The 116,489-nt window shown below is 43.0% G+C and overlaps 2 protein-coding genes across 3 annotated transcripts; one reads left to right on the top strand and one right to left on the bottom strand.

Moving 5' to 3' along the window:
• The first annotated feature begins 23,572 nt into the window (after positions 1 to 23,572).
• LOC144934256 (carboxypeptidase inhibitor SmCI-like) lies at positions 23,573 to 29,578 on the top strand. The gene is made up of 5 exons (XM_078859933.1): positions 23,573 to 23,849; positions 25,178 to 25,357; positions 26,096 to 26,275; positions 26,921 to 27,094; positions 28,476 to 29,578. The coding sequence occupies exons 1-5, from the start codon at positions 23,768 to 23,770 to the stop codon at positions 28,529 to 28,531; spliced, it is 672 nt and encodes a 223-aa protein (XP_078716059.1). The 5' UTR covers positions 23,573 to 23,767; the 3' UTR covers positions 28,532 to 29,578.
• Positions 29,579 to 42,237: 12,659 nt separating this feature from the next.
• Positions 42,238 to 110,317, bottom strand: LOC144934253 (aryl hydrocarbon receptor-like). Of its 2 annotated transcripts, none has more exons than XM_078859908.1 (12): positions 110,200 to 110,317; positions 109,649 to 109,753; positions 101,902 to 102,089; positions 74,813 to 74,943; positions 63,721 to 63,810; positions 60,132 to 60,258; positions 57,976 to 58,109; positions 56,529 to 56,731; positions 55,458 to 55,567; positions 54,559 to 54,700; positions 51,857 to 53,759; positions 42,238 to 47,588 (listed from the first exon to the last, which is right to left on the bottom strand). In XM_078859908.1, the coding sequence occupies exons 2-12, from the start codon at positions 109,711 to 109,713 to the stop codon at positions 47,451 to 47,453; spliced, it is 3,231 nt and encodes a 1,076-aa protein (XP_078716034.1). In that variant the 5' UTR covers positions 109,714 to 109,753; positions 110,200 to 110,317; the 3' UTR covers positions 42,238 to 47,450. The 2 variants fall into 2 exon arrangements, with proteins under 2 accessions (XP_078716034.1, XP_078716045.1); XM_078859919.1 differs by having other exon boundaries at positions 109,649 to 109,757; positions 110,200 to 110,268.
• Positions 110,318 to 116,489: the final 6,172 nt, after the last annotated feature.

Below are 116,489 nucleotides of genomic sequence, written 5' to 3'. Positions count from 1 at the left end.
AGGAAATAGCTTTTGACGCATTCCTCCCCCTCCATAGGCTCTATAGCACACTTTTCCACCAGCGTTTTATTTGTAAGAACCTAAAGCAAAAAATGTTGAACCTTTGTTTAATGTTAACCATAACTGGGATATGTCAATAAAAATCTTAAATAAAGAGCAGTGTTTTGTGGTTTGGAATGTTGCTACGTTGTGTTTCTTCTTCCTTGCACAGTCAATGTATGAAAGGCGGTCAGGTGTTTTCGCATACAAGACACATTTTGAAGAAAGTTTCAAGGATGGTCACAGATGAATTTTGAGCAGGCTCCTCGGTATAAAAGTTCTGGAAAATGCCAGCCGCAGACCATCATTGTTTCAGCCACTGACATGTTAGAGCTGCAGTCTGCTCCACACAGCAGCATTGCCCCTTTTTTATCAGGGGGTGATTCTTCTCCATACAGTACATATATAAAAGGCAAAGTTGTGATTATGTGTGTCTGTTCAAAATGTTTAGCGTACTTCTCGACATGCAACAAACTTGAAATTTGCCATGTGGGAACTTTCCAAACTGTACACCATGCAAAAATTATAAAAATACACTTTTTTGTGGGGGGGGGGGGAGCTCAATAATGCATATATTTTTTGCACGGCAAGTGAGCTGTGACGTCAAATCTGTCACGTGACCCGCGCATGTGGAAGCGTAACGCATTGTAGTGTAGCGGTTAGCGCGCTGCGCTACGAACCTGGCGACCCGAGTTCAATTCCAGCTCACGGCCACCACCGGTGACGATTATTTTAACCGGTCCTGGGCCTCCTCTAGGTCGACTCAGCCTCAAACGAGTAATTGGTGTGGTGTGTGAACATGGCCACTGGGGAGACAAAGGCGGCCGGGCGTCGTGAATCTAAGCCGGGTAGTAAAGCTAGTGGGTTAATAAGGTGAAGGTGCAGCCCCCAAGTTGGATGCTCACACCACTGAGATGCTATGGCGGCGAAATGTTAACTACCTCGCCTGGTATACAGGATGTCGTGAGTTCCATCCAGAGCCCGACACCTTTATATTTGGAGTTCGCATGTTCTCCCAGTAGTTGCGTGGATTTCTGTCAAGGTCCTCCGGTTTTTTCAATCCACATTTAGAAACACGTTCCTTCGGAGTGGGCAGGTAGGAACTTGGTTGGACAGCGCATTCGTGCACGACAGAAGCTCGCGGTCACGTGACGCACTTCAACCAATCCGGGAGCGTACATGTTTGGGAGGGGCTATGCACGACAGACAAATAATCCCTGGTGGGCAGTGTGGAACTGTTGTTCCTACCTGTATAAACATGCATTTAGAGTATTTTGCTGCTATAAATTTTCACGATGACAAGCCACTTCGTTGAGCTATCATTTGTGGTCAAGTCGCTTCTGAAAAATAGCTTTACCTGGTAAAATAAAAAAAATAGTTCAAGAGTTCACTACTTTAAACAGGGCCTCCACTAGAGGGAGCTCTAAAGAGTGACTCGGGCAGTGGTTTTTAACCTGTACTGCAGCTTTGCACCCCTTTGGTTATCAATCGTTTAAAAAAATGTATAATGTTAATAAGTACATAGGTTTGATGAAACAATGTAGTTATACTTACGTGCTCGTGCTTAATTTATGTTTCCATGATTTACCTTCTAAAAAGATCTGGCATGTGTCGCAACCCCAGAAAGGGCATCTCGCACCCCGAGGGAGTGCTTGCACCCCAGGTTAAGAACCACTGCTCTAGAACGGACTCTTCCTTGCTGGCCAAACATCTTAGTAGATGTGCGAGTACCCCCACACTTTGAGCACCCCCTCAATGCCCATTTTAGTAAAACATTCCTTTGAATCTCTATTCTGACTTAGTGCCAAGTTAAAGAAAACATCTATGGAAAATGTGACTGTTTGCAGCTTTTTCCCGTGGTGGGGAATGCTTTAATGTATTTATTTTTTTCCTTCTTGGCCCAGTGATACGTCTGTATGCTTCATATCTGGCTCTTTTGGAGTTATGCCAAAGAGGATAACTATTTGGCCAAACTTCAGACAAGCACTTTCTGCAGTGTCGAAAGCAATGCAGCCTTGCGTGTTCAACTTCCAGCGTAGGCATACAAATCAAAACCGCCTCCGCATCCTCCAGCACAGCATATTTTAAGTCATGCGTGCGCACGTCACGTTGGTCATGATAAACCATTGGAAAACTTCCCTTGGGGTTGCCCTGCCAATGTATTTTCTCTTATGTCCCTCTCTTCATTTGAATTACTCATTAATGTAAACATAACGATCGAAGGACAAACTACACATTTCTGGGAAACTGAACCTCGTTCTTCTGATTATGCTATATCCACATGAAAAGATGCCATTATATTTTGGACACGTTATTTGACCGATTTGCTGTTAAGAGAGTATACCGTTTGAGACGTTAAAGCACAAGCAGTTGCGCAGCATTCTCATGCCCTGGATGTATGGTAGGCCCCCTCTATGTAACCAGGCAAGGGCCTCCTTGGGATGTTGTTACCTTTGTGCAGTGAAGAACTGGAAGACGCTAAATATGAACCGATTCATTGCGACAATATAGTGTGTAATGTACGTTTTTTTTTATCTAACTTCTTGAGGACACAATAGTCTATTGTTGCATATGAGGTCACAACGGGCCCTTATAGGATCCAATTATACTGGTACGAACCTCCTGGTTACACCAGCCCACAGGGGATTATTGTGTCCGTCCATCCATCGTGCATCCAAAAATGGGAGGGGTGGGGCTGGGTGGAGAGGGGAGGGTGGGGAGGGGCTGGGTGGGGAGGGTGGGGAGGGGCTGGGTGGGGAGGGTGGGGCTGGGTGGGGGGTGGGAGGGGTAAGGCTGAGTGGGGAGGGGCTGGTCAACCCGTGGTGCCCCTATAAAACTCAACGTTTAACCTACTCACGCCGGCTTGTGCCCGCCCTCACAGTCAGCCATATTTGCGGAATACACCACGCCACCGTTGACCCTGTCCATTTGTAATGGGTTCAATTTAGGCGCACACACTTCTTGGGAGGCAACACCATTTTATTAATGAACACAACGGTTACTCAACAGTTACTCTTACTCTACACATAGGGTGGTGACCACCGACCTACCCTAGCTAACACACACTTGTCTCTTAGCTACTCCAGCGTGACCCAGCCAGGTGGCTGCTGGCAGTCCGCTCACTGTAGGCCTTCTCTTCTTGGCATCAAAGTTCAATTATTAGGTATAGCCCTGTGAACCATTCGGCTCTTGAATCGGGTGCAACCGCAACAAACAAAAAACATGAACAAGAAAACATCCTAAAGTGACTATGTGCAAACAGAAAATCCAAGAAAAGATAGCAAAATATTGCAGAAAAATCACCGTACACCAACCCTGTGCAAATATCCCAGTGGGATGCAAGTCAAACAACAACAACCACAAGACAACTTAGATTAAGGCCATCAGTCTAACTCTGTACTACAACAAACAAACATGGCCAAACCAAAAAACTTTTCGAAAATCACCAAAATAAAGCCATAAAAGCAATGAAACAGTGGTCATCTTCACGAGGCGTCTTCATTTTTCGCAGGAACAGCCCCGAACCTCCTGAGGAGGCCGCTTATATGGGGCTCGGCGTGCCCGGGCCCCACCCCGGCCACGCCTCCCTTCGAGTACCCTCTCGAAGCCCCCCTGCTGTCCACGTGCCCCCCCCCCCCCCGAGGGCCCCCTGGACCCCCGGCCCCCACTGGGATCCGGTCACGTGTCCAGCAGCGGCCCTGACGTCATTCCTGCCTTCAGCTGGGATGACGTCATGTGTGTGAGTTGACCCACGTGGTAGTAACGCTCCTGGCACAGTGACGTCATACGTATGCGTATGTACCCAGCAATGATACCACAATCACTACACATTGACCGAGCAACCCAACGTTCCTACCAGCTCCCTCCGCAGGAATGTGTTCAAAACACAGAGATCCTTAGTAATGCACTTCACATCTTACTAAATGGACGTGGAAACTGAACTGCTGTAAACTGGGACAGCAGTGAGAACAAATGCATAAGATGTGCAAAGTTTAAAATGATCTCTTAATAATTTTGACGCAAAGCCAAAAGCCCAAACTTAAAACTGTTATTAAAGTGTGGACGAAAAAAATATGCTTGCGTTTTTAAGGATTGGCTGAAGGTATAATTGTTAACACACTGGACTTCCAGAGGTTGGCGGTTCGATCTCCCGGCAAAGCAGTTGAATCAATGGACAAGTTTTTTTCATTGCCTCCGCTTTTGTCCACCCAGCAGTATAAATAGGCGCACCACAGTTAGTCGATCGGCAGGTGAAGTATGCTGAGTTAACGTATGGGTACTCCACCCTCTTTTAATATGTTGTGCCACCGTGGAAGAGTAGGTTAACATAACCTTTAGAAGCCATCTCTAGTTCTCCTTATAATATGGAGGCCCTTTCAACAGTAGTGAAATCAGCAAGCAACAGGGCTACACATTTACCTTTTCACCTTGTACAAAAGCACTGATTTGTAATCCCTCATTAACATTCCTTTTTCAATGACCGTAACAAATCCTATTCCGCTGGATTAAATCATGCGTCTGTTGCCGTGATAATGAAATGTAGCATAGACATGCACACATGGAATGCGAGGAGCTTAGGGGGCCGGCCATATTAGGCGACAAGGTTCAAGGATGTGAAGCTCATTTTATTCACCTTCGACCATGCCCATATATCCTGCTGATGGAAAGAGGTCTGTGTGGGAGGGGAGATAAATAAATAATAACCACTGGATTAAAAAGCTGGATAAGGCTTTGTCCAAAATTACACAGTCTTGCAAAATAAGGTGTTGCTTCACGGAATAAGTTACGAATGCCTCTGAGTCATTTTCACATGCGTTGGACAACAGTGAAATTGCCAGCTCACCACACACAACTTTCTACGTGACAAAGTTGAACATGACAGGTGCATGAAGACTCACACTTTATTGCGTGCGCATGATGTGTGGCGTGCCAGGCTGCCCCCTCATTCAGTCTGGGAAACTCCTCCTGCAGCATCGCAATCTGGGGGAGACGGAGGCGATGTATCCGCAATGTGATCATGCAATAATCACGTAGAGCTCTTTGCCACTGCCAGATGAAGGCCTTGCCACGTCTTGGGGGATGTTTGACCATAATTAATCATGCTACTCACTGCGAGTTGGTGAAGGGAGAGGGGGGGAAACAGAACCAGTTCAGATATCATGTTGCCACTGATATTAACCATGGCCATGAATCGAACTCAGGTTGGCAGGTTTGTAACGCAACATTCTAACCGTTGCAATTACTTGTCCTTCTGCTTTATCGCAGTGTAGCTGTATAAGCAATGGGTAGAAATGGAATATAATTTGCAACATTTTGACTCACATCAGTGGGGTGGAAACCAGAATCTGTATGGGATTTTTTTTGTTATCCTACGATTCTCATTTGGAGCATGCACTTGCTTTCTCACGTCATTGCTGGCAGAGGGTTTCCACTGAAGACAACTCTAGAGGGCCCCTATAAGAGGGTATTTGGCCTGCTCTTCCACACTGCCACGTAACTTGAAAGAGGTGGGAGTATCCACATTTTACCTCACCACACACGACTGTGGTGGGCCCCGATGTAGATTACTCAATGGACAGAAAACGCCCATTGTTTCGGGGGGCAAGAACCAACAGCTTCAGAATACCTCCAGATTGCAAATCAAGTGAGAAAACCATTACACTACATGAATAGTATTTGTAAGCTTTATTTATCGACAGTCCTCCAGTTATTTATCATGGGCCACACTGATGCTGACACTCACAGGCACACATAGAAGTGTATGCACACGTGCACTCGTACACGAGTACAAACACAATAGTATATTCATTCGCAGAGCTTATAAGGAAAATGCTTTATTAGGAAAGGTTACTCTTTGGTTCTTTCGGTAAAGTCACGTAGAAAGAAAATAAATTAAATAATAGAATACAACGTTTCGATTGCGACACAAGCAATCATCATCACGTATAAAACAAACCTAGTGAACTTAGAAATACAATGCAATACAAAACAGAGAGTCGGCTAACACAGCAGTCAGCACCTTATCTGGTTGATTACGTTCTTCCAAAGAGTGCTAAAAATTTGAGAGAGGGACAAAACACAGACACGGAGACACACAGACAGACACACAAGCAGAGAGAGAACCAAAGAGTAATTCCTGCAATCACGCAAGCTTCAAATCAAGTTAGAAAATGTTAATTCAGGCAACTTGGTGGGCTTTATATAATTCTAAAGGGTTGGCCATTCCCAGAAATTTTACCAAAGAGAATAATTACACACTCTTTGCTGTATTTGTGGAACCATTACATGATACCGTAACATTGTTTGTCAATATCACCATTAATTGTCACCATTTACTTTCGACTATTCATTAATATTCTAGAAAATAATTTAAACATCAATGTCATGTCAGCTATCAGCATTAGAAATCTGGGTAATAATAATGTGGGGGAGCCTGTCACCACGCTGGCAAATGATTTGTACGCCGCAGTGGAGAGATGTTAACTTCCTCGCCTGGTATATAGGAAGTCATGGGTTCAATTCCGACCCTGACGCCTGCTGTTTATTTGGAGTTTGCATGTTTCTCTCCCTGTGGTTGCGTGGATTTTCCCCCTGCGTCCTCCGGTTTTTCCATACACATTGAGAAACGTGCGTTTAGAGTATTTGGCTGTAATGAATTTCCACACGATAAGCCACGTTTGTTGAGCTATTATTTGTGGCCAGGTCGCTTCTCAAAAAGAGCTATATAGCTCAGTGGACCTTTCCTGGTAAAATAATAATAAAAATTATAGTTTAGTTTAACACGTAGGCTTTCACAACCAAAATCATCTATAATACAGGTTTTTTGGTTAGGATCACCTAAATATATAAATATGTCGTTAAACCAGCCACAACCCGACACAGCCAATTGTCATCACATCTACGCCTCTATTTAAGGAACGAAACAAGTGGACTTCTCCACAAATCTGGCTGTCGCCTGATGAAGCCAGTTGTAATTACTGGCGAAACGTCGTACCCAGATTGTAAATGCTGTGGCTTGGCTCTCCAACACACCGGTGTGCTGTACGAGTAACGAATTGGCATGTTCTGTTTACGTGACAACCCTTACTAGTTGGCTCTGTCGGGTAGTGGCAGAATTAACGACACATTTATATATTTACGCGATATAACTCAAAATCTGTATCATGGAAGTTTGTAGTTTAGTTTAGTCATAAACAATTCCAGAGCGAAAGTTCAATCCATCCTCCTGCAGTTTTGTTTCAAACGCTGTAGGCTTTGCTGGGATATTTTTGCATCAGCATAAATTTAAAATGTTATCTGCTCAAACAAATATGTGGTGATGCTTATTTCCATCGGTACAATGTCTATTTGCCGATGTCAGGGGCAATTATAGTAACAGAACAATCACATGTATTGTGGCATTCCTAACTCAAGTGATCATCATATCGTCATGCTTTCAATCTGATAGAGGTTACATTTCAACACTATTTCATTTACTGATTGAATGACCATGGCTCGATCAAATGTTGGTTGAAGAAAGGTTTTTTTTAGTGAAGTACAGGACAGAAAATGATAACGGGAGTTGATGATGTCATAATAAAGGGGCATTCTGGCTCGCCAATCGTTTGTTTTATCTAATGAAACACAAATAATTGTATAAAAATTCCACTGGTTTAAAGTGCCATTGTACAATTAAAAGTATAACTTTACCATGAAAACTGTTTATATGTCTCGAAAAAAGCGCATTTGCTATCTGAGATTATGGCTGTGTTAATAACCTTTTGACAAGAAAATGAATGGGGAATTAGCTGGGACATAGATTTGCATTTGTAACGTGATGTACTGTATGTGTATTGAACATTATATGTCCTCTATTGAGCACTGTACTGGTTGAGACTGTTATCATTCATTTGGTGATGTTGATGAGTATTTTGAGATGATATACCACTTTTGTTCAGTGTCAGGAATATGGACCCTTTTTAAGTAATTATATAGAACTATATTAAATGTGGAAAACTATTTACGACTTTCATGAGCTGAATCTGAAATGTATATATGATTTTGCAAGAAACGCCCACACGGGAAAATATCACGATTACACTAAAGTTTTTAAAAGGGGGCCAATTTCAACAAAGCAGGCATAGTATTCTTTAGGAGAACACGTCTTTTTTTACTGGCTCCAAGTTAAATATTACTCACAGTTCCTTAACCTTTTGAACTTGCAGTCGCTTTTTCACAGGCCGCCTACTCAGAGGCTGCGAGGTTTCCTCAATACGAGACAGACTGCATGTGTGAGTTCAGGGACGTGATGTGCCAGTTGAACGTCAGCATCTGGTATCTCTCAGAATAAAACACTGATGACACATTATTATTGGCGAATTGTGTCCAGTGTCTCTACCCATGCTCAGACAAGTGTTGGATGTTACTGACATTGTCACTGAGCCAGAGTTGCAAAGTCCACATTATTACTATGCTGGATCTAGACCAGGGGTCGGCAGCCTGCGGATTGATTCGTGACGTTATTTGTTAAGGACCGTCTCGTATTCACATTCATTGTGGAACCTTGAAATATTGAGGGTTTTGTTTATACCGAATTCTATCAAAATGGCTCTTCTTATTATGTTGGTTGCCGACCCCTGGTCGAAAATGTCTGACAACGACTGTTTACTGCTCAGAGTGGTACTGATTTTAGTGACACCAAATAAATAATAGACTGGGTCACAATAGCCTCTCGATTTATTCATTTATTTGCAGGAGGTCGTGGGTTCGATCCCGACCCTCGAGCTATCATTTGTGGCCAGGACGCTTCTGAAAAAGGGTTATATGGCTCAGTGGGCCTTACCTGCTAGAATAAAAAAGAAATATTATTAGTTTAAAATAATAACAAGAGATTATGTTTCTAGTCGCCTTCAGTTTTTGATTTGTACAGATTTGCTTGGTCACCTTTAAGATCTCAACTCCACCCCACTATCATTGTTCAGTTCATGCACAGTGTTTGCAAACTAGGTGGAGCAATTGTATAGGAAGAACAATCATATTTTGTCAATATACTATTGTGTTTTGCTGTTACAATCACAGTAGACCACAAATTTCGGTAATTTTATGAAATTAAAAAGCAAGCTAGTTCGATTGAAAGTATGCTGAACACGAGGGGTATTCATCACTTTAAAATAACAATACAAAATACATATCACAGACACTTCAAGAGGATGTGTTGGTCTGTGTGCCACGAAAATGCTAAATTCCACAGCCCAAATGCAATCACGTATAAACACTCATGTGTTGATGTGGCACATCACGGGTACTCCATCTAAAAGAGAGATTGAGTGTTCTTGTTAATAAGATTTGGCAACCCTTCAGTGTATTATTTACATGCCTGATGATGCTGATGGGACCATGAAAGTGAAAACCAGTCCAGAGTATGCTTCTAAACGTCGTGATTTAATTTCATTTATTTTTATCTTTTCTTTTTATTTTATGTTATTTTATTTATTTATTATTTTATTTACCTACGTGACTTTACCAAAAGAACCAAGAGTATGGATCCTTGCAGTCACGAAAACTTCAAATCTAGAATCAAATCTAGAATAAACAAACATGGCTGAATAGTATACAGAATATATTTTTTGTTTGCATTCCGACCACAAGTATTGTGGTTAATGCAGACATGATTCCTTGTGTAGTGACATCGGGGATGTCACTGTATGTTGCCGGCCCAGAAAGGGCCGACATCGTGGACAGCACCGTGTGGGTGGCGGTGTGTAATACCAGCCCTAGCGGGGCTTGGTAAGCACTGGGATAGAGCGGGCACCACGCACAGCGTGTGGTGGGGGCTCCCACGAGGGGGAGTGGGTGAGTGTCAGCCCAGGGGCAGGGTTGCCCCGGGCCATGACACTCTGGTTGACCCCGTAGACACGTGATCTGGAGTGTCCACAACAGGGGGCCCCAGGTGGGGGGCTAGTGGGTGATCACGTGTCCAGGGAGAGCTCTTGAGAAGGATCGAGAGGGAACGAGAACGCTCGAGAAGGCGGGCGGGGCCGAGGGCGGAGCGGCCCCGACCGTAGGGGGATATAAGGCGGGTCCCTGAAAGGGACCGGGGTCGCTGCATTCTACAAGCTGGCAGCTCAACACCTACAAGCAGGAAGCTCTTACGAGGCAACCACGTGGTCAGAGACCCGAGTGAGGGTCCGACCCTTCGTAGCAGTAACTCCTCTGTATAGTGTAGTTAGCTGGGTGGTCACCAACCTAGGTTGTATCTGGTAAAAGGGCAGTTACCCCTTTGTGTTACGGTGTTACAAATAAAAGTGTTGCCTCTAAAAGGAACAACGTCTGCGACTCAGTTGGACTCACTACACTTGTAAAAGGTTTCAGTTTGGTGTTTTAACAACTTAACACCCTTTTTGTTGCCAGAAAAAAGGGGAAAATCCTATTCTCATATTTTGGTACTGGCAAAGGAGGTCCCATGATGTAGATGCTCACCCTGAGCTCTCATAACTCGAATAGTGCATTGTCTTTGGGCTGTACACCTTTTGGCGTTCTCTGGTCTAACACCGTTTGAGACGAGGCTCAAAAGAAAGCTGTCTCTGGTGTGGACCAATCAGCTTCAAAGACAATGCATTTATTATCATGGTATGTTTTTTGTTTGCATTCTGACGACAAGTATTGTGGTTAATGCAGACATGATTCCTTGTAAAAGGTTTCGGTTTGGTGTTTTAACAACTTAACACCTTTTTTGTTGCCATAAAAAAAGGGGGGAAACCTATTCTCATTCCTGAAAAGTATTGGTCAAAAAGGCCATTGAAAATATATATATTTGCTTTTATGTGGAAAAACGAACGGAGGTATTTAGATTTATTTCAAATCATTGAGATTTATAAGAGTGTTAAGCAACTCTCATGCTTCCAGTGGGAAGTTTTGGATTTCATATTACCATAATAAGGTGTTCAAATAAATCATTATTAGCTTCCCAAGTGACATCAACTCATCTGGGCACACCTGTAGTGATGAACTTGATACATTGCAATTGTGTTAACTTGTAGAAACCTCACCTACGGATAGAATCACTTTGTTTTGTTAATTATGGTTGCTTATGGTTACGAACAATGTTAACATGTGTTGTTTTATATGTACACCCATGTACCACAGTGGGCTCTTCTCGGGAGACTATACCTGGCATAACTACCTGATATAACTTTCTGACCCGCCTTTACTGGAAATCTGTGAAAAAGAGCTTCATAGTTTATCGGATTTCTCCAGGATATATAAAGCTTCTGATTGTGATGTTCCCATGTGAGGGAGTAAAATTCTTACACACACGTTTTATTCTGTGGACCGCCTTGTTATTTTATAGAAGACCTCGATTTAAAGCTTTCGTGACTGCAGGGATTCATCTTCTTGGTTCTTTCGGTAAAGTCACGTAGAAGGGAAGTAATAAAATAATAAAAAAAAAACATAATAAAACAATTCTCACGACGTTTCGGCCACAACGCAAGCAGCCGTCCTCAGGCGAAGAATGGGAACATTATCAAGCTAGGAGCTTATATAGGTGTAGCGAGGAGGAGCGCCTTAACAAAAGAATGTGCATATGAAGAGGAATTTAGCATACCAATGGACAATGCGTAGGGGGTGGGCGGAGGGGTTTCAAAGTCCCATTATGCCCATGCATTATGCAGGATCAACAGCACCACGGGGGGGCGCAAGGAACAGCGTTAATAAAGGAAAGGAATGTTAGTGATATGTAGCTGCATTTACCAAACAACCACGTAGAAAACCGAAGTGAAAACTACATAAAAAACTAAAATATAAACTGATAATTACTATACTCTACAATAAGCTGAGTTACTAACAACAAATAATAAAATTACAATTCTACGTCGTAAGAAGTATATAATATACTTCCATCTAAACTTTATTCTCTTAGCATATACAGTACTATATACTGCCATAGATAAACCCAACATTAAATTATATACTGTATTGCTGTAAACCACCCTATACTTTATACATTTTAATATAACACTATGTATTATTCAACTCACCCTAATGTGTATCGAAATGGTTTATTACGTCCTTCCAATGATTGCTAAGCCTGAATCATTGGAAGGACGTAATAAACCATTTCGATACACATTAGGGTGAGTTGAATAATACATAGTGTTATATTAAAATGTATAAAGTATAGGGTGGTTTACAGCAATACAGTATATAATTTAATGTTGGGTTTATCTATGGCAGTATATAGTACTGTATATGCTAAGAGAATAAAGTTTAGATGGAAGTATATTATATACTTCTTACGACGTAGAATTGTAATTTTATTATTTGTTGTTAGTAACTCAGCTTATTGTAGAGTATAGTAATTATCAGTTTATATTTTAGTTTTTTATGTAGTTTTCACTTCGGTTTTCTACGTGGTTGTTTGGTAAATGCAGCTACATATCACTAACATTCCTTTCCTTTATTAACGCTGTTCCTTGCGCCCCCCCGTGGTGCTGTTGATCCTGCATAATGCATGGGCATAATGGGACTTTGAAACCCCTCCGCCCACCCCCTACGCATTGTCCATTGGTATGCTAAATTCCTCTTCATATGCACATTCTTTTGTTAAGGCGCTCCTCCTCGCTACACCTATATAAGCTCCTAGCTTGATAATGTTCCCATTCTTCGCCTGAGGACGGCTGCTTGCGTTGTGGCCGAAACGTCGTGAGAATTGTTTTATTATGTTTTTTATTATTTTATTACTTCCCTTCTACGTGACTTTACCGAAAGAACCAAGAAGATATAGAAGACCTGTCAATTCAAAGCTTGATGAGAATTTAACAGAGGGTTAAACTACGTCGTGAGCAATGCTTTTTATTACATTTATGTGAAATTTGAGAACAAAATATTATTGCGAAGCTTTCATTGAGACGAGAATGTATCTTGCTTGTGCAAGATTTACCCCTGAGTTGTACCAAGTTACGCTTTCCATAAAGTATAAGGGTCTATCTATTTTATTATACAACACACAGTGAAAACTCAAGGCTATACTTAATGCACGCCAATCCAAACGTCAAGTTGCTCAGGGCCATACATAACACACTGAAGGCATCTCGTGAGTTGATTGCGTTAAAGTGAGCCTAACACGTGATGAATTTCATGTGTCCGTGTGGTCAAACGTGGTTATTTTTACCCAAGGGGGCACGCTGAAGGGAACTCTGCCCTAAGCTCAGACATGTAGCTTGTGCCTCCCTTTACACACGACTTTAAAGGGAAGCAACCATTTACCACCACCATCACCACCAGAGATGTAATGCATGTTCACAATTCTGGGTTGTGATTCAATTCAATACTGCAATTGATAATTTCTCGTCCCATGTTCTCCATCTTGTTAGAGTTATTCCTCAGGTTTAGCCTCAATTACACCAACCACCATCAGTCTAAATCAGTGTTATTCACTCATTTTTAGAGGGGGGGCCACTATTGCTGATAAGACATCATCAGCGTGAGGGCCGCCACGCATATGAAACCATTGGGTTTCACAGCAGGATGATGCTTGGGGTGTGTTTACGTGTTGTGTATTGTTAGGGGCCGCACGTCAGGGGCCACATTAAAGGTGACCAGGGGCCGCTAGAGCTATGAAGAACACTGCTCTAAATGTAACATGATAGACGAATATGAAAGGTCATACATTATTAGATTCGAAGCTTTCGTGACTGCAGGAATTGCTCTTTGGTTCTTTCGGTAAAGTCATGTAGAAAATAAAATAATAATAGAATACGACGTTTCGGTTGCAACACAAGCAACCATCATCAGGTAAGAATGAATGATAAAACACAGACACGGGAACAGCATAGGCAGACACACATGCAGAGAGAGACACACAAAGACACGCCAAGCGAGTGTGTCTCGCTCGGTGATCCCGTGTCTGTGTTTTTATCATTCATTCTTACCGGATGATGCTTGCTTGTGTTGCAACCGAGACGTCGTATTCCATTATTATATTATTTTCTACGTGATTTTACCGAAAGAACCAAAGAGTAATACATTAATCTTACATGCATGATTCGACACATTTATTGTGAGCTTAATATATTTTCATTAATTATTTGATGCATATGTAGTGGTGGTATTGACGTGCGCCGACTGTGACAGTGATGGATCACGGGGCGGCGCGGGGTGCGGGGTTGGGCACGCGTTGTGGGCGTGGTGTGGACGCGCGCGCCGGGAGTGACAGATGACGAGGCGGCGCGGAGTGAGTGGTGAGGCACGATGAGATGTGGGAAAAGAGGATCGTAGCCAGCACCCGGCGATTGGTCGAATAAGTGGGTGCTCGCAGCGACGTCCGCAGGTGGGGTATAAAGGGGGACGCGCGAGAGCACTCGGGGAGAGTTACCCAGTTGAAGACCCGAAGACGGAGCTGAAGACCTAGTGAAGCCGAGTAGCTCAGTGGCGTTAGTCGCCGAGTAGCTAAGTGGATGTTGGTCATCCGAGTAGCTCAGTGGCGTTAGTCGCCGAGTAGCTAAGTGGATGTTGGTCATCCGAGTAGCTCAGTGGGCGTTAGTCGCCAAGTAGCTAAGTGGGTGTTTGTCACCCGAGTACTAAGTGGATGTTGGTCATCCGAGTAGCTCAGTGGCGTTAGTCGCCAAGTAGCTAAGAGGATGTTGGTCATCCGAGTAGCTCAGTGGGCGTTAGTCGCCAAGTAGCTAAGTGGGTGTTTGTCACCCGAGTACTAAGTGGATGTTGGTCATCCGAGTAGCTCAGTGGGCGTTAGTCGCCAAGTAGCTAAGTGGGTGTTTGTCACCCGAGTACTAAGTGGATGTGGGTCATCCGAGTAGCTCAGTGGGCGTTAGTCGCCAAGTAGCTAAGTGGGTGTTTGTCACCCGAGATACAAAGTAGGTGTTAGTCACCTGTAACCAAGTTTGATAAAATAAAGAGTGTGTTACCCGTGAAGTCGTCTCCCGCCGAGTTACTACATTACAACTGGCGTCAGAAGTAAACCTGTCTTCAAGAAGTATGGACACAAGGAAGACTACCCGTACCCACGAGCGAGGTCGGGATGACGACGGCGTACCGGGGACACCGACCGCGGGAGTAGAGGACGAGGAGTTGCCGCCGATGCAGCACTTCGCGGTGATGGCCGACGCTCCGCTTGCCTCCGACACCAGCCTCCAAGACGCACACTCCCGGTTGGCGGAGTTGCTGCTCGCCGCCGCTGCAATCTTGGCCGAGATCTCCGTTCCAGCGGGCGAGAAAACGGCTGCGGGGTTGGAGGAAGGAGCGAGGCTGGCGGGATCCCGCCAAAAGGCGCTTCGCGCCAAAAGTCTGGAAGTTCCCGCCGTTTTTGAGGGGCCGCCATTGATTGGCGGGAAACACGGACGCCACGTGGCCGGACACCTCCGCGCAGCGCAGCCCACGTCATCAGAGCGCGCCGGAGCCCTCCATTTTGCGCCTGACAACCGAGCCGACATTTTACACAACTCCAGCGGAGCGCGGGAAAATCTCTCCGACGTCGACGACGATCGGGTCCTCCAGCAAAGATTGCCCGCGCTGTCGGCGTTCAAGGCGGATGGGGGCGACTGGGGAGCCTTCCAACGAAGGTTCCTCGCTCATCAGGAGATGTCGGGGTGGTCCGACACCACTGCCCTGCGTGCGTTGCCAGCGATGCTTGACGACGACGCGCTTGCAGCCTTCACATCTGCTGCAAGGTCGTCCCGCTCTACGCTCCAGGCCGCACTACACCTGATGGCGAAGGTGTTCGGGCCGCCCTCCACGTGTCGCCACCAGTTCTACGATCGGCGGAAGGTGGCTGGGGAAACGACGCTAGCCTACCGCACGGCGCTACTCGCCTTGGCGGACGCAGCTTTTCCCCGCATGGATAAGGAGGGGAAGGACGCCATGGTGACGGAGCAGCTGCTGGTGTTGGCCCACGAGTTGGGGGTCCCCATCAACGTGGCAGACGAGATGGAGATCTGCTCCCTGGCGATCGCCACGAGCATTCACGCGTACGAGGTCCTCAAACGCAAGCCGGGGGTCGTCTGCAAATGGCCGGGGAATGCGGCACTGGCCGCCACGATCGCCGAACCTCAGCCAGCTGCGGTGCAGGAGCGGGCCTTCGCTGCACCGTGTCCGGGGGAGTGGAGAACGGGAGGTCGTTCGCCCACACGTTCGCCCCGCAAGCTGGAGCAACCGAAACCTACGACGTCCGTCGTCTGCTACAACTGCGGCCTTCGGGGTCACGTCGCAGCCGGGTGCCGGGCCCCGCGTCCGCGCACCGCAGGACCACGTCGGGACGACGACCAGGGCCACAAGTCATCCCAACAAAACCCGGTGCCTCGGGCTTGACGGCTGCTGACCATCGAGAGCCTGAACCCCGGGACACGCACGAGTCCTCGATGCCTGGCCGATGTCTTCCTGAACCGCCGGCACCACCGGACGTTCAACCGCGTCTGGTGCCGTACGACGGACCGGCAAGGCGGACTCGGGCTAGGTCTCAACAATTTTCATGAGGACGGGTTTTTTTTTGTGCTCTACACCGAGCTCGCCCGGTGTTCCCCTCTGCCGGGATAATGTCCCGTTGTAGGGACGCTCGGAAGAAAAGGGGACACTGCACGAGTCGAAAGAAAAAAAAATTTTCCATTTATTTTTTTTTGTATACACATTGCTATTGTCACTCGCCGGTTTGTATATATTGTTCTGTTGTCGCGGTGGCATTGGTTGTGGGTTGCGGATGGTGGTGTTCGTGTCGTGTTGTGTTGTTAGCTTAGTTGTTGTTCTTGTTGTTGTGTTGTGTTACGGGGCACACAGGGAGGGTTTGTAATTTTTGTAGCAGCCGGGGCGGCTGCGAGCTATGTGGTAGGGGGTGATGTAGTGGTGGTATTGACGTGCGCCGACTGTGACAGTGATGGATCACGGGGCGGCGCGGGGTGCGGGGTTGGGCACGCGTTGTGGGCGTGGTGTGGACGCGCGCGCCGGGAGTGACAGATGACGAGGCGGCGCGGAGTGAGTGGTGAGGCACGATGAGATGTGGGAAAAGAGGATCGTAGCCAGCACCCGGCGATTGGTCGAATAAGTGGGTGCTCGCAGCGACGTCCGCAGGTGGGGTATAAAGGGGGACGCGCGAGAGCACTCGGGGAGAGTTACCCAGTTGAAGACCCGAAGACGGAGCTGAAGACCTAGTGAAGCCGAGTAGCTCAGTGGCGTTAGTCGCCGAGTAGCTAAGTGGATGTTGGTCATCCGAGTAGCTCAGTGGCGTTAGTCGCCGAGTAGCTAAGTGGATGTTGGTCATCCGAGTAGCTCAGTGGGCGTTAGTCGCCAAGTAGCTAAGTGGGTGTTTGTCACCCGAGTACTAAGTGGATGTTGGTCATCCGAGTAGCTCAGTGGCGTTAGTCGCCAAGTAGCTAAGAGGATGTTGGTCATCCGAGTAGCTCAGTGGGCGTTAGTCGCCAAGTAGCTAAGTGGGTGTTTGTCACCCGAGTACTAAGTGGATGTTGGTCATCCGAGTAGCTCAGTGGGCGTTAGTCGCCAAGTAGCTAAGTGGGTGTTTGTCACCCGAGTACTAAGTGGATGTGGGTCATCCGAGTAGCTCAGTGGGCGTTAGTCGCCAAGTAGCTAAGTGGGTGTTTGTCACCCGAGATACAAAGTAGGTGTTAGTCACCTGTAACCAAGTTTGATAAAATAAAGAGTGTGTTACCCGTGAAGTCGTCTCCCGCCGAGTTACTACATTACACATACATGCACTGTTACATGCTTATCACAACGTTTAATATATCATTGCACAGCAATGATATATTACAAACCTTGGTAATTGAAAATAAGTTTTAAAAATCATAATCCATAATAGTGATTAAAAAAGGTAACAGTTTAATTTTGAATTTAGTCATGTTACTTTAGAGTATTCTGCATTATAATCTCGAAACAATTTTATTTGTGAGTTTCAAATAGGAGGTGTAAGCGGTGAAATCTAGCTTGAGATGGCAGAGATGATAAATAACAATATCAGTCCATGTAATTGAAGCACCATACAGCACCTTAAGTGGTTTTCCAGTGCATAATATAGGGTGACGAGAAATATCAAACCTCATGACAAGTCGGAGCACACCAGACATTTATCTAACTAGTGAGACATTGAGACTACATGGAACATAGTGTGAGTGTTGACCATGTATCGGTGTCGAAGAAATTTGACAAAATAGTTGGAAGACTTGAGCAAGACTATGTCGTGCAATTTGGACAGATTTTGTAATGTATGCGATATAATTCATTACAAGTTGGAGCACACCACCATTTTGGTGAACTCTTCAGATGTTTAAACCTCTGCAAGCAATTCGCAGTCATAATACGTTTTAAATTACCTTAGCTGTACATAGTCATCAGCCATGATCTATCCACTGTGGGTCTAAGGTCTCCCTCAAGTTGTCAACATGCTTCATTATCTAGTGATGACAATAAATTAAACCTCTTTAAAAAAAATAATAAAATCCAGAAGAGGCATAAACTTAACGCTGAACACGGGCTTCATACTTTGTCCCAAAATCACGTGATGCTGCCATGACCATCCAAAAGTGTATGTTTGCAGTGTTGCTACAGTGTTGTTGAATTTCAAATGGTATTTTATTATTGCTTAATTTTACATGTTCTGTTTGCGCATAGTCACTTTAAGATGTTTTCTTGTTTATGTTTTTGTTTTTTATTTGTTGCGGTTGCACCCGATTCAAGAGCCGAATGGCTCACAGGGCTATACCAAATAAAAGAAACTTAAAACTGAAACTTGATGTTTGTTTGCTGAAAAACTACACATGTACATGCAAATATGCGTTGTCAAGGGGCCAGCAAGAAAAACATTAATTAAAGAGCACTGGTCTTGAATTTAATAAGTGAACCATTGTTTGAAATTCCTTAGGAGATTAGTAACGTAGGTCCTTCACAAGAATGTGGTGAATGGCTGCGGATAAAGTCGAGACAGAGTGCGTGCCAAATGTCTGCACATGACAGGTTTTGGTCTGGGGTTTTTGGTAATACCCATATTTATTTTGGCCTTCGTTTGTGTGCTATAGTAAAATAATATATATATATTTTTTAATTTAAACACGCTTTTATGAAATGTACTAAAAAGTTACAAATATTTTTTTTTCTGTTCAAGTACTTTGCCTTATATATGTTTCATATACTGTTGTTTTAACTGACTAAAAATAAAAGCGTGAGGCGCTCGTGCTATTTTTTGATGTTGTTTATATGTTGTTATTTAACGTAAAGTAACTGCTCATATGTTGTTCATATGTTGTAATTTAAACGTAAAGTTTGTAATCCGTTTATTTTTCTGAATATGTGTGGATTGACAATCGAAAGTAACTGGTCATATATTGTTCATATGTTGTAATTGTAACCTAAAGTTTTAAAGGCGTTAATATGAGTGCCCCAAGCTTTTATTTGTAGTCAGTTACAACAACAGTATATTAAACATATATAATGCAAAGTACTTGAACATAATTTTTTTACTTTTTAGTACATTTCATAAAAGCGTGTTTTAAAAAAAGTTTAAAATATATATTATTTTGTACTTTTTCGTGTCATCAAATATTGTAACCAAAATTTATTTTAACTTCTTTTTGCAGAACCTACCTGGGCCACAAACAATAGCTCAACGAAGTAGCACTTCGTGTAGAGATTCATAGCAGCCATCCAGCAGTAGATCGATCGTCACATGGTAAACATGAATGTACTATAGTAATGGAAGAACTCCACGACTCCAGGAAGTGGCCCCGAAGCTTGCCATAACGTAAGGGACCGTGGGCAATTACAGCCCACGTTAGTTAACCATGGACAATTAGACCCAAGCCGTAACATAACATATAAAGAAGAATGTTTAAAAATATACAGTATATTTTTTATGATAGAATATATTATTGTTATCAGTATGACATAAGTATACCAAGTTTGCAGTCGATACCACATTGGGAAGTGGGTTAAAGTTTAGTTACAAGATTTGAGGATACAACAACAGACAGAGTGAGTTAATTAAAGCGTGTAATAAAAAAAAAAGACTGCGTTTTGAAGGCGAGAAGTTGTGGGGTTCAGTTTTGTATATTTGTAGCTGGCTTATTGTTTCCCATAAACACTAGTTATGAACAATTAGTCAGCATCATAGAAATTTCACAGCAGTATTTGAGCAGACCAATGGAAATCTTCATTCCTATAGGCAGGGGGTTAATTTACCCATAAGACAACGACTGGACTGTTGACTTCCGGAAAAGGGGTAACTATTTTAGTGAACCCAGAGGGATGATGGACTGAGACTAGAAACAGTATCAAATAAATAATATTACGAATACAGTATCAATACATGTATACATGTGTTCAAACAAATACAATCCCGAAGCTTAATTCGGAAGTTACTGACACAATGTCCTCTCTCATCACACAATAATTTTCAAACAAGACGAGGGCCACCGATGGAGATGAGTGGCGTGAAATATCTCGTTCGAACGTGGAGGCAACTTTGACTTGACCTCTGAGTGTTGTCATAGATCAGTCTACGAAGTGTTCCGCATGAGCGGTGGTGTTCTCAGTTCAGAAGAGTGTCGTATACCGCGTGCGACTTCTTTCCCACAAACCGCAGAGTCCACACCCAAACCTCATTAAAAAAACATCCGCTTCATAAAACAGAAAAAAAGCAATTCAAGTGAGTCTCCGTCACTCGCCATGGTAACGGTATTTTAAAAAAAAACATGGGAACACATTTCACAATTTGATTCTGTAGGTGACCGAGAGGAGCCATGGCAATACAGGGTAACAATGACGTGAAGTCTTTCCTGCATATTAAGCATAGATTCATATAACGTAATACTGGTTTGACAAAAGCTTATATAATATTCATTTCGAATAAACATAGCGCATACAATGTGTCATAGCAAGCAATGGGGAGTGTTGAAAGCAGAAAAAATGAGGTAGATGATTGGCAACACGCAAATGGAATCCTTTGACGAAAAAGTTGAAGCCATGATGGTCGTTACGAATGATCTCACCTAACACCCAGCCTGCCATTCGCAGCTTATTGCTACAGGTGTTAACATGTACTTCCAGACCCAATGCCAGAAAACATCCTTTTTTATTTATTTATTACATAATATGCATAACATTTCTAGAAGCATTCACAGGAGTTTATATCTATATATATAAAATCGCAAATCTGTCTGTATGTGTGTGTGTCTGTCTGTCTGTATGTCGCCGGACCATACGCAGTTTCATTGGACGAAATGTGAGGGATTTACGAGACACGATTGGTCCGTTTGGTTTTCCACGGCGGTTGCCCCTGGCAATGGGTAGCGACGCATTCGTTGCGGGGTGGACGCCATTTTTAATTCCCGTTAAAAATATGCGCACGCATTAACACGCGACTCTGAGGTAAATTCATCAAAGTTTCACGTCCTCTTCACCCCCCCCCCCACCCCAATGTGTGCAATTACTATTATAGGGTTGGTAGATAATAAAATTATCGCGATTAGACAGTATTATTGTAGCGCGGGGGGGGGGGTAACGGCCCCAGTACCCAGCCTCAGCCGGTTGGGCAATCTAGGCGAGGCCGGAGGCTCTGCACGGTACTCGGCCTCGACACCCCACCCGTGTCAAGCGACGACTTTGTGGTATAAACTCGATATACCCAGCGTTGCCCGGGGGGAAAATACATTTAAAATCTTCTGAAAACTTTCAAACATTACATAACAATGAAATCTGTGTATATATGTAAGGTTATTAAGAAATATATTTTTCACCCGGGCAACGCCGGGTACTTCTGCTAGTTACAGTATAAAGTAGTGATATATGTTTTTCTATCTACGTGGCTTTTACCGAAAGACCCAAATAATATTAATTGAACAGCTTCCAAAATAAACATAAAATCTTGTGTTATATATGTTGTATACATGCTGCATATCCAAACAAGTTTAAATAAGGTCAACTTTATTAACGTGATTAATGTTTACAAAGATGCTTCGTTTAACTATGTACATTTGAGAACACATTCCTGCGGAGGGAGCTGGTAGGAACGTTGGGTTGCTCGGTCAATGGCCAGGGTCAACGGCGGCGTGGTGTATTCCGCAAATATGGCCGACTGTGAGGGCGGTACAAGCCGGCGTGAGTAGGTTAAACGTTGAGTTTTATAAGGGCACCACGGGGTGACCAGCCCCTCCCCACCTAGCCCCACCCCTCCCACCCCCCACCCAGCCCCACCCTCCCCACCCAGCCCCTCCCCACCTTCTCCACCCAGCCCCTCCCCACCCTCCCCTCCCCATCCAGCCCCACCCTCCCCACCCAGCCCCTCCCCACCCTCCCCTCCCCACCCAGCCCCTCCCTGCACGACGGACGGACACTATAATCCCCTGTGGGCTGGTGTAACCAGGAGGTTCCTACCAGTATAAAGGTTATCATTATTATGACATCGCAAGAACATGAGATCGTTGCAGCTTGAGGAGAGCTGCATCCAGCAGTGGATTGAATATCGCTGATGACGATATCGGTTAGATATTAGGCTAAAAATAGCATCAGCGCCGTGTCATAGGTTAAAAAAAAATGTAAAACTATGTACAGTAAAACCTTGGATTGCGAGCATAATTCGTTCCGGAAACGTGTTTATAATCCAAAGCACTCGTATATCAAAGCACTCGTATGTCACGTGACACTCGGTAGACAAAGCGTATACATATTACTCGTATTGCAAGACCTTGCTCGTTTATCAAATTAATATTCATTTAAACATTTTGCTCGTCTTGCAAAACATTCGCAGACCAAGTTACTCGCAATCCAACGTTTTACTGTACTTTATAGGGATTTATTATTTTACGTGTTCCGTATAATTATTATCTTCACTGATCGGAGATCATTCAAATGCTTAAATATCAGTCTGGAAACAATTCCAGTACAATAATGATGATCATGATGATGGCAATTGCCGACTGCACATTTCACCAAGCCGTATACACATATTAACACAATAATTACATTTTAATTCTAGATTTTAAGTTTTAGTGACTGCAAGGATCCATACTCTTTGGTTCTTTCGGTAAAGTCACGTAGATTTAGTTATTTTTATTTTATTTTCACCTACATGACTTTACCGAAAGAACCAAAGAGTAAATTTTGATGTAAAGCTTTCGTGACTGCAGGGATTCATATTCTTGGCTCTTTCAGTAAAGTCATGTCGAAGGGAAATAATACAATAATAAAAATATTAAAAACATTTTATTTCATCACGTAGAAGGGAAATAATAAAATAATAAAAAATATGTCAAAAAATATTTTTTTATTTCCCTTCTACGTGACTTTACCGATAGAACCAAGAAAACCAAAGAGCAATTATATTTTACGCAACTTCATATTTGACGGTGGGGCGAACGGCGTCACTTTCTCCAACGTGCAGCAAAAGTTAATGAAATGCGGTGAGCAATTTATCAACCCCCGCCAGACGTCTTTCCCATGAAGTGGCGCGCGTGCGTCAGCGTGACTCACAGAGTCCCCGCGGATGACCGCATCATCACCGCCCCCTCTCACCTCGCACGCCCGACCCGCGCTGCGCACGGGGATGGAACAACGGTGGGGGAGGAGGCAAAGAGGGCTGCTGGGCTGATTGACGCTGCGGGGCGGCATCCTCGCGCGGGTATAAACGTGGTTCGGGATTCACCTCCCACTCGGTAGTGCTGAGTGAGCTTCGACTGGCGGTGAGATCAACTCGAAGGCTCTCCAACAAGTTCAGAGCGACCACGAGTGGAGAGACGAGATGGAACGCCTCGCCTCTGCTATTGCTTTGCTGCTGGTGTCGTCGGTGGTGGTGCTCGTGAATGGCTCACCCAGCTTGGACGGTAATGCAACGTTCGTCACGCGTTCCGCCGCGTTCTCGTACGGTTTGGATGAAGGCCTTTTTCCCGATCGTAAGGGCTGTTTGACCAAATTTTCACCATTGCTGATCATTTGGCTAAGTGCGAGATGCAAAAACTGGGTCACGTACGTATGCTTTGGTTCTTTCGGTAAAGTCACGTAGATAAAGTCTGACTTTAGGTACCTACGTCACTTAGTAGGTACCTACGTGACTTTACCGAAAGAACCAAAGAGTATGGGTCATTGCACTCAAGAAAACTTCAAATGTAGAAATCACGTACGTATGTATGTGGAGCATTTATTTTTATTTAGAATTTATTTCGCACCGTGCGTAGGCAACCGTGCTAACAAACTTAACGCACACACACACACAAAAAGTTATTCGTAAATTAGTCTTAAAAACCTATTAAATTGGTTTTAAAAACCAAATTTCATATTAATCACCAGTGATATTAGCTATGGCTGGGAATCAATTTAAGGTGCTCATTGGGTTCAGAACGCAGTGCGCTGTATGTATTTATCAGAATCATAATGTGCATTTTTATACTGGAGGAAGCCGTTTGGAATGCTCTTCCGATATTAGGAAGCCACTGGAGCTATATGCACTTTTAAGTCCGGATTGAAAACTCATTTCTTTGGAACTGCTTTTTTGTGTTTAGTTTGTTGTTCTTCCCCCGCACCTCCGATTAGTGCGGTTGACTACGTACGGTGCGAAAAAAGTCCAACGTACATACATTTGTGATTGTGCGTTATGGTATAAAGTGCGGTGCGGTTTATTCCACAGTGTGTGCACATACTACGGGGTAGAACGGAGGCATGCCTGTAATATTGAGGGTAAATGATATCAGGTGGGGAGCGATGGTATAGCGGTTAGTGACCCGAGCTAGATTCCAGCTCACGGCTACCAACACCAGTGAAGATTATCTGAACCGGTCCTGTGCCTCTCCTATGTCGACTCGGCCTCAAATGAGTACCTGGTGCGCTGTTTAAACAACTAGAAAGCGGCCGGGCGTGCTGCTGGCCACCCCCTCCCCCCCCTCGTGTGCCGTGCCAGCCGTCATAGGTGCTTATTCGCTAACAGCACTTGCCCGAAAAGTCTATAAAGACTATACGGGTGGTCTTTGTCATGGGCACCCTGCACTGACCAACATTTGTACAATTTGGATTTTAAACTCGCAATCAGTAGTTGAGTGTTCTGCCACAGCATCACCCAGCAGCTGTATGATCAACGGGACCATGGTAGAGCCACATAACTGGGCATATTTAATGTGAGCACAGTGAACATCTCGTATTGTGCTTGTGGCGTGTGCAGACCAGCGGGTGACATGCACTCTGCCTGCAAAGCCTGGAGACTGCCGTGCCGCCTTCCCACGCTACTTCTTTAACCGCAGCACCCTCCGCTGTGAGTCCTTCATCTACGGAGGATGCCATAGCAATGAGAACAACTTCGAGACGATGCAGGAGTGCCGTGCGGCATGCAGCTTCATCAAAAGTGAGTGCCACGAGTCTCTTTTTACCAGCAATTGCTCTGTGACTCGCTAGCAAGTGACGGAAAATACGGGTGTAGTTCTGATGTGATGTCGTGTGTTTGGTGTGATGTCCAACATTTCACTTAACATGCGAAGGGCTTCTGCAGGGAATCATCGAAGAGCTAAGCGGCATCACTGAAAAAGCTGAGCAGTAGACTATGGGTAGATTGTGGGGATGTATTGCTTTGCCTTTACCAGGGAACTGAGACAGCATTGTGGAGGGCATAATTGCCAATAGTTTTCGTCACAATTTGTTTAATTTCAACTCTTAAGTTCATATTATGGCATGCATTTCCAGAACAATATTAAAATATTTCTGTGATGCCACTCAGTGTTTTAGTATACACAATAAAAACGAATGAAGGCCATGCTATGCCAGTCATGGGTTTTTTTTTACTATACTTCACCACACTGGTCAGTGCAGTATGGTTAAGGGGATAGAGAGCTAGCTCAGAATTTACAAAGGACTGCAAAGTATGATTATAGACTAATCGAGTGAGTGGGCAATGACATTTGCTAAAAGCAACTGCCTAAAACAATAGCTTTATACAATTGTACGTTATAAAAGCAGCGTTAATGAAGACTGTGAATGTGCCGTACCATAATCAGCCAGAGCATTATTGCTGTTGATGCATCAGTTGCTGCTGCTGCAAATGGCGATTCTAATTATACATTTTAAATCTGTTGTTTTTATTTTGCAGAAATTCCCAAGCTTTGCCGACCAGACGCAGAGACGGGACGCTGCCGAGCACACATTACCCGCTACTTCTATAACATGACATTGGGCATGTGCATGCCCTTTGTATATGGAGGCTGCGGTGGCAACAGTAACCGCTTTGAAGACAAAGAGTCCTGCGTCTTTTCTTGCATTGAGAAGCCCAGTAAGTCTCCAGACATCTGATGACACATTATAGACAGCAGGGACAGGCATTGCAAGCAAGCGCTTAGGAACAAAGGGGGAATGGGACATGCTACTGACCATACCACCCCCGGCTGTTTCCTAAGCCCAAAGTCAGATACAGTTACTCGTTGAAATTGGTGTTGTGCATGGTCATGAATCAAACCCTGTGTTGTGGAATTGCATTGAGGTGCGCTAACGATGTGCACACAAAGGTAGAGTTGTTTGAATTTGGTTGTGTGCACAATATCATTGAAAACTTAGCAATTTATATTCTTTACACATAGCAGAGACCCTGCAAAGGTTCTCTCTTGAAAATCAAGTGAATGCTGGCAGCTGCACTTGGCAAATCAATGTAGCAAACCAGCTTTTCAAAGGCTCATTGTAGCAAAGCCAATTTATTACTGTGAGCTGTCGTATTCAAGCATCTGGAAAAATAACGTTGCATTTACTTGGAGGTTAAATTACATTCATGTTATGGGAGAAAACACACACACGTCAATCAATATTACTTTATAAAGAAGCCCTTATCCCTTCTTTCAAGAGTATTCCGACCGTGCAACGTGAGTTGTTCTGAATAGAGTAAAAGTACATCACATTCCCAACTCCCTCTTATCCTTCTTTGCAGACACCCCGCGGGAATGTCTGAGCCGACATGATACTGGAGACTGCCAAGGAAATTTCCGCCGCTTCTACTACAACATCCAGAAGCGCTCTTGTCTTCCATTTAATTACTCGGGCTGTGGCGGCAACAACAACAACTTCATCAGTGCCAAGACCTGCTTGTCAACTTGTCTCAGTGGTGAGAACCCAGCAAATGCCATGCCATTCTTACCCCCCATTAACGCACTCAATAAACCACAAGTGAATGGAGACCAATACAGGGAAACGTATGCTAATGAGTGAACAACGAAAGTCTAAGATAGAGCAGTGAAGTTCAGGCTACTAGCAGGTGTGTATTATGGGAAGCCTTCAGCTTATAGTGATTTGAATATTACTGCCACTGATATTGATAAAAGGTGCAGTTTCACAATTCTCTAGAATAAGTTATGCATTGTGAAAGTTGTAGTTTAATTTTCAAGGATGAAGAAAAATATATAAAAGAAAACTCAGGATATGTAGATGGTCACAATGAGCCCATTTCTACAATGCATGTGGATTGTTTTAAAGTGAAAATCTGAGCTGCATACATTAAACACACTACAACAAAGTTTTCCATACTCCAGTCCTCGTGACCCACCAAATACAAATGAACCCTCACGCTGCTTTCACCTGATAATTGTTAAACACGTCCCAAGTGATGCGCTCGGCAATTCAGGCTGTCTGCGAGGAAAGACGTAGCGTGGTGGGTTCTGAAGACCGGAGTTTGGGAAACCCTGCACGATATAACATCGGCTATTGAAGGAAACATCAAGACCACGTGATAAAAAGGGTGCATCTGCTGCCATCTACTGAAAAAGATGACGTCACCAGTGATTATAGAAGGGAAAAAAACACTGTAAACAAAAGCACATTTTACATCAGCAAAATGTGCATAATTCCCACAAGATACAACGGGATTCAAAAATAAATTTATATTTGCTGCAATAGCTATTTGACCTTATAAGGTTGCTCGCAGACACTGGGTGTTTAGATATGGAATTCCATGACACTTTGTGGGCAATTTTTTTTTAATGTTTGGTATATAATTATTAGTCATCTACTGCGATACTAATAAAAGTACCAAATATACGTGAACCATGCAAATTTAAAACATTGACAATTTTCACAAAGCTTAAATAAGAGCGCAGAGCTTCTATGTCCACATGTTACCATTTACAAAATGTCAAATTGCACATGTGTATGGGATGCAGGAGCAGGTGAATTAATGCAACTTTGACCTATCCTGCACTATGAGACAGTCACAACACTCAAGGCAGTGTGCATCTAAATTTAGATGTTGCAACTAAGTTATCAAATTGGGTTTTCTATAAAGCACATTGAAAGTATTACTAAGTTTGTAATATAATTTAAGTGCACATTTTATTCTTATGCAAAACAAACTCTTTAACTGTGTTATGTTTTAACCCGGATATTACATATTAACACTATGCTTAATACATATAGTAATGCTTAACAAATTGGCAATGATTAATAAAAAGCATATCCATGTTTTCATTCCAATGTTATTCTTTTATTTGCAGATAAGATCCAAGTCAACAACGAAAACAGCAACACAATTAAAGATATCTTCACATAAACACATGTTTAACAGAACATACGATGGATAGTAACTCTTGCTTTTTTGGATCATCATTACTACATTGAGAAATGCACAATTTCCATTTAATGTAAATTACCTTTCTGAACAATATCTTTCGACAAAAGTATATTACTGCAAGCACGTATTCTGTAAACCCAACAACTTTATGAAAATCAGTATGAAACGTTGAAGTGGCTATCAATGGTTTATGTACAGTTTGTATGTGCATGTAAATAATACATAATTGATGAATAAGACTACACAAATAGGCAATCCCAAATCACTTGACAAGAGTGGGAGTAACGAGTGCAATGGGAATGTTGTGCACATTTTAAAGTACAATTTACCATTAATATTGCATCGAAGAGTGTTTTTATCAGCAGATGCCTTTAATGGCACTTATTTCTACCATAAAGAGGCTTCAATTGTAACTAACCTTGTGAAAGTAGCAACCTTCCATTCAATGTTATGGTTCTTACATTACTGCCAATAGCAACTGCAGTAGATACAATTGTAGGTAATACATTCATATATACCTTTTTGTCGTAACTGATAAGCCTAGTTGCCCTGTTATACCGTGACTGTTGTGTGAGTTTTAGGATTTTGTATAACAGATGGGTTCAATTTTACTGTACCACAATATTCACAACTATCGATGAGGAAGTAAGACAGATGAAGTGTAAGTTTGTAGCTGTGTTGGTGAGGAGTGTTGGAAAATATTGTAATGTCCACTTTACTTATTTTTTACAACTTAACTTAATTACTGAAGTTATTTAGATTATTTATTACACTACCATAATAGAATACACTTATTTATAGATATGAGTCCTTTCATAGCTATTAAACACACAAACGTTTTTGAGAAATGTAATGCTGTAATTTTAAAGTTGGATATGCTGTACATGATCAGGGGGTTAAAATCATGAAATGAAAGTTATCACATTGTATGTGTATGTTTATATATACACACATCCAGTGTAACTTTATTGCAAGTAAAAGGTGACAACGCTCCCAGTTTGTGCTTCGTTCTTTATCTTGGCTTATGTGAGGTCAAAATTATGAAAACGTTGACCTTTTGACTCGATAATTGGGCTGATCAGTCTTGCACGTGCTTCTCTGCAATTTACACTGGGTAGGTGTGTCGTGGTAGGGGGCTGCAAAAACTTGTGGTGGGCCCTTGGGTTGAAGAAATATCTGCACCCCCCACCACCGAAACCGCCCGACTGCACATACCTCTAGAGGGCAGTCTTTAGCTGTGGCGCAATATATAGCACTATTACAGTTACATGCCTATACATGTATTTAAAGACATTTAAAAGCACAGACCACAGCAGGGCCAGGTTTGAAATGCAATGGAGATTTACATACAACACAGTACAATAAAAATTGCCTGATTCATGCAGAGTTTCCACACATTTGCAAACTTCCAACGTTCGTCAATTCTGAAAAAAAGCATTTCCCCAATAATTCACGTGTCAATTTTTGGCCCGATTAGTCCGTGCAGAACGGGTGGAGCACCATTCTGCAAATAACAGAATCCCAAGGCCAATCAGTAGTCGGGCAGGACGTGCTGACATTTTAAAAAGAGCTCATGGGATGCCTCCAGTATATTCTGATTCGGATCAGCACATGTCCCGCAATGTTCATCGAGTGCTCGCCGAGTTGCATTCGCTTCCGGTTGCTGAACGAAGATCAGCTGGAAGGATCTGTGGGCCATGGAAGCGAGGCGGTTGAGCTTTTCCATCAGAGCAACATATGACGTCTTTCCAACACCAGTTAATCTTCACCAATGGTATGGTGAAGATCCGGTCTGTGCCCTCTGTTCCATGCCAGCCAACCTTAGGCACATTCTAACAGGGTGTAAAACAAGCCTCACCCAAGGACGCTACACTTGGCGTCACAACCATGTCCTTAAAAACCTTGCGTCCGCCCTGGAGGACAAGCGAGCTGCCACCAACTCCCTACCACCCCCAGCAGCATCACACCCCTTACGGGCGACCTTTGTCTGCGAAGGGGCTAAACCACCGAAGAGCGGCTCTATACCAATAGAGCGAGACCAGCTGCGCTTAGCCCGCGACTGGAAAATGCTAGCTGACATTGGCCGGCAACTTGTGTTTCCTCCGGAGATCGCAACCACCACCCTAAGACCTGACATGGTGCTCTGGTCCCGTTCGCTCAAGAAGGTCTTCATCATTGAGCTCACAGTACCCTGGGAGGACTCAGTAGATGAGGCTTATGAGAGAAAACATCTGCGCTATGCCGATCTAGCTGCCGAAGCACAGCATCATGGCTGGAACACAGAAGTCTGACCAGTGGCGGTGGGCTGCAGAGGTTTTGTGGCAACATCTACAACCAGACTGCTTAGAGACCTGGGAATTAAGGGCAAGAGCCAGCGTTCGGCAATCAGAGCTGTATCGGAGGCGGCAGAAGGCAGCAGTCAGTGGCTCTGGATGAAGAGGAAAGACCCCAGCTGGGCCCCAAAGTGAGAGGGCCGGGAGGTATGCAGTCAACAATGCTTGACTCAGGGAGGAGGACACCCCTGCCATGCATAGTCCCATGGGATGTTGGCTATCAACAACAAGGCAACTCCTATGACTAATTGGGAATGGGACGCAAGCGTAGGATTGATCACCCTGTCGCTGGCCGCCTTTGGGGAGGGTGTATGGTATGAAAGGCCGAAACACCCTAGGAACCAAAGGTTCACTACTGACGATGCGCTCCCCAAATTTCACCAGGCTCACTGTTCATGAACTCTTGGAAGTGCTTGCACAAAGGATAGTAACATCTCATCCTGTGTTCTTTGGAATCTGAATATCTGGACTTGTCCAGTGACTGCTGAGAAAGATCAGCTGACAACAGGGCAAAGTCCTTGTGGCGGCACGGAGAGACGGCTGACAGGAGGGAATAGACCCCACTGGGACAGTCATGGGTTAGCTTCCCATTTCTGTAGTTGCCCATGCTTCGCAGTATGTTGGAAACACCCGCTTTAGCTACAGAAAGTCAATATACGAGAATACCCCTAGAGTCTGCGAGATCGGGGGCGGAAGATGACTCATCGACTGACAACATGGTAACGACTGGACCGGAAACGACTATGAGTAATGAGAGCACAGCACAAGAGAACACCACAGCAACTGTCACAAGTTCCACTGCAACAGCAGGCCACAAACAGATGCAGGTATGTGTCTGTGGTTGGAGGAAAGTTACATCACACCATGGGTTGAGGATCCACCAGGGGAAGAATGGGTGTTTGGGTAAAGAGAGACAGAGGCCTCGCATTGATTACTTTCTGCGAAAGCGATCAAATCAGTCGAATGAAGCACAGCAACTGGACGCAAACCATAGTTGTAGTGCATCAGTACCACTGTCATGGAGGACGTAAACTCAAGCACCGAAGTAACAACTGAGGTGGAACCAACAACAGGAGTGGAACTCACCCAGCCTCCCAGACCTGCAGTCGAGAGGAGACTACCAGGGCACAGACCGTATGTGAAGTGGCCTGGCGCCAGTGACAAGAAGTTGTGGGAAACAGTGAATACTGACCTTACCTTGACCCTCGAGAAACTTCGAGGCACAGTGGAGAAGAAGTTGGAGAGGATGGGGGACATCATCTATGAGTACGGGGCAGAAAGCTTTGGAGTGCAAGAGGCAAAAGGCGGGAGAAAGGTTCCAACCCCACCAGTTTCCAGGAGGCAACAAGAAATCAAGCGCCTCGTTCAAGAAAGGAGACAGCTTAAGAAACAGTGGAAGAAAGCCTCGGAAGTGGAAAAGGAGGGCATAGAGGCACTTCAGGCTGACATCAAAACCCGGTTGGCATCCCTCCGTAGAGCAGAGAACCTACGGAAGCGCAGAAGGAAGAAAGAACAAACTAGAACTCGATTCTATAAAGATCCCTTCAAGTTCCTTAAAAGTCTCTTCACGAAGGAAAAAAGTGGAGTTCTAAAAACAACAAAGAAAGACCTAGAAGAGCACCTGAGAACAACAAACTTTGACTCAAAGCGACATGAACATCTGGCCATCCCATCAGATATCCCACCCATTGAACCCCCGGAACATCATATTGAGACCAGCCCTCCGACATGGAAAGAGGTGGAAAACACAGTTCGAAGGGCAAGAACAGCATCAGCCCCGGGGCCAAATGGAGTCCCGTACAAAGTGTATAAGAACGCACCAGACGTCCTGAGGTTCCTCTGGAGGCTTATGAGAACAGCTTGGCAAAAGAAGATAATACCCAAAGTGTGGCGTAGGGCAGGCGGGGTCCTGATCCCTAAGGAGAAGGATGCAGTGAACATCAGCCAATTCCGCCCAATCTCCTTACTGAATGTCGAGGGTAAAATCTTCTTTAGGGTCATTGCCCAGATGATGGCTGAGTACCTGCAAAGGAATGCGTACGTCGATACATCTGTACAGAAGGCAGGAATATCAGGGTTCTCTGGCTGCTTGGAACATTCCAGCATGATCTTGCACCAGATCCAAATGGCCAAGGTGGAGAAAAGGGACCTCCATGTAGTCTTCCTCGACCTCGCCAATGCATTTGGCTCTGTGCCCCATGAACTCCTGTGGTCTGCCTTCAGATTTTTCCACATACCGGACACCATCACAACCCTGGTGAAGTCGTACTTTCAGGATCTGCAGTTCTGCTTCACCACCTCAGAGTTCACCACCTCATGGCAATGCCTGAATGTAGGTATAATGGCGGGATGTACCATTTCTCCATTGGCATTCATAATGGCAATGGAGGTTATCATCAGATCCTCAAAATGGGTTGCTGGTGGAGAGCGAGTCGACTCTGGTTTTCGCCTCCCTCCACTCAGAGCCTACATGGACGACATTACAACATTGACCACCACTGTCCCATGCACCAGGAGACTGCTCAGAAAACTCGAGGAGAACATCAGCTGGGCCCGTATGAAGATTAAACAATCCAAGTCACGCAGCATCTCGATTGTGAAGGGAGTACTCTGTGACCTGAAATTCTTCATCGGAGATGACCAAATCCCAACAGTGTCTGAACAGCCGGTAAAAAGCCTTGGAAGGTGGTATGATGCAAGCCTGAAGGACAAAGACCAGGTGCAACAGCTGCGCAAAGACATCAGTAGTAGCCTACAGTCCATCGACAACACCCAGCTACCTGGAAAGTTAAAGGCCTGGTGTCTGCAGTTTGGTCTCCTACCCCGGGTGTTGTGGCCCCTAGCAGTGTATGAGGTTCCAATCTCAACAGTGGAGAAGATGGAAAAGTCACGAGCTACTTAAAGAAGTGGCTCGGAGTTCCACGATGCCTTACCACCATAGGCCTCTATGGAGATGGTGTCCTCAAGCTGCCCCTCACCAGTCTAACCGAGGAATTCAAGTGTGCAAAAACCAGGCTCCAGATGACACTGAATGAATCTCGAGACCCAGTGGTGAGCAACAACGCGCCGACATTGGCAACTGGGCGCAAATGGAGGCCAGGAAAAGCAGTCCAGGAGGCAACAGCAGCCCTCAGACATGCTGACATTGTGGGTCATGTTCAGCAAGGGAGAGGAGGCCTTTGGCTAACTAGCCGTGCTGCTTGGAGTAAGGCCACTGCACCAGAGCGGCGGAAGATGGTAGTGCAGGAAGTACGCCATCAGGAGGAGGCTGCAAGGTGGGCCAAGGCAGTCTCTCTTGCCAAACAGGGACAGTGGACTCGATGGGACAGTGTGGAGAAGAGGAAGATCAGCTGGAAGGATCTGTGGGCCATGGAAGCGAGGCGGTTGATCTTTTCCATCAGAGCAACATATGACGTCCTTCCAACACCAGTTAATCTTCACCAATGGTATGGTGAAGATCCGGACTGTGCCCTCTGTTCTATGCCAGCCAACCTCATGCACATTCTCACAGGGTGTAAAACAAGCCTCACCAAGGACGCTACACTTGGCGTCACAACCAAGTCCTTAAAAACCTTGCGTCCGCCCTGGAGGACAAGCGAGCTGCCACCAACTCCCTACCACCCCCAGCAGCATCACACCCCTTACGGACGACCTTTGTCCGCGAAGGGGCTAAACCACCGAAGAGCGGCTCTACACCAATAGAGCGAGACCAGCTGTGCTTGGCCCGCGACTGGAAAATGCTAGCTGACATTGGCCGGCAACTTGTGTTTCCTCCGGAGATTGCAACCACCACCCTAAGACCTGACATGGTGCTCTGGTCCCGTTCGCTCAAGAAGGTCTTCATCATTGAGCTCACAGTACCCTGGGAGGACTCAGTAGATGAGGCTTATGAGAGAAAACATCTGCGCTATGCCGATCTAGCTGCCGAAGCACGGCATCATGGCTGGAACACAGAAGTCTGACCAGTGGCGGTGGGCTGCAAAGGTTTTGTGGCAACATCTACAACCAGACTGCTTAGAGACCTGGGAATTAAGGGCCAGAGCCAGCGTTCGGCAATCAGAGCTGTATCGGAGGCGGCAGAAGGCAGCAGTCAGTGGCTCTGGATGAAGAGGAAAGACCCCAGCTGGGCCCCAAAGTGAGAGGGCCGGGAGGTATGCAGTCAACAATGCTTGACTCAGGGAGGAGGACACCCCTGCCATGCATAGTCCCATGGGATGTTGGCTATCAACAACAAGGCAACTCCTATGACTAATTGGGAATGGGACGCAAGCGTAGGATTGATCACCCTGTCGCTGGCCGCCTTTGGGGAGGGTGTATAGTATGAAAGGCCGAAACACCCTAGGAACCAAAGGTTCACTACTGACGATGCGCTCCCCAAATTTCACCAGGCTCACTGTTCATGAACTCTTGGAAGTGCTTGCACAAAGGATAGTAACATCTCATCCTGTGTTCTTTGGAATCTAAGGGTGCACTCATTACACACAGTGCTTGCGACACATCAACTACAATACTTTGCTGATCTCGTCAAGAAAAAATAACAATGATGTGAACTCCGGTCATCCTCGCAGAAGCGGTTTTTGGCTAACCATTGCACAAAGACGGTCACTGCACCACGCACTTTCAGCTGCACTTCTGCAGCCATCTGGATCGCTCTTAGGCAGCCACTGGAGCTAGATTGAAAAACTACTTTCTATAAACTGCTTTCAAACTGCTTTTTTGTGTTTAGTTTGTTGTCCTTTCCCCCGGACCTACGATAAGTATGTTTGGCTATAAACGGTGCGAAAGAAGTTGAACATGTTGCACACTCGTAATGAAGGACGTGGGCAGGTGCTCCAAATGGAGGGCAAACACATTTATTGTGATAATCTGTAAAATGCAAAAGCACGTGCGTCACACACAGCAATTATCAACCAGTCGCCATTAACCACGTGACTGGTGTACAGATCAGGTTACTCTATACCAGGGGTCGGCAACCAAAACAACAAGAAGAGCCATTTCTTTCCAATTCGGTACAAAATTCAGTATTTCAAGAGCCGCAATGCATCTATGTACATACGTACATATCGTCAAGAAGCAGCCCGTAAAGAGCCGCATGCGGCTCCGGAGCCGTAGGTTGCCGACCCCTACTCTATACCATCCACTTATATTGATATCTTGCAATGCAATAGCAATGCAATAGCATTGCAAGTAGTCATACTCTGGGTGCATGGGCATGGTTATAGAATAAACAGTATCAGGGTTAGAGAATTACCAGTATTAACTACAGCACGTCATCCTTAACAGTGTACAGTGATAAACCCCCTTCTATTGATATACACACACTACCAATTCAAAGGCAAGCTTAAAGACTAAAACATTTATATAACTATCAAAACATTTGGGTCCTTTACCTGTAAAATGCAACGGCACGTGTGTCACAGCAATTCTCAACCGAGTCGCCATTAACCACGTGACTTGTGTACAGGTCAGGTTACTCAATAGCCCTGACAGCCACCTACAGGCCCAACTCAGTATCGCATGCTGGTGTACACACGTGCATTGATGTACTGCACAGCACATAAAGACCTTCACAAACCCACACTTAGCTCCATTGCTGCACAAAGAAATAATTAAAAGAGTGGTCCATTTCTAATGCGCCAGAAACATAAATACATACAGCACGCTCGCTCCGCCGACAACCTGAGGCGACCAATCAGTCTCGGGCCCATGACGTCACACGCGAACACGTGCGAGACGAATTTTTGATAATGTTCTCATTCTTCGCCTGAGGACGGCTGCTTGCGTTGTGGCCGAAACGTCGTGAGAATTGTTTCATTATGTTTTATTTTTATTATTTTATTACTTCCCTTCTACGTGACTTTACCGAAAGAACCAAGAAGACGTGCGAGACGGTTGTTCAGTCCTTGACGGAGGTGCGAAATGACGAAGCTTTTAGTCAAAAATGGCTTGGCCGCTACTTAAAAATACATATGCCGATGATGACGAAGAACACGATGGTGATGCTGTTACCGGTTATAAATGCTGAATATTATCATGCTGAAGACGCTGACAGTGATTATGATGAAGATAACGTTACACGAAGTTGACAGGAATGATAAATGATGTTGACAACGGTAATAGTGGTTCCAATGATACATGAATTAAGACGATGGTGATGGCGATAGATGATATCTGAAGATGCGATTATAATATTGATGCAGCTGTAACTACTACCAACCACAAATACTGTACAACAACCCACACCAACACCTATGCTGCAACGATCCACAGAATAGATGCCACCGAGTGATGTCAAAGTCTGTTGATAATAAGTAGAATGAGCTTATCTGTTATAAAATTGCTTTACCTTTTGAGATCGTTTTTGGTCCTTGTCGCTTATTTGGGGTGTGTTGTAAGAGGTGACTTCAACACAGATTATAGTTTAGCAATCGTTGTCGGGGTGGTTTTGGTGATTGATGTCAATGTCAAAACGCATGTATTAACACTCATTCGATTCCAACATTCATGATTTTAAAATCATCCAATCCCCCACCCTCCTCTCCCATTCAGTTAAGAAAACAACACCCACGTGGGCAGGGTACGGCGAATCAGGCGACCACCCCGGGCCCCGGGGTGGTCGCGCTTCGACGTCACGGTGTCAGATGTAATACTTCCGATTTAGTTAGAAGGTGTCGGGGGGCCCAGTGTGATTCGCCCTGGGCCCCCTATGGATGGCCCCGCACATGGGTAAACTCCTCTAACCCACCACGCCACATGGGATATACTTCAATGTTTTTTTCAACACGGGAATGTGCCACATTGAGGCAACAGAGAACACGGAGATGGAGGGAGTGAGGATGACCTTTTATTTTTAAAATAATGTAAGTATCCATCAATATATTTGATATCAGGTGTAACCTAATGTGGTATGTATCAAAATGAGAACTCCTAAAAATATAATTTACTCCCCTTCCTCTGAAATCGGTTGTTGGGCTTGTTTTTAAAAGCAGTGCGCTGTTCTATCTCGTGAGACTTGGCAACACTGAACGTCACTGACGTGAGCTGTGACCAGCAATCCCACGCACGTTGTTAGCTTCACTTCCTTCAGCATTTCCAGGAACCAGTTAAAATACCTCATGCCACTATTTGTCATGGCCAGGAATCACACTTGGGTCACCTCTCTTAGGTCGACTCATCGTTAAATGCGCGTCTCATGTGGCGTGCGAATGATGCCTGTAACCCATCACTTTCGATGCATGGGTTGCTGGATCACGTGGAGAAGTCCAAAACTCACTAAAGTACTCGATGTCCAGAAGTCAAGAGGCATTGGATCTTAAATCTGTGGACTTTTTTTAACGTTATCCCTTCCAAGCATGATTTTTCTCTGGGTATTCTAGTTTGCATTCACATGTCAAATCATCTTACAAATGAGGCGTAAAGGGAACACTTTTCTGCATCACCGTCGCCACCATCATCAGTAGAATAGCCGCAGAAACATCGTCATCAGCTAGAGTAATTTAGCCATGTTCATTTTCATCATTATAAGAACCACTGTCGTCGTCGTTAGGGGCCATCCATAAATGACGTCACGCACCTAGGGGGGGGGGGGGGGTCAGACATTTGTGACGATGTGACGAGGGGGGGGGGGGTTGAGAAATGTGACGTCACATCAAAATGCGCAACTTTAAATAAATATAGACAACACGTTCTACTTAATTAAATATACTTTTTAATAAATGTTTTCTCCTACAACATCAGAGTGCAGCGCCACATTAAATACGCACTTCAATGATAATAATTGAAAGCGATTTGACGCATGTTTTATATTTGGGGGGGGCAGAGCTTTGTGACGTCATATTTGAGGGGGGGGGGGTCTGACTTTTTGTGACGCCGTGACGAGGGAGGAGGGTCAAAAATCGTTCAAAATCGCGTGACCTCATTTATGGACGGCCCCTTACCATCATCATCGCCATCTTCATATGAGCCTGCATTCAGGAATCTGGTGGAGTGTTGAGCCCTTGTTGGTGTCACGGTGTGACACTTGGTAAGCCGCCGCGCTCTGTGCTTGCCGCACGTGGGGAATGACCGCTCCATGCCGAGCCAACCATGTGGCTCACACATCCATCAATGCCCGACATCGGCAGAGTCTAAGCCATAGGGCACTATATTCTTGGTTCTTTCGGTAAAGTCACGTAGAAGGGAAAAAATAAAATAATTAAAATAAAACATAATGCAAATTCTCACGACGTTTCGGCCACAACGCAAGCAGCCGTCCTCAGGTGAAGAACATAGCTGTCGGAAAGACAGCGTCCGACAGCTCTGTTTTTCTTGTGGCCAAAACGTCGTGATAATTTTTATTGTTTTATTTACATTATTTTATTATTTCCCTTCTATGTGACTTTACCGAAAGAACCAAGAATATGAATCCCTGCCTTCACGAAAGCTTTAAATCGAAATTTAACCATAGGGCACTCTTGATATTGCTGATAATTCTGCCAAAAGCTATAAGGAAAACACACATACACACACTCCATTTACATACAGTATTGTTTTAATTTAATTATTGGTTAGGATATAGTAATAGGTTTTTACCATTTTATCTGACACCAAAACTGACACCTTTATACAAGGGATCATGTTTGCAATAACCACAACCAGTCAAAATTCAAACAAAAAGAGAAAACTCTGATAATGATATGCACTGTCCTTGAAATTGATTGGTCCACATCGGAGACGGCTTTTCTTAGAGCCTAGTCTTCACTGGTGTTGGACCAGATGACGCCAAAAGGCATACAACTCAAAAACAGCGCACTATCAGAGTATTGAGAGCTCTGGGTAAGCATTTACATTATGAGACCTCCTTTGCCAGTAGCAAGATATCGTAACACGTTCCTTCGGAGTGGGCAGGTAGGAACTTGGTTGGACAGCGCATTCGTACACGACAGACAGACAAATAATCCCTGGTGGGCAGTGTGTAACCTGGTGTTGCTACCTGTATACAAGATCACTTGAGGTAGCCAGGCAGCCAGCCAGGTAGCCAGCCCCCTTAACTATCGGCCCCTCCCCCTTGCTTAGGCCCCTCCCATTACCCCCCTCCCTTAGGCCCCTCCCCTGACAAACCCCCCATATCCTTAGGCCCCTCCCCTCACCCCTCCTCCCTTAGGCCCCTCCTCTGAACCCCCCCCCCCCACTCAGGCCCCTCTCCTGACTCCCCCCTTCCTTAGGCCCCTCCCCTGACCCTCCTCCCTTAGGCACCTCCCCTCTCCGTACCCGGCAGTAGGTCTCCACCAAACAAAGAGCTGCTTGTAAGGTCTCCACCAATCAAAGAGCTGCGTGTATTATATATTTATTTATGCACGACAGACAGTCAGACATACAATAAATCCCTGGTGGGCAGTGTGGAACATTGTTCCTACCTGTAATAGGTTTTTACCCTTTTATCTGGAACCAAAACTGACACCTTTATACAAGGGATCATGTTTGCAATAACCACAACACAAGCAGTCAAAATGCAAACAAAAAGAAACAACTCTGATAATGATATGCACTGTCCTTGAAATTCTGGAGACTCGGCTCTAAGAAAAGCCGTCTCGGGTGTGGACCAATCACTTTCAAGGACAGTGCATGTCATTATCAGAGTTGTCTCTTTTTGTTTGTATTTTGACTGCTTGTGTTGTGGTTATTGCAAACATGATCCCTTGTATAAAGGTGTCAGTTTTTGTGCCAGATAAAAGGGTAAAAACCTATTACCATATCTTGCTACTGGCAAAGGTCTCATAATATAAATACTGGTTAGGATATTTGTTACGCGTCAGTTTTTAATAACGGACAAAAAACATCCATCATTGTCATCACTGAACAATAGCAATAACGCTGCTTAGTTGTCGGGGCATTATCACTGACCAATCAGAATTCTCGGCGGTGTCGATTCCCCATCACCACTGACGTCACGTCGTGTGCCCTCTGATTGGCCGCATTTCAATTCCCCGCCAAAGGCTGTGGCCCAATTGGCAGCGCGCTCCACGAGGGTGCACGAGGCACACCGGCGGAGAGAAAGACGCGAGGATGTGTAGTAGAGTTACCCACTCGATGTTCACAAACTGGGAGAGCAAATCGTTAACAAGGTATTCCCGCTCAAACTAATGGTCAGGGTCTCACAAGATGTGAGAGCTGACCGTAAACAAGGTTTTCCCGCGCGACCAAACGGTCAGGGTCAGATAGGGTGAATTGGGATCGAAAAGCAGATTGGGAACGACCAATCACAGGGTTCCACAAGGTGGCCGGGGATTGGATAACCCGGCCACGAACAAGTATAAAGCCAGAGCGCTCAGAGCTCTCGGGGAGTTCGACTACACGAAGACCCAAGACGGCGGAAGAAGCCTAGGACCCTGGACCAAGCCCTCCAGCCCTTATAAGGGCTAGGGTTCAGAGTAACCAGTGGTCGGGGAGACATCTCCCTAGGTCCAGTCAGAGGACACTGAAAGAGCGGGATATTAAGTAGCCTGTAGGGTACGGGGGCTTGTACGTTCTGAGTGTAACGGGTGAGGGGACCGTATACCCCTCAGTGCATAGGGACTGTGTCAATAAGACGAATAAAAGTGTGTGCTACAAAAGACGTTGAAGAGTCCGTCTGTACAATACTACAGATGTAAAGGTTTAGATTTGCTCCGGTGTTAGGCCGTCACCATCACTGTTGAGTGGATATGAGTCGAAGGTAAAAATCGCGAGGTCTGGGGAATTTGTTAAGCACGTTTCGTGACGGGTACTGCAAGATCCGACCGTGTCCGTCCGGTGCTCGCTGAGCTGCATTGGCTTCCGATTGCTGAACGAATACATTATAAGGTCGCACTCATTCCACACAAAGTACTTACCACGAATTAACCACACTATCTTGCTGATCTCGTCAAGGAGCACAAACCATCACGCAAACTCCGGTCTTTCTCGCAGCAACTTTTGGCTAGCCATCGAACAAACATGGTCACTTCATCGCTCACTTTCAGATGCACTTCTGTGGCCGTCTCGAACGCTCTTCCGATATTAGGAAGCCACTGAAGCTATACACTTCTACATCTAGACTGAAAACATTTCTTTTTGAATTTATTTTTGTTTAGATTGTCCTTCCACCGCACCTCCGATTAGCACGGTTGGGCACGTATCGTTCAAAAAAGTTCAACATATATAAGACTTGCGGTTGAGTGTCTGATGAGTGCGTAGAGCATGGTGAGTAGTGTTTCATGTCAATGTCTGGTGAGTGCCTAAGTGGTGAGTGTCTGATGGGTGTGAGTGGTGTCTTGAGAGTGGTGAGTGTCTTGTGATTGTGAGTCTGATAAGTGTAGTCCATGGCAAGTAGAGTCATGAGTGGTAAGACCTGGGCACGTAGTCACGCCAGCAAAGATGTTTATTTTTTCCTCGCAATATATTTCCTGTAATTACACTTATAAACAGCAAATACAAATTAACCGACAAGTATTAAAAACGGTTTGTTTCATCTAAAGGCACTTAATTAAAACGATGTTTTTTACAAGTTAGATTTAGTTGTCAGCCTTGTCAAATATTACTCTTTGGATCTTTCGGTAAAGTTACGTAGAACCAAAGTCACGTTTCTACACGACTTTACCAAAAGAACCAAAGAGTAATTCCTGCAGTCACGAAAGCTTCAAATCAAGTATGTCAAATATTCCGACACAATATATAAACATGGTAATGAAATATTGTATTATAAAAGCTAAAAAAAACTATAATTTAAATGACTATGATACGATAAAAAAATAAGTTTTACCTCCATCTATCATATAACATCAGGCTATGTCTACTAGGATTACACTAGCAGTACCTAAAGCATGGATTTCTGAGTCAGAAATTAACTTGCTTCATAAATCATTAACTTCACTTCATGCCCAGCACACCAGAAGGTCTTAAACTCGAAAAATAACCACCCTTAGGTAACACCTGTCACTGCTGGGGCTCACATCACCACGCAGGTGACCCTGTGCAATGGAAGCCCTCAGTGACTGTTGAAACTAAACAATAAAAAAAACTCCAAACTGCTCTCAAATAAATTAGACAGATGGGGACACACAAAAACTACAGATCCCTCATTCAGTGGGGAAGGGAGTGGAACATGCCAACGGCTGCCTTACAAAACCAGGTTTCAGGTGTTTACCTTCAGCAGCTTTTGACATTCTGGAAATCGTAAAACAATACATAGCAGTTCCGGAGGTGGGAGAATAATGCATCAATAACACTAAGGGACACCCAACAAGAGAATTGCTTTGACAAACGTGACATCCCTTGAGGCCAGTGTCAAGCCTGTAGTGCTTAACAAAAGTGTGGTTTTCACCACACAACCCCCTCACAAATACCTCTCCAGTTGAGCTTGCGCTTTGCTAGCATGGCGTCGCCATAGCCCTTTTGCAGAGAGGACCATACAACTTAGAGATGGCTGAATACCTCTTAATTCATGATACAGATGCCAATTCTCGATTTTGAGACTACCTAAATAACTGTGAGCCTCAATAAAGCACAAGTTGTTCATTTTAATGCCAATCCTTGTTTTGCCCAGAATAAAACGTCAAGTAGCAAATCACGTCCACGATTATGTAAGGACCTCTGCCCCTCAAATCTGAATGGTTTGGGCAGAAATAGGTTAACAATTTCCTGATTTACGTGAATCATGGACACCACTTTGGGAAAAAAACCTGGCAGGATCGTCAACACTATCTTATCCCTATGAAGAGCAATGAATGAAGGGTTGCAATATACAGTAGCGCGTGGATTTCTCCAACTCTCCTGGTCAAGTTACCGGCCACCAGAAACACAATTTTCATATTCAAAAGCTTAAATTAACACGTAGCCAGGGGCTCAAAGTCTGATTTGCAATACACTCTAAAGGCTAGAAGGTCTCAATGGGACCACCTCCAACCTCACTGCAGGACCTCACCTGACATATTGCTTGATGACCAGACTAGATGAGCCAACCAATTTTCCTTTAAACCCATCAAAATTGTGGCCACTCTTATGGAGCAAGGATAGGGCCAGTCCCTTTTTGAAACTCCTCCACTCGAACGTTCAAAACTGCTGACATGGCAGAATATTCAATTGAACACCAGATCCCAAATGTATGCCAATGATTTGTAGATTCGGCGAGTACAGCTTCTCTGTGACTTCCAACGTCAAGCACCTTTGATGTCAAGCTGATCCTTTAAAATATGGCCATCTTCACCTCAAGGCAGTCAGTCTGAACCTGACTGAATCCTGACACAGCAAGCTCCACTCCCCGGACCTCACGAGTTTTGTGACCTAGCCAATCGACAACTCTGTTCTCTACACCTGCCAAGTGATGGGCCACCACCAGTCACATCCCCACCTCCTTCACTCATATAAGGATAAAGATGCATGAGGAGATCATAATGAGGTGAGCCCTGGCAACTCATTGCCACCGCTTAAGAGGTTGCATATGACCAAGACTTGTTTCTCTGTTACCAAAACATTGAAACGCTGCAGGGATCAGCTGATTGCTCACAACTCTAGCGGGTTAATACTTGAGAGCCAGTCCTGAGCCAAACTGGCCTGTGCTATGTCCCTGCTAGCACCGCACTAAGGGAGCAAACTCCATTAGCAACAAAAAATATAACCCCTGATGTGTAGCTCACGAAAACCACTGATGGCCACAGAAGTGATAGCACTGAGGGCTTCCACAGTGTGAAGCTTCGTGTGTGTGGTGAAGCGAGACCACAGAAAAGGTCTTGCCTCCAGGACAGTAGATTTTAGTTTTAAACTTCTGGTGTGTTGAGCAGGTTAATGATTTACAAAACATGCTGTCGGCTGCCAAAAAGTAAAATCTAACAATATAACAAAAACAAATGATATTTGACACGTGTAAAAACTAATTAAATATTAGTACTGTACAATATCAATTATATGATAGCCAAATATATTGTGTAATATATATGCAATAGCAATGCAATCTACGTTTGTGAATACATATTTCATATATACAGTATACATATAAAGATTAAGAGCTGGTACATACATGTTTAACAAAGTGAGGGTAAAAAATACATTTCTATACAGCATTTGAGTTTTCAAATGTGCATGTTAATGGCATGGACATACATGTACACTTTACTGTGTTACCACTACACTTCACTTGTGCCGTCTACTCAATGTCAAGCCTATTTTGAAAAAAAAGTGGCAACCAATGAGCATCTGCAGGTTCTCCCAACTCATTGCCTCGGTTTCCTTGAAAGTTGACACACATTTGTGTTTGACTTATTTTTGATTGACCTTGAAACCAATATTTCTGAAACTATGTTAAGAAGCACCAGGTTGCAACTAATAGACTACCATTACAACAACACATTAGTGACTTAAAAGAACAATAACAATTAAAACTGTTTCTCACTAGTTATTAGTGTCCTTATCCAAACCTCTTACGCAAGGCCTGAAAACTATCCCAAGTCTCCATCTTGTTTTTATTAACAATTAGTAACAAAAATATAGAAAAGCAATGCATGCAATTGAAAAGATAGTTAACACAGCAGCAGAAAAACTGAGCAAAGCCAAATTGACATTTGAATAAACTTAACAGTTTATATGAACAATTTGTCACCAACCAGCTCCAATATGCAATTATGTATACTGTATATTGTATACCATGTATTTTATACAGTAAGGATTACAATTTTCATGATTTGTCCTCACAGTAAGTGCTAATTAATTTTAAGTAAAAATATTTTTGATACAATATTTACTACATAATTACAAGAATAAGAGCCTCAAACAGTAAATGTTTTATCTTAAGTTGTGATATGACAACTTACAACCATTTTAAACAAGAAAAAAACAAGTACGATTTTCTATTTTATCTAATTCCCACAACCTCTTCCACTACAGAAATTAACATGCATACTTAAGACTGAGAAATGAACAAACAAACTTAAAACGACCTCATTTTAAGGTAATGTAAAGAACCTGCAGTGGAAGATGTTTTAATGGAAGCAAAAATATCAAAATAGACTTTATAGACCAGAAAGAAGCCCGACACACTGTAGTTTATGTATATACACATCATCAGAGGACCAAATAAATGATTATTTACAGAATGGATGTACTCGAGTAAAATAAACAAATATATGTATTTACTGGTTTCATAGACAATGTTTGCGAATCGCACAAATTGATGGTATTAACAATGGTATATGCTGGAGTTTTACTTGGTAACACTTTAAAACATTTCCTCCTAATGCACATCTTAAGATAGGTTACATTTCACTGAGGACCAAACTAACATGAGTGAAGAACTGAATAGAATTTGGTCTCCACAGTCAAGAAGGGATTATTTATGTTGCCAAAAGTGCGTGAAAGACTGATCACAGTGCCCTCTCTTGCAGTGGCTGTGTGAGAAAATAAACAAGTGCAAAGTTCAGTATTTGCAAACAAGTGCGAGTAGCTTGTTACACAAACCCGTGTAGTATTTGAGAGCTAAATAATGAGCCATTGCTTACATAATGTATTTTTTTGTTTTAAATTAACCGTGCTGTGCACAATTGCAGTTGTAAAACAGCTGTGTAAAAACGATTCCATTCATGAGACTAGTGTTTCTCCTAGGTACCATGTACTTTTGTTGTATGGAACCAGTGTAGTGCCATTGAAAGCTAGTTGGAAATGGTGCCATTGCATGCTTCAACAATTAATGCAGTGTCAGGATCATCTTGGACAAACTGACAATACAGCTGCATTACGGCAATCATCAAAATTTAAATGTTTCTGCTTGAATTTAATTACTGTACTGTCAACCCAGTGGACGACCTGCAATTGTTAGAACTCTAGGCCACTTATGTTGTGCTCTGGACACAAAATTGGTATGCTTGACACATTTTAAAAACTTTAAATCAAAAGGGTGTACTGTATGTACCCATTGTGTGGTAACTATAACATTTCAGAACAGACCAGCCCTTTACAGACATTCTCTTCTGTATGTGATATGACCCGACAAACAATTACTGCAGCCATTCTCTAACAATAACATTCGTTCTGATTACAATAACTATTACGTTGCTGTGACTATGCAAATATAATCAAGCACCAACGTTGATGATAATGCAGATACCATTTAGGAATATATTTAATGTGTGTACCATTGTTAACATAAATAACTTCTGCTGTGTAAGACACAGAAAGCTGGAAACGACAAGCAGCTTGCTCATCGAAATATAAAGCTCACAGAAGTGTTCATTGGAAAAATATTTAATCCTTCCTTAAGAGCATTCAAGCAGCATACACCAAAGTGTGCGTAAGGAAGATTTTGTGCATGACCTCATACGCGGATCAGAGCATACACTAAAATGTGAACTTGCATTCAATAATGCTCATGCGTGTTTGAATTTTGTTGAGATATACACTTCATTATTGGTATTTTCAAAATGAGGTCTATATACATGACGTGAAATTTTTCTTGAACGTCCGATTCACTGTTTTTCACATTCCATGTTTTCTTTGTCCTTTGAACGTGCCTTCTGGGGATCTGGAGAAAAAAAACCATCACTTGAGCCCATGAAGAATATCTAACTTTTCTTTTCAAACACTTATCCGTAGTAATCCGTCTGGCTGATCTCAGGGTAGGGTTGAGCGCCATCTGCAGGAGCCAGGCTTGCCGCGTTCGCCGTGCCGACGCCACCAGCAGGGAGCAGTACACTGCCTTGAGTGCAGTAAATGGCCGCCATCTGGAAAAGACCAAAGGTGGGGTGGGATGGTCAGAGAAAGGAACGTGAATTTAATGAGTACAAGGAGAAAAATAATTACGTGCAAAACTCGTGGAAAAAATGCTCCGCTTTAACGTGTATCTGCCAAACAGGAAGACATTGCCTTTCCTCCAACATGCATTAGGCCTGCTACGTACAACCGACTATTCAAACGGTCCTAATACCCTTTTTTCGGCATGTGTCCAACGCTACGTACATTACAATGATGTGCGTGTGTGTATTCCATCATTGTCACTGCAAAGCTGAATCCTACACTATATTCGGTATTCGTTTTGTGAACACGGCTGTTGTGAAGACACGGAAAGCATGGTAAACCCTGCATGCCAATGCATCATTTATTGGGAGTCGTATCATTTGAGCGATATACTGTGAAGTATATTGGGACTTTGTTGGCAGTCATTATAGAACTATCAAACTTTTGTCAACGGAGCATAAAATATGTACATTTTTGCAGTCACAAATTCCCTTATCCATGACCTTGTATACCTGCCACATTGTAGACCAAGTATTTTTCTGTGTAAACAGCAACCATGTGTTGAATGAGAATAGGTTTTCCCCTTTTTTATGGCAACAAAACCGTTGTGTTAAGATGTTAAAACACCAAACTGAAACCTTTTACAAGGAATCATGTCTGCATTAACCACAATGCTTGTGGTCAGAATGCAAACAAAAAACATACTCTGATAATTTCTGCATTGTTCTTGAAACTGATTGGTCCACACCAGGAGACAGCTTTCTTTTGAGTCTCGTCTCAAACGGTGTTAGACCAGAGGTGTGGACCAATCAGTAAATATATGTGTCGTTAAACCCGCCACGAAACGTCATACAAATAGAAATCAGTTTAACGCGTAGGCTTTCGCAACCACTATCATCCATAAAAGAGGTTTTTGGGTTGTCTCCTGATGAAGCTAGTTGTAATTACTGGCGAAACGTCGTACTCAGTTTGCAAATATTGTGGCTTGGCTCTCCAACACACCGGTGTGCTGTACTAGTGACGAATTGGCATGTTCCATTTACGTGACAACCCTTACTAGTTGGCTGTGTCGGGTGGTGGCAGGTTTAACGACATATATTTACACGATCTAACCAAAAAAACGTCTATTATGAATAATGAGGGGTATAAGTACTGGTGGATGTCGTAAAGCATGTGGAATTTTTTTCCGAATTACCAACCTCAATAGACTTGGCTGAAATGACTCCCTGGACAGTCGTAAGGAAATTAGGAAACTAGCCCATAAAACACCCCCCCTTACACTGAAATGGTTGTGTCCAAATGTGACTCAAGTTTTGCATGTGAAGTGAACTGTGGCATGACATCCGAGGTCTTAGTATGGAAAAACCGTACCGCTCAAGGGATTTCTTCTATTTCGCAACAAACCCCTCAATGCATGTTTAGCATTATACGTTATGCTAATTGATAACCAATTAAATATGCGTCAATGATCACCACCAGTACCCGTATTGTCAAAAGCACTTCGTAATTAGCTAAAAGTATGCATTTCTTCCTAGGCTTTACAACATATGTGGATGAGTCATCGCTATTTAAATACAAAGCAACCTGCAACAATACCTGGACTGAACACTCCACTGTTACACTTTGACCCAAGGCCTATTCCAGCCAGACCCAACATGACATCATTGGCAAACATTAAAATCCAATTTGACCTGTGAGCTATACAAAATACATATGTTATACTCTGTACATTCTGAAGATGAACATCAGTGTGGTTGTGATAATCTGAAATAAACAAATGTGAATGGGCAGCACAAGTATGCCTGCGTGCTTATTGCTGTGTGTCTTTTCTGGTGTGTCTGTAACTGTCTTGAGAAATGTATCAACCATTGTATTTCTGAACAGGTTTCATTCTTGAAAAACCTCTTATTGAAGAAAAAAACTCTACCAAAAAAAGTGTGGCTTGAGTGATCTTTTTTTTTAAAGCCTTCGGAACACATTCATATAAAGAGTCTCGTGAGTACAAAGCATGTTTTTTTTCTGCAGGAAACGTTTTGTAATACAGGAGTCCAAACATTTAACATTCAAGATGCATTTACAGTTGTAGCTCATCACAATTAGCTGTTCACAACGACACAATCTGATTCCTGACCAAGTGGTGTCTCACAACACAACTTTTAGAAATTAATCATTGGTAATGTTGATATGATTGGAATATGTATGTATTGTTTGCCAACTACAATTGTGGTCTGCTGCAACCATGTGTTCTGCAGGTCGCTGCAGTTGCTTCAGGTTCATACGACAGAGAAACGTACATCCTGCCACCAAGTGGCAATTATATCCATCCAGGTGTTGAGCAACCTCAACTAAATTCAAGACAGGTCAACTTTTTGCTTCATTTCATATCAGTATCTTTCCCCTGTCAACACATCGAATTACGGACGAAACCTCCAGCCACCGTGTGGCTTCACATTCACAGCAGCACTTAAGCCAACACTGCACTTGCAATATCAGCAACGAGTCAAAACGTGAAGCAAGCGTTCAGTTAAATTAATGCTAAAGCTGCATTGGTAATAAATTATGTACAAGTGACTTGCCGCCATTTGACAGCAACAATAATACCATGTGTGCCGACAGTGAGACGCCGCCGCCCCCCCCCCCAAGCTCCCTTTAACCCAGGTGGTGCAAACAGAGACTAGGATCCCCGATGGCCGAATGTCTCGTATCGAGCTGCTATATGCATGTATGTTGAACTTCTTTCGCACCGTACGTAGCCAACAACAAACTAAACACAAAAAGCAGTTGTAAAGAAATTCGTTTCTGTTTTGTTTTTCACGCTGAAAGGCTGGTATATATTTAAGCTATTTGATTAAAACAACGTGTCGTCATTGAAAGTACTATAGATAGGTTTAAAGTTGACATTCTGGAAAGTAGATGTAAGTTCATTGTTGATTGAGTGCTGATCGTGCAACATCGGTCTTTTGAGTATACGTTTTGCTATTGTATTAATTATTCATTATTTTATTCTATATTAAACATTGATTTTGAATATTTCAAATAACTCTTTCCTGTAAAGGATTAATTAAAACTTTTTTGACCCGATGTTTGCGTGTAGAGTACATCGATGTGTCCGATATTTCGGTGTTTTTCTTCCCATGTCCCATCCATACACAACACCTGTCTATGGCTAGGATTCTGATAACCCAGTGGAATTTCGGGTTTCTATGGCTTTTTACAGTAAAGTCATTGTTTCTCCCTGCACAAATAAGCAAGGCCCAGTGCTCATATCTGCCTTGGTGGTCATAAGCCAGTGCTGCCAATTCCATAATCCTAAAGTTTTAACTTAAGATCAATAATAATAATAATGATATAATTTAGAAAAAGCAATAAAAACAAATCTCTCCACTTTTGCATTGGCAAGTTACTTTGTTTCCAAACTTACTAATATCACCGGAAGCACAGAACACATGCGTTTCAAATTGAAGGTGAATGGGTGGGTGTAAAAGTCTGACAATGCAACCCATGACATTACCTATTTTGTATGTAGCATTAAAACACAATGGAAAGCCAACATTCATAATTTGCTGGATCATCGCACAATTCAAACTAAATCCTACTTGTGACAGGGTTTTGCTAAATATATGAATAAACAAAGATTTACGTGCGCACACACGTACAGTGTGAACTGTATATGTGTGTGCACGCATATCTTGCACGGTAAGGCATTTTCATGAAGCTGCTGGTCAAATGTATGAGGATAGATCAGTCGCCAATCTCACCATGTGGTTTCCATCCTCCTGCTTAGTTTCGAGTTTATTCTGTAATACTATGCCATAATTCACATCTTGGCAAGAGGGTTGTATTCTTTCATGCTGGTGATATAGGTGTCCTTGCACTCAAACACAATTGGGTATATGGCCAATATGTATTTCAGTTCTATGAAGCAAAAAAACTGGCTCTGCTAATTAGATATTTTTAAATCCTAGAATTTCTGCATCTATCCTTTCTATTTTATTTTTAAAATGTTGATACAAAAAATGTCCCAACAAGGAGGCAATCTGTGATGATGTGTTTCAGTGGTTTTGTCAATAAAGTAAGTGAATATGTCCTCATGGTTTCACCTACATTATAAAAAAAATCATTCATTAATTTGCACACCTAAGTACACATATCTGCAGAAGCAAGCAAGACAAGGCAAATATCTTGTAAAGAAATAACTTTTGCAGTTGCTCAGAGAACATCGCTCATACAATTCCCCTGTCTTTAAGAATCTCACCTCTTCAGCAGTGAGTCGTTGCTGATTGGCTGGCGGACAGGAACTCTGCATCTGGAAATTGCAGGGAGCCATACGTTTTTCCTCATTGTATTGGCCTTGATGCTGGAGCGGATGATGCTGATGGTCGTTGTTATACTGGTGTGAGTTCACTTGTTGGTTCCTTGCATTTCCCAACTGCGACGAGTCTGTGGAGTAGCCCAGGAAGTGTTGGGATTGGCCGGGAAATGACGATTGCTGTAAAGGAACTGCTACTCCAGTAGTACACATTTGCTGTGGTGCACTGAACTCTCTGTGGCCGACTGTCCCATTAAAGTTTGCAGTATGTCCTCCAGGAAACTCCATTGGCTGCAGATGCATGTTTTGCGGGTGAGTCTTACGAGGCCAGTCACAGGTGCCTTGTGGTTGAGCACCAACCAATGATGTTTGCATGCAGTTTTTGGATAAAATGTTTTCAAGAGCACTGTCATGCGTTGGTACAGCATCTATTTCACTTTGCACTCCTGGGCTACTCATTTGCATTTGTCCATGAATTGTATTTAATGCACTCTGAACCGGAAGACTATTCAGTGGACTTTCAACCTGCACGGCACTGACTGGACTTTGGACAGTGACTCCACCCATTTGGTTCTGTGGCGGTACACCATTCACAAGATTCTGGGAAAGGACTCCATATTTAATTGTTTCATTGTAAGTTATGCTTTGTCCTGGAAACCTGTCTCTATAGCTCTGAGTTGCTGCTACATTTTGCCCTTTACTTCCATTCATGACAAAGTGGCCTTGCATCGTGTTTGCAAAATCTTGACTTTGTGCATGCATGGTGCCCCAAGGCTGTCCTTTGAAGTCCTGAGGCTGCAAGTTTGATAGCTGACCAGGTATGTTGCTTTTCCTGGTTGTGGCTTGCACTATATTTTGGCTCATTCCACTTTGAAACACAGTATTATGTGTTGCACATTGAAGTGGACCATGTTGAGCATTCTGGACAGAACTTACAAAGGGAGTGTTTTGCAAGCTGACATTCTGAATGGACATAGGTTGTGTTCCACTTGTACTTGTTGAACCCGGCATGTTGCATGGGACTTTAAACTTTTGTTCAATGCCATCAGCAGGCATTGCACCAAACTGTCCATACGGACGCATTTTCTGTGTTGGAAGATGAGACTGCAACCTTCCGTTGAATGTCTGTGAAGGCTGCAAGTAGTTCTCAAATGTTTGCATGGTGGAATCATTGCTGCTTCCATGACGCATCTGTGGCTGTTGTACCCTCAGGTAGTTGTTTTTATTGAGTGACTCCTGAACCAAGGAAAGGATATCATCATTTGAAAGAATACTCTCAAGGTCTGGTGTACAATCCACATCCATCATCAGCTGTTTCTCCTCCTCCTCAAGTAACTCAATGTCATCTATGGTTAGGCCCAGTGTTTCCAGAATATCATTCAATTCGTCTGGCACTTGAAAGCCAGAATCCGATGAACTTGGCTCAGAGAGGCTTTTCTCCACGTCAGACTCAATCTTCACGTAGCTTAACAAGCTGCCCTTGCCTCCATTCCACCCAGAAGCCTGACCGACGCTGTGTGAAGACTCTGCCACAAAGCTAGGCATGCTTAAACCTCCTGCCAAGTCCGTGGCAAAACGGCTCTCAGTGGCTGGTGGCCGCACGTACACGGTCTGATCCTGCTGCATCATGGCACCGAGCAGCGAGCTGGGATCCACCTTCTTGTCCCACTCAGAATTCTTCCCGCTGCTCATCCTCTTGATTAACAGATGATTTTCATCTTTCGGGGGAAGGTTCCCTTGCATCTCCGGGGGCAGGAAGCCTGTTTCGTAGAGCATCGCTTCACCGGTCGTGAAGGCGAAAGGGAACTGCAGTGCCCTCTTGCGCAGGTGTTCTTCTCCCTCCTCGTTGCTGCAGGAGCACAAATAAGCATCGTGTAAGCCTACAACTGTCTGCAGCTTCCACTAACAAGCAACATTTTCGACAGCATTCTTGTATATTTGCCACATTTAAAAGTGGAAAATGTGGTCACTTTAAAGTAAAAGCTGCTGAGCATATAATGTTACCTTTTTCACAAAGATACAATGGCAGTATTTCACCACAAATTTTTTACGTATTATATCACGTGATTTTTCAATTACTTGCTGTCCCCAGCAAAATACAGTTAAAAGTGCAATAATACACTAACTACATATGTGTATATCTCTGCGAGTGCTTCTTTGTAGAATCTCTGTTGCTCACATGGAGATACAGATAGACACGTCTCTTTGGGTGTGTCTTTGTACAACTGTATTTGTAGGGAACAATAGTGCAACGGTTAGCGAGCTGCGCTACGAACCCGGTGACTCGAGTTTGATTACCGCTCATGGTCAACACCGGTGATGATTATCTGAACTGGTCCTGGGCCTCCCCTAGGTCCACTCAGTTTCAAATGAGTACCTGAGACAAAGGCAGCCGGGCGTGGTGCTGGCCACCCCACCCCCTCGTGTGCCGTGGCGGCCTTCGTAGGTGCTCGCTAACAGCACTTGCCCCAACAGTCTGTTAAGGCTATATGGGGGATCTTTGTTTTTGTATCTGTAATTTTAACCCATTGATTTCAGTGCAGTGGGACCGAGTGTCTTGAGGGGGCAATATTTGGCATGCCACCTGACTACCTCAGAGCAAACGTATGTCCTTCAATACAATGCAACTAGGTCAAGGCATGGCCCACCTGAGTGGCCTTTGTGTTGCTATGATGTAGTCTGGGCGGCCGTTCTTGTAGACAAGGCGCGCATTGGCCTGTACCCAAGCCCAGCGGTTGCCCTTGGTGAGCAGCCGGAAGATGGTGATGCCACTCTCCCCAGTTTTCATCACTGCCAAACAGGGCAGAGCAGAAAACATCGCACTCAGCTCAATCCGATCACTTACACTTTGACACATTTAATTTTTTATATGTAAAAATCCAGGACCCTGATGTCACGCTAATTCCGTAACGCTATTATTAATAATGATGAGCGGAACATTATTTTCGATTGAATATTTCAGATTTACTGCGATACACCCATTCTTAGACGGGCTAAAGGCGAGTTTAACTGGAAGCAAGACGCCAGATATGTTAACTGCTGTCTTGAAGATTTGGGAGTATTTTTTTATTGGCATAATGTTTTTTAGCATTTAGCTGTCAACAGCAGTTCTGGAATGAAGCGGTGTAATATATCCATTCTATCTTTACCAATTCAACAGTGTATACAAGCAATGATTTTTGTTAACAACACTTCCTCATAACAAAATATATGTGCCTCATGTTTCAGGCAATTTTTACATTTCAAATAATCCTTCCTATATACACTTTAATACTTTAAGAATTATGACATTTCAAACATGTAAATGATGCTCACACAAGTGATTATTGGCATGCTGACATATTACCAAAATAAATACTATTGTAAATAAAATTACAAAAGCAGAAAGCGTTTTCAATTGGACCACCTAAGGAAGATAATTATCATGACAACATAAAAGTTTTCTGTGATTTATTTTGGCCACGGGATAAGTGATGAACACATCGTCTGAAGCGCGAAGCCAATCATAATTCACTCTGACACACAGGCTGTGCTAACCGCTACTCACTTCGCACGTGGTTGTCGGCACAATGCAGCATGTCGGCGGCATGGATGAACTGGTACCCAGTGCCACGCATGGCAAGCTCCAGCTCAGTGTAGCCAAGTACGATACGTCCCCTATAAACAAACACACATCGGTCAATTAACAACGGAGCCGTGACACAGCGGCGAGCGCAGCGCGCTCAAATGTGAACCCGGCGACTCCCAGATTGATTGCCTGCCACTCCTAACCGTGAAGTGCGGTTATCCGAGCCAGTTCTGGGCCCCTCTTTTTACCAAATCGCGTTGACCAGCGTGGTGGAGCGCAGCCAATCCCCATTTACTGACATAGTGTCGGCGAGGCCTTCATCCCAACGGTGGAACGACAAAAGACCATATGTATATGAAATAAATCAATAAAGCTACCCACCATCATGTCATAAAAACAGCCAAAACTACTCTGGATTAACATGTTATGCTCATTGTCAATTTTTTTAATTAGATTTTCCATATAATGGGTTATGTTGTATCAGTCTAACTCCTAATTTGATTTAAATAGAGGAACATTTTAAACCACATGCAATTAAATGAAGCAGGAGGAATTAACAATAAGTAATGTTCATGAGTAGCACATAATGACACAAATGGTATTTAACATCAACTTAACTGCAGACAAAATGCAATTACACAGAAAAATGACTGAGCCGCATTGAAAATCAAACCATAAGCTCCATGCAAATGGACTCGTAGTCAAACTTACAAACTATTGGGCTCTCTTAGTAGCCATGTAATCATCCATTGAGGTATCTATTATAATCAGTTCACATGCTCAGGATGCATGCATTGAATCATGTTAGTTAGACATGATTACAATTCATACAAATCAAATGAAAATTACTTGGTGATGTTTCGTTGAGCCTAATTGAGCAAAGAAAACTGGACGGACAAGTCAGAGGTAAACTAGAAACAATACAAACAAGATGGCCAAAAATTTGACAAGAATAATTGATTGTTGCATGGAATCACAACCTACGAGTCGTGACCAACTGTCAAGTCGTCGTATGGTTACGTGATTGTGTGCCCAGTAGACAATGCTCACTTGGCATCGCAACCGATGGGCGTGAAGTCCAGCTTGTGTTTCGTGCGGAAGATAATGTTGCGGGTGCGGATCTCCAGGATAGAGGGCGACTGGAGAGGGGTGGCGACTGCGAACAGCGCCAGCTGCGCGGGTTGAAGGGACCCATCCGCCGAACGACGGTTCTGACCATGCAAGAACTTGAGGCGTCCCTGCATCTGCAAAGCCTGGCGCGTACAGAGAGCAAACTTGCATGTCAATGCTGGCACGGGGGATCAGTTGTAATGCATGGGTGGATGAGAGCTCCACATTTTATTGTTGGTTATTGACACATGCTTACGAAGTTTCAAGAAACCCATATTGGCCCAACTAATACTGTGGTCAAGTGCTTGACTTACATTTAGACATTCATGAGTTCAAATCCCAATTGTGAGTTGACTCGGTCTATTACCCTGCAGGATTGGTAAAGTATCAATTTGTGGGGCAATCAACAGTGGTTATCCTCCACTGTAGGAATGTGGAATTTCCACCGTGTTTCTATCGACACCAAATGGAGAATCCAACACTCGTTAAAGCATTGAGACCCTTCAACTTATGGATGGAAACAGAGGATCATTGTCGATGAAGACAATGTGTGGTGATATTATGTTGTATATATAGTTCCTTCAGACCAAAGAATCATCCTTGAAACCAAAGCATCATACTTTGTCAAAATTAGTTTATATACTCGTGAAAGACAAGGCGAAAAAGGTTTGGGAAAATTCTGGACGTATCGCCCTTATGGAGTCGAAGAAGCTAAGCAGGTTGGAGACTTGCCAGTACTCTTTGTATCTGCTGTGAAGCCATCGCCCAAAAGGTTGCCTATTATACATTTTTTTCTTTTAAGGCAAGACTATTGACAAAGGTGTTAAACGTTTTGTTATTTATGCTTTTGCAACACTGTCAACACAGGATCGGCAAATCATTTGTTGAGTACCGACCACTGGGAGTTTGCCAGATGTTGTCAGCATGGGGCTTGCAAGGAGGCCAGGAGATAGCAGTGCTCAGTGTCACCACCTCATAGTCGTGGGTTTTCTCAGGATAGTCTGCTTTTCTTACACATTCCAAATGCTACCAAACACGACCAAAAACCAAGCTACACACGCCAAACGCTACCAAAAATGTACTGTCTCGTTATATTTGCGTTAGAGTTGGTTGTCCTTCCCCCGCACCTACAATTAGCGTGGTTGGCTCTGTACGATGCGAAAGAAGTTCAACATACATACAGACAAGACATTGTGGGTAAATTATATTATAAATAATATTAATTGAATATTTGTCAGTATGTGGAGAAATCATGAATTCCAGTGAAAGACAAGTTGCACACACACACGCGCACATAATTGACATCAAATGTCTCTCAAAGAAATTCAAATGTGAGCTCACACGAGTTTGTTTTGGAAGCCAATCGTGTGGGCACATGCCATCTCACCAGGAAGCCAGAGGAGTTGTCAAGTAGACAGCGGAAGCGGCAAATGAACTGGCGTTCGAGGAAGGAGGAGTTTTCAGGCGGTAGCTGCTGTGGGTTGTATACTGCCACTGATGATGTGCTGCCATCCTGGTCACCTGCACACACAAGCAGATAATAAATAACGATCATCTTGGGTGACATATTATACTGTCTCGTGATTGTCTCATCACCAAAGCACAATGGGAGGAAACAAGGTGTATAAGCCTTAGATCATCATGGCACAAGCTATCCCAATATATGCCATATTTCCAAAATGTTGTTTTCCGGCTGAGCTCCAGAGAAGAATAAAAAACACAGCAAAGAGACAGATCCACATGTGACTGGTCAATTATATGTGGAATTCAGGCACTGCAGGAAGCAAACCATTTATGGGACATATTAGGCAAATCTAATCAACACAAAACAGAGGCCTGCCTAGAAATTCAATCTGATCAATTAACCTATGACTAACCATTCAAAAGCCTGTTCCCTTACTACAAATTACATTTAGGATTCAAAAGTTATTGTATCAAGCTCAAATTGTGAGATGCGTACACAGCTTAAAAGCAGAACAAATGCAATGTACAGCAAATCCAGAAACACTGCAATATGTGGGCCACATAAAGCTGCTATACGTATCCTCAATGAGTTTAAGTTATGTTTTTAAGCTGTAATTCTAATGTGCAATTACATAAGAGGGCCATTAGAAAAATCCCAAGGATATATGAGTGTTTTAAAAGGTGCCATTTTCAAGCATACAGTGGATTGTTATTGTGACTTTCCATAAGCTAGTACAAATATTGTATCACGTATCAGTGCAATAAAATGCAAGCCGAAAGGAAATTAAATATAAACAAAAACAGGTGATTTAATCTGTTGCCCCATGCAATAAATCACAAGGAAAGGCGAAAAGCAATGTGGTTGTATTTGGATTGTATCCTCTCTATTCAGTGATTCATCAAATATAACAGCCCTATAGTACTATGTACATACGTCACAACTCTATGTGCATGGGTTACTATGTACATGGATTACATATTTGTACAATGGCAATTGGAGAGGTGCACACAGTAGAAACTATAACTTTTATTAGGCTGTGTTACAGCAAGCCTGGCATCATGTACCTTCTCCTTCGGGATTTCCGTACAACATATGTGACTGCTCTGTCACACGATGGTAAATCATAATTTTTTATTTAAGGAAACTGGTTATACCATCCAACCACAAATGTTATATCGTACAAAACATATAATTAACTCACATTTCATACCCACTCAGAACTGTGGCTCGGTCACAACCAATATCCATGCTCTCATTGCGGAGTCATATTTACAATAAACTATGTTATATGTGTAGACAAAACATTTGCTATGCCTTTAAACAAATATTCTGTAAATTGCAAAGATGCCAATAGGCCACTACATTACTTTATGTTTCATTAGCAGTATCCTTTATGTAGGATATTGAGAGTAAAACACATCGTTTAATCAACCCAACAAAGTCATATCATACATTGCATCCATCCAGTTATACTAAGCCCTGGTTAATGTGGATATGAGCTAGACGCACCAAACTGAGCAGCCCTTGAGCCAAAGACAGGGAAATTACATTTTCACCAAATACCAGAGGTGGGACAAAGTCATTGTTGTGCAAGTCACAAGTAAGTCTCAAGTCTTTGCTCTCGAGTCCCGAGTCAAGTCGAGTCAAAGATGAGGCAAGTCCAAGTCGAGTCTGAAGTCATCAAAATCATGACTCGAGTCTGACTCGAGTCCAAGTCGCATGACTCGAGTCCACACCTCTGAGGTGGGACAAAGTCATTGTTGTGCAAGTCACAAGTAAGTCTCAAGTCTTTGCTCTCGAGTCCCGAGTCAAGTCGAGTCAAAGATGAGGCAAGTCCAAGTCGAGTCTGAAGTCATCAAAATCATGACTCGAGTCTGACTCGAGTCCAAGTCGCATGACTCGAGTCCACACCTCTGCCAAATACAATTTCACAAAATACAGAGGCCAGTTTTGGGTTTGGCATTAAATGTGTGTATATATATATTCACAAAAACAGTCACAAGGCCACTGCTTAATTTGAAGTGCAACTTTCAGACAAAGGCATTTGTTAATTGCAATTCTGAAGCTGCCATGTATACCTGAACCATCTTTGTGTGCCTCTCTGGCTGCTGGTGGTGGCTTGAGAGCCCAATGGAGTTGTCGAAGGAACTCGTATCTATCTTCAGAGTGGACCAGTTCGTATACACTTTGATGGACCACGTCGCACTGCACACCAACGAGAAAGATCATGAGAAAAGCAAACCCCATGCAGGACATCCTGCCTTTTGCATGCAACCTGCTAATATTAATAGCCGACGTCATACACGGTAGCACATGCCTATGATTCAATGCTATGGGTGCAAGGTTGGCAGGCAGATCACATAGAATGTCACCACAGCAAGTGGATAGCTCAATTAGCTTTAAAGATTGTTGAGTGTTATCCCCTGATGTATGTATGTATGTTGAACCTCTTTCACACCGTGCTAATCGGAGTTGCGGGAGAAGGACAATAAAATAAACACAAAAAGCAGTTATGAAGAAAGGAGTTCTAAAAAAACATCAGCAGTTCTGATGAAGGCAGACTTTCTCTGGGCACTTTGGTTTCCCCCCGTATGTTAATAAACACTTAATAAGACAATGGCCAAACATCCAAAGAGGGCATTCCTTACAACATGGCAAGTGAGGATACATTTACAATGTTAAAATAACTTTTTCTCTGGCCAAATTGTTAGCAGGTGATCTCGAAGGCTGGGTGCCTGCTGGAAATGTCGTAAAACACTTTCAACTAGGGATTTTGGAGACTACACAAATCCAACCTCATCATGCGTTATATTGGTTAACATGCATTATTATGGTAAAAGAAGTGTGTTTCTTCCATCACGGCCCCCATTAAGAGGTCAAATTACAGGTTTCAAACTGCAGCATTCTTAAAGGTTTACATCCACGAAACAGTGCACATGGCAAAGAACCCATAAATCTCAGCCTCAACGAATGGTGACCATGGCTATCAAGTTCGGCATTCACCATGTGTGTGTGGCAGCTGTGTGTGCAGGAAGTAACATCATAGGAGTACCTGGGTGGCCAGACATTCTGGTGAGAAAAATATGTAGCAGCATGTGTCTGTAAGAGATTGTGGCCTGCAACCCAAGTACTTACTACAATGAGAGACTAGTTTACATAATTGTAGCATAGATATTTGACGAAGTAGTACCTTAAGAAATTTAACCATCTTGCAACGAAATTACCTTTATACAGTATTACCCCTCGGTTTACGTTGGGGATGCGTCCCTGAGCGGTGCCACAACGAAAATCCCAAACAACGTCAATCGAAGGCATTTACAGAGAAGTAGGTGGAGGCGAAGGTTGAGAGGCGACGGATACGAGGAAGGACGGACGATGCTGTCAGCAAAGCTAAGCGTGTGTTGAGGCGATGCAAATCAGGTAGCGGTATTAATAATAAAGTGGTGATGTATTTGCAAAACGATCTAAAAGTGGGAGGCTTAAATCGGATATTACTGTATTTGCTTGTGTCCATGGGAAAATTCAACAATGTTTATGCAATATTTTCTACATGTATATCGTATTATTTAATCATTGTAATTATGTACATAAGCAGTCATGTTTGCAGAATCATCAGGTAAGAATGAATGCAATCGAAACGTATTCTATTATTATTTTATTTTAGTTTCGTTTCTACGTGACTTTACCAAAAGAACCAAAGAGTAATTCCTGCAGTCACGAAAGCTTCTAATCTAGTATGAACCACCTCTACGGGGAGGGTTTCATCACAACTAACACTTAACTTCGAATTTAGCAATCTTTGGGAGAACGTAATCAACCAGGCTATGCGTTAAGTGTGTGTTAGCTGACTCTCTCTGTTGCATTGCATTTAACTCTCTAATTTCACTAATTTTCTTGTCAAACTTCCTATTTCTCGCTCTAATTTTTCCTTGCATGTCTGTTTCACACTTAACTTCTAATTTAGCAATCTTTGGAAGAACGTAATAAACCAGGCTATGCGCTAATTGCGTGTTACTCGACTCTCTGTGTCGCATTGCATTACACTACTTAATTTTACTAAATTTACTTTCTCAAACTTCCGATTTTCTTGCTCTAAATATTGCCTTGCTGGTTTGTTTAGAGTCCATTGTCCCTTCTCTGGCCACTATGGTCCGGAATTCTACACAACTCTCTCATTGTCCTCTGCCCCAATCCCCCCCTCTCAATGCCCCAACCCCTTAACCTCTCTCTATTTAAGGCCTCGACACAGTGGCGCTGTCTTTCTGTTTGTCATTCTTTGGAGGAGCGTGGTCAGCCAAGTGGGGTGTTGGCTGTTGTGTTGGCTGGCTCTCTCTGTGTTGTGTTGCATTGTGTTTCTAAGTTTACTATGTTTGTTTTTTTTCTCATTCATTCTTACCTGATGATGGTTGCTTGTGTTGCAAATCGAAAAGTCGTATTCTATTATTATTTTATTTGATTTTCTACGTGACTTTACCGAAAGAACCAAAGAGTAATTCCTGCAGTCACGAAAGCTTCAAATCTAGTTTCTAAACATACAATTTAAATTATTTTTTTATAGTGAAACTGTTGTTATATATTCCAGAAATATATTTACACATGAACTGCGGTGGAGCAATGTTGTACTGGTCAGCACATTGCAATATTAAATTTGCGATGAGAGTCAAATTCCCGAGCGTGGCTATCGGTGGTGAGATGTGAATCGGTCCTGGGCATCCCTTCACTAACCTGTACTGACCAGCGTGGTGACATATGGTAAAACTACCCCCATGATCAACACGCCATGAGGAGGGCCTCATTAATAAAATTTATATTTAAAAGTGCCAACTCCTCCCCCCCTTCCCCTTCTTTACCTAATTATGTTGGTTTTCTTTCCCCATCCTTCCCTCCCCATACAAGCTTTCGTGTTCTGGCTTGCGGTCCCCACCTGGGTGGGACAGAGAGCTCGATTTTCCCCCCTTCGTTAAGCCCCTGGTGCGCCCGGATCTCGGGTTTTTACTGGCAGAGTTTCTATCCCCCAAAACCCTGCCCCCCCCCCTCCACCTGTGCTGTAACTGGTTGCTATGTACTGGACATCGTGTTGAGTCGCAATAATAAAAAAACACACACTCCTAAAGGATTGTGCTTATGTTATATATGCCAGGACAACATCGTTCAGAAAGGGGCAAGTGGTGAGGGATGTGCAGGGGTGTCTTGCATGGGACCCATTTCAGTTGAACCACAAAGATTGTGCTGACGTTTCGCGTTGAGGGTTGAACTCAAATCCAGGACCCATGCAGAAAATGCGACTCATACGGGCCCACTCGCTGAATCCAACATGCTGACATTCTTCACAAACACAGTGACAACCGTGATTTGATTCCTTCGTAAAACCACAAAGGCTCTACTACATTTGAAAAAACAAAGCCATTCTTTTACAATAAACTTCAAAGGATCTACGGAAACATTTCCATACTATCAGTAAAAAATATCTGTTTTCATTACGTAAAAAAATAAACCCTGTTTATAAAATGGCTTATCTAAACAGGAGTGAGGTGTTTACATATTGAGGGAACAAGATCGTGCATTCCTGGCTATTACATCAAACAGCCATGGGGTGACTATGGCCATTTAGTTGAGTACAGGTTAGAGCGGGCGGTGTGTGAATTGTGATCTTTTGGCAAGGGCAACCTGATGGAAGCCCAGATACTCCTGGATGGTGTGGGAGACGTAAAAGACCAGTCCCTCAGCCGTCACCACCAACACAAAGCCATTGAGAGCCTGGGGGGTGGGGGGGAAACAAAGCATCTCCTTATTAATGTCTTCATGTGCATTCTGCCATGTTTTTCACATGGATACACAACATTTTAAGAGCCCCTTTAAAGCTTTTATAGACTGTATGGGTACCCAAGCCTGTTGAAAGCCTGGCCCAGAATATGTAAATAACAAAACAGCATCTAATTACACTTGAGCCAATTATATTATGAACACATTCATTCATGAAAAAAAGATCTCCTAAAAAAACATGTTTTGTAAGGCATTATGGCATTCAGCCAAATCAAACTGTCAACAACCCCTTTATTAAAGAGCTCTATCTACCGATGTCTCCCACCACCTTTGAGGTCCAGTCCGTAACCCTCACTACTAACGAGTGCTTTTCCATCATTTCTATCTATCACCCTCCAGATGGCAGCATCACTACCTTCTTAAACGAGCTTTCGGAATTCCTTTACCTCATTCCTAACCCATCTCACAGGCTCGTGCTTACAGGAGACATTAATTGCCTACGCAATACCCCAGCCTCCATTGATAGTCACCTTGAGTCAACCTTGGCCTGCCATAACCTGGTCATCACAAACCGAGGCCCCACCTGAGCTTCCTCAACAAATGTTGAGAGCATGCTTGACCTGGTTCTGGAACCTCACCAGCATCGACGCATCACTGCACTGGGAGTTTTCCAAACTGGTTACTCCGACCACCGCCTCGTACTTTTTTCCCTTCAAATTCCCAAGCAAATCACCATCAAATTCACCCGCCACTCCCGTAATTTCAAGGGTATCGAGTTTTCTGCTTTACACCACCTCCTCGCAAATTCGCCTTCAATGTTATCCCCATCATCGGATCCAACCATCTGCGCTCTCCAACTAAAAGCTGACATGAGGGCGGCGCTGGACAAACTGGCTCCATTAAAATCACGAACCGCTAGGCAGTCTTCCCACGACACTCACTGGCTCTCAAGAGACGCCATCATTGCTAAGCGAACAAGGAGGCGCCTTGAAATTATCGCATCCCGCAGTGGTCTACCTGCTGATCGACTTGCTTACAGAGTTGCCTGCAGGAAAACTAACAAATGTAGCCTTGTCTCACGTTCCTCCTACATTGCAGAACGCATCAAAACAGCAAACCGGAAAACCGCGCATTCTATGGAAAACCCTCAGGTATCTTCTACATCCTGGTAGTACCATGGTCCCTCACCTTAGCGATCCCCTGGCCTCACTGAAACTTGCCACCTCTTTTAATACTTACTTCACCAACAAGCTAATCACCATCGCAAACTCCTGCACGTCTACCCACACATCTCACCATTGTACCCCGCTCCAGTTTTCTGAAATTGTAAGCATTCACCCAGACACCTTTCTAACTACGCTCAAGCCGGTGTCTACAAAAGACATTTTCTCTTTAATTGAATCCCTTCAATTTAAGTCATCTCCACTCGACGTGCTCCCAGGTTCCTTGTTCGAGCAATGTGTTCCGGAACTCGCCATCATGATCAGGAACATCGCAAATGCCTCATTCTCTATGGGGTGTTTTCAGTCCAACCTCAAATCTGGACTGGTTTCCCCCTTGTTAAAGAAACCAAGTCTCGACCCGGATGACCCATCTAGTTATCGTCCCATCACTAATCTCTCGAACCTCTAACGACTAGCCCTCGCCCAGCTAAAACCACACATTACCTCCTCCCCAAACTACTGCTGCTTCCAGTCAGCTTACCGTGAAAACTACTCCACAGAAACAACACTCACTAGAGTGCTCGATGACATTTTAACGATTATTGATTCCGGTTCCATTGTTGCACTTGTAAGTCTGGACATGCCGTCAGCCTTTGACACCGTCAACCACTTGCTCCTTACTTCCCTCCTGAAATCCGACTTCGGTATATGTGGCTCAGCACTCAAGTGGATAGTTTTGTATAATCTGACCGGCAATCTTCAGTCAGGGTGGGCACGTCCACATCGCCTGAAACAAAAGCATTATGCCGGGTTCCCCAGAGCTCCGTCCTAGGCAGCCTGCTCTTCACAGCCTACACTTCCCCGATCGGCCGGCTCATCGCAAGCTTCGATGTTAAGCACCACTCGGACGCGGACGACACTATTCTATTCACCGCCATCGATTCAGGCAATGCATCTGGATTCGAGAAGCTCTCGGAATGTACCACCGCCTTGCAAAAGTGGTTCACTGCACACAACCTAGCCCTTTATCCGAAAAAGTAAGTGTCCATCATGTTAGGTACCAAGCAACGTCTCAACTCATCAGCACTCCCAACACACATACACATCTTTGGTCACAGCATCAGGTTCACCGATCACTTCAGCTACCTCGGTGTCATCCTAGATTTAACTTTATCCTTCGACCGTCAAACCAATCATATCATCGGTTCATGTAACTTTCACCTGAAGGCTCTCAGACACCTATGTCCTCTCATCTCCACTGAAATTGCCAACACATTGGCATGTTGCATAGTTGGGTCTCGCCTCGACTATTGCAACTCAGTCCTAGTCCGGACCTCCACTGGCAACCTAAAAAAACTTCAAAGACTACAAAACAACCTAGCACGCGTCGTCATTGGCCGCACTTATCCCCGTCTCAGCTCACTTGCCTGTCTCCGTGCCCTCAACTGGCTACCCATCGCCAGCAGGGTCATATACAAGATCTCCTGCCTCTGCCACCATGCCTTCACATCTGCCCGCCCGCCGTACCTTTCTTCATTATTGACGACTTGCAGCTCAGCACACGGCAGATGCTGCGCAGTGCGACTCACGACCTCCTCTTGATACCAAGATCCAGGATGGTCACGTCTATGCGTCGCTTCTCGTTGGCAGCCCCAACAGTCTGGAACGCTATCCCTCTGCACATTCGCAGCATCACCTCAATCGTCTCCTTCAAGAGACACTTAAAAACTCACCTCTATAACCACGCTTTCGAGCGACTCTGAGCTTGGCTCCGCGCCTCTGAGTTGCGGCCGTTACGACCGCAAATTTGCGCGCATTATAAATTGCATTATTATTATCAGTCTATGATTTGCAAGCCAAATATCTATGTATGACATACATCCCATGACAAAACCCCGAGGACTCCTCCAATCGGTGGTTGTGCCAACCATTGGAAAGTTTAGAAAAAATTATTACGCGTTATATTTCTCAAAAATGTATTATGTATTATTTTGTACTATTTTCTATCACTGCATCCACCTAAATGTAACCAACAAAAGCCGAGAGGTATCCACAGTCTAGGGACAGAGAGACGGAAAAATATTGCCTGCCCAACACCTGAGTCCTATCTATTAACATCTGGGTACCCCGAGCGGCACAATGTCCATTACAACATTACCAGAAAGCATGCAGCAGCATTAGACCCAAGCATCCCACAATCCAACCCATATACACAAATTTACAATGGGCTGCTATTAGGAAACTTTATATTGCTGATAAGGTTATATTAAGGAAAACACTGTTTAAAGATTTACAAATAATTTAAGCCCAAAAACACGCTTCCAGTTCCTATAAAAGTATTAACATGATTGCTATTGTTAGAACATATCACAGATAGTCAAAGTTCACAGCAATTGTCCCCTGTCTGGCATAGGGACAAACTACCTATGAGGCTCTCGCATAGGATAAAAAAAACTGAACCAAGACATACTGTTAACTTATGAGCATAATATAAATGCAAGTTTTACAAACATCAATAATTAATCTGTTTACTTGCTGATTGCAGAACAGTAGTGTCCATCAAGAATTATATAATTAACCAAGAAAGAATAAATTGTGGCAAAGCTAAACGATTGCACATTTGTGCGGTTGTGTCAATATATAAATAAAGATACCGTTAATACACCCTCGCATGCACAAGCCATTGATTATTATTTAAAAGAAATGGCCTTTTTTTGTGAAGCACCTAATATTTCCAGCACAGAGGCAGCATATAACAATGGGATCCGCTTAGTTTTGTACCATTTGTACTGCAAGACCACTCACCCATTCTGTAAATACTGGGCAGATAAACGAGTGTCTCAAAGGGAGGAACATACCAAGAACTCGTGTGTGTGTCTGCAGGAAACTCATGGTTCTTTTAACACTCACCTACATATCAGATCACTGATAACACCGAGACAAAGGTCAAGTAAAGCTCACACGACACACCGCCTAAAATCTCTCATGCCTTTTCACTTTGGGTCAACTTTTTTTGTACACTGAGCACAGTAAACAAGAACACTATTGTCGTTCGGAAAAAAATGGTCAATAATGGGGAATAGCATGTTCAACAAAACCTCAGCATTTCAGTCTTCAGAGATATGAAATCTACGTATGTATGTTTAACTTATTTCGCACCATATGTAGCCAGCCATGCTAATCGGAGGTGCATAATAAATATTGAAAGTGAATGTAAGAGGCATAATTAACTAAAATTCAATAATACATTGCCCTCTAATGGAGATACACATTACTTAAAAGCAGGTTCAATAATACACGCTTTTAATTAAATACACATTAATTTGGTTAGCTCTCTGATGTCTGGTTGTGCTGCGTGTTTTTCGGCACCATATCCAATGCTTTGCTCGATGTGCTGGGAGATTGTTCTTGGATTTGGTTTCGAAAGCTCCGAGCAAAAACGTTGGAACACCAACCATTAGAAAGCCTTACCACGGCATTAAAGCAGATGCACAGTACTCACATGGTGTTGTTGATGGAATATGTGTATTCACTAGCCTTTGTGTGCATAGTCCCCAGTTAAAGATAATCACGGATAAAAGGATGGTTTTGCCGATACTGCCAGGTGACTTCTTATCCATGTGAAGGCTTGGATAATATGGAGAATTTAACACACAAATTAAATAGGAAGGTGTGCAGATCGTGTATGGTATGGCTAATATGGTCTAGGATAACAGTAGTTTCATGGTACTCTGTTAAAACATTGATACAGCAATGATTAGATAAAGTAAAGCTCATGGAATTCAAAATAGGATAACATTCCTATCATAGTGTGCACCACTTTTCAGAAAATGAAAAGGCAGCACTGTGTGTGGGCTAAATAAAAAAAAACTCGAAAGAATTTGATCACGATTATAACAAGCTCAATTCATTTTAATCGATAAAAATTCACGACAGTAATAAAAACAATACCAGCCCAGTATTCATAAAACATGGTCTATGGGAAGTTAGATAACCTTGTACCTGTTGAATGCACAACGAAGAGACCGACAGGCAAAAGCAGACGCCTACGACTGTAGTTCACGGACAAAAAAATGTGTTGTGGTAGTCAATGGAATTTTGTGAAGGGGGACCCAGACCCGGTTAAGATATCACTCGCCAAGGATATTAGGGGTGAGTTGGAAATGGACCTGCGGCCACAGGGTTCAAAACGCAGTGCCCCCTAACCCTTGAGTCACTGCTCCACTCTTTCCAATAAATACTGAAAATGGTGTAATATCTTGATTTGAAGATTTCATGACTGCAGGAATCCATACTCTTTGGTTCTTTCGGTAAAGTCACGTATTTTATTTTATACCTATGTGACTTTACCGAAAGAACCAAAGAGTATGGTATAATATATATTTTTTACACATCATTTTCATTGTTTCACACGTGATTTTGCTTTCTGTTAAAGACACTTAAAAGTGTGGGTAATTTAAATTAGATAACTATTGTATACTCGGTTATTCACGTGAGAGCCATTAAAAAAATATTACCGTTTGCGATAAATACCTGGGTATCTATATAAGTGCAGAGATTATTAATATATTGGTGCTGCATCCAATTGCGTGATAACTAAAACTGATTTATGACACAAGTGCATAATCATTTACTTTTGCACGCAATTGAATTAGCTCTTTAACGTTTGCTCTGCTATCTGCTAGAATAGAAGCCTCAATTTAGTGCAGCTTCATAGAATGGACAGTTTATTAGCCACCGGCTAATCCAGCTTAAATAATGGAACCCAGAAAAAGGCTTTCAAATGGACAATAAACCTCGCAAATAATTTCCATGCTTGCTGTGCAGGAAAATTGCAATGAAGGTCTGAATATATTTCATTATTTGAGGACAAAGGACCTCCCACAGTATGCAGCATTTGTGAACCATAGTGGACAACTACTGCAAAAGTTCACGTACCTATGGTTCCATTACTCAATGGATGGCCAGCCAAACCCCAGGCTTGGCTGCCTTTGTTGATTTTACCTCACTCACAACTCTGGGTACTGTACTTAAAGCAGTTTGAGTAAACCTTAGGGAGACGTTTCCCGGTTAGAGATTGAAATAAAACTTTGGATTGATGTGGGCTGCCATTTCTCATCTTTGAAGGGAGCCTTTATTTGATGCTATATAATAATTGCCATGACATCAATCTCCTCTTACATGTGCCCTGCTTAAATCAATTCATTTATTTGGTTGTTAATTTCCAAAACTAGTTTTGTCTATTAAAAAAAAAGAATTTTTTTTTTGGGAAGGATAAGCTCGACTAAAAGAGATAGCCATTGAAATGCTGCCCATCATCACTTTTGCAAAGCAAGAGGGAAGAAATGTGGATGTAATGTTCAAGGTAGGCTTTACCAGTTTTTACCACAATTCTCTGCCCACCTCTCCATTTTCTTTATAAACCTAAAACTAAGAGGCGCCAGAGTCAGGGGAGTGGGGTGGGGGGGCAGACAGACTGCGTAGTTTGGGGTATGGACTGGTAAAAAGGCAGAGAAGGGGCTGAACAATTTGTTTTCTGCTGCAGATAAGTCACGCAAAGGGAACTTTATCAGGGTTCAGCATCACTGCTCAGAGAAGGCGATAGTTCAGATAGTGGATGGGTATTTAAGGTATGGCGAGGCACCAGTAAGTAGGGTCAGTGCCAGGGGTATGCTGTAATGAAGGCCAGTGACTATTTAAATGAACGAACACCAAGGCCTCATCTGGAGAGACAATAAACGAAATGGATGTATTAAAAAGAAAATTAATCAACGGCAGCAATCTATGTATGAAAAATAATCCAGTTCACTTCTCACGGGATGTATGTACATGATTAAGGTTGCATAATATTGCGGACATAAGATTGTTTTTTCGTGGCTTTTTGAACGTCTTCATCTGAAGAATAGGGTTACTGCTGGAATATATGAATGTTTCTGCTATAAAGACCTGCATACAATTCCTCCACTGAATTTAAGATTCTATCTCTGTCATGTAATATGCTTCCAAATTTCTCCCATTTGTGAATGTCCCATCATTGACCTCGCTTTTTCTGCTTTCATGCTCGCATTGCAGAAAACTCACTTGCATCATTTATAGTTGTGATAACTTTTCTATAATTGTTGTGCTATAAACACAAACAAGTACAAGCTTTAGGCTCACTCAAAGAATAACAAAAAAACACCAAACCTCTGCACACTTTACACTACTTAACTTATGTACATTAATGCAGCAATTTAAACGGCTTCTTCCTTCTTGCAAAGTCACATCGTGATTTGCCTTCTCTTCCACAACTCTTGATCTGCCACTTTGTATATACAAATCTTGAAAAGTGCCTAACACAACCAACAAAGCAATAAAATTGCAATTCTGATAGTTATTGTATTCAGTGCACCAGACATCACCCAAATGTTATGTGAAGAATAACTGTGCCTTGGTGTTTTTGTGGCTTGAGCAAGTATCTGGAAGCCACAGTAAAAAAGGCTTTAACGAAACCCCTATGGCTCAAACTTGTGGAAAGTGTTGTACGCATGTACAGGCAGTCCTCAACTTACGAACGCCCGACTTACAAATACCTGCACTTACGAACCAGATTCCATTAAGTTGTTTTTCATTTAAAACACAAACTCTCAATTGCAAATTGAACTGAGGCACTATTTTGTTCAGCTGAGCGATCCTCCGTGAGATATAATGAGTCAGCCTCATGCTGGGAGCAAGTGTTTGTGTGTCTGGGCATTTACATACAGTATATTACTGTGTTCTGACCATTCAACTTATGAACGGGCATCAGGAACTAATTGTGTTCGTAAGCCGAGGACTGCCATATGTTGAACTTCTTTCACACTGTACTTCGCCAACCGTGCTACTCGGAGATGCGGGGGAAGGACAAGAAACTAAACACAAAAAGCAGTTTTAAACCACATGAGCAGTTTAACTCTTCGAATTCACTTGGAAAAGTAAAGAGCAGAGTTTTAATTTAGGAGTATACCATTTAGCTCTTTATCTCGTTAGATTAACACAAGCAACAATATCCCTCCATAGAATGTGCATGTGTCAATTGAAATAAACCCAGATTATGAATGGGAATATGTATTTCCCAACCACCACACATTTCCTCATGGTCCATGTTCACATTTAGACCAGAAATATAAAGATTATATAAAATATGAAAAGTAACTGTTGACTCGTATTACCCTTTGGGTTTTGGTTGCGTCGGAACAGGACAAAAATCTCATGTAATTTAGTGCAGCATGGCTAAGCAAGTATGCAAGCAATACTTTACAATTTTCATTGGTAAGTCTATAAATGTGTCAACATTAACTAATATACTCAAATCATCACAACTAATCCATGTAAATAGTGTACACATAAAGTGCACATCGTTTATTTAGAGATACTAATGCGGTGTTCAGTTTAACACTTGAATAGTTAATCATCCTCTTTTGTACTCTGTTTTACACAAGACAATTGCAAAGGTACTCTTTTAATCAATTACTTATATTGCGATAACTTGTCTAAAACTTCTTCCATAAGTCAATAAGTTCATACAAACTTTTTAATATAGTTATTGCCATCATATATTTAATACATACAATTATCGCAAACAGTTTAATTACATTTAGGTGGGCTGACTTGAATATGGGTTGTTATAAATCCAAAACAATTACGTCACATAGTTAAGGCTTAATAATTGGTTAACTCTTTTGGATCTTCACATTCCTTTAATTTTCACTCTTTACATTTCAAAAGTCGTGAAAACTATTACACGTGACAGTCATCTGTTTAAACAACCACGTAAATTAACGATCTTGTTTGCATTTGCTGTTTAATCGACTATGTGACTAGGAACAACTGTCAATAGAATAATGGCCCTACCATATGATGGACAATGTAACGAGTTAATATTGAATTCCGACAATGCCATACTTGTCAACCCATACGGTTTACCCATATTCTTATACGGGGAAATTTAGTTTTCAGGTCCACACGTACAGCCGTTTCAATACGGGCATAACAATTGCCTATTTGTTTGTGTTTCTCCCTTGTAATGGGACTTTTTAGGATGGACATTGAGATTTATAAGGGCACGGGGTGACCAAAAAGATCTCAATTAGTCTGTAATAAGGTAGGCACTGATAAGGGGATGTCAGGTATGCAATGCTATTAAGGCCCACAAGTTTTATGCCTGTGTTTGCAGCCCATATGGGGGCTTATATGCAGACAATTAATGCAAAAGAATGCAGTATAGTTTATCAGGTTCAGAGTGCAGTGCTTGAACCACTGTTCTGTGAATTGACTCCATTTATGCGTGGGCATTTTTTTGCAAACAAAGGAAGCTAATAGGATGCATTTTCCAATGTCCTTCAATTATGCGTGAAACATTTATAAATAATGGGAGCAATGACGTATTTCCTCAAAGTAAATGCCGTGAAAACAGGCTGGTCATGACTCGTGGATAACCCACAGAAGAAAAGGAGATAGAGGCAACATGGTTGTGAAACAATAGATATTCTTGTGCATTAAAACTATTCATCTAAAAACACTCATTGCAATACTCATCTAACTCATTCCACTGTCACAACTCAATGCTATCCTGGCTGGAAAGCAAATGTTGCGAAACACCACCAAGATCCAGAATGAATTGCAATGTATTGTATGGATTCGCTATTCCAAATGTTTTCATGTGTATTCTAAGTCTGTGTGTTTAGCCATGCTTATCAATTGTGCTCATACGAGTGTGCCAAAGCTCATGCAAACAATGTGTCCCAAATCCATAAAGGCCCCATAAAGTTTCTATATATTCTTTGAGATGATAAAGCAACATTTACGAATGGTGGCCTAGGTCAAAGGGGCAAAACCTGTGGGTTTGAGGTCAGGCTGCAGTCATTCCACACTCATAATCAACGTTTTTGGGTTGGATCGCGTTATTTATAAATGTGTCATAACCCTCCGCCACCCGACACGGCCAATCAGCAAAAAAGTGTCACGTTGACAAAACACAAATAGTTCACTGCTTTAGCCCACCGGTGTATTGAAGCGTGAAACTACAACATTTACAATATTCCATACTCGCCACGATATTTTTGGCATAACGTTGCGTGCCAAAATCTGTCCCACGGACATGCCAGAATTTCCTGGGGTTTCCTTGTTTATTTGAGCAAGGTTTACAGAGTGATGGCACCGCACTGCAAAAGGAAGCTGAAGGCTTCAATGTGTGTGTTCACGACACAAGCAAGGCAAGACAGCGACAGCTGCAGCAACATAGCATGCGTGTGTGGCGCTATTTACAGACTTTAAGCTGTTTTTATGCATGGGTTTGTGAGCATGTGAGTGGATAAGTGCATGTGGGTATTTTAAAAAGTGTGCACTATTTTAACTGTACGACATCCTTCGGCATGGTTTGCACAACATTAATAATGTAAACATCTTCTTAATGCTGTTTGTATTCCACATTTTCACATCCAAGCGTCAGGTGGGTAAGAGGAGTGAGTAACAGTGTGCATTGCAGAATGGGCAGGCGTAAGGCAGTAAACACGTGAAATAAGCAGGGTAGGTTATAAATTGGTACAGAAGCAGCTTTATTGGTCGTCTTGGTAAAGGTGAGACATGGGCACGCGTGCATATATATGCAACAGTGTTGGCTACACGGAAAAAAAGGAAGAAAGGTTAGCCTAATAAACAAAAAACTAGCAATTTTTTTTCGCCAGATATTTAAGTTTTTCTCCGTGAATCAACATTCAGCCTCACCAACCATTAATCACTTGGAGGTCCAGGCATATAATCATGCCCTTCGTTCGTCAGGCAGTAGCCAGCATGGGGAGCAGCTGCATCCTCACCTGCAGCAGGTGCTCCCCCTCTGCTATAGGTGTGTCCAGGTCAGGTTGGATTCCAGGTGGCCCTGGGCCCATCGAGCCACCGTACATTTGCTTTCCATTTGTGAGCTGGTTCTGACTCCGATTCGTCGTGACTGGAGGGTTCAAGGAATGGGGGGGGGGAAGAGAGGGTTGAAGGGCATTGGGCGGCAGAAAAGGTGTTGGAAAAGCAATCAATAACATATCGTTTCTAGTAATCAAACACACACACACATTTCATTGTAATAAATGTAAAAGAACGTGCAATATGAGTTTCACAGAACTGTCTTAATAAGTGTACCATGCTTACAAAAGTAGGCTTCATCATGGACATGTTTGTTATGACTTATAAAATATGGCTACAAATAAACACAGCAATTAATTTTCCTTAATCGGGCATTCTCATCTCACTTCTATACTCGTGTTGCTACTGCATAATACTTTACATAGTAAACGTGTGCCTTTACAACCTTCCAAACAGATGTCATTGAAATATATTTAACGTGACATATCCAGGAAAATAACATTCCAAGCACACACGTATGATCCGTCAACCACTATCTTAACTTAATGTCTGACATAGGCAAGTCGGGTTGGGTTAAGCGAATACCGGTTTTGGGCACAGGTGGATGGTTGTTTATTCTTCACGTATGAGGATATGAAACAGTCACGTGCTTAGGTGAGTCTCTAAGGTACAATCACCCAGTGTCACTTGTGCCATGTGCGTGCAAACCATCAGTATTTCCGATTCGAGTTTTGGCAGCACGATAACAGATGGGCAGACAACGATTTACAGTTTGTAACAAAAACTTGCTCGGTGTGAAGGTAATGCCACGCACATTGCCTGAATGGTTTGTGTGAAAAAATGTCCTTTTTGTAAATATTTGAAGGTTTAGGAATGTATATATTTTTTTATTTCTTTATTTTCAATCACAGTGCATCATTACACTGTGTTTTACAGTATTTTGCTGTACTGATTAAACTTGACAAAGGGCTGCATTTGGTAAAACTTTAACATGTACAGTAAAACCACTTGTAGCAAGACCCCAGTCAGGCAAATTTATGGGAAAGTGGCAAAAGCAACTAATATCCATGGATAAATACATTTAAAGTAAAATATTTAAACTCTAACTGGAACATGGGTCACGTACTAGTTAAGCTGTGCACGATATGTTACGTGGCTGAGTAACTGGAGAAAAGTATGAGGTGGCAACACTACTCATACAGATGGAATGGATAGTCCACAATTGCTGTCCTGCTATCGCCCAGCCAGTCAGGGAATGGTACTGGTAGGAACCTCCTGGTTACACCAGCCCACAGGGGTTATTGTGCCCGTCCGTCGTGCATCCAAAAATGGAAGGGGTCGGGCTGGGTGGAGAGGGGAGGGTGGGGAGGGGCTGGGTGGGGAGGAAAGGGTGGGGAGGGGCTGGGTGGGGAGGATGGGGCTGGGTGGGTGGTGGGAGAGGTGGGGCTGGGTGGGGAGGGGCTGGTCACCCCGTGGTGCCCTTATAAAACTCAACGTTTAACCTACTCACGCCGGCTTGTACCCGCCCTCACAGTCGGGCATATTTGCGGAATACACCACGCCACCGTTGACCCTGGCCATTGACCGAGCAACCCAACGTTCCTACCAGCTCCCTCCGCAGGAATGTGTTAAACTCAACACCCACGGGAAGGGAGTTTCACAACATTTGTGCAATCCACCAACTCTCACCTCCATAGTGATGTATTACAGACGTGCATAGCCGCCGCCACCGCCTGGCATAAAGGCGCGTGGCTCTTTATCTTGTTTGATCACCTTCTTGGTTCTTTCGGTAAAGTCACGTAGAAGGGAAGTAATAAAATAATAAAAATAAAACATAATAAAACAATTCTCACGACGTTTCGGCCACAACGCAAGCAGCCGTCCTCAGGCGAAGGGAAGTAATAAAATAATAAAAATAAAACATAATAAAACAATTTTCACGACGTTTCGGCCACAACGCAAGCAGCCGTCCTCGCCTGAGGACGGCTGCTTGCGTTGTACTTCCCTTCTACGTGACTTTACCGAAAGAACCAAGAAGATGAATCCCTGCAGTCACGAAAGCTTTAAATCGAAATTGTTTGATCACGTTTACTCGATCATTAATTGGCAAGAACAGATAATCTCTGCAGCCTCCCACATCCAGTGAACCTTCCCCGCTGCTTCATGGTGATGATAAATGACTTGGATTAAACTGCAGAGTAGATTTACCCATAGGATAACTGTGTTGACATTTCATAAAGTCATACTTTTTGATCAACCCCATGGTAATAATGGGTTGAGTCAACCCCAGATCAGCATTATTACGTGGTTAAACAAAATACATGAACTGATTACTATCATTTATTTGAAATGAGCATTCCTTTTTGGCAGAATACTAATACTGTACTAACAATCAACTAACTGTACATTCGACAAAACTACGATGCTATACATTTGTGTCCGTCGTGAGTAGCACACCATTATTTTGATACAATTTTATTAACATTACTATAAACACACTTGCATAACTAAATGACTACTGCCACAAAGACAACAGCTTATGTCATGATCTGTGTAATTTAGTTTGGCTGGTCAGCTGGGAGAGCCACTGGCTTTCACTTTGACTGACCAGTTTTTTTGAAATGGAAGCCAAACCATTTTATACAATGTGGATCATGCCTGGGGAAGCAAAGGGCTTTCAAGATAGCAAAGACATCACGCATTCTGATCAAGAAGCGCGTTTATACACAACCGAATGCACAACTTGCATATATAGTGTTGTATATATGTTTGCCCTCATGTTCACCATCCTTGAATAAATATGTTGAGATTTGAGCTACATTAATATAAGTACGAGCAGCACTATTTTTTAGTACTATAATGAGCCAAGAATGTGTCCCGCGCGCGACGTCACTCCACATGAGGCCCACCCCTCCTCATTAATATTCATGAGTGGGTGGATTTTTACACTAACGCAGATGAAGGTCGAGCTTAATTAAATAATTTATTACGAAACGTCGCTTCAAATATGACGTTTCTTTACAGAAAACTACGGAAAAAATACATCTAAGCAGCACAGTGCGACATCCGTGCGTGACGTCACCGCAAAAGAGCCCCCCACCCTTCATTAATATTCATATCCGCGTGGAAATGTACACTTACGCACAAGGTCGCGCACTCCACATGCCGCGCCCCTCCCCTCATTAATAATCATGAGCGGGTGACGTCACTCCACATGCCGCACCCCTCCACAATAACCATGAGTGGGTGACGTCACTCCACATGCCGCACCCCTCCACAATAACCATGAGTGGGTGACGTCACTCCACATGCCGCACCCCTCCCCAATAACCATTAGCGCGTGACGTCACTCCACATGGAGAAACCCCACCCCCCTCATTAATAATCATGAGCTGAACAATTTTTCTATTAAATATTTCAGATTTACTGCAACATACACCCGTCCTTGGACAGGCAAAAAAACTAGTTATATTGAAGTTCATACTGACGATTTCATATTTAGAGGCTCTAATTTCTGGATCCTAATACAGTATGTGTTTATAATTGCATTTTACTCCTTTTACCCTCGTGGTTAAGTATGGATAAACAAGCATAATATTAATAATTTAACACCACTTATCAGTTGCTTCCTATTATCCACGTGACAATAGGAATACTGCACAGATAACATACATACTGATGTTGGATTACGGTGCATGGATAATAGCAAGAATGCACAAAATGTAATCGTAAACTTTTGCTATATCCCCAATAATGTATGTATATCCTTGGTGTAGCAGCTTTGCCTCCCAGCTAGGCCTCAGCAAGGTAAGGTAAATTACCCTTTTTACCGGGTAAAAGGGTAAAGGTAAAGGGTAAAGGTGTCGACATGCCAAGGGGTAAGGTAAAAGGTAGGGTAAAGGTAGCTCGGAAGAATTACCCGGTAGGGTAAAGGGAGCGCGAAGTAATACCCGGTAAATACGGTACCTTGTTTACCGCTAGAAGCTCCGTGGTGCAGTCCGTGGCCTCCATTTAATAAGTAATATAAAAAAACTTTTTTTAAAACACGCTTTTATTAAATGTACTAGTAGTGGCAGAACTCCACGACTCCAGGAAGTTGTCCCGAAGCTTGCCATAATGTAAGGGGCCGTGGTGATTTACAGCCAACGTCAGTTAAGCGTGGACAATTAGAGCCAAGCCGAAACATAACGTATACAAAAGATCGTTTAAAAATATGTATTTTTTTAGTGATATAATATAGTATTGTCACCATTATGACATACGTATACCAAGTTTGCAGCCGATACCACATTAGGAAGTGGGTTAAAATTGAGTTACAAGATTGAGGATACGACAGCGACGACAACAATAACAACTAATAGGGTTTTTCCCCTTTTTTCTGGCAACAAAACTGACACCTTTTGCAAGGAATCATGTTTACATTAACCACAATACCTGCAGTCAAATGCAAACAAAAAACAATACTCTGGTAATTTATGCATTGTCTTTGAAACTGATTGGTCCACACCGCACGTTAGCCTTTTGGCGTCATCTGGTCGAACACCATATGAGACGAGGCTCCAAAGAAAGCTGTCTCTGGTGTGGACCAATCAGTTTCAAAGACAATGCATCAATTACCAGAGTATTGTGTTTTGTTTGCATTTGACTGCAGGTATTGTGGTTAATGTAGACATGATTCCTTGCAAAAGGTGTCAGTTTTGTTGCCAGAAAAAAGGGGAAAAACCCTATTAGTATATTTTGGTACTGGCAAAAGAGGTCCCATGAAACAATAACAACGACAACAACAACAATAACGACAACAACAGACAGAGTGAGTTCAAAGAAAGCGTGTAAAATTGGAATCATCGAGAGTATTCTATATGGATAAAGCGCTCTACCTAGCATTTATCGTTATAAACCTTCTTCATGTCGTAGTACCCCAGTAATTACCCTGTAATCGGGTAATTTGTATGGGGTAAGGGTAAAAGGTAGGGTAAAAGGTAGGCTCGTTGCTTTTTACCTTTTACCTTACCTGCTAAAGGGTAAAAAGTAAGGGTAGAGTGATTGTATTGTGGTAAGGTAAAAGGTAGGGTAAAGGTAGGCTCGTTGTTTTTACCTTTTAACTTTTACCTTACCTTGCCGAGGCCTACTCCCAGCCCACACCCCGCCCCCACACTTACCATGCCCCCCTCCCCCTCCAGGCCCTGCGACTATATAATCCCTCGTCACAGCCATCTCTGAGACACACTTAAGCGGTTGTGCTTTCGCTACGTTGTCCCCACCTGAAGAAGGACGCTTGTGTTGCGCCCGAAACGTCGTGATTTAATTTAGTTGCTTTATTTTTAACCTACGTAACTTTACAAAAAAAAAGAGTATAATCTGCGTATAATTCACTAACGGCTCTGTTAAACAATTATAATATTACATGTAGAGTCCTATTTAACCTTCCTCTTCTTCTGAATGAAATTTATCTTACAGCAAGTTATTGAAAAGTTACTGACAGCGACACCCAAATAGTTGCGTTATCACAATGCGGGCCAACACAAACAGCGTGCCATCTCCATGCCCCCGTTGTACTTAAACGTCTTGCCTCACACGAGGTTAAAAATAAACGACACCGACGACGGTATTGTGCACATTGCGTTCCCACAGTTTAGCAGAGAAGCGAGGGAACGTGCACGGAGGTACAACAAAACGGGAGATGGAGCGATGAAATCAAGCCATGTACTTGGCAGTGGGTCACTTAAAACCTTCAGTGCTGTGAATTCCACAAGGAAATTCCTTTGGGGTCTTGGGGGATTGCCCCCACCTTTTGAGGTTTTCATTCGTGTTTGTTTTGGGGATTTTGGCCCCTATATTTGTTTTATACGAGTCAAAATATATCTAACTTCAGAACCGCTCCTGAAAGTTTCTAGATCCAATGCTTGTGATTTGTTGTGAGCATTTAGCTTCATTCATGGAAACACCTTAGATAAAGAATGAAACTTGAATCAACAAAAATAATCGCCAGCATGAAACATCAAACTAATATCTATGTGTGGCTCCAGGAGTGTAATTATAGACTGGGTTGAACCTTAATTATAAGTGGGGGGGGGGTGAATACATAGTTTTTTTTTCGAAAGATCAAAGTGCATCACCATGAACAACACACAAGGATATGTTCTTAATTAAAATAACGATAAACCCCGCATTGCAAAAAGCATGCAAACACAAGAGAATCAGACACACACACATATCCCAGTAACAGGTTAAACAGGTGCAGCAAAGCTCGTCTACTCCGCCCCAAAGAAGCAACATCCTTTGTTTATGGTAGCTGGCACTGTTTATATCTGCTTCAGACAGTCTGGCGTCAGTGTGTCTGCTGCGGTTCTACAGCTCTCCGTTCCTCCTTTCAAAATGAAATAAAATAAAAGCCTTGTGGCATGAGGGCCATATTAAGTAATTCATGTGAGCCAGCTGCTCAACGTTTTACATACTATTACAAAAAAAAAACATCTTAATGTATGTGTACAATGTTGCACAAATAACATGGCATGTAGGGGGTGGGAATGGTGGCACTGTGGTTAAGTGCACTGCGCTATGAAATCTGGCGACATGAGTTTGATTCCTGTCTGGTCACGGCAAACATTTTCAATGTCGAGTGATATCTGAACGGGTCCCTGGCCCACTCCCCCATAGTCAGCTATACAAAAAAGTGGCAGGGTGAAGTATGGTCAAACATGACTGAAACGGCATGGTAAGGTCTGCATCCCGCATTGGATTATTTCATATAGAATTACTATTAAGACGAAAGTGCTTGTGTACGTTACACTTGAGCATCATGTGATGATTAAAAAAAACGTGTTTATCTATTCTGGAGGCGAACGCATGGATTTGCTTTGAAAGCATGCAAGTCACGTCCATTCGGCCTTAAAGAAGCAGTAATTTAGATTCATTATACAGATACATATTACTTCGGATGGTGTTTTTACTAGTCTCTCTTCTTACTACTCATTCATATGACCATGGTTCTGACGCTTGTTTGTTCTCTTCTTTCTGCGAGGCAATAAATACCGGGAGTAAAATTACATCTAATGCTGCCCGTTTCCTGTTGCTCGTCACGCTGCAAGATATCTTTCAATCAGTGGAAATAGCTGCCGTTCAAAGCGCTCGCTATTGGGGCGTTTGAAACCACAATTTCCCGCTTTAATTGGGCACGCCACATGGTGGTGCAAATGACGGTTTTCTGTTTTTGTGTCGGTTTTTCAGGGTTAAAATTATGCTTATCTAGCCCACATTAAAATAGATGTATCTTTAAAATAACAATCTATAACAGTAAAATTAAGGTATAGGTGCTGCCCTGCAATTGCTTGCTCATAACATTGCTGGCAGAAGGGCTTCCAGGAGCCCTAGACAGTTTCCAAATGCTCTTCCATGCTGGCCAGGTATCTGAGAAGATACGGACGTACCACACATCTCTAAACCACACGTGGCCCCCCGGTGAAATGTGGTGTACCGATGTATAACTACCACGTGGACTAAATAGAGGTGGGAGGGAGATTTAAGCATGTCCCTTCAACCAGGGCGCAGGGAGAATAAACCAGCGACCTCTGGATTGCAAGCACATTGCGCTAACCATTGCACAACAGCGGCATCCATTACAGCATAACTCCTAGAAAAACATTGCTTCTGGTATGGCATAAGGCTCCCGGATTCCAGTCTACAATGCTTCAACATTTTATAAAATGGCAGTCAAAAAATTTCACCAAACGGTGGAATTGTGTTGGTGCAATTAATCAAATTAGTAAAAATGTACGAGACATCTCCCAGTTAGAAATGTTCTACATGCGTAGGCACGTAAGTCACAGAGAATGTGCGTTTGATGCCATATTGTCAGCACCTTCCATCACACGTGCAATCCAAGCAAAAGCAGACATGCTTGCTTCACTGCAAACACATACTCAACAGTTATAATACTGAGCTCATCAACTCATTCACAGGGTGTTACGTGACTGGAGAATGGCGATTCTGGCCAATACCTGCCAGCTGGTATTGACCAGAATCACCATAGAAATGGATAGCAAATGGATATATATTTCCCTAGGCCAGCCAGGCGCTACGGGCCCTGCATTGTTAAGCCACGCGGGCTCCATGCGGCCCTTGCCAATCCCATGTTCTTGCTAGGGTTCACATTTGATTCCAAGGATGGAATCGTATTTATAGGCTATGAAAAGTAATAATCATCCAGATAGTTTGTAAAGTGTTATATTTTCTTTGTTATAGGATAATTAACCAAAGATCTGCTTCTATAGTGACACGTTTTTCCTGAGCAAACAGCACCACAAATGGATGTGCAGTACAAAGCATGGTTTGATTATTAACATACCTATTAGTTAATATGACTGTATGGAACGAAACTCAGCCAATTTCAATACTTATTCTGAAGTAAATTTTCCAAAAAGCACATCAGTACTGCCTGCTTTTCGCAAACGGCTTTGCAAATGTTTACATTATAACACTACAGCAAGACCTCGAATATGAGTTAACACCGTTTAACACGTAGGCTTTTGCGACCAATAATATTCATAACAAAGATTTTTGTGTTAGATCGCGTAAGTATAAATGTGTCATAACTCTCCACCACCCGACACAGCAAATAAGGTTTGTCACGTAAACAACGCGCCAATTTGTTACTACTTCAGTCCACCGTTGTGTTGCCGATTAAATCCACAACATTTACAATTTGAGTACGTTTCGCTGGTAATTACATCCAGAATCATCGGGCGAGTCTGGCAAATCATCGGGCGATTCTGGGAAACCAGCGAAACGTTACACTGAAGCAGTAACTAATTGTCGCATTGTTTACGTGACAAACCTTATTGGCTGTGTCGGGAGGTGGAGGGTTACAACACATTTATACTTACGCGATCTAACCCAAAAACCTTTATGATGAATGAATTAACACATACTGTACTATCTTGATAGTACTCACTACAATTTTACCTTATTTAATGGAAAATATCAAACCATGCATAACAGAAAATGATTAAAGGGCAAGGCTATACACTTCATACTTGAGAGGCATAAAACCGACTTTAACTCAACTAAAAATTAACTGCTTACCCTATTTCTCGTTTAGTTAACTGAGGCTGCAATTATATTCTAGCTTGAAAAACAATTATGGGATATGCTTGGTTTTGACTTACATGCAGCCAATGTCTCGTTGAAATATATTCCGGGTACTGGCAGATAAGAAGAGTGTTATTTTTAAAACACGAAGCTTGAAACCTACTTATCATAGTTCATTTTAATATTTACACATTAGCTTTACTACCAAAGACACCATGGTATTCAACATGTATCCACATGACTATACAGTTATGCAAACGTTATTAATGTGTAGTGACGTCAATGGAGTCACTATGGAGTTTAGCGCCAGCTACTGTCACAAGAGTGGAACTGTGCGTCTTGAGCCTCTCTGGCACCAGAGTGGGTATGGCATGGATCGGGCCCTAGGGGGCATAGTTCTGGTGATGATTTGAGAGAGGGTAAGTAACGAGGTGACAGTCTGGGTCAACCCAAGAGGGCATGTGACCGGGACAGGGTAGTGAGGGGGCCCAAAAGGGGCCTCGAGGGACACGTGATTCTTGGTCGAGAACCTTCTGGTAAGATCCAGAAGGGGGCGTAGCCGAAGGTGGAGCGAGGCCACGCTCGGGAGCATAAAAGGGAAGTCCCGAGAGCGATCGCGGCTGTCTGTTGGAATGGAATCCGTCGGTGCTACATCTCTTCGATCCTCGGTCTTCGGTCTTTACGCTCGACTTCGTGGGTCAGGCAGTATGTTACTGACTGACCCGGTTATGTAGTTACCCCATTGTGGTATACCCCGTTGTGGTCTAGTTAACCAAGTGTACGTGTATGCAGTTACCCTGTTGGGGTGTTATAATCAACGTGTTGCCTCCAAGTTCTAGTGTGTGTCTACGTGAAGAACACTACAAATGTATTACCAGGTTAGAGTCAGATGCAATGTCTTTGACAAGGGAGATAAGTATCAAGGAATGTATGGTATTGGTAAACAACTTCCTTAACTAGTCTGAGTCTTTATTCACATATGTAAAAGGAATATTATCATTTATAATGAATGGATACAATGATCTTGTACTTTTGGTAATCCACAGCACAAAATGGATACATAATTTTAAAACGTAACACCTCACAAAAGCCACAATTTCATCATTCTCTTATCCAAGATGAATACCAAAGACTTAAAATCCCAGTAGGGGGTAAACTTAGCCCATACTCCTTCCGAAGTCATTAAACGGGTGTATCTCTGTGGTAAGTCAACAGTAGTAATTCTTTCCACTGTTTTTCAGAGGTGTGGGGGCACTTTCGCCGATAAGCCATCAGTTTGAGGGCCGCCACACCATCTGCAAAGGGTGTCTTCACATCTATGTATTGTCAGGGGGCCGCGCATCAAAGGCCACACATCAGGGGGCCGCAATAAAGGCCACCGGGGGCTGCCAGTGGCCTGCGGGCCTTCCACTGGCTCAGGGCTGCTAGTGGAGGTGATTGGAGCCACAAATTTTTGTTTGAGCAGAGAAACTGACCTTATCAATACTTTACATGGGTTAGGTGAAGGTGCAACCCTGCAATCGATTGCTGACACCACTGCTTTTTGGCACCAGGGACCGGTTTCGTGGAAGACAATTTTTTCACGGACCGGGGAGGGGGGGATTCACCATTGGGTCTTTCCCCCTTTTCAAAGAAGCTCTCCAGCGACGTTTGTTTTTTACTCATTTTGGCTGGGGGTTAGCTTGTGGGCTTACCAAAACTGTGACTGAGACAAGTGCACAGTGCAGGAAAGAGACGCAGATGGAAGTGGTAAATAAAATAATGGGTGGGCCACGCGCGGACTCACCGCTCACCTCCTGCTGTGTGGTCCGGTTCCTAACAGGCCACAGACTGGTACCGGTCCGTGGCCCAGGGGTTGGGGACCCCTGACCTAGTGGGACCCCCTCTCTAGGGTACTGTATTTGGTCTACTCTTCCACACTAACTAGACGTCTTGGAAAAGGTGGGATTACCCACATGCTATCTCACTACACGAGACCTTCCGAACAAATAAACGTCATGTACCCATTTACAGTATACTTCTGGGTGGACAAAGGATTGGGGATTAAGCAACTTGTCCATTGTTTAAACTGCCTTGCCAGGAAAACTAACCGGCAACCCCTGGATTGCAAGTCAAGTTGACTAACTTTTTACACCATGGGGCATCCTTATGTGGATTAAAAACACATTAAATGAGCTGACTTTAAGTTCTCCCTTCACAAGCACAGGCAAGATTACGAACTGTAAAACCTCGCATCTGTATGAATCAGCAACAGTGTACATATGGACATGCCCTGGCCTACAGCTATCCTATAATAACTCGTTTTTAGGATAATGAAGCTCAGGCCTGCAGTTTTGAACGAGAGGCACCCCTTTGATAATTAACTGGCGCCTGTGTGACACGGCACATCACTATTATGTGTAAATGTTGTGCAATTTTCCTTAAGGACCCTGTACTAGTTCTCTGCCATATTTACGTTTTTTTGTGTCTTTGCTTTGTTGTTGCTGTGCTCAAACACCAAACCACGGATCTCCCTTGTAAAATAGCCAGGCAACTGGCTAAACGTGACCACAAGTGGAAGAAATAAAATGAACCAAACTAACTGCCGTCACGTGCTCGCGATTACAACGCTCTAGTCTGGCGCGGCTGTCACCCACGAACATGTAAAAAGCGAATAGGCGCACATTAAAAATAAGATCAGACCTTAATTATTGATACAAATAAAACACTCCAATTTACAAATCTTGCAATTGGCATTTTGCCTCTGTAGTGTACAAAATGAATTCATGTTACACTCAATATGAGAATCACAACCTAAAATAGCTAACGGCTGTTCCGTTTAAAAACTAGCACCGATTATATTATTCAGGAGAGAATAACCATGCGTGTTACATGCAAACTTCAGAGATATGAAAAATAATTTCCAAGCAAACGAATACAATTTGTGCACCGTACAGCTTCAGGCAGGGAAATGTAACTTTAACTAAAACGAAAGTGGATGCCCCAATTTAAAAATTATCATTTCAACAAATTTTGGCCATAGCCAATTGTAGAAAAGCTAAAAAAATATTTTTTAAGTATTTTTTTTCTAGGAACCTGTAGCATAAGGGCAGGCAGGCACATGCTATTTATGTCTATGTCACACTGTTTAAGGTTTATGTGCAATTGGTGGTGCAGCCAAAACTCTTTGACTTTGCCGACAAGGCTAGGAGATGTTTACAGTAGTGGCGGTAAAACTGTGCAATGGGCAGGAATGTGGTCGGATGGCATGACCAGTGCACATTTAGAGCTTGTGGTGTACAGCTGTTGTATAGCCAATGGCTCGTCACAAAATCAAAAGATATGTACAATGTGAAACACGGCAATGAAGTTCAAACTGCACCAGTGAGAAACATTGAACCTTTCTGTGCTGTAGTTTAATGTTATTTTACTTTGTCGAGTACAGCCTGGCTTTAATCAAGTCAGGCAAAAAAAGATATTCAAGTCACAGCTCAAGTGACCTTTACCACAGTTTAGTGCTGTGACGTTAACTTGTGTACCTGTGTAGGCCACTTGGAAAATCCAATATATACGTTATACAGAAATTCCTGGATCCAAATTAAGTCTTGTAAATATTTGTTTTCACATTTTTACAGGGTTGACAATTCCATGTGAATAATATCTCTTCTGCTGTAACAGCACCAGACTGGAGTTGTAAATGATTTATAATTACTTAATGCACCAAGAACAACAAGCATCATTGTCAGTGTCCTCATCATGATTGATGCTGCCTCTTGGGTGGATGGAGTTCAGGGCACCAGTGGTCAGACTCGGATTTCAAACGAGCAAGTACGTGAGTGAGGGGATCAGAGCAGTGGTCTCCTACAACACCGCCACCTGCCCCTGCCAGCCAAATTAACCAGCCATATGTTGAATAACCTTAACATGAGGCAACGAGCAATTATTTAAATGTGTGTATAGTGACGTGTTGTAATATATTGGGGGAGCAGTAGTGTAGTGGTTAGCGCGCTGTGCTACGGACCCAGCGACCCGAGTTCGATTTGCACTCACGGGCAACACCAGTGACGTTTTTCCCTACCGGTCCTGGGCCTCATCCTCAAATGAGTACCTGGTGCGGTGTATAAACATCACCACTGAGGAAAGGAGGTCAGGCGTGGTGCTGGCCACCCACCCCCTCGTGCACCTTGCCCGCCTTAATAGGTGCTCACTAACAGCACTTGCCCCAACAGTCTGTTATGGCTATACGGGGGATCTTTGTTTTGTAATATTCCGAGCAGAGTATGGCTCTACCCTAAGCTTACTATTTGTTTAGTTTGAACAATAGACAATTGAAGTTGAGTTGCTTATCTGTGGTGTGCTTTCCCAAAAAATAATTTTCCAAACAAGTCAAAATAAATGTCTTATCTACGACACGTTTTAAAAACATTTTGTGGGTTTTTTTCTGATTTACTGGTAATGTCTAAGGTTTCAAGGAACTACCCTACACTACGTAAGAACTGTTGCTCATCAAATCTTTCCCAAAGTTTATGCGCAGTTTTCAGACATTCAAATTTTGCATCACCTCAGTGCAGGCGTGTCGTCTCGTTTGAACGAGGGAGAAACGTTCCACGATAATTGCTCGGTTCAGCAAAACCCCGTGAAACGATCATCGTTTTCCCATTGACTCCTTCCCACGGTGAAAGTTGAGCTATGTTTCAGCCCCAAAATGTTTTGCTCTTTAACAACTTTTTTTACGTGAGAAACACAAATTAGAATTTTAAAGTAAGTAATAAAACATCAAATCTAACACTTACCAGACATTAAGAACCACAGTGCTTTAACAGACTGTTGGGGAAAGTGCTGTGAGCGAGCACCTATGAAGGCCGGCATGGCACACGAGGGGGTGGGTGGCCAACACCACGCTTGCAAGCCTATTGTCTCCCTAGTGGAGATGTTGACACACCGCACGAGATACTAATTTGAAGCTGAATCGACCTCGGGGAGGCCCAGGACCGGTTCGGATAAACGTCACCGGTGTAGGCCGTGAGCGGAAATAGAACTCAGGTCGCCGGGTTTGTTGCGCCTACGCACTGACCGCTATACCACCGCTCCCCTCCTACCACCCACCATCACAGTGCCACCACGAGGCCCCCGTCCCACACAGCATGAAACACACGAGGCACGCAGCACAGCTGGTAAACAAACTGCTGTGGCCCATCGTGCACCCCTTGCCACCACGGGACGCCTATTTATCGATTGGTCTCTGCTCGATAAGTTGATATTTAGCTTTGTTTTGCGAACAAATGGGTCTAAATTCAAATTGCTCGTTATGGCGAATTGTTGAAGAAAGAACGTCCGTTAAGTGTGGCATGCCTGCACAGTATATCCTCTGAGATGTGCACTACGTTGATACTCTTTTGCAGTAAAGAGGTTGAACATTGTGTACTTTTTCACTTTGATAATGATCCAAACAGGTTTCCTGTGCCCTGCAAGCACCTCATAATGCTTACCCATTCAGCCTCTCCACTGAACACAAATTATCGTCTAAAACAATATTTTCATCATTTTAGATTGCATGTCAGATGCATTTTTATGATAATTTTACGTGCCAAATTGACCTTATTATGCAATTTCGCCTGCACAATATGAATAATTTGATGGTGAGTATTCCCATTACCTAACTTAGCTCAGATAACAGGGGAAATCAATCCGCATTGATTAAAAGGTATGCATATAACAAGGCATTTCACTGAACTTTGTGATATTACCTCTACAAAAAGGACAAATTTATGTTGGAAAATGTTGTCCACTAAAGGCAATTTGTGAGTAATTAACTCAATATTCAAGTAAACCAATGACCCAAATGTTCTGTTATATGACCTTTGATTACTCATCCTTTAAGTTTAAATCCGTATCTAATATTTAAATTAGGTTTACTTCCACAAATATATTTATACTTATATATTCCATGTGAAAGGCTAACGTTTGACTCATGATTAGTGCCAATACAGCTTTTGATGTGGGCTCTTTTGAACATTTATATATTGTGTAAAATACGAGCAGTGGGTATCTTTTGCCTATTAACAAAACCAAAATGTCCTTCTAAGGTACGTTTGTGGCGGGTAAGTCTAGACAATTTCCCGCCAAACCACCGTACTGTATGAAGGGGAAAAAATAACACTGCATAGTTCCTTAATCTTTAAATAAAGCACACGACTTCCGAAATGTTCTTGCTGCTGATAATTGTGTAACAAAAAAAATGTATTTTTTGTTCCTGGGTAGTAAGTGTTATTTTCCAATTGCTTATGCCTCAAAAGTACAGAAAATGGCTATTATTCCCCACAAACTTTGCTTTTGTGACCAGGACGGTGATATTTTTTAATTTACCTATTTTCAATGAGAAAACGTGTGCATTTGTGTCATTCCTACACATAAAGTCCTGGTCACAAAAGCAAAGTTTGTGGGGAATAAAAGCCATTTTCTATACTTTTGAGGCATAAGTAATTAGAAAATAACACTTACTACCCAGCAACAAAAAACATGTTACATAGCGTGTGTAACATTTTACAAATTCATAAAAAAATATATATAAATCAATATATGGAAAGCAGGCCTATATATACAATTTGATACATAGATGTAAATAAAGTGGCCTATGATTGTGTTTATTGAATGAAGCCACTCTAAATTCGCTTAATTTAGATCAGTGGAGTAGTTGAATAAAAAGGTACTCAATACGTTTGGCAAAAACACTGTGGCCTTAAAGAAAAAAATATATCTAACAGGCGACGTTTCAAGCAATGGCTCTTCTTCATAGTACATAAATAGAGGCCCAAGGAGACAACGTCAAGCAGACTTAGAAACTGCACTTAACACCATGGGGCTTGATGAGAATTTAAAATTTTTTAACGTTTTTATGACAAGTTTTTAAATAAACATGAGAATAGTTGCCTAAGAGTAGACTGAGTAACAGACACACCCAAAACAAAGCACTGTCCCTATGGATCCTGGTGTTGAGTTAAGTTTAAACAAAGAAGCAGGATTTCTCAATCCGTGGCACTGTGTAAATATTTATTCCAATAATATTAAAATGTAATAATGTACGCACACAAAAGATTGAAGAGATTGGGTTGAGGATCAGTCGGACAAAGACGGAGTTCATAGTGGAAAATTTCAGTGGAAATAATGCAGGAGGATTTCAAATTGGAAGTGGCCAGTTAATGAAGAAGAACGATTTTAAGTATCTGGGTGCAACGATGTTTATTGATGGATCACTCGAAGGAGAGATGACAACAAGAACAAGGGCTGGATAGATGAAATGGCGAAAGATGAAGGATGTGGTGTGCGATAAGAGGGTCCCAGTTCGGTTGAAGGGAAAAGTGTACAAGACGGTGGTGAGGCCGGTGCTGTTGTATGGGGCCGAGTGCTGGGGCACAAGAAAGAGGTAGGACAAAACTACGGCAGTCACAGAGATGAGGATGTTGCGGTGGATGTTGGATTTAACAAGGGAGGACAGGGTGAGAAATAAAGAAGTGAGAAGAAGACTCAAGGTGGTAGATCACAGAGACGAAGAGAGAGAAAAGGATGGTGTGGTTCGGTCATGTGGAGAGACAACAGCAAAATGATGTGGGTCAGAAGGTGCAAGTGATGCAAGTGGAAGGAAAGAGATCAAGAGGAAGGCAGAAGAAGAGGAGGTGGGGTGATGTGGTGTGATCGCACATGGTGGCCCGAGGAACGGAAAGAGAGATGTCGCAGGACAGGGCAGCATGGAGAAGACTGGCAAGGACAGCGGTCCTCACATGAGTGGGACAAACACGTGGAAGAATCAGAAAAATAATGTACGCACACAAACGGTGGATTAAATGTGCCGGTATATGATGGTTATGTCATACAGGCACTTTTCAGAAGGCTAAATTAAGATTGCGTCTACCGGTATTTTTCAGAACGCCAATACCACGACGTTTCCGTAAATGGGAAATGGCAGTGAACATGGACTGCTGGACGAACGAGATTTCGTAACGGCACTTCCCATTTTGGCCACTGCACACAACTACAGCATTTGAACATTGTAATTATTCAATAATGAAAATTATTTACACAACAGCCTACTTGCTGTACTGCCTTTCACTGAGATACAATCATTGGGCAGGTCCACGGATGAATAATCGAAGGCTGCTCACAATCACACCGGTTTTTTTGCACGCTTAATCGCCACCGTTTGAAACTTAATCTAGTGGGTATTGCGTCAGCAAGGGCGCTGGGGGACTAGACTTGACCTATTACTTGAACCGCATTTCCAAGTTCCATGCAGTCTGAGCAAATGGAATGGCATCTTCCAGGCTTGGTGCATGAGTCAAAGAGTTGTGGTAAGGGAGGAAAAACCCAAGGTTTCAATGCACATAAACTGCACAATATGAAGTGAACACAGCACGAGCGTAAGGGTCTCAACATGCACGTCTGCACCTCCGCCTAACCACGCGCTAATGCAGCCTGCGCTAATATGTGGATGTTTTACTGAACGGCTATTAGTTGTTAATTCAGTTATATTTTACAGCTTAGCACTTAAATCAAAGCTTAGACTTCCTGCAGCATGTGCCTCACTGAACCACAATCATTTTTCACGAGGGGTAGGTTATGTTTGGTCACAATGCATTCTAAAACAGCACTTTGTGTGGATAAAAAAAAACATGTCATGCATACCCCACCACGATTTAGTGTTTGAGTGAAGCAAGGTCAAAGGGTCACCATAACATCACGATTGTTTCTGAGTTTGATCCAGGTGCATTCTCCTACTTAGCCCTCTTTGACAGAACTTGGGGACACGGTTGACGCACGCAAAGCCGTGTCGAGCTCACGTTGGAACTTTCCTTGGAGACGATGGCTTCTGTGCAGCGATTTGCGGCCTGTTTTTCAACCACGAATAGATTTACAAATCAACTTACCAGTTGATTGGAGCAGAGGCTAAAAACAATCCAGTGTGCCAAAAGTCAGACCAAGTGCGATTAGACGATGACTCAGCAGTTTCCCCTCTGCTGCTGTGGCCGCCCCGCAGTATTGGATTCCATCTGGAAGTCTGAATCCCCAAGCAAGCTCCACCACCCCCCACCCTTCCTGTGCGCACTTGCAACCCAAACAATGGGGCCCTTAATGGCAAGGGATTTGTGGGTGCAATTATTGGTGGGCTGCTCCACCATACCCCGTCGAACCCCCCGACAGTGCTACTAACACTGAACTGTATTGCGTGTACGATGGACTTCTTTAGCACCGTACATAGCCAACCGTGCTAATCGGAGGTGGAGATAATGCCGACATGAAAAGCAGGGACGCCCACACGCCACCTCCACCATTCACGTTATGCCTTTGCAAGTGAACGCGACAAAAGAAGCTTGTGTATGACAGTACTGTCGTAAACGTTACGTGTGTTTCACTGTGCACGGTAGACATGCTGTTCACTGCTCACGTGGACTATTAGACGTCTTAAAACTAAATATATGGATTTGCTTTTGAATGTAATTTTTTTTATCCAAGCCAAATGATAGAACATCTTATTTCTAAAACATACATTTGTTGTCCAATGCATTGTGAATTGTGGGCCACGTAACATGTAAGTCATCACTAATTATTTTTATTCTAACTCATAGCACATCGGACATTGAAAAGTACATTTATGGACAAGATGGGTTACTGAAACCATTACTGCCACTCCAAGCCCTGAGATTTAGTGTTAGATTTCTTAAATGCACTGTCTTATGTGACCAGTTTCCACCCTCCAAAACAAATATTGGGCGTTTGTGGAAGGCTTTTTAAGGCATCAATCATTAAGCATTAAGTACTGTAGTACATATGTGGCAACGACCATTTTAAAAGTGTAAGTGAACAAGGTTCAAGGTGTGTTTCCATATAGGAGTGGCCGGCAACGGATTCCGTACATCTATATTAGGAGTATAAATTTGCGAAAGGCATTTTCTACTTTTTTATTGCATTCCGCTATAAAGGTATATATATACTTGTTTGAGTAAGTCAAAAGCCAGCTCACAAATAATTTGAGTGCAAAAAATATTCTACAGTATAGCATATCCGTGTCGTTCACAATTCAGTGATCCTGAGCTTTCAGCATAACCCGTTTGGCTATCATCTACGCAGCCAATGGGCATCACATGCCCCGATGCAAACTATTCAACCGTGTCACTTCCTACTCGCGGTGTAAATGTATTGATAGGGAAATGCAACGTGACACTGGATCAATCCCACGAGATTAACACATATGACGCTGAATTTTACATTACAAGATTTTCTGGACTTTAAGAAACCTTTATTGTAAGCATCCTAGAGGCTAATGTTGATTTGAAGCTTTCGCGACTGCAGGAATCCATACTCTTTGGTTCTTTCGGTAAAGTCACGTAGGTAGAAAATTGATAGATCACGACGTTTCGATCGCAACACAAGCAACCGTCATCAGGTGAGACAAACACAGCAGGAGAACTGCTGACGTCAGCACTTTACCAAAAGAACCAAAGAATATCCTAGAGGCTTACACTATGAGATCTCTTTTACCAGTGGCAAAATATAATGGAAGGTTTTTACCCTTTTAACTGGTACAAAACTGACACCTTTATTCAAGGCATCATGTTTGCAATGACCACAACACAAGTAGTCAATAAAGCAAACAAAAAGAAGCAACTCTGATAAGGATAATAATATGCACTGTCATTGAAGTTGATTGGCCCACACCCGAGACGGCTTTCTTTAGAGCCTAGTCCCCATTGGTGTAGGGCCAGATGACACCAGAAGGCGTAAAGATTATCCATTCGTGAAGCGTATTTTACCAACTGTTATGCATTTCATTCATTCAAAAGAACTACAAGTTAGTTTAACCCGTAGGCTTTCGCGACCAATATTATTCATAATCAACGTTTTTGGGTTTAGATCGCGTTATTTATAAATGTATCATAACCCTCCACCACCCGACACGGCCAATCAGTTCAACACACCGGTGGGCTAAAGCAGTGAACTATTTGTCTTTTGTCAACGTGACACTTTTTTACTGATTGGCCATGTCGGGTGGTGGAGGGTTACGACACATTTATAAATAACGCGATCTAAACCCAAAAACGTTGATTATGAACTACAAGTTAACCAATGCAGATTATTATGGGTGTAACGATGCATCGATTAATTAATATCGATTCTTAATCAAGTGTCCCAGCCAATAGTGGCCCATACATTGATACTGAACATCTGTGAAAAAGAGCTCCACAGCTCATCGGAATCCTCCAGTCAAAATTAAGATTCTGATTGTGATAAATAAAGATTCTAAATCAATTATAAAATCAAGTCGCACATTTGTTGAATTGCAAGAAGTAATTGTCAAATTCACCAAGTGTAAGCCCAATTTTTTTTAATTGAAATTAATTAAAGCAATTGTCGATGGATGAATCTGTAATTTCAACAGCTAATATTGCAGTTGTGTATTGCCAAGTGTGTTACAACAACTGTATATGTAGATCGTGGTATCCATAATCAGTATGAATGATCACAGGAAAAACTGGGACCTAATCATAAAGTGCGAGGTCAAATTGGGTGAACTAAGGTCGTTCTATTTAAAGCTTTCGTGACTGCAGGAATTCATTTTCTTGGTTCTTTCGGTAAAGTCACGTAGAATGGAAATAATAAAATAATAATAAAAATAAAACATAATAAAATAATTCTCACGACGTTTCAGCCACAACGCAAGCAGCCGTCCTCAGGTGAAGACCAGGTATGTCGGGGTGACAGCGTCTGTCGGGGAGACAGCGTCTTCAGACGCTGTCTCCCCGACAGACCTGGTCTTCACCTGAGGACGGCTGCTTGCGTTGTGGCCGAAAGGTCGTGAGAATTATTTTATTATGTTTAATTTATATTATTATTTTATTATTTCCATTCTACGTGACTTTACCGAAAGAACCAAGAAGATAAGGTCGTTCTGTTCTTAGGGGCAGTGCAAGTGAAACGGCCGTGTTGTTTGTGGTGACATTTTTTAAAGCGTCCCTGTGCATACTCTCGGTAAAGCCACGTAGGTATAAAATAAAATAGATCACTACGTTTCGGGCGCAACACAAGCGTCCGTCATCAGGTGGGAAAGCATGGTCTGCTGCTGATGCAGCCTGCATCCAAAACGTCGTGATCTATGTTATTTTATACCTACGTGACTTTACCGAAAGAACCAGAGTATGGATTCCTGCAGTCACGAAAGCTTCAAATCAAGATCGTCCCTGTGCAGTTTCGCTAAGATGAAAGCACTCGGGGCTGAAAATCAACTCCAAGCCAAAAGTAAACATCAAAAGACTCCCAAAAACAAGTTTGTTATTGTTTTCACCTATAGTTTTGCCCCAGCCCGTACATATAGCATGTGATAATGAATTTATTGGTGGGTTTTTTTCTTCAAAGTTTTGGTTCTATAACTTAAAAATGTACCTACAGTATTAAAAAATGTTCACGTTATAAATGTACTTATTATTGAAGATTACTTCTTCGGTTAAAACGTGACATTTAGGCATGATTGTGAAAAGTGTTCGTAAAAATAAAATTTGATAAAGCCACAAACATGGTTAAATGTATACATTCTTAGAAAGGGAGACCGCGATCATGAATGGGAAAGCCAGTGCTCTTGGGAAGAGACCCGAGATCATTGAACTGAATGACATTATTATCCAACAGTCAACAACCAACTCTAGGTAGAAACAGCCAAGTTACATCCATATGAAAACTACGATTACAGTTGGTAACACTCATAGCGTCAGTTATAAGAAGCACAGCAAGCAGGTTATGTAACAAGTGATGCTGAACTGCATTTGTTTGTAATGATTGAGCGCTGGACTGTCAATTCTATAATCATGGGATTGTAGAAATTCAAACATTTTACAAAAACATCATTTAGGTATTTGTAGTTCCTAATTTGTTATTTACACAGGCCCGTGTGATTAGTATGTAGGAGCTCATTTAATCCCCGTGTCTATTACACCTGCACGGGTCTTGGAATGATGTTACTGTAGAATTGTCAAAACTATAATCATACGATGACATATGCACGTATAGAAGAACTCTTATCCTTGGTGATATGGGGGATCAATATCACGGATCCTATAATCCACGGAGTTATTTGTGATTTTACTCCTCTTACCTGCGGGGTAAAACTTTGCGGATAACTCGCAGATAATAGAAAGTAGGGTGATGGATTATCAAAATGTTCGGGAACCCTACAGCTGCTGCAGATAATAGAAATTGCGAGTAATAGGACTATGGATCAGAGGCGTTATCCTGCAGTAAATGCCAAAGATGCCCCGTTTAGTCTGCAGTACCTGTATTTCAGGGCCACGTGCTGTTAACAAGCACCTACCTAGGCAAGTAGGCCATGCAAATAGGCTGATGGAGGCCACCATCAGACAAAGGCTGACCACCTTTGTCTCCTGAGCCCAGACGATTATTTTATTGTAAGTTACACTGGCCCAGAAGAGGCCCAAAAAAACTTTGGATACAAATTTCCACGGGTGTAGATGGCCAAAACTCAAACCAAAAGTGGCTGCGATCATATTGCAGAAATAAAATGCAATCGCTCTCTGGTACCCATAAATCACCATTCAGAATACACCCACAATATATACAACATTCGCAGCAGGGGACATTAACAAGTATGGTGATCGACACAAAGAGGAGTGAGTCCCTCTGTGTAAGTGGGGTGCAGAGTATCGCTTCGGTTGAAACACTGGGCAGTCACTGGTGATGAGATTGTTCATGGCTTCCAGTTCACTCTGCGGGTGTCTGATCGGCATGATTGCAAGACTAGTGCAGTCATGGGGGTTAGAATTGTGTTACCACTCGGGCATGACTTTAGAGCTTCTGCTATTGATTGAACTGTCAAATACCCACAATGAAATGATAAACAGTGACAGGACAGCAAACATTTGAACTCATGATATAGGTGTTTTGGGTTAGATCGCGTAAATATAAATTAGTCGTTAAATCCGCCACCAGCCGACCCAGCCAATTAGTAAGATTTGTCACTTAAACAGAACATGCCAATTCGTTACTAGTACAGCGGTATGTTGGAGAGAAAATCCACATTTACAATTTGAGTATGACGTTTCGCCTATATAATGGATGATATTGGTCGCGAAAGCCTACGTGTTAAACAAACACTTCAACCGTTCAATTTGGCGACGACTAATCAGCTGCATTGGTGAATTTCTTACTGGTTTGTCCATTGGACAGAAACCGTGGCTGCGAGTTGACACTTCATAATCACATCGCAATAGCAACTCATCCGGTCCCCTTGTGATCACTTCATGAACGCCATTGACTCTTCTATATAAATCACCATGCACGTGGGCATCTACCTCGAGCGCTTTAAACTGGGCTCAATGTTACGTGCATAGGTTTACGTATCTACTGGCATGTATGTGCTCTCTATTATTTGTGGCTGTCGTTCATACCATACAACTGTACGATAGAAGTGATCGACAGTGTTTCCCAAAATGCTTAGTGGGTGTTTAATTTAGCAACCGCACTGTCTGAGACTCGGTTAAGAGTGCTGTTCTCTCAGCACATCTGTGCAGAACCAGCCCTTTAAGTAAGGCTTGACTGAAGAAAGCACAAAACTACATTTTTACTATGTGTTTTTTTATGCGGGCATTGGTTTACCCATCACTCACTAAAATGACAAATACTGTCGTGATTTTTACTGCAAGTGAGAGCCCACGGTTCTTGAGCGCCTGGGTGATCTATGCTTACACTTTAATTGGAAAATGTCTTCACGTAACAACGGTAAGAAAATGAATATCAAAACACTCCGAACTGCATCTTCAGTGGTTTTCTTAAAATAGGGGTTGATAAAGAATAGCTGTAACAGTGAGATGCCACAATTAGGAGTTGAAGGGGTTATTTAAATCGTTTTCACTGGACTGCCATATCACATTCAAACAAACACGGGAGTACTGTAGTATTTGCATACCAAAGCCACCGTGAAACTTTGGAACTGAAGCCAAGAAGGGAAAACACACGTTATGTTTGTTGTCCTGGCTCACGTCCGATTAGCACAGTTGACTACGTACGGTGCGAAAGAAGTTCCACATATATACAAATGCCACACACGATGGCAGTATTACGCGTGGATCCATGCCCCCCAGCAGGGCCCCAAGAGTCCAGGTTCCAAGACAACAAAACACCCTCCCCCCCAACACGGCCAAGCTACTACCTACATCTCTATTTACCCCACCTACGCGTGTCCGTAGGTGTAAAATATTTAATGCACAGTGGTCTGGAGCTTGCTACAACGGTCTTGGGAGTTGGGTTTTAACACTGCTTCACCATCAAACCAAGTGCCATCGGAGCACTTGCCATTTGCCTCCAGTTGGACAATACCCATGGTGGGCCTCCTATAGGGGTAACTGGGCACCAAGTGAGTAACGAGATTGGTATTTTCTTGAACTGGGAGGTAAAGGCAAACAGATGTGTTGTTGAGCACTCTCCCTCTGTGTGTGCGAGCAAGACTTGGCCAATAAGCATCAAAACAGATTCAAAAGTTGTAACTGTTGAAAGGTGACACGATATATCCTTCCTTGCTTTCCTATTCTGGGGTTGTTTTCCCAAGATTGGCATTTGTGCACCATAAAACACATTTGCTCACATTACGTCTGTGCACACGCCAATTATACATCGATATCAACATTGCTCCTGGCGTGCAAAATGAGCATTCACTAATCGAACAGATCAGTGCAAAGCAAATTGACTTTCAGCCAGGCACAACAATATACTACATTATACACGCACACACATTACATTATCTATACAGTAACTGCTTGTTAATCCACAGATGTCTGGGACCAAGTAAACACGTGGATGAGTGAGTGTGAAGAGATTAAATAAACATCGGCGATAATGGACAGTGCATACACAGTGCCTGGTATTGTGCATGACTGACTACTGATTGAAAGGAAGCTTTGGATGGTTTGAAACTTTGTGTAAATAAATCATCGCATCCAAAGTGTTATAAAAAATAATTACAATATATTTATTCCCACAAGTCAATCAATGCTTCCGTCACATACATCAATTATCAATCACACCGCACCGTGTAGAAAATGAATAATCAGACAATGCACCTCCTTTCCGTAACTGCTGTGTGTGGTTGTATGCGTGCAAAGAGTCATTTTTATTTACTTGAGTCAATTCTAGTCTTCTGACATTAACTGTGATGCAGAGAGATGGCCCGAATCGGCAACAACGTTCAACGGTGGGCCAGAATAAAAACACTTGCACGGTGACACGTCCCTCCCCCCATGTTGCGCACACATAAACAAAGCAGTTAAAAAAAAGAATCCCCCCAAATAGCCTATTAGACGATTGGGGCCAAGTGCCATCAATCCATTAAGGACCTTTTAAGGACTGCGTGATGTATAAAGAGATGGTGTGGTCAATACCAAAGCTGGCTAACTCTTCTCTACCCAGGGCTAATGTTTACTCACCTGGCCAGTTGTTCATATAGGGCAATGTTGACCTACGGGAGGCACCAGGGCAGGTTCTAACCCCACTCAAACTCAAGTTGCGAAATAGGTATATACCGTTGCATCAATTAATTTATTTCAAGAAGATTCATATAAGCAAAATTAATGCATCGAATCATGCACTTGGAAATCGATTATGTTTGGTCGTATGCGTTCTATGTAATTGGTTCATATGACCCCTGCAGCCACTAGATGTGCTATATTCACCACAATGTAAAATATAAGCTTAATTATTTAATCAAATCATGACTACACCGAATAGTGAAAATGCATGAGTTACATAGGGGGCCCATCGTCAATTGCCTGTTGTTGGATTCGTAGCGCAATGTGCTAACCACCATAAAAAAACAATGATGCCCCATATAGCCTTAACAGGCTGTCGGAGCACATGCTGTTAGCGAGCACCTATGAAGGTGGGCACGGCACACGTGGGGGTGAGTGGCCAGCACCACACCCGGCCGCCTTTGTATCCCTATGTTTACACATCGCACCAGGGACTAACTGGGGGCTGAGTCGGCCTAGGGGAGGCCCAGGACCGGTTCAAATATTTGCCACTGTTATTACCCGAGGGCGGGAATCAAACTCAGGTCGCCAGGTTCATAGTCCAGCGTGTTAACCACGACAGTACCTCTCCCCATAACCACTATACCACCACCCCCACACACAGGAAAACGATGTTTAATTTCCCTTCTGATCTACATACACTGTAGTGCTGGCATATACTGCACAATAGTCATATATTCCTGTGACAAGTACTATCAGGGAATCACTGTAGAAACTAGCACAGCATCAACAGGGGAGGTAGGTATAGCACTCTATCCAGATGTATTTGTCTCCCACGTGCTGATATTAACACACCACATTAGATGCTCACTTTATGTCAAATTATCCTAGAAGAGCCCACTACTATGCACGACTAAACAGCGCAGTTTGGTAACTCGGTGCACTACAACAACAAAGGTCACCATTCACCATAAATCGTAGTGACATCACTGTGATCCTTGACACAGCCGAGGTGCACTGAGAGACCATGGACTATTAATGGAATAACGATGTCAGGTGACAGGACAGACCCAAGTGTTACATGGGTCAATGCGCACAATAGGCAGGTAACGTTTAATCGATTACCGAATTAAAATGTATTCAATGCAATGAGTATTCACAATGTTTGCTAATGATACGCGGGCATATTTAGTCTATGGAGCAAACAAAACTGGTCAAACAATACAGATCAAAATAAAAAACAATACAAACGAGGCATTAAACACAATTGGCATGATAACAGAGCCAAAACTAAACTTTTAGAAAAACCTTTTTTTATTTTACCAGGTAAGGCCGACTGGCAACAAATGGTAGCTCCTATAATTCCCCACCTTCCATCCCGGCATCGTGCGGACCTCCCGGGAGCAACGGAGCGTGCTCGAGCTGCGAGCGACCGGGCCATGTCAGGCCGTGGCATCACTCACCGTTAAAGTAGGTCTTGGCGCGTAGATAACTGACACTCAGTCGCAGGATGGACAGCTTGTCCAGTTTGGCCACGACGTCCTGGGGGAAAGGCAGCATGCCAGCCAGCCGTTCCATCTCCGAGTTGAGGCGGTCGCGGTGCCGCTTGGACGGGTTGGTCTTGACCGCCGGGCCGCCCTCCATCTTAGGGCTAAACGGCGCACACGTGCCGGTGAGAAGAACAGGCGCACGTGTGAGTCGGAGCAGGGTGAAGAGGCGGCAGCTCATCTCCTAGACCTTTTTTATGTTTTCACTTCCGTCTACCCATCTTTGAGTGTTTCAGCTCTTACAATTGTATCGGTGTAAGCGATGTTGATTTCTTTACACTTAGATTTAATGGGTAAGCACTGCAGAGGGATTAATGAGAAATGAAATGTACGGGATCCGTGTTGACAGTGTTGGCAGTACACGCAGAGACCAAACATATCTCACCACCATTGTGTCTAACAATGCGTTACAACAAAAGTATAAAGTAGGCTGTTGATTTGGCAGTCACCCTCTGTTTAAGCCTAGGATCCAAGTTTCACGAGTAAAAAATATGAAACTATTATTGGCCAAATGGGATACCACAATAACACAACTGTCAGCTTATCTATTACATAACTTGTTTAACACAATGTCAAAAATGAAACGTAAATAATAATGATGTTCAAATATTCAGGATACAGTAACATCTTAATATTGTAAATATAAATGTGTCGTTAAACGCGCCACCACCCAACACAGCCAATTAGTAAGGTTTGTCACGTGAACAAAACATGAAAATTCGTTACTGGTTCAACACACCGGTGTGTTGGAGAGTAAACCCACAACATTTACAATTCGAGTACGACGTTTTGCCGGTAATTACAACCAACTGCATCAGGCGATAGCCTGATATTGGTCGCAAAAGCCTACGTGTTGAACTCATCTTCAATAGTTTAGCAAACTTTGGTTTAGATAAAATATATCTTGAGCAACATTTGCAACGGCCATGACTCTATTAAGTTTGTATTTTCCTAGAGTTCGTTTGCATTGATTATTATGACTGTCATCAAAGGTCTTGTTGTTCATTTATGAATCACCTAAAATCACGTAAAAAAACATGTTTGTTTAACAAGTCAGCCATGAGAAATGAATTGCACAATCTGTATTTCCGTTTTCTACCAGAGTATCACTCTCTTCAGCAATTACATGCATAGCATATTTTGCAATAGATGTATTTGATTTACTCTTGCAAAGGTAAGCCACAATGCTAAATTAATACTAATTGCATGTGTACCAAAATGTAAAGCGTTTAAAGTTTAAATGTTATGCAAATATGAAGCAGAGCTATACCACTTTTTCAATCGTTACCATATATACATTACTTGTTTTACAATTGATGAGCATTATCTGATAAGTAAACAAATAGCAGCTGTAAAGAAAGCTATGTTGTATAACTACTATGGTTACTGGAAACAAATTGGCTTTCAAAACAACTGCGGTTGAACTAATCTATGTACTGTATAACAATGCATGAGGGAAAATTCATGATTTCACCTCGAGCTAAACACACATGGCCAGATGCACGTGTCGAAAAAAAGACAGAAACACAACCCCTGGAGAGTTGTCTCATTGTCATTGGAAAGATTTTACCAAAAAATCGGACGGAAATAAGCATTTTCCACCATGTGCATCTCACTCGTAGTGTATTTAATAATTATAATGCTACTATATTATCAAAACGTTAGTGATACTGCGTTGGCAGTGGTGCTAAAGCATACAAAACTAAAACACTCTAAAAACATTCATCAATAACACTGCCTTAAAAGAAAAAATACGTAAGCAAAGTTGCAGGAAAGAGGCCAGACAGATGGTTTGAATGTGAGTTCGACTTCACTTTACACCATGGATCCTGATATGAATTAAATGGAAAAACAATGTAATAGCTTAATAACTTTTACCCATGGAGGAATTAAATAAAGCTTTATCAATTGTCAGGTTCTGGTAATACGTGCACTGAGTGTGTACAGTATTCCCTCGTTATTCGCGACCTTGATATCCGCTCTTTTGCCTATCACATCTGGAACTCTACACGACTGCATCGAGAGAGAGAGAGAAATACGTAATATAAAAAAAATTCAACACGCTTTTATGAAATTTACTAGTAATGGCAGAACTCCACGACTCCAGGAAGTGGCCCCAAAGCTTGCCACAACGTTAGGGACCGTGGCCAATTACAGCCAACGTCAGTTGACCGTGGACAATTAGACCCAAGCCGAAACATAAAATATAAAAATGTATGTAAAAAAATATGTTTTATTATGATAGAATATAGTATTGTCATCAGTATGACATAAGTATACCAAGTTTGCAGTCGATATCACATTGGGAAGTGGGTTAAAATTGAGTTACAAGATTTGAGTATACAACGACAGTGAGTTAAAAGAATGCGTGTAAAAAATGTGATGCGATAATGTAATGAGATGAAGTGAGAGATGAAGTGATGAGAGAGAATGTGATGCAAGAAAGTGATTAGATAAAATGATAGAGTGATGAGATAATTTTCACGTACTCACTCGCGTATTTACGTATTTATTGAAGGTAATAAAACAAATTTCAAATAAAATAGGTTTTCGTCGGCCTGTATTGTTATCCACTAAATGTTCTAATCGCGATCATATCCCGAACGTATCCCTCGCGAATAACGAGGGAATACTGAACTGCATGATCTCTTCCTCTCTGCGTGTGCACGTGCCCACTCACAGGGTCACGCGCCTCCACATTTTCCAAAAAAACAATTCATACCCAGCGAGTTTGGGTATCTACGCACGTGTGGGTACAGCCCGGGGCAGGGGGGTGGGGTGAGAGTGCTATACTTGGCCACTTCCATCCATTTAGATAATTTATTCAATAAGTTAAGTAAACGTATTTTTTTTTAGCAGGCAAAGAATACGTGTGTACGAAACACTGTGGAAACAATGAATGAAAATAAATGTATTTCACAATATATATAACAAAATATATCCCAAGCTGCATTGAGTCATTACTACCCTGCTTATGCAATATCGCATTGCACTCTGCAGCAACTGCACATTACCATGCTGTGCCATGCCATATTATGATATCACACTATGAAAACCACTTTCCCAACAATAAATACGTTGATGCACAGTGGGGCTTTGTATGCTGGCCATACCACTGCCCATATGAACCTTATGGCGACACCCTGGGGTCCTATAAGCCCCCGGCTCTCGCATAAACATGAAATTATCATTTACACAAAAACTTTGCTCTTTTTCACCAATGGCTTTGAAGGATGGTGGCAAGTCTTGTTAAACTTCGCCTTTAAAACTGAAAACTACTTACCTGCAGTACCTCTGTTTAAATACACTATCGAAAAAATAATTTACACCCCTCTGTCAATCATCGTGTTTCTCAGTGTGGATTTGTGTATACGCTTTGTAAACAGTACATAAAATAGCACGCCTTTTCAATGCGCTGTTCATATTGTAACAAGCGTTTATACCAATGTTACTCGACAGAGTAGTGGGTCGCCGCTCCTCTTATCCGCATTGATATGAGCGGTATGTGGGGACTATGGCTTAACCGCAAGAAAAAAACCTATCTGCACAGATGCATACGGACAAGAGAAGTATTATCAAACAGGAGGAATTAACGGTGCAACGCATCTCGTCTGTTAAATATCTGCAGGTAATAGAATTGTCATCGATTGATCCTGGCTGCAGACATTGGTAGGTCACAAATAATAATGAAGATAAGAGGGCAGTTTCACTATATGATGCATCCCGTTATGACAAATAAAGGACTTAAATCCTTTAGGCCATGGGTCCCCAACCCCCGTGACCTGTTAGGAACCAGGCCGCACAGCAGCAGGTGAGCGGTGAGTCCGCACGTGTTGCCAGCCCATTATTTTAGTTACCACTTCCATCCGCGCCTCTTTCCCGCACTGCGCACTAGTCTCAGTCACAGTTTTTGTAAGCACACAAGCTAACCCCTAGCCAAAATGATTAAAAAACAAACGTCGCTGGAGAGCTTCTTTGAAAAGGTTGGTAAGACCCCCACCGGTCCGTGAAAAAATTCACGAAACAGGTCCCTGGTGCCAAAAAGGTTGGGCACCGCTGCTGTAGGCAGTTTGAGCAGCTTTGGATACGACTTATGATCCTGCCCAAACCCGAGCATTGAGTGGCATTCGCTTGTTCAGCTCTTGTGCGCATTCGTCCTCGCTGCTGCGCTTGGAAATGACAACAGAATGATCCGCGCCACGTGGGTCGCGGCATTTATGTGCGCGGTGGGACGGAGTCGCCAAAAATGTATTAATTACGATTTTGACTTCCGTTTATTCGGGATCCCGGGGTCCCGCCATGAGGTTCATATGTAGAACAGCCATAATATCACTGGTTCATGAACTTCATTTATTCAGGCTGCAAAAGTTCAAATATATAGGAACCGGACTGCAAGATAACATCTTATTTTTCATATCAGCATCGTGATATTATAAACGTTGCACAGCCCTTTCCTCTTCATGGAATTTCGACTTCTTACCAACTACAGCACTACATGTACAGAATAACAATTTCCCATGGTAATGTTCACGTGTGATAACTACTGTACAGTATTCAATATTGCATAAGCATGCAATGAAAATACGCCTATCATGGATAAGTACAGAATGAATCCCGTGGCGAAATCTTGCAGTAAAGCATGTTTTGAGAGACATTTGGGATTAATAAATGTCCTAACTTTCCATAGGGACTCGCAGACTCATACAGGAATACAAGAGTAAGATCCCCCATACAGCCTTAGCAGACGGTTGGAGCAAGTGCTGTTAGCAAGCATCACCTAAGGGGGGGCAGGTGACCAGCACCACGCCTGGCCGCCTTTGTCTCCCTTGTGGCGATGTTTACACATCACACCAGTGTCTCATTTGAGGCTGAGTCAACTATGGGAGGCCCAGGACCGGTTCAGATATTCGTCACCGATGTTGGTCGTGAGCGGGAATGGAACTCAGATCGCCGGGTTCGTAGTTCGGCGCGCTGACCGCTACACTACCGCTCCCCACACAAAGGTACTGACACATTTCACAATTCCTCCTAACCCACGCAGACAGGTGAACATGGACACACGAACGAGAAATAACATGATGCACTGCTTCTTCGTAAACAAAACCTGTGCTCACGCTAAAACGCAGGGTATATAGGAAAGGTAATACGGTGGGCAACACACATCGGAACAAGGCAGACAGACGTATATATCACACTTTCAAATATCCAAGGAAAAGTCCTGTGTCCTTACGAACAACATAGCTGACACAATCCAAGCCAAATTGTGATTTATTTTAGTGACTGTCACCCCTTGAGAATGTGTTCACTGTACATACAGGAAGCTCATTATCAGTGTTGTGTTTTTTTTAAATGAAACATTACACAATGGAAAAGTCTGATATCTGAGGTGGTTGTCTCTGTAAGATGGACAATATGTAATCACCATGTGTCTTTGAAATCAGATGTATACAAATGGTGTCATCTTTGTGACAGCATAAAAACACAACACAAATGATGTTCCAGTGCAGATATATTATTGTGTACTCTTAGGTTTTTTCGGTAAAGTCACGTAGGTAAAAATAAATAATAAAAATTACAATAATAGAAATAATAATAATAGAAATAAAATTATAAATCACGACGTTTCGGAGGCAACACAAGTCTCTGTCATCAGGTGGGACCGTCACAGCTAAATTTACTGTATCAAGTGAGGCAAAATACAAGTTAAGGGGGAGGGGGGGCTATTATATTATTGTGTCACAAGGTAAGACTTGTAAACAATGCGGTGGCTTTAGCATTCTGTTACGTTTTCGGGTTGTACCATGTGTTTGGCATGATGTCCAACGGTTCACTCCATGTGCTGGCATCATGTTCAGGAACTAAATTCCTAAAGAAACTCCCGGCACATGGAGTGAAACGTCAGATTTCATGCTGATTAACATGCAGTACAATAATAATACATACTGTATCGGACAGCTACACCGTGTTTTTAACGTAAAACAACACACATTCCGCTAAAGGTAAGATATCGAAAAAAGGTGGATGCATCGCTCAGTCCTATTTAAAGACGAGCATTTCTGGGTGAACTACACACCACCATTACATCTCAAAAGGCTGTATACAAAGTGCAACGTGGAGTTGAACGGAAGTTTGGAACACTGGGTGCTCAAAAACCAGTTTAGGGCTGACACCAACAAAACGAAACGACCAGCTTTTCACGCATCATGATTTCATAACAAATTCCCGTCAACAACCCTGAAAATAATGTAAACAAAAAAGGGCCCAGCTCCTTTTAGGGCAACAACAATGTGATCGTTCTCATTCAACATTTTTATGAAATGAAATGGGGTGTTGTGAGTCTTGCAGAATATAGAGCATCCAGTGTAATAGTACGCGTCCTTGTGTGAAAGCTGTACAGGATCGCTGTTTTCAAATATGAAGCCAGTGTCATAACATCTTGAAAATATACGCGCATCAATTTTACATATGCAGTAGAGGTACTTCTTAATACATTCGCGATTAACCGATAGGCACAACACCGTGTCTATTTAATCTAGTAATCGTTAACAGTCTTGTAAATGTGGCCATTGTATTATAGACTGTTGCGAACAGAAATGCAGCGATACAACAACAGGGGCTCAATGGATAAACAGATAGGCATATTGACCGGACAGAGTTTCGGGTGAACATGCAGGTAGGTCATGGAAGTTTGGTGGGCATTCAGGAAGGCAGGAAGCAAGACAAATACCCTAGTTTATCCTGTCAACCCATACGGTTTACCCCGTATTCTTGTACAGGGAAATCGAGTTTTCAGGTCCATACACGTACAGCCGTTTCAATACGGGCAGAAAAAAAAGTGTGTCTATTTGTTTGTGTTTCTCCCTTGTGATGGGCCTTTGTAGGATGAACGTTGACATTTATAAGGGGCACGGGGTGACCAACAAGGTCTGAATTGATCTGTAATAAAGTTCCGGCACCACACAGTGACAGGGTACAAGTCACTACACATGCAAGTTGACGGGCAGAGCGTTGAGTATATAATCAGACACGGGAGTGAATTGTCGCAAAGGCAGGTGAGTAGTCAGATAGGTAAGTTGATAAGTCAGATAGATGAGAATGTGTATAACAGGTGAGTGGGTATTCGGTTTAGTGGATAGCAGTACAGGTGAGAGTCAGGTGAGTGCTTGGCCAGGCAGGTGAGCGAACATGAAGCCGAATGGGGAGACATTTGAGTGTGGACTGGCAGACAAGTAAATATACAGGTGAGTGGATTGTAGGAAGAGGGGGGGAAGAGAGCGACGAAACAGGTGAGGGGATTGTCGAATTGGCAAGGGGGGTTCAATCGTAAGGTGGATGCTGAGTGGGTAATGAGACGGGTGAATAACGGGTTGACAGATGATGTTGTAGTTGAGTAGTGGGTGACAGGTAAGGTAGTGGGTAACAGGTGATGTTGTAATTGAGTAGTGGGTGACAGGTAAGGTAGTGGGTAACAGATGATGTAGTAGTTGAGTAGTGGGTGACAGGTAAGGTAGTGGGTGACAGGTGATGTTGTAGTTGAGTAGTGGGTGACAGGTGATGTTGTAGTTGAGTAGTGGGTGACAGGTAAGGTAGTGGGTAACAGATGCTGTTGTAGTTGAGTAGTGGGTGCCAGGTAAGGTAGAAGTCGTTAAGCCGTGCCATGTACCTGCGCTGGACGGGCTTCTTGCGCTTGCGGCTCGCGTACAGGCTGATGCCCAGAGTCGAACTCATGTCGGCGGCTTCTTCCCTCCAGCACGATGAGTCCTTTGGGCTGTCTGGTGACAAAAGTGTTCACGTCACCGTGGCGTCTTCACGTGAACACCCACGGGCAGAACGATTCAATGCGAGATGGTTTGGGTCTTGAACTCAAAGAAACTGCAGCCAGCAAACTACGTATGGAGATCAGCAGCGTGTGTTGTAGATGAAGAACACACACCACCGAAGTAATGTAACAGGGATAAAGTAGCATTTGTACCCACGACCTCTGAACTTTCCTACAAGTAACCTTTAACAATCACGAGTTGAGATCAACTTCGTCGATACACCACCGCGTTAGGCATTTCGGCACTTACACATAATTCGATGCGCTCGTGACGACGGGTCTGACAGCTTTACGGTTTCAAAGCAGACACAGATAAGTAAACCAATAACGATGGTCGCGATGAAGGAGATGGTACGAATGGCAAGATACGTCGACGGTGAGACCGCGCGACTCACCCGAATTCGTCTCTGCCACCAGAGTCACGACCAGCGCTCGGGAGCCTCCTCGCTCGGGCGCTGGGGAATGGGCAACGCGCAGCTCAGCGCAAGCCACGGGAGGCGCGCCTCCTCCAGCCCCTCCCCTCGTTCACTCACTCCCCAGCCCCTCCCCTCGCTCCCAGACCCCTCCCCACGTTCACTGCGTCCCCAGCCCCTCCCCTCGTTCACTCACTCCCCAGCCCCTCCCCTCGCACCCAGACCCCTCCCCTCGTTCACTCACTCCCCAGCCCCTCCCCTCCCACCCAGCCCCCTCCCCTCGTTCACTCACTCCCCAGCCCCTCCCCGAGTCGTTCACTCCCCTTCCTCTCCCCTTGGCCCACAGCCCCTCCCCTTGTCCCCCAGCCCCTCCCCTCGTCCCCCAGTTACCCCCCCCACCTTCGTTCCCCAAAACCCAGTCGCTCCCCCAGTCGCCCACTTTGCTACCCCTCCCCAAGTCCCCCAACCCCTCCCCCATAGTCCCCCCACATCCTTCCCCGAGTCCCCCAACCCCTCCCCTAGTAATCCAACCCCCCCCCCCTAGTCCATCCACACCCCAGCCCCTAACACAGTGTCCGCACCCCACTCCCCCAGCCTCTCCCCTCGCCTCCCCTACACCCCTCCCCTCGCCCTCCACACCCCAAGCCCCTCCCCCCTACACCCCAAGCCCCTCCCCTCGCCCTCCACACCCCAAGCCCCTCCCCTACCACGGCTCTCCGATGCGGAACGAACAACACGGGCGAGGGACCGCGCGCATTTGCGCTACGTTCTGCGCACGTTTTTGCTGCTGCACGCTCGGGATGAGGGCGTGAACTTGGCCGAGATTGGGTGCCTCCCTCCCGCCCATTGTGACGTAGCAGGGGTAGGGGTCGATCACGGTCATTAGCATATGAACGAACGCTGAAGACAGTTTTCGTTTCCTGGAGGTGCACGATTGGAATCACAGGAGTGTCGGTTCGATGCTGTATATTTGGAATTTGCGTGTCTCTCTCCCTCTGGTCGCGTAGATGTTTTCCTCCGGGTCCTCCGGGTTTTCCCTCCACATTTGGAAACGTGCGTTTAGAGTATTTGGCTGCTGCTATAAATGTCCACGTGATAAGCCACTTTCGTTGAAGCTATCATTTGGGGCCAGGTCGCTTCTGCAAAAATAACTTTGTAGTTCAGTGGGCCGTGCCTGGTAAAATAAAAAATAGTTATCGCCTCATCCTTTAACTCGATGAAACAACCCTATTGGGACGCCTGAAAAGTTGCCTCTTTTGCAAGGGCTACCTGGGCATTGAGAAAGAAAGCGGCACACGTGGATAAGAGAACATACCCAATTTAATGACATCGTCTAAACTTAAGAAAAGTTTGGCAATGCTCAAGAATAATATCGGAGTAATGAAATCAGCTGGTGGGTGCAGATGCTGGATGGATTATTGCGTCGTGATATGTGACAAAGGCGGCGTTGGGAGGTCTGCATCTATCAGTGGATTGATCTTGGCTGATGAAGGTTGATGGGCTAGCCTGTCTGACTTGCTACAATGTCCTGTCAGTCTCAACATCGATGTGTGCTATGAAGGACCATTGCCCAAAACGTCGCCTGTTATAAAACAGTATTTGGTGATGCTGTCAGTGGTGCAGAAGCACAACTGATGAACACTGTTCAGCCAGCAAGACTGAATGAACACCTCACTTTCACTTAAAACATTACTTTATTATTGAGTGCAAAGCAAAACTTACGCCTTTTTCGTTTCGTTTTATATACTGTGTGTACAGTACCTCATTTTATTTCTCAAACTTCTCTGCCTCAGGAAATGTAGAGCAGTAAAAATGTGTTCTGTTCAGATCGTGAATGCATTGTTCTCTGGATTGCACCGTAAACAAACCTTCCCACAATGCAATGCGCCAGCAACATTTTATAACTTTACTTTTAATGCAAAGGAGATGATTTCCCACAACTTTTTGACTGTTGAAGGGTGTCCATGTTATTTCAATAGTTAATAATATTCATATGCTTTTTTTCAATTTTAAATCGTGTTAAGTACAGCCTGCAGCCTGAATGTGATGAGTTTCATACAATATTACAAAAAGTTGTACCGGTTGAACAGATACTGTTAGATCTTATTAAAATGAAAGCTGCATTCACCTTTCCCGCCCGATAGGTTGCGGATATTAAGTCTGTACAGCCCTGCAGCAAGTAGAGTACAGTCATGTGATACTGTACCATACACTACCACATTGGGTGCCTTGGGCAACAAAGTTATTCACTCCCTAACTCCCAGACGTCTACAACTTGCAATGGGGGTGTTTTCTTTCAACAAGGTCTCATGGTTTTGCCCTGACTACTGCATACCACAGCAGCATCTGCTCAGTAGCTGACAGGTAACCCCACAGTTGTGTGGGCGAAAACTTCCAACTACGGGGAACGAACAAACAGTACTGAACACGTGGGCGGTAATCAATTTGCGTCAATAAAGTAGTTGATCCATGGTTTTTGTTTGGGGGGCGGGCGGGCTGGTGGGGAATAATAACCGTGGACTAGTACAGGGTCTTTCAAGGTCAGCAGAGCCCCGCATTGCAAGTCCAATGCAATGTGCTTTGTGAGAGTGCGGGTACCACCACAAAGCAACCCCTTTGAGTGCACGAGAGCAGCAAGAGGGCATGGTGGGCATTGCATTCCCAGCGAGAACTCCATCGCACCAAAATCTTGCCCCAGTGAATGTAGATACTGTATGTTGAACTTCTTCCGTGCCGTACGTAACACACCGTGCTAATCGGATGTGCGGTTGAAGGACGACAACATATCACAGTCACGTTCACTGAACAGCAACCACGCACACATTATTATCAAATCTGCCAGTGACAAGACGAACCCATCATGAAGAAATAACACACAAATCCCATGCCTGTCATGAAACTGGCCGTGTTTCTCAGGTAATAGTTGCGGTCGTAACTTAGCGATCCCAAGAGAATTCAGGAAAATTGTTTTATTTTAAAAAAGTGTAAGGGACTGGCATTGTCTGCTTTGTCACATACAGATCTAATGGCTTGAGTTAGTCGAGTGATAAATGCGTTTAAAATCTATTTTAAACCAAACGTAAGTGCCATTTTATTCTCTCAAACTATGTGCAGTATATTCAGTACGAAAAGGCAGTGGTGTTTTAAAGTGGTGTACAATAACTCATTGTTGAAACGTCAGTAATCTATCACAGAGTAATGTCAGCAAATCATGCGCCGCCCATAATACGGTAACCAAGAGTCCACGGCACATTGCGACGCAGTGTTTGTAATTTTATGTGCAAGATGAATGAGCCACTTTCCATGGTGCCGAACTGGAATCGACGTACATCTCCTCGAAGCCACCGGGTGGACACTCAACCTCGTCCGGGCTGCCTCGTGACGCGGTGGAGCTCGCGTGAACCGGCCCACGCTTGTAAACGCGTTCGCGATGCAAGTCAGAGAGAGATGGGCTTTTGTAAAATGGTTAGGCGACAACAAGGTCTCAAGAGAGGGGTTGGTGGCGCAGCGGTTAGCGCAGTGCTGCGCTATCAACCCGGCCACCCGAGTTCAAATCCTGGGCCACGTTTGATATCAGTGGCGAGTGGTGTATGACCACACTGGCCCCGATCACCAATACGAAAACATAGGAAATACAGTCGTGACAAATGCACGAATACCACTAATGAATGTGCAGGACTATAAACACAAAGTGCAATCCTGTCTATTGAATGGTCTTTGTAAGATAGGTATTCGTGTACATTGAGTGCTAGAATTGTATGATTACTTTAATTTCGAGTGCACTGCGGTTTAAAGATGTGTGTACTGTATAACAAGCTATAAACGTAAATATTCGAATTCTTGGCCAACATTTTGTTGTGGGAATATGTTCATTAAAGATACGTAGCCATTCATACAACGACCAGGTGCCAATGACATGAGTTCCTTTCAAGGACTGGTCTCCATCAAAATTACAAATGACAGTACCTGTTTCTCTTTTAATCAAGAGAGACAAAACATTAATAGGTCTCAAAGCTGGAAACGTTTTGTTTCCCAGTTTTATCCCAATTGTGCTAGCGGTGTCATGTCATAAAACAATCCATTTATATGTATTGCAGAGTAGAGAAGGGCAACCCGTTGTTAGAGAATGGCCTACAGAAGCAGATACCACAGAACTACCCCAGAAACATTTTCAAGTAAACTCTGCTCAACAGGGGAAAGCATGTTCCCAACCACTCTGCCAGAGAGAGTGATGTTCGTTTCAATATATACAGGACAGTATAATTTCTGAAATTGGAATTTAACCAAATTGAATGTGATGATGGTTGTGCAGTGGTTGGTGACTGGCATGAGACCATGAACTCACTACACTTGAGCAACCAGTTTCATCACAGACAGCCACCTGGATTCGAACCTAGCGTCTAAGTATTGCCAGCTCAGCGCTCTGACATCTGAGCCACCCGGCTACCACCTGTCAAGGCTGGATACTGAAAAGTTGATATGCACGGAAGAAGCTAGAACGTGTAAAAGAAAGTGCCTTTAAATAGTGTGAGATGCTGAGTCTGTATCCTGCAGCGGCGAAGTCAACGAGTGTGGAAGGAGAAGGAATCTTTGATAACAGGAACCCTTAGTCAACCTTGATCATTTAAGATTATGTTACCAATGCTTTCAATTAAATAATTCACATATAAGTTACATATCTGATGTCACCTGCAGATCATCATTCTCAGGGCAGACCTTGCAATTTCATGTGCTGGTACACTTTTACTTTGAGTTATCTTTGCAGGAGATTTTTACTGCCAAATGACAATTTATAAATGATACCTTCTCTATCGTTGACTGTAAAGTATCTACATTACTTGAATGTGATTGTTGCATATCCATATTTACCGAGTAGTTCTTCTTTGGTGGACTAGAAAGAGTTTACAGCTGCATAATAATGGGAAGTGGCTCAAATTAAAATTCTTTACAGAGTATGCTTTTGATACTTCTGCTTTTGAATGTTCTGTTTTATACCAGACAATGTCATTTCCTCGACTTCACGTGGGTCTGGGGCAAGCCTAGGAAGCATGTGATATCCAACCAGATAGTTAAGGATGCAGTGGCGAAAAAAAAAAGTTTCCTTTGACAATTACCAAAATGAGGAAGAGGGGGGAGGGTTTTGGGAGTTGAGAAAAACGGCAGTCAAAAAACATTTCCAGAAATGGTGCTGGTGGGAGATGAGGAATTGTAAAAAGCTGTTGAAAAATGTTCTCATGAATTGCGAAGGAGATGGGAACTATTACAGAATTACCCCTGAGACGGCCTCAACAATGCAAAGAATCCAAAAAACCAAAAAATATGGAATTACTCAAAGGACTCGGCCAACAAGTTTCACATGATACTCAGTGGACCTGTTTAACTTTTTCTCACCATTTGATAAAATCACTTTAATGAAAGTTTGAAAGGGGGGGGCTGGTAAAATATGCGCAGTGGGAAGGACTGCAGCTTAAATAATGATCATGCCCTCACATAGTTTAAATAATTGTTTTCTTTTCTACGTTTTTGAAATTAAATTGAGTGTGTTCATCTTCACTTAAAGCTTTCGTGACTGCAGGAATTCATATCTTTGGGTCTTTCGGTAAAGTCACGTAGATAGGAGAAAAAAGATGACTATTGCTTGTTTTTTGTTATTTTGTTATTTTCTTTGAACCTATCTACGTGACTTTGCCGAAAGACTCAATAATATGTGTTCATCTTGATTGTAGTAATAATTTCTACAGTGGATTTGACCAGTGCCTTAATTAAGAGATACAATGAATTAGATTTTGATCTGGGAATACATTTTGACTTTATTATTTAGTATGCTAAATTGAAAACTAACTTCTTTAGAACTGCTTTTTGTGTTTAGCTTGTTGTCCTTCCCCTCGCACCTCCAATGAGCACGGTAGGCTACATACACTGAAAAATAAGTTAAATATACATAAATACATGCTGAATAATATTCATTAAGGTTTTTTTTTTATGCTGAATAATATAATACAGTATTGGGTATTCGTGAGATGATGGTCTGAATACATGTGTAGTGGATTCAACTCAGTTGCAGACGTACTCTTTGGAGGCAACACATTTATTGATATCAACACAAAGGGATAACTGCCCCTTTACCAGATAACAACCTATGGTGGTGGACCACCAGGCTAACTACACTAGTTGCACTGGGAGTAGCTACAACGGACCGGACCACAGCTTGGGTCCAGGTCTACGTGTTGGTGGCTCTTCAGGATGTAGAACGTAGAACGTAGATCTTCAGG

This window comes from Lampetra fluviatilis, chromosome 1, assembly GCF_964198595.1.
Source record: "Lampetra fluviatilis chromosome 1, kcLamFluv1.1, whole genome shotgun sequence".
In the NCBI taxonomy this organism is placed as follows: domain Eukaryota; kingdom Metazoa; phylum Chordata; class Hyperoartia; order Petromyzontiformes; family Petromyzontidae; genus Lampetra; species Lampetra fluviatilis.
The sequence above is the reverse complement of the archived record's forward strand: the minus strand, read 5'-3'. Positions and strand labels throughout refer to the sequence as shown.

Coding starts and splice junctions, on each gene's coding strand:
- LOC144934253 (XM_078859908.1), bottom strand. CDS start 109,713: ATGAGTTCGACTCTGGGCATCAGCCTGTACGCGAGCCGCAAGCGCAAG. Junction 102,090..109,648: donor AAGAAGCCCGTCCAGCGCAG/GTACATGGCACG, acceptor TGCGCCGTTTAG/CCCTAAGATGGAGGGCGGCC. Junction 55,568..56,528: donor CCCATCGGTTGCGATGCCAA/GTGAGCATTGTC, acceptor GTTTGTTTATAG/GGGACGTATCGTACTTGGCT.
- LOC144934256 (XM_078859933.1), top strand. CDS start 23,768: ATGGAACGCCTCGCCTCTGCTATTGCTTTGCTGCTGGTGTCGTCGGTG. Junction 25,358..26,095: donor GGCATGCAGCTTCATCAAAA/GTGAGTGCCACG, acceptor TTTATTTTGCAG/AAATTCCCAAGCTTTGCCGA. Junction 27,095..28,475: donor CTTGTCAACTTGTCTCAGTG/GTGAGAACCCAG, acceptor TTTTATTTGCAG/ATAAGATCCAAGTCAACAAC.